Genomic DNA, 143,808 nt, shown 5'->3' with positions numbered 1-143,808 from the left:
TGCAGTATTACTTATTATTTACAAGATTCCAGGATGGACCTTTAGCCGGCCTCTGTTTAACGGCGCAATTGTGGGCTTCACACATGATGTGGGAAACCATTTAACATGCTTTAGTGCCACAACATTGTTCCTTTACTGACGAGCCGCACCGTACAAGAGGAGAATTTATAGCCTGGCAATGAGCAGGGAAAGCAAAGGGGGTCCTCCGTTGAGAGACCAGAGCTCTATAAATTTTACCCCCATATATTATGACATCCATTCAAAAGTTTAACTGCAAATACTATAATCCTGAGATGGCAGAGAGGTGGACTGGGGTGCGACAGCCAGAGGAGATATGACTCGAAAGCAGTGTCATCATCACACATGGCCGCAAAGAAAAATGAGGTCGGCGAGATGTGGAAATACTTAAACTAGTGGAGCTGAGGCATGAGAAAGCTCGGAATTCAGTGCTGTCGGTTATAGCCGATTCACAAAGAAAAATGAACTAACTAAGCACGAATATATGATAAAAATGAGTGTGTGTTTATTTCAACAAGAATTATGAGCAGGTTCCTGTCTAAAATAAATGCTAGAAAAAAGAAAAGAAAAAGAAAAAACAGAAAGGAATTTATTTTATTTTACATAAGAAGCTAAAAGGGATATACAGGTATTTGTCTCATATCTTTTTAATAAAAAAATACTTTTTTAATAATCTGCTTACTATATGTAAGAGTGTATAATTCAGACAAGTATAATTATTTAAAAATATAGCATTGCACTGCTGTTTCCATTCAATGTGATTTTGGATCGCTCTGCAAGCAAGTGTTTTGAATGTGTGGAGAAATTGAGACATTCCTAAAAGAGAAGGAAAAAAGGGGGGAGACAGGGAGTGTTGTATTTCAGGATGATTTGTAAAAGCATCAGTTCAACCAATTAGAAATTAACTTCAGTGCTGAATCATATTTGTCCACCAGCCTCCTGAGCTGACAGTACAAGTTGTAAGACTGTAAAAATATAAAGGATTTACAGGACTAAAAAAATGAGGTAAGGAAGTATAATTTCTTCTTTCTTATAAATGCATTAATGTTAACGGATGCTAAATAACAGAACTAGAATGCATCAGTTAAAATATATAACATCACATACACAGGTTTTCATCTACATGTAAAAAGATATATCAATATCAATATCAATATCTGACCAAACCAGTTACACATTTATTTCAACGAGACCCACAAAGGCCGAATGGCACAATGTATTTGTATCTCTCTCTCTCACACACACACACACACACACACACACGCTGCCTGTTTTGTTAGAATTGCTCTCCTGCTTTTTATGCATTTCTTCTACATTCGTTTCCCATTTAATATGCTGTTTTGAATAAAAATGAAATCTTATTTGTTTAACCGAACAATAAAATAAAATAAAATGTCACGTTTTCTTGTACTTGACACTAATGCTGAAACAAGGCTTTTTTAATAATTCACTGTCTCCCAATTTCAATAGCCTATCGATTTATTGGTTTTAAATTAAACGATATGAACATATAGTCTACTTCTCAGGTAAATATAAAATAACATGACATCAAATGTCTGAACATTCAGTTGGTTTTACGTTCTTTGTCTGCGTGTTTGTTAGGTTTTTCTTGAACAGATTTGATGCAAGAACGATGAAATATGCCAGCAGACACGTGTCGACTGTCTGCAGACGGCAAATCAAGATTCATGATATCGAGCATCGATCACACGAGGAATGCAGTACGGTCGTAAAGTTTGACGTGTTTGTTAACGCTCACATACATGTGTGTCACACAGGTATTTATGACCGTTTGATAAACTCCAGAAAGCTGCTATTGTGGGTCTGTTTTATTTAGGCTAACTGAGAATGAGTGTGTGAAAAATAATCAAATTTCGCATTTCAGTCTTTTTTTTTAAATTTGACATTATTAAGTGATATCGCAAAATTGTTTTTAGTTTATTAATCGTGTAAAAATATAATCAGAATTGCTTTAGTTTGGAGAAATATGTAATGACTAAAAAGCCCACCAGAGGGCACGTGTTGGGGGAAAGTGAATGTTCTCTGAAGAAAACTGAACTTTGACTGACTGTAGTTGAATTATCTACACAAAAGATAGCAAACGTATACAATAATCTAACAGAACCCGACAACGAGGAAAAAATAATTAAATGTGATCCTAATAAAAATAACAGTAGGCTAATATTATTGGTCTGTTTCCCACGTTTGTATTGTATTTATTGTGTGTGTTTAGGCGTAAAAAGTATATATATAGCACGATTTGTTTTCCACAAGTTTTAACAAATCCCTGGATGTGTTTGTTTCCCTACAACTTATAGACGCCGTTCACATTTAAACTGTTGATATTAAATTATGCATTAATATCACAATAAAAAAAAGTCAGACAGCTTTATTAATTTAAAATTATGATTTTTATTTTATTATCTTTTTTAATTATCAGGGCACTTGACAAAATACTATTTTACTTTTTTATTTTACTTGTAATTATTTCAAAATATCTATATTTTAAATAGGCTATATTTGTAAAATATAGCTTATATTAATATAGGCTATAATATTTGATATTATAATTATAATATTTAAAAGATTTCATCCGTATAATTTAGGCTATCGTAATTCTTATTATTATAACTAACCCGATATTATTCTGTTAAAAAAAAAAACTTTCGTTTCCAAATAAAAAATAAAATTAAATTAAAATTACTTTCCCCGATTTGCTGTTTTTATATGATTTTGAAAATCTCTTATTTTAGACAGAATTTCGTTTAGAATTCGTTTCTTTGGGTAGCCCCATATAAATCAGAAAAAAAAAACTATTTAATAACCAAAAAGCAAAATTCACATTTGAAATGCTTTCTAAAGAACTTTCTAATCATGTTTTCTTTATGGAGTAGCACGCGCTTGCAGGCCTGCAGTGCAGAAGGTGAAGAGCCGCGCGTGTCCCCTCAGTAAATAAATAGAAAGTTCAAAGGCTTAACTATTTAAATGATAGAACTACAAGACAAGAGCCAACAGTTACACATCTGTAATCTTAATCCAACCATATATGAGCAATATTCTTTTTATACAAAAATAAAACTTGTGCTTTATTTTAAGTAATTTATTATATATACAACCAAAATCTGGAAACAATCTTCCATCTTAAGCTACTCTATAAAATTTAGGAGAGCAGGATAAGTTAACTTCAAGTGTTTGTATTGGCTCAAAATTCTTATAGACTGCAGCCAGGATTTGCTGTTGCAAAAAAAAAGATCACTTCACAGAAAATCCTCATCTTGTGATAACATCAAGTGGGTTTTTTTTTCTGTTGTACACTGGAATCTGTCATTTCATTGCCCTGTCAGTCATCATGAAAATGATTTGGTTCAGTGGTTACCGATGGCTGTGTTTTATCACACACCCATTGCAAGTGATGTGCATTACCAGGCCAGCCTAAACCTCCCAAACATAAATATAACCGCTCACTCATGAAGATCCTTACTCAAATTCAAAACCGTGTGGGGAAAAGACTCTTTTATGATTATTACATGTTTCAACACTCAATAGAAAACATATGGTAAATTAGGCAATTAGCATAATATTTTCCATTTTTGGACAGATAAATGATACCTACAGGCTGACAAATCAGAGGGTAGAAAGACATTTCATGGAAAAACAGTTCTTCTGGTCAGTTTAAAGATGTGAAAACATTCCAAATGCTGCTGTAGAACAGAACCTCAGAGAGACAGGCACGTCAAATGGATTATGTCGGTAAATATAAAGACAAAAAAGCTCTTAATCAGCGAATGCATGCTCAGAGCATAAAAACACTCCACAAATGCCCTCGTAAAAGACAGAAATTCTAAATATTACAAATCTGCATTGAGCTAAAACTAAAAAAGACACAGAAGACATTTGAACAGCACTCTTTCCCCGTGGGTGTACAGCAAACACACCTACACACGCTTTCATTTGTTTCCCAATGAAAGCATCAGGCCACCTGGGCCTTGCATCGAAACTTCATCAATCTCTAGAAATGGAATCCAGTGGAGAGAAAAATCAAATTCTCATTTGCAAGATGGGTAAGGGGGAGAGGAAGAGAGAGAGAGAGCTGGAGGTACCTGGGAAGGCTAACCTCTAGCTGAACCCACAGCATTGAATCGTTTTGCCATTTGTCTGCGACACTGACAGGCTGCAAAGAAGATTAGACACTCAAGGTTGTGACTTCCTATTCTGCTTATTTCATACCTTGAAAATCATGAAAGACTTCCTCTCTTCACCCATGCTAACTTTTAACTAGACCTGGACATATTATATTGAGCGCAGAAGCAATATTTTCCTAACCAATGAAAGAAAATGTGTGATGAATATAGTGATGTACGCCCTGTTGACTCATCATTGCACAATGAATAGAGCGACTGACAATGATATGACATTAACAGTAGAAAATCTCTTCCGAATGATCAGTTTACTGGGCAGGAGCGTGTTTGGGTGAAACAGTGAAATTACAAATGAGTGAGAGCAAATATCAGCATTTTCAGCAGCATTGCAGCCTTCGGAGAGTGAAGTGAACTTTTGAACCCGTACAGCAGAAGCAGCGATGCACCGAGGATGCTCGGGTCTAATATGTGTCTATTTTAATGAATTAATGCTAAGGGAAACAGAGGGTGGGAAAAACGACAACGCAGGGGAAAGATGGTGTCATCTTGCAGAAGTCATTTGACGTGCCCTATGAAGCCTGCCAATGCCTCACACTTCACTTTATATAACCGCATTAGAATATTAATCATGATTGGAGAAAAATTAATGGATGATTACTAGAACGGAATGTCGGAGAGAAAAAAAATGGTTTGAAGTGTTTGATAATCCTGTCCAGGCTTGGGAAACTTTATTTGAACTGTGTTGTGGCTATGGCAACTGAGGTCAATAATGTAGACTCAGTTGCCCTAGACAGGGTTCAGACAGGTCATGAAGTGACCAGAACAACACCCAGGGGTCAAAAGTTTACTGTAGGGAGGAAGAAACACTCAAAGCCTGAGCACTCACCGCAAAATGTAGGTAAGAGGCTACGTGGATGAGGACCAGCTGACAATGACGACTATAACACTGAGGTCATGTAAGGTGCTTCTGATCACATGACTCCACCTTTGCATAGCCACATGCCACCGCATTAGGATAAATATGACAAGAGCCCTGCTGAAATTCCTGACAGTAACCACGACGATGACGAAGATGATTTGCATGGTCACTTTAGTTTGCGAGGGGTCACGTAATTGCCCGGCTAAAATGTATTTTTCATTGATGCAAGCTCTTTTTGGACTCTCCAGAGATTCATTACAACAATCAATTTCCTAACCAACACAACCATTAATTAAGAGGCTCTAAGATCTTGAAAAAAATCAAATTTGCATCTTGATGATCTAATTTGCGATAAAGAAACAACTTAACTCTGAATCCTTTCCCTCTCTCTGATTGGCTTCTCCGGCTTTGCCGGTAGAGCCGTGGTGGGGTAAGATAACAGGAACGAGAGGGGCTTTTGTTTCTGGACATAAATCAAGTCAGTCCACACAAAGAGCCCAGAGCATGTGCAGCCTTTGATAGGACATGCATTGATATTAGCCTCTTAAACACACAAACTCCTGTCAGGCTGACAAACCATACACCTTTTTCTGCCGCATTTGTTATTACTGAGCTGACGTCTTGTATGCAATATAAAATTGCATCCTTTTAGTGACAATCCCAGGCAAATACCTATGACTCAGGCCATTCAAAGTGATGCGAATGTTTTTATTCTACTACTTTTTGCATTTCCTAAACTTGACCTGGCAAAACATCCACCCCACTGTGAGGCTCCTCCTGCCCTGGGCTTCCCATCCTCGGCTGCAGGGCTGCTGTCATCCAGACGAGGCTGCAGGCACGGTGGGGTCAACCGTGCGGTCTGCGGGTGAAACTCAGTTCACATTACCATACAGACAGGGACCCTGACAATAGAGCGCCCATCTGTTCCTGTCAGCTATAACAAATCTACTGTCAAACCTCCCTCTGGAGACAGGGAGGCAGAGCAGGCTAAATGAAATAAAACTGACTCCTCCCACCGACGAGTCAACCGCTGCCTCGTCTTCCAGTCAGGTTAGAGCACAAGCAGACACAGTCAATTTCCCTTCCTCACACAGGCCAGCATGTGACATCACGGAGCGAGTAACGGTGCAGGAATTGAATGCCTGAACTATATTTACCCTCCCGCTACAATAGGGTAAATTTGAAAATATCAGCATGCAAGGGCACCAGCTCATTCGTATCACATATGCATTTTGTTTTTCATTCACTCGAGCTAAGCAACAAAAAAAAATCAGAAGGGCTCACAGCATGGAGCGTCTTTATTGAATCAAAGGCAAATGAGAAAGCTAAATCTGAATTGCTGGAAAAGGTGCACATTTGAACCTTAATCTTCATGATTATATTCCTCTCTCTAATTTCACATACCCTGAAATGCTCTCGCGCGCAAATTCCAAATGTCCTATCGAAGGGTTTGATGTGAGATTCCCAACTGGTGAACTAAATATGAACCCTGAACTGCACTTGCCCTTGCTGGTCATTATCTTTATTGAAAGAGCGACATGATGCGAATCTTCTTCGAGTTACTCCTCTATGACTTATATGCCTTTTCCGGCAAAGAAGCGAATCAAAGGAGCACATCCAGGTTTGACCCCTTTTGTCGCTAAATTACAAACAACATATAAAATAAATGGGACAATGGAGTATTCATTTTTGCCAAGGTGGTGAGAAGTTTCGTGTCAGTGAACAAGAAGACGTATTCGAGATAAAAACAATAATTTATGGTTTTCACAATTGGCAATTGTGTAGCCTGACATTTTTGTTCAGTATGGAAAGCAGCTAAAAGAGGAAAATATTTCTGTCAAGTAAAAAACAGAGAGAGAGAGAGAGAGAGAGAGAGAGAGAGAGAGAGAGAGAGAGAGAGAGAGAGAGGGAGAGAGAGAGAGAGAGAGAGAGAGAGAGAGAGAGAGAGAGAGAAAGAGAGAGAGAGAGAGAGAGAGAGAGAGAGAGAGAGAGAGAGAGAGAGAGAGAGAGAAAATCTGGATTGTCTTTGACTTTTAGCAGATTGCAGTATGGCATCTCAGAGACGGTCACTAGAGATCAATTATATTGAACTGAATGTCCCTGAATGTGTAGCTTTTACAGCAAAGCTGCAGGCTTTTGATGCCTCTGAGAAAATTGTCAGTTGTATGATGAGTGATAAAGAAGAGAAAATGGATTAAACGCCCCTCAGGTACAGTGTTGAGTTTCAAGACCAGCTGGTTACAGAGGAACCAGGGATGATCAGTCACAGATCTGGCCTGAAGCAACAGCAAACTGCCCATATTGGCCAACAAAAAAACTCAGCAAACAAAATCTGCAGCCATTTTCAATCTGCAGTACATCCCGTTTTTAAACTCCCTTTAAATGTTGAATTTCATCCCAGTTCATGATATATTTTTTTTCTAGCAGGCTATACACAAGAGTAAATTTACTTTGTGTCAGAAGCACAAGAAAGCTAACATTTTAGACACCATTGTTAAACACAGGCAAACATGCCACAGTTTAACCCCAAGAACCCAGCATGCCTCAGCACACTTGCCCAAACATCCCGTCTCGCCTGCCACTAGAGGGAGCTCTTCATCCCTTTTCTATGGAGGCAGAAGACCACCCTCCTTTTCCCCCTCCACACACTCCTCAATGCCAGCAGCAGAGTTGTGGGAATCCACTAGAGGGTGATCTGTTACCAAACACCTCCACTGGGGTATTTCATCATTACCAGTGAAACCCCCACAACAAGAACTGTGCTAAAGATGCTTTAGACAAGTTTCCTACCTTGACTTATCACAGCATACATGCATTAGACAAGTTCGAGTAAACACACTCGTATGCACACACAGAACTCACGCTCAGGGGAACCTTCCTCCCGGTAGTCATCTGACATATCATCTGAGGGGGCAGAGCGTCCCAGACTGGAGCTGCGGTTGTCATCTGAATTATCCTCAAAATAGGATTCACCTAGGCGAAAAAATAAAAGCAAAAAAGCAAGAGCGTCACATAAGTAGAAACTTTGTTGAGTGAATTTGATAGATACACACTAAATGAAAATGCTGTGGGAGGAAAATCTAATCATTTTTGTCAAACCGACTTGTTTTCTAAAGAGCCATTGTTCCGGGAAACACCGAGCGGAAATATCAGTGAGCAATTAATTAGAATCATGAAACAGCTGTTCACTCACCTCTTCGGGGAAATTCTTGTGGGTGTCTGAAAGGAGAAGATTTAGAAATGCTTTTAGAGAAGAGCGTTTTATAAAGGATAAAATAACCTTCTAACAAATGGGCTTTGCAATGCTCAAAATCTTTATTAAAATATATTACTGTATAATGCTTATAATCAAGTGCATGTAATGTTTGCATTGTTCCACTATCTTTCTTGGTCTAGATAAACATTTCAGCTCTACAATGAAAGCCGTACTACACATTCAAAAAGAACTGAAGAGGCGTTTGATTGATGGCAGGTTGAGTATCTGTATAAACACATGCATCTGTACAAAAACTGTGCATTGCAGCGTTTGCAAACCCTAGCAAAGTATTCAGTGCTAAAGAAAAAAAAAACACCTAAGTATGCTTGTTCTCCTTGCAAACACCTTGTTTTAGCACAGCAAACCACAAAACCACTACACCGCTGTAATTGTACTCCTTGCTTCTAAAAAGACAACAATAGAAAAACTGAGCAATTTGCTTCCTGTCTGTTTAACTGTTATGTTTCATTTGCAGCTCAACTGGGAGGGCAGATTCTCAAGCGGAAAATAATTTGCATTTATAAATGTACTTTTTGTGGTCTTCATTGTGCAATACAAACAAGGAGGTGAAAGCATGCGTCAGCTTTAATACGTCTTGCACATGAATAAAACATACTGTGACATCCCTCACCTCTTCTGGATGACATTAAAATTCCGTAGAAGAATTTCCCTGGACTCTCGGGCAGCATTACTGAGATTCTCATCCTGGAGTATTTCAAAAACAAACAGCTCACAGTCTGAAAAAAAGAGAGAAAACACCCTCAGTAAATGACTTAGGCTATGTCTGTTTACAAGAAAACAACTTTTATCTTGAATTTCAACATGTGGCAAGAAAAAAAATGTGACCTTTATCTCACGTGATATTGCTATTCAATAGAGCATACAAGTTTTGGAAGATGCAAATAATCATAAAAGGATTGTTCTATTCATGCAAATGTCATAGACGACCAGAATGTGTAAATGACAATAGTCATCCTGTCTGTGTGTCAGAACTATGATAACAATCTCATGATGGAATCATTCATGAAGTACCATTTTGTACAAGATGTTTTCTTCTAAAAACAGCAAAGCACAATAATTACAAGAGAAAATAAGACTAATGATATAGGCTGTTTAGTCAAGGATTAATAACACAAACCCTTCTATACTTCTATAATTATGACATGTTTGGAAAACTAACATTAACTTTAAGTCACTTTAAGTCCTATGATTTTTTGGTGTGAATTCATTTTTTTAAGTATTCAGTATGCTACATAAGAAGCATTTCTTTTAAGTCAAAAGTTGAAGACTATCAAATGCTATAATGTACCTTAATAAAAACATTCAACAAACTCCACAATGAAAGGTTGACTACATATATTTGCACATATTAAAGAAGCACAAAAATCTGATTCATATTCAATGAACAGTGAAACAATGAAGAATACCTCTTAATAGTTGTCTGATGTCATCAGCCACCGTCCCCATACTCTCTGAGTAAGACTCCAAACAGAAATTCAAGCTAATAAAATAGTATGCTAATGTCAACGATTGAAGGTCAATAAAATGATGAGTGAATTTGTTGGTCACTTGTCATCCCACATGATGAGTTCGCAGAGTAAAATAATACAAAAAGAGTCGAAAGAGATCCACACACACGAACCGGTTCGCGAAGGGAAGAAGAAGAGGAAGTGGAAAGCACATTGTTGTGAAATGAAACACTGCCTAAAGACATGTAGGCGAATTAGCTACTTTGTGAAGTCTCAAATTAAAGTCAAATTATTTAAAAAATATTACAAGTGAATTTGCCTTTGACACCCTATATTATTTTTTAGACCATCCACTCAGTTAAAATACAATTGAGTTCTACACTGTTTTAAATGTGTCATGTTTACATTACGTTTATTGTTTTAGTGCTATATGACATCAACGGGCAGTTAGCAATCAAAACCATATCTTTTTTAATCGCATTGTTTGCCCCAACCAAAGTACTGGCCCCCATCAGCGCTCTGGTGTCTTAAGTACATGTTTTCTGTCTTAAGTGGCCATGTTTTCTGCACATCGAAAGACTCGAAATGTTTATTTGTTTTAAATTATGTTTTCCATATCGTTGTAGGTCGAGTCAGGTGCATAATTATTATGTTATGTTTACGACCACAGCCTGTTTATAAAAAGGGCGAGACCATCGTAACACAACTGCCTCAAAGAGACCGGAAGTGTTTATTTTATATGCGTGTGATTGAAGTCGTTTTAGAAATCTGTTACTCTGAATTGCATAAATTAGTGTTAAAGCTTGTATTGGTGTTGTCACGAATCTACCTCGCTACCAAGGTGTTGTGACACTGATAGAAAAACATATAGGCCTCGCCTACATTTTAAATTTACCATTAGCTAATTATTTGTGATAATCAGATGTTACATTTATTAATTTTTGTTGTAGGCTAATTATTGGCCTACTTTTTATAGTTAGAAATAGGCCTAATTTAAATAATGGCTGACCTACTAGCCACCCACCATCACCTCCTGCCCTTTTTATTGTGTAGTTAAAAAAAAAAAAAAAAAGTTTTTACAGAGACAAAACAGGGCATGTGGTGAACAGAACTCACACCTGTAGCTCTTTTTTTATTGGTTGATGAAAAACAATTAGTTGTGCTTGATGTATGATGTATTTTTAGTGGTGTTTTGGTTGTAACATAAAAGTGTATTTGGATGCATTTTTAGTTGCACTGACTTTTTGAGGCGGCACTATAACTTGTTTTGTTTGTTCCCAATGATTTCAGCGGTTTGCATTAGCTAGTTATGTAATAATCAAAAATGTATTACATGTATCTAATTTAATCATTGCACATGATATGGTTAATTTTTTTCAGTGCATATTGACAAAAAAATTATAATTTTTTATTCAAGGGCAATTTTTAGCTCTTTTTTATTCAAAAATGTAATGTATATATATATATATATATATATATATAACATACGTTTTGTGCAGAGAAGACAGGACATGTAGTGAACATGAGTCACCCCTGTAGCTCTTTTTTTATTGGTTAATTGTTTTGTAACACTTCCTGGTCAGCATTTCCTCAGTGGAATGACTCTTTTCAAGCAGTGTAGTCTCTCTGATTCATTTGAATCCTATCACAAAAGCTTTTGCTTACCTTTCAGAATTGTTTGCAAAATTCTGAATCAGCAGTTTGATGCTGAGCTAGCACTTAATGGATGTGGAAGACTAAGGACTACATCACATTGGGGTGGGCAGCACAATCTCAGTGTTCTGTTTTCAAAGTTATTACATTAATAACAGAATTTAATCAGAGCAAGGCCAATTTATTTTGATTATGCTTAGGGTACTATATATTTATATTGATAGACTAACATAATATGTGCAAGAAGAAATGTTAAACAAAGTAAAGAAGGTGAAAAAAATTCAATGTTAACAAATTAAGCTAGAGGGGCCTTTTTTTCACCAGATGTGGAATAAAAGCAACCCCACCCCTCCAACCTGGGGTAAAAGGCCTCTGCACGGTGAAGTGAAACGAAAAAAACAAAAACAAAACAAAAAACAACAACCTCATATTCATTTTGTTGAATTGTTTCATTTATGATTTGCACAGTTACACAGGGCTTTGGGGCTCAAATTGCAGGAAAGACAATGACACTCCAGACAATTTTACTTGTATCAGTATATTTTATCACTTTGGTGTTTCATAACCTTTTTAATGTTTTAAAAGAACTTGTGTATTGTATTGCCTTGCATTGAATATCCTGGAGCTCTAATATAAACAAGTTTTTACAAATTAATCTCTATTGTGATTGAAGAAGTTAGTGTGAGTCATTTTGCATCTGTTCCTTCCCAATGATGAAAAACTATAAGTTATGAACTTGATGTATTTTAGTGGTGTATTCGTTTGCATTCTTGTTGTTTGGTCTCAATATATGTGATCATTTCAGATATTTTCATTAGCTATGAAATAATCAAGATAAAACATGTTATATCTAATTTAATCAAAATCACATTATGCACATTATGACTTTTTTAAGTGCATATTGTCAAACAGGTGTTTATGAAATTGAAAGTGTATTTTTAGATGAGCTTTTTACCCCAGGATCCTTTATACATTTATGCATTTAGCAGAAATGTATATTTACGCTTTATACATTATACATAAGCCTTACCTTGCAGGAAAATGTAAAAGCCTATTAGATTTTCGGAAGAATATGTAAATGATTCACAATGTGTTGTGGATTGTTTCCAGAGCGTTGCTGTGTGGTTGCTGTGGTATTGCTTGGTGGTCGCCTATACTGACCAGTTTAAAAAATCCCACTCATGTGATTTTCTAGTCCCCCGTTGGCTTGAAAGTTCATCCTTCAGTATAAGTCTGTGAGATTTTCCTACACATTTTATCATCCCCCAGATGAAACTATTAAGTCCAGCTTACCCAAGTTATGGAATGCACTTCCAATAGCCAGTTTCAATAAGTTGCTAAAAATACATATTGTAAAAATCACTTGTAGATTGTGATGATTAGTATTCTATTGTGTTGATTTGCAATTAATAATATTTTATGATTTATTGTATTATTTTTGTGCTTCTGCATTTTATTTGTTTTATTTGCTATTGTTTGTAACGCTTTGGGTTTTAGAAAAGCGCATTACAAATAAAATGCTACACAACTTATGGCTAGTCATGTGCCTAATATTTGTTTAACCGTTTCATACATGGCATCCACTACAGTGGACAGATAATTTGAAGCCATTTTGAACCCTTTAGGTTTTAGTTCCATGCCCCAACCACCAAGTGGCGAACCCCCAACGCGCTGCCTATGATTCCATTTAATTATTGTCTTTGTATCTCTTTGTTGGTTTGAGATATTGCATCATAAATTTAAAATAGCAGAGGGAAAAGGATATGCACCAAGTACTTCAGGAATAAGTGTTAAATCATTTTATTTTCAGAAAACCAGACAGGAACAAAAAAAAAATATTTTAGAGCTAAATAAAATGTAATTTTCATTAACATTTTCTTGTGTAACAGAAAAATAGTTGTCTACTCAAGTGGACATCATGCACCAAAGGGTATATTGGGCCTATATTTAGATTCCACCTTATTTTGCATGTTTGAGTAAACAAAATATAATCTAACCTTGAATAGAGTCATTAAACAGCAATATTAAATAGTCTTCATATGTATTTCAATGTTTACAGTCTATATTTATTTATTAGGTCATATAAAAGTTTAGGCATATACTTATTTTATATTTCATAATTATTTTATTAATAGTATTAATTGGTGGAAGAAGGTGAGTCAAATTAGACTAATCATGATACTGGTTTTAATTGGTTTCAAATAAAATGAGTTCCCATTTAGTCAGTCACATTCGACATTATGTCAGGGAATGACGTTTCAAAACCTCGAATGATATGTTTTTCCTCTCTATTGTTGTTGTTATATATATTTTTTTATTGCAATATATACATTACGAGACAGGGAACAACCAACAATAAAAGACATATCCATTGGGACAAACAGAGTTTGACTTTATGAAGCAATAAAAAAAGGCACAAAAAGCAAGAATCGAGACATAAAGGTAGTCAAAATAAACTATTAAAAAATACTGAAATAATAAATATTTTGACAAAGAGAAATGTATAATATTTCAAACTTTCTATTATGTTTGTTGTTATCATTTAATATTCTTATGTGTATTTATACCATTTGCTTTTAGTAAATAAAAAAATAAAATAACAGATCAAACAATGAGTTCTATTGAATCGCTTTTTATACCGTTGATGCATGGTGTCCACTGGAGTGAAAAGATAACGTTTAAAAAAAAATGTTTTTTGCCATTAAAAAAGGGTTAAATCAACACAGTTGTTTAAAAAGCACAATTTGTATATCTACAGAAAAGAAAATGTATTCAAGCTAAATTTCAGTGCTTCAGTATTTCATGATATTTGCCGGTTTGTTGGGTGTAAGGCGTTGTGCACAGGTACAGGGTGGAGGCAGATCATGAAAGAAACACATCTGAATGGAGAAGGGGGAGCAGAATTCCAAGGAGAGGACATGACCGAATGACCCCTTCGTCACTGTCCCTGCAGCTATATGGCCCCTTGTGAAGGTAGATATAGGAATGAGCGTGGCCCTCCACTCCAGCATGAGCACTGCCTCCTGCCTGCTGGGCACAGTCATATGAAAGGATCTTGCCTTTGTAATCCGCCCGGGATTACACCTCCCAACAATGCCCAGCTGAAAGAGCGACAAAGACCCAGTATCAAACACAGGCCTGGGCTGATGAGAGGAACCTGCTATGATCTCCTACCACCAACACTGACATCAGCGCCTCTCATCTCCCCAAGAGAGCTCTTTTAGCATTCGCCTACTCCTTTCTTCTGTCCCCTTATCTGGGAACACAGGCTTTTTTATCTCTGCATTCCTTTTCATTTGCGTTTCACTTGGGGGAGGGGCAGAACTCTGTCATCTGAGAGCCCCCAACCGCCCCGACCTGACAGAAATCACACTCCAACATGGTCACACACCCCTCCAGAGACCAGGGGTCAATATGAAGGCACTGGAACAGTTTCAGAATTTGTCGTCTTTTCCATCATGAGATTCAATTACTATCAACCGGTTTATAATGCATTTTCTCGTTAAATGGTATAAAACATTTTTACCCATTGAAAGCCTTGGGCTTGTCTCTGTCGTTGGTTTGACCCTTTGAACTCCGTTCAGCTCCTTGCTGCTAATTAACCTCCCCACACATGCACAAGACACTTCAGGCACTTGCAGGCACTTAGAAGATGTTTGTGTGGGAGTTTAAGGACCTGTATGGAGAATAAAAGTATGATAGTTTGTCAGAAGAATTTCCCAGGTATCAGTTTATGTCAACACCCACATATCAATCATGGTAAAATTAGAGGAACGTTTTTCACTACAGCTCTTTAGTAGAATAAATGCAGTTCTCTGTTTTCTCATACACAAACGGCTAACATGTTTAGGACCATTTTAAAAGTTTACTTTTGAAATTAATAGTTTAGATTTTTTTGATAATGTTTCAGAAACAGAAAAAAATGGCCTAATTCATTAAAGAAAATCCTCATTTCATTCTAAACCTGTATGTATTTTTTTTCTTCAGTAAAACATACAAAAAAAATTGTACACAGCGAGCATCAGTGGGGTCCAAAGATGTTTTGGACCCCATTGACTTTTATTGTATGGATAAAAGCTGTTAAAATATTTTACAAAATATTTTATTTTAATAAAAACATATAGGTTTGAGACAGCATGAAAAAATTTTGCTTAACTGGTGGCCAATTTGTATAAATTTGTACGATATGTCTACGCCCTACTAACGGATAGGTTTACGATGGACACCATACTGACTTTTTTCTAAAATCTTTATCTTTTTCATACAAATCATGTTGTACTAATTCATACAAAATCATAGATTTTGTATGAATTAGTACAAAACGAATTGTTTGAATTTACAAACCCGATTCCGAAAAAGTTGGAACACTGTACAAATTGTGAATAAAAAGGGAATGCAATAATTTACAAATCTCATAAATGCATATTTTATTCACAATAGAATATAGACATCAATGTTGAAAGTGAGACATTTAAAAAAAATGCCATACTAAATATTGGCTCATTTTGAATTTCATGAGAGCTGCACATTGCAAAAAAAGTTGGGACAGATAGAAATAAAGTTACATTATATGTACATATAAGTAACAGCTGGAGGACCAATTTGCAACTAATTAGTTCAATTGGAAACATTAGTTATAAAAAGAGCCTCTCAGAGTGGCAGTGTCTCTCAGAACTCAAGATGGGCAGAGGATCACCAATTCCCCAATTAAAAATAGTGGAGCAATATCAGAAAGGAGTTTCTCAGAGAAAAAATGCAAAGAGTTTGAAGTTATTATAATCTACAGTGCAAAATATCATCCAAAGATTCGGAGAATCTGGAACAGTCTCTGTGCATAAGGGTCAAGGCCGGAAAACCATACTGGATGCCCGTGATCTTCGGGCCCTTAGACGGCACTGCATCACATACAGGAATGCTACTGTAATGGATATCACAACATGGACTCAGGAATACTTCATAAAGCATTGTTGGTGAACACAATCCATGCCGTGCCATTCGCCGTTGGCGGCTAAAACTCTATAGGTCAAAAAAGAAGCCATATCTAAACATGATCCAGAAGCGCAGGTGTTTTCTCTGGTCCAAGGCCTTTTTAAAATGGACTGTGGCAAAGTGAAAAACTGTTCTGTGGTCAGACGAATAAAAATTTGAAGTTCTTTTTTGAAAACGGGGACACCATGTCATCCGGACTAAAGAGAACAAGGACAACCCAAGTTGTTATCAGCGCTCAGTTCAGAAGCCTGCATCTCTGATGGTATAGGGTTGCATGAGTGCAAGTGACATGGGCAGATTACATTTTTGGAAATGCACCATCAATGCTGAAAGGTATATCCAAGTTCCCGAACAACATATGCTCCCATCCAGACGTCGTCTCTTTCAGGGAAGACCTTGCATTTTTCAACACGACAATGCCAGACCACATACTGCATCAATTACAACATCATGGGTGCATAGAAGGATCCAGGTACTTAAATAGCCAGCCTACAGTCCAGATCTTTCGCCCATAGAAAACATTTGGTGCATCATAAAGAGGAGTATGCGACAAAGAAGACCTAAGACAGTTGAGCAACAAGAAGCCTGTAGACAAGATTGGGACAACATTCCTATTCTTAAACTTGAGCAACTTGTCTCAACAGTCCCCAGACGTTTGCAGACTGTTATAAAAAGAAGAGGGGATGTCACACAGTGGTAAGCATTGCCTTGTCCCAATTTTTTGAAATTTGTTGATGCCATGAAATTTTAAATCAACATATTTTCCCTTAAACTGATACATTTTCTCAATTTAAACATTTTATGTCATCTATGTTGTATTCTGAATAAATTATTTAAATTTGAAACTTCCACATCATTGCATTCAGTTTTTACACAATTTAGTCCCAACTTTTTTGGAATCGTGTTTGAATCACAACATTCTTTAATAATAGAAAAGAATAAGGTTTTCACTGTATTTTCAATTTATCAAAAAGAAAAAAAAAAGTTCAAATTCATATGAAATCGCCAATTATTAAATAAAATAGTTATCTGGTTGAACTTATTGCAACCTTCTTTAATCAAGAGAATGAGGAAATAATTTTTAAAAAAGAAAAATTGGGGGGGGGGGGGGTGAACTATCCCTTTAAACATCATTTGCCAATATTTTCATCGTTAGGCAATGAACAATAAGTTTTGCAGCTGTTTGTTAGCATTTTTTCCCTGTTGAATATAAAGATTTCTATGAGAATGAATTGTGGAAATGGAACCTTTGAATCCTTACATAATATGTTAATTTTATTACTGATATCTGATACTACTTTAGTTTTGTAGCTTAGTGCTGTAGCTCATATTCTGCTGGTTGGAATATAAAGCCTTTGGGATTCAGAAAGGGGTGGTTTGGTTGTATCATATACACTAATATTCAACCTTCACCGCCTTCGAGAGAGACCAGGGAGGCAGTCCTTGAGATCAACGATCTGTCACTGATAAAATGAACTGTCAGCTTTCATTTGTCTCCCTCTGGCGCGCACTATTTTCCTCTCTTAATCATATGAGTGACGGTGCACCGGTTACACTTTGCCAAGCTCTAAGATCCCTACAAACAAAACCACATGCAGGAAATTTGTCAACTCAATTATGACAAAAACACCATAGTGTTGGTTTTGAAACTTACTGGCAACTTTCCAAATCGCCCTTCATAAGCAGGTGCAATAACCTTACTTCTCTCGACCTCGTAATCTAATCATGTTATACTATAAAAAAGCTTGCACATTTGTTTTTACACTGCCTAAAATATCTGTTGGTTGCTTACTGGCAAGAGCCCAGCCTATGTGCTACGGGGTCTTGGAAGCTTGTCCCTCTCAGTTACTCAGCTAATAAGGAGGTGGACTGATTAAATCGTCTCGTGAGGACATGGATACGATTGAGGGAGAGGGGGATGGTCATATGGGTCTGTGTGGAGAGTACAAGAGGAAGGCTTCCTGTTCTTCCTGTTTTCACCGAGAGGAGGAGGCTATCTGCATGTGGCCACTGTCTTAGCTGTTGACTGTATGTCTGTGAAAGACAAGAAGACATATAAAATGACCCCCTGACCCCTGTTCCAAGCCCATGAATAGTGTATACAGTATTCTTTTTATCTCTTTGAGGTCACGCACCCCAGCAGAGTGACATGCTTCAGAGGGACTTGAACAAGACTCAGGAAGTCAAGCCAGGCATTTGATTTGTAAAAGACCCTCTGACAAGCACACCCAGCAGGGAGAGTATATACTTTGCAGGCTTCAGATCTGCCCTAAACATCACCTTAAAAGTGACCTGACAGCAAAGGCGGTGTACCTGTCAATATTATTTTTGTCACTGAATTTTTAATGTGATATTTCTAGATTGTTATTTTCTTTTCTTTCTTGTTTGCCCATTGCATTTTATTAAGTACTTGAGGTGACTGTTTTCAATTTTTTAAATATGTTTTAATATAATTTATTCATGTGATGTCAACGCTGAATATTCAGCAGCCACTCTTCAGTGTCACAGGATCATTCAGAAATCATTGAATATGCTGATTTGATACTCTAGAAACATTATTATTTTCAATTTATTTTGAAAACAGTTGTGCAGCTTAGCTTTGTGGAAACTGATACTTGTTACATAATTATTTGATTAATAGAATGCTTAAAAACATTATAAATGCCTTTACTGTTAATTTTAATCAATTTAATGCATCCTTGCCACAAAAAAAAAAAAAAAAAAAAAAAAATATATATATATATATATATATATATATATATATATATATATATATATATATATATATATATATATATATATATATATATATATATATATATTAGTGCAGTGAACTCAAGAAACCAATGATGTTCAAGAAACCAATTTGAAATTATTAAAGCTTTGTGACATGGTGCATTATCCTGCTGGAATCAGAGGATGGGTACATGGTGGTCATAAAGGCATGGACATGGTCAGAAACAATGCTCAGAGGCCGTGGCATTTAAACGTTACCCAATTGGCACCAAGGGGCCTAAAGTGTGCCAAAAAACATCCCCCACACCATTACACCACCACCACCAGCCTAAACAGTGGTTACAAGGCATGATGGATCCATGCTCTCATTCTGTTTATGCTAAATTCTGACTCTACCATCTGAATGTCTCAACAGAAATCGAGACTCATCAGACCAGGCAATATTTTTCCAGTCTTCAACTGTCCAAATTTGGTGAGCTTGTGCAAATTGTAGCATTTTCACACCATTCTTTATAAACCCTAGAAATGGTTGTGCGTAACAGCCTGGCCCATCTGGCACCAACAACCATGCCATATATATATATATATATATATATATATATATATATATATATATGACAGGCTGTTTTTCACCAGGTTGTCAGCATGCAGAAAAGCCTCGCACTGCAGAATGTGGGGCAAGATACTGGAGAATTAGAGGAAAATAAAAGTAGCATCCTCAAACAACAATAATACGTAGAGAAGAAACAGGCTATGTTTTTGAAAGAAAGGGGGAGAGAAAATAGATGTGTAATATTTCAAAGAAACACAAACATTAATTAACAAATAATTAATTAATTGATCAATTATTGCATAATGCATATCACTTCGCTGGCAAAATTTGATCCTATAATGGAAAAATAAATGGATGTTTAAACTTCCATTAATATATATATATATATATATATATATATATATATATATATATATATATATATATATATATATATATATATATATATATATATATATATATATATATATATATATATATATATATATATATATATATATATATATATATATATATATATATATATATATATATATATATATATATTAATGGAAGTTTAAACATCCATTTATTTTTCCATTATAGGATCAAATTTTGCCAGCGAAGTGATATGCATTATGCAATAATTGATCAATTAATTAATTATTTGTTAATTAATGTTTGTGTTTCTTTGAAATATTACACATCTATTTTCTCTCCCCCTTTCTTTCAAAAACATAGCCTGTTTCTTCTCTACGTATTATTGTTGTTTGAGGATGCTACTTTTATTTTCCTCTAATTCTCCAGTATCTTGCCCCACATTCTGCAGTGCGAGGCTTTTCTGCATGCTGACAACCTGGTGAAAAACAGCCTCCTTCTTCAGGCTGACTGAACATCTGTCTTTGCAGCACTGTAGCTCTTCCACTGATGCCCACAGATGGGAGACCCAGTAGGAGCCCAGAGCCACACAACCCAAAAGGGCAAGCAACAAACACTACATACTTAATAACTTTAAGTAAAAAGCCACGTTGCGTTGTTGCCGTTTTCTTTTTTTTTCACATGCTAGTTTCAACAGGGATGTTTGTGCCATTTTGGCATATGCAATATTTTAAATTAAATTAAATTTTAAAAAAAATCATCAGCATCATGTCCTTAATATTTTTGGTCATTTGAGTTAGATGGACTGACTTAACATCATTTAACGTCACCATTTTGTTATGAATTAACCTTTGAATTGATGTGAAATTGCTTAGTGAAAATATCTCACTCAACAGCAGTTACCCTATCAAGTTTTGTTTTATTAATTTATTTAAAATGCATTTTATTGTCTATTTATAAAATTCAATTTTCAGTTTATAGTGGCTAATTTGTTTTGGAGAGAGATAACACTCTGATTGACCTTTGGGAAGACACCCTTCTCATCCCCTACTGGACAGGCCCGTGGCTTTTGTGAATTAATTTAGGCCTGAACTCCGAATGAACCTGGTCAGTGGAGAGGGTGCTGACAGTGCCTGGCTGTTGGGGCAAATACTGTGCAAACCCAACACCCTGAGTAAATATTGGAGCAGTCCATCAGATGATCAGGAGAATGAAACAAGGTTGTCAAGTCTTTGCAAACTTTCAAGAAGAATTGAGGCTAATGGAGATAGTATCTAGGGTTATACTGTCTCTCTTCCCCCAACCCCGTAATAGCTCACCTCTTTGCTTGAATTCTGTATCTGATGTTCCAAAAATAAACATAAAATTAAATTTAAAAAAAACAAATTTGCAGAAAAATGTGGTAACACTTTACAATAAGGTTCACTACATTAGGTAACATGAACTATCTTTGCAGATAAAAAGACAAAGATGATTTATCTTTGTTAATGTTAATTTATACATTTACTAATGCATTATTGAAATCTTGTTAACATTAGTTAATGCACTATGAATGAACAAAGATGAACAAAACATGAACAGCTGTACTTCTATTAACTAATGATAACAAAGATTAACTAATGCTGAACAGAGGTGTTGTTAATGGTTAGTTCATGTTAACTAATGCATTAACTAATGTTAACTAACACAACCTTATTGTAAAGTGTTACCAGAAATGTTTATGCAAAAACAAAGTTAATTTGTTTTATTTCACTGAACATTACATAATACCCTTGGTTTCTCAACAAGGCTTCAGATATTGTCCTAGACTAAAATGCACGTTTGAGGTGTTAACTGAAAGTTACATATCTTAAAATACATCAATGCAATTGTTTTGCTTCAAGATTAATGCTTTTTTCTAAGGCATGTTTAAAAACTAAGTTTGAACTAAGGCCTAATCCTGACTTAATCTAAACCCTGTCTGTGAAACCAGGCCATTATGTGTTTAAATCTATCCCTCTTCTTTCTTTCTAGGAATGTACAAATACGATAAAAGGGTCTTATATATTATCATAATGACTTGGAGTTATAAAGGGTCTTACTCCGCTAAAAGTCAGATACTTACAGTGTTTTTGTGCTATGCCAAGTAGTATTGAAACTTCAAATCTAGACAGTGAGTGTTATTCTGAGCACCAAGGAGTGTTTACATGTTTAGAGAGCTTGGAGGCACAAAAAGGTGAAAAGGTCATAGGAAGCCACCCGGTGTGTAATGCAACATTCCTCTTGTCAAACTATACAGACTAGAGCAACACTGATTTAAATTAGGTCCATTGTATTGCAACATCCTTGGACAAAGGACACAATCTTACAAACATCATGGAGAGCCTTTTAATTAAAAGAAAATCAATAAATGGATTGAAATCGGATGAAATTATAAATCAAACATATTTCTGAAAAATAAAATATTTATTTAAATCACAGTCACAGGTCAGGTTGATTTCTAAATACATAAAATTATCTTTTTAACAGAGTTTTTTTTATCCCTCTCTTTCAACAGAGGAATGGATATGTAGTGCAAAATAAGATATCAACCTCATGGCAGAAAAAAACATTTAAAAAATCTTTCTTTTGGCTATTATCATATACCCTGTTAATGCATTTTGAACCGTGAATTAAGTAGCTCCAATGCAGCAAAATGGATTACTTTGCGTTTTATAGGCTCGATAAAACACACTTGCACATACTAGCACACTGCTTTGTCTACGACAGCAGAATAAGTTAGGTAGTTCTCCACAGCACAGTGTTGAAGTTGAAACATAAGTTCGTTTGCCACAAAGGCACGTTTAGCATCAAATAGTAGTGGAAGTGTCTGAGGTAGGCGAAGCACCCGGGGATGAGCTGTTTGAATTTTCTGCGTTTTGACCAGAAGAGCAAAAGGTGGCTCGTTTAAGTATCGGGACAGTTCCTTCCTTCTCGCGCTTCTTTTGTTTCATCCTGCGATTCTGAAACCAAATTTTAACCTGCGTTTCGTTCAGTTCGAGCGTGGCGGCCACCTCCACTCTGCGCGCCCTGGTCAGGTACTTGTTGAAGTGAAACTCCTTCTCGAGTTCGGTGAGCTGCTTGGTGGTAAAATTGGTGCGTATTATGTTCTGTTGGCCGTGGATCCCATATTCGGCTACTTTTGGCCAAATTATAAATAAAAGAGACAGATTAGAAGCATATTTTGACAACATTTTAAAATGACAGGACAGCTAATATTTATAGTAACTAGTTACTCTAAACTCACCTGTTTTAGGGGGGTTCCTCTTGACTTTCATCCAGTCAAACGTTTGGGCTTGTTTGATGTTCGTCTTGGAGTCGCTGTCACTGTCAGGAGAGACATGGTACTTGCTGAACGAGCCATAGCCGTGTGGTTCATGCTCTCCATAGGGAAATGACTGATAATGGCTTGCAGAGACCGAACCAGGCCTGCAGTTAGATTCACTGTAAGTTCCAATGTTGGATCCCATATTCACCACAGAAAATGCAGGGGACTGAAGGCGCATGTGGTCATCTGCTTGAGTGAGAGCGTGCTGATGTCCATAGTCCGAGAGCGGAGGTCGGGTTTGCTTGCAGAAATTACTGTGTCCAGTTTTCCCCATATCCATATTGATGTGGTATGGCTGCGCCTGAAGTTGAGGATAAGTTGTGCCATGAGTTTCGTGCGGCGCCGGTGTAAAGGTGTTTCCTCCGACCGGCCGTCCCTCGGGAATGTAACTATTAGTATTACTTGCACAAGCACTTGGCAAGTATTCTTGCTCCATAGAAAAACACCCAACCTTCGAACTGTAAGTGTTAGCACCACGGTTATAAATCGTATAATCTAAGTAGGAATTCATTGTTGACTGACCAAGCAAAATTGATTAAGCAGGGTCAATATACGCTGATGTGTGGTCCCAGTGCCCCTACAACCTCTAAGCACTATGTCAAACCACACAAAGTTCTATCCGAGCTCATATCAGTTAAGTGACAGATCATGTGACTAATTTTGCACCAATAGTGTGCGACCTGCGGTAGCACTCTGGGCGTTGCAGGTGTCCATCAAACGATTCGTATTTACATGACAAACACATCAATCGAATGCACCCATCAATCTGATAAACTGGCAGTGTAGATAGGTGATTTAATTCCTATAATGTGAATTAAAGCGAGCACAGCAATTATAACAGTATCCATATATTTATAGGCTATTGTATTCGTGACGGCGAGGACAACTGAAGTTATGGTGCAAGTTATAGATAAGGCCCTATAAATTCATCATATGCAATACCATTGACCAAATGTGTTTGTTTTTTATTTATCTTTTCCATAAGGGGGTTCTAGTGCTATAGTTCCTATAATTTAACTGGATTGAATGAACTTCTATATAGCCTGCTGAGAGTGGGTTCTCTCAAGATAGTAATTAAGCCATCGTACTTTTTAAAATAATGATTAGATATAATAATCTCCCATTAAGGGCTTTTATGACGCTAGATATTTTGATCATAAAACAGGGAGATCATGATTATATGATTATTTCCTAAAAGCAAAAAATAAGAGGTTATCTCGACTTTAATGGAACCCAAAAAAATATTTTTAGTGCATGTAACAAACATTCTTCATAGGCTATAGAAATGTATTAATATGCTAAACGTTGTAAATCGCCCCAGATAAACTGATGATTAGATCTCAAATGAACATCGCGAGAACATTGAAATTAGCTTAACAGAAGCAATAGGCCAAAATAAATTTATGCTAAAGGCTAAACGCACTAATACACGCACAGTAAATTTGAACTATTAACCCCAACGAAATTATTAAATCAATCAAGTACATTAGCTATTGGCCTACTTATTTACCATTAAAAATCAATTTTGGAAATATTACATGAAACTGGCCTTTAATCATTTGAAGGGGACTTTATTAGGCTACCCTCTGGGGAAAATGACAGAATAGTTTTGCAGTTTTTCGGAGAATGCTATGTATATAGATTGGATAAGCATACCCACCCAGCCATATTCGCGGGAGGACTTTTTACCTGAGGCACTGTAAATGCCATGATTAAATAAATCTCTCGCAGTTTCACTCAAGACGGTGTGTAGATCGGAGATGCTATAGCAACGAGATCCAGCTATCAACGAGAGGCTGTCCTTTCAACCTTCAATCTTTTTTTGCCTCATCCTCGGAGTCTGAAATCAGATTATCATTTTCCTCTACGTTTGAGAAAACCGGGCATTTCCACACATCTCCTTAAACATTTGTGGGTTGGAGGGTTGAAGTGGAGCAGGCTCTACAGCTGGTTGTAAAGTAGGACGTGCTCTTTTTGATGCAATGAATCCCAGCGGGGTGTTCTTGTCGCTCCTGAGCTGTTAAAGAGGATATACTTCATATTAATTGGATTTGAACCAATTACTACATTTGGAACACTCGCATTAACAATATTTGAATAACAGCGAACACAGATTTTACATATTGTCTGTGTAATAGATTTAGCCTAGTTAAGGTCTGGCTATGTCAAAGTTCTATTGCCTTAGATTTGAACTGGTGTGGACCTATAGCCTATACTCACCACCACCAAATGACGCCGCGCTCTTCTTTGTCACTTGCTTGAATTCTGCCATCCGAAAATGTGGGTTGGTAATACAGTTAGAATTTGTTGATTCCTAAAGTTATCTCCGGTAGTTTGTAGTTTGCAGGAAGGAACACTAACCAGTTACTGTCTTGATTGAGGATGCTGTACGACATCTATTGTTTGTTTTTTCTCTCTCGTTTTAACGTCCTCTTTATCTCGTTCTGTATTCCTTCTCACTGTGCAAGTTCGTCTTTAGCGATCGCTGACCCAACAAGTTTGGTTTGACGAATTTTTACGTTGAAATGAATAACGGCATTGTTGTAAATAATTCCGCGACGTTGTAAGACAGACGTTATTGTTGTTCGTTATCTGCATTTTCTGGACGGCTTTCATCAGTTATGTTGGTCCTTTCTGGGGATTTGGAAAAACTCTGGCCTCTCGTGTCATGTGACAGTATGATTCCGGAGGCCCGCTGGAAGATGACCTGCAGGGTCAGAGCAACACGGTGTGAGTCAAAGAACATGAATCCATCATCGCAACTAAATGGAAAAGAAGATATGAACAGTGTCTATTTTGCGCAGTATGCACGGCCAGAAACCAGAATATCTCACTGTGCTACTGACAAAAATGCATATAGGCTAATGTAACACACACAAAAAAATCTTCATTATAGGTAGCTGCATATTATTTAAAACAAAAGCGCCTTGTCATGCAACGTTAACAAATCACAAACTCAAAATAAATTCTAAAAATTAAAAAAATATTTTAAAAATGTTCTAGCTGACACTGTGCCAAATGCAGAAATGTGCTAAATGCATAGGCTAACAATTGGATTAAAATATTAAACAGACTACGTGAGAAGAATGTCTTTAAAATATTGTAGACATGCTTTTTTTTCTCCTTTTAAATGCTTATTTTTTGCAGCTACTGAGGTAAGGTGTCGTAATAATTCTACAGATTTGAGAATTGTAGCCTATTTGTAGCGGAACAATTAATTGTTTTATGAACAACTTGTAGGCCTATACGCTATACAAAATAAAAGAACAATGTGCACTTCATATTCTCGTTTTTATCAGATCTACAGTAGCCTATAAGTTCATCTAAGACACATAATATTTGTATTGCTGGAGTTGCATCGTCTGTCTTTTTCTATGAGAAAGGGGAAGGTAATTCAACCAGAAAAACAACGTTTGAAAATTCGTTAATCATGAATCAGGGCAAAATAATAATTATCTTGAATTAATTATCCCGAAGTAGCAATATCTCAAAATCACGACACCCATGGTTATGGAAAATAAAAGCTGAATTATTTAAAATAAGAAGATGGTGGCTCTTTGATATGACAAATTTTGTTTTTAATCTGGACATGGATTATAAAAACATAACAAAATAACGAAGAAAGAGACTAGTTGGATAAAACAATAGGAAGGGAGTGTGCTGTGGTTGAGAACAACGCACAAAGCCCAGTGAACTCGTCTTGAACCTTAGCCAAAGTACGAGAGCGATTAATCACACAGACAGATCCTCCGCCATTCACAAACTGCGAGCTTATTCTTCAGCAGTTTGATTTCGTAGAGTCACAAATCAAAGAAATATGTGTTATTAAATATAGTAGGCCTAAGTGCAGAGGCTAATTCACGACAATCAATATTTAAAAAAAAATCATTTTAAAAACAATAATGTTTTCATCTTCACTCCGAAGTAGGCTACTTTGTATATCTGTCAATGAAAATGAGTTATGTCTTATTTAGGTGTGTGTAATATAAATAAAAATATGTTCCTCTCCATGATATGACGATAAAAATGCAATAAATGCTTACCTATGATAAAAGCCAAAGGATCGAGTGTAGCCTTTCAAATATATGGATGAAATTAGCCTAATGTCCCAATACTAAGAACACGTCATAACTAAACAAAAATGCGTTATGTCATCCATATTCTTTCTAAAGCGTATCAGGCTCCTGAAAGCAAAATTTTCCGCTTCTGAGAGGATTACAGATGTCTTGAATGTAAAAGCTGATGGAGGCAAGAAGGATGTCTCTCGGAGTTCGCAATCGATATAAATTGAACTGCGAAACAAACAAAAATTAAGCACGATCAGGATGTTGCTCTGAAGCAGTATTGACGTGGTGTGCATGCCAAACGATCAAGAACGGTTACCACAAACCAGTGAAGAGATGTGTGTGCTATTTTCAATTAAATAAGCTGATAGTGTCTCGTGTAAGTTAGTGAGATAAGCAAATGTTTAAAGCATTTATTGAGGAGCCAATTATAATTCATTAAATTCCTAGGATGTTTTAGTGGCTAAATTACAGTATACAGATATGTTAATGCAGATGCTGCATATCATTGGTAGTAATAATAATAACTAGTTTTCTCTGCAGAAGGGTCCTGAGTCTGAAAACACACAAATAACTCTCGTAGACGCGTGAACCATCAAAAGAAAAAATAGGTGCTCCAATATGTCAGCTAACATCTTTACCATAAAATGGTTGTAAACGCTTGTAAAGGGGACATCTGTTTCGAATTATTCGTGCATGATATTGTAATTAGTGATGTTGAAGATGAGAGAGTGCCGCTGTCTTGGGATGGTACTGCGATCAATTCCCCAAAGGTCCGGAGGCCTTTGATCTCTCAAGTTGATCTCTAGTGTTCCATTACTACGCTTATGATGTCACTGTAGTGGATTCGTCATAGACGGCCTAAACTGGTTATAGTCACCGTCAGACGAACCAATCGAGGCCTTAGCAATCTACCATTAACCGTTGTATTGATATCCTAAACGCATAGCTTATAACTATATACTTCAAACAACAAATGTCGGCCCCTTTAATATTAATCTTCGAGATGTACACAAAACATTAAATAAAATTCACATATATGATATAATTTATAAGAATAAACTTAGGATACATGCACTTAAAGAAAATGTTACATGAAACAATTTATTCTGTAACGCATTTTTTTTTTTTTTTTTTTTTTTTTTTTTGCCAGGGAACAAAATGTTTGAGAGACACGAGGCATTTGTAATCTATATTTTAACTGGCATCACAAACAGAACCAGGTGTTTTCATACAGTGATATTTAAATTAACGGATTATGAGTTCTTTTTTTCGAGAGCAGTGGAAAAAATATGCATCTCAGTATTGGCCATAGAATCTCCTATTCAAGTCTGCAGAACTACAATAGCATAGCATGTATCTACAAGCTTTAGATCTAAAGGCTTACTCACAATGTGTGGTGCTTATGCTGTGCGGTTGCTCCTACATTCTCCCTCTTGACTGTTCACAGCAATTTGGATAGCTTCTTGCGAGGGGAAAGCACCAAGAAATGTCTCCCAAACTCACTCAAGTTAGCTCGGCGAAAAGCCAGTCTTGACGAATAGGCAGCGTTGCTTTTCTGCTCTGCAGCCTCTTCATTAATTATTTAATGAATCACGTGACATGACAAATAAGGAATGTGGAACCAGTATCTTTTCACTTTAACTTAAGCCACATCGTTACTATTCAAAGTAAATTAGATACTCTTTGTTTCACAAGCCTTTTTGAAAAATAGAAGCCTATATTTTGGGAGATATTAAGCCTATTTTAGTCAAGCAAGAGAGACGTCTATCAAAATAGTAACCACACTGGACTACAATTCGGATATACTTACTCATTATTCATGCATTATGTAATATAAAAGCAAAGATAAATTCAGTTGACATCTGACAGTGTTTCCTGATGTAAAATTAGGTTACCTGTTTCATGTCATGTCCATTCCCAGTTGTCTGCAGACTGTCCATTTGACGAATAACACGTGGGAAACGTGTCCTCTCACACGCAGCCTCATTGAGATACACTTGTTGCTAGAAAAATGAAGGAAAATAAAATCAGGTTGAATTAGCATATTAAGACATTGATGACTAGCAGTTCGTCATATCCTGGTATATTACATGTCGATTATTGTATTATTCTTGTGTAAATTGCTAGGAGCCTCTGTGTATGATGGATGTTTGTTTGACATCTGAAAAATACAGAAAAATAGCATTGTCTGTCTCTGAGAACATGGGAAAATACATTTTAGAGAGTTTTACTGCGAAGAGGATTAAAAACTAAGTGACCAAAACCTCAACCTGAATGATCCTGCAGGATTTTTATAGCCTATATATGCTGAAAACACGTTCTTTAAACCAGGCATTTGTCACCATATATCAAATGATGTAGCGCCATCAGGTGTCTAATTTTCAAAACTTTCAAATCATGTTTAGGTTTTTGTTGTTGTTGTTGTTGTAGTATCTTACTCAGATGCACACACAAAAAAAAAGTACCATGAAGGAGACAAAAAGGCATCCACAATTCCATATGGCGTCGTGTTTATGTCAACTACATATTCCCCAAGACACGAATTTGCGACTTCCTATTCACACAAATTCGGATCTACAGGGTATATATAGATGACAGGTATCATTGGTATTTTTTAAGCTTTAAACAAAAAATCCCCTTTTATTGTACATTTGTTAAACAATAACTGTAATTTAATCACATAGCCTAACTTTCCACCCTATATTACCATGTCATGTTTTCAGATATTTGCTATTTACTTTCCCTTATACCTCAATATTTCTAATCCAACATAGTACTATTCAAACATCCTATATTAGTTATATTAATAAAGCAGCTCTCAAAAACAAAAACAAAGGCTAACACGCTAATACGAATCCATTGCTTATGAAATGCTGAGATAAAGAGGTAAACTTACTCTGTCCCTCACTCACTTTTGCACAAACGTTGGTCCCGTCTTGTTTCTCGATGTCTCTACATTTTCTTTGCCTCCAGTAAACATTTCAATTAGTAAATCCATTTCTAAAATCGTACGTATAGCCTAAGCATATGGCTTTTTTCTCTCGGACTTTCATTTCGTGTCTCTGTAGGACTAGCCGCCCAACAGCTTCATTGGAGACATCACAGAACCTATTGGGCGCATAACGATCGATTAAAGATGAAAAATTCAAGATAACCTAAAGCGAAATATCGTTTATCAACTTCATTAGACAATCCTGCTGCTGCACACTTCGATTAGTGCTTTCCTGAACGTGTTATCGCACTACCACCACCGAGTACAAACAGACCATTAAAACAGACCACCAATTAAATATTCCTCCAGAATTCTTATTTTAATTAAATTCGACTTTTATAAATACACATTAAAATGTGCTTTACATTTTTTTAATTACTAGAAAAATAGCAGTATGATTATTGGTTTGGTTATATATTATATCGTATAACAAAAAACAGCACATTTCACAAGAATTGTATATCTGAGTTTTATATCAGTCAATGCTCTCAATTTTTATTTATGTTTTGGCATTGCGACAAAAGCTGATAATGGTGCCATCACAGAACAGAGCTGGATGAGTGACCTCAGCATGAACTCTGATCCTTCACCATGCCACGCACTCTCAGTGTTTTCTTAAAATAAAATAAAAATAAAAAAATACCCCATCTAGCTTTGATATTTGAACATTTCCACACAATATTTCAACCATAAAGCGCTTCGTTATTTCTCACAAGGACCCATTGCTGTTTTATGATGGCACCCTTCCTTATTGTTTATTTAATTAGCTATTTTAACAATATTGTTTAAACCTGTGTCACACACCAAAAAGCAATACAAGCAATACTTGAATCAGGCGCACTGAGAAAGCTTTCAGTTTTCGCTGCTTGGGTGTTTTTACATTTTAAACCCTAAACATAATTTTGTTTTATTGGGGAAAAACTGAAGCATCAGAATGTATGCAGAATGAGTTAAAGCCGACCAGGAGCTCGGTGTGAGGCGGGCCCTGCTGGTTATGAAGGAACATTGCATCAATCTAAATAGCAACAAAAACGTTTAGAGACATCGCTTTTATTCATGAATTAAGCAAGACAAAATTCATAATAACAGATCTTTCGAAATCATCTGATCTGTTTAACGTTGCGTCGACTGCTCAACTTGAACTCTTCCAAAAAGTATTTCCCTCTTAAACATTTCGTTTCAGTACAAAACTGCATTTAAGATAATTAGACAGTAGCCTACTGACTGTTGGGTGAAAATGTATTCCAAAACTACGAAGGATTACCATCTAGTCAGTTTGGCATGGACCTTGTGCTTCTCTCGGAAGGCATGTGTGCCACTCTCGTCTCCTGACCTCGGAGTGATCCCTTCCCAATGAATAATTGATGAGAACAGCGCCCAGATTACCCCTATCAATATGCAAAACACATTATAGGGGTAAAATGGGACTTTAATAGTTATGAATCGAGGAACCGTTTCTATCACGAGAAAATTGTAGTTACATCCATACATTCATCCTAGTATCTTTAAAAAAACAAACGCTACAAACCTCATCTCCAAAATGTTGCACCTATTTTAAAAGTCCAGGCATACAATAAGGTGCAAATACACCAAAGAGGGTATAACAAAAATATAAACATTTTCAGATTGCTTTTGGAATATAGAAAAATGCACATAGTATGTGAACTTTTTCTGCATTGATGTCTAGCCATGATAAAATGTCACTATTCCAAATTTTCCAAATCTGTTGTGAAGTTTAATGTTGTAAAAGTGAAAAAATTAAGAATTTAGATTCATCTCTTCAGGTAGCTATTCATTAAAATATAAGAATAAAACATATCCCATAATCCACGCAGAATTTGCTTCGCAAATACACATTTCAACCGGTCCAACCTTGCAATTATTATGCATGCAGCCACACATAAAGTTAATGACATTTAGTTTGACCGAGTCAAAGCTATCATAGTTTACAATTGTATTTTTTTTTATTATTATCATTAAATAATATTTAAACCTAACAAGTCTACATTCTCTGACATTTATAAATATTTAAACTAAATTGTAAATAAAATGCGTGTTGTTTGAAAACAATTAATTAAAATAATGGCCATTAGGAAAAGACTTACTTGAGATCTACATAGAAGACAACTTATCTTTTCACATCCAGCAGAAATATTATAAAAATCATTGTTGACAGCCTAGTCATGGGATATAACGACTGTCCGGTTTGAGAAGACTCCGCATGCTGCCCACAACCTTTAGAATCCCGCTGAAGCAGTTAAACAGTCAGTTACATTCAAGAATGTGAATTATGTAGCACATTGTCAACCCCCCTAAAACCATAAAACTAACTTTATGGACCTCACGTGACTTTTTTAGAGCTACCAAGAGCTACATGTTGGTGTTATGGACTGGACTTCAGAAGAAAATAAGTCAGGGAGATGATTTGCCAGCTGTGTTTCATACAAATAATGTTGTAAAAATAACCGTTAAAATATCGTTAATAAGTTGAGGGCTTGAGTTGTTGTGATGACCCACAACAGCTGAGTTTGAATATTGGCATTTCATAAGCCACATTCTGAACCGAGATCCAAAGTTTCCTCGCAGAGCGCATTCGTCGTTTTATATGCAACAGAACATATTATCAGTAACACTAGGCTATAGCTTAATTTAAGCCTAGATGCACAATGGTGATTTCATTTCAGAGAAAAATTATTTAAAGTGTAAAATATCAGGCGATGAACTGGTGGGTGAAATGAGAACTTGCCCATGTAATACACTGTCCAACGTTGGGTTGACTAAGCAAACAGGCCTATAGACAAAAAAAGAGACTTTCATGTATGACTGAGAAAACTTTATTGTTCTTTTTGGATCAACTCATTTTCAGTTTAGACACAAATACAAAAAAATGGCAGATATACCATCAACATGTCAATGACAAAACCTTTTTTCTCCAACTTTTAACACAGAACGTCCATAACTCACATTGTGCACTACAAATAACATATTGGTCACTACTGTATAAAGACATTCTTCATTGGACATCTCACGAGCCCAAAGTAATCTTGTGCTGCAGCCTATAAGTAGCCTACACAAATGTAAGTGCGAAAAGATTATTTTTCTCGCGATGCAGGTAATCATCTACGAGAAATTAAAAAGCCCGGCACATAACAAGAATATAGCATGTTGCGTGAATAATACATAACGTTTCAATACAAGTTCAAGGATACAACAAAAGTTTCTCTTTTTTTACACTATCACTTAAGATAGTTAGGTAGTGCGAGTTGTACTGTACATAATTCTTGTAACAGGTCGAGAATACGTTGCACGAATAGCTCACATGGAACATGCTTTCCTCCACGAATGTATAAACTTGACACACTTGACATTCACACTCATTTTATGGCAATTGTAACTAGTTTAGCATATGTGATAACAATATTCAAGAGCTGACAATTTTGAGTTGCACGGGGGGGAAATCACACGTCTTCAGGTGAAATCAACAAGCTGAAAGGTGCAGCGCTGTAACAGTAGTCGAAATTTCCAATGAATGTGACGTGATATGCTCAATTTTGAAATGCGCTGCCCGCCGTAGCGAGACTCATACTTTTCAGTTTATTGTCCTTCTTCCATTTCATCCTGCGATTTTGGAACCAGATTTTGATTTGCCTCTCAGAGAGGCAGAGAGCGTGAGCTATCTCTATTCTCCTCCTGCGTGTTAGATATCTATTGAAATGGAACTCTTTCTCCAGCTCGAGCGTCTGGTAGCGAGTGTACGCTGTTCGAGCCCGTTTTCCATCAGGTCCAGTCATATCTGGCATAAGCAAGGGCAAAGAGATCATAAGCAAACATCACCAAGCCATCAAACGGAAATGGACTTAAATGCCCGTTACACTTTGGATGCTGGCTGATTCTAAGTAGACTATATTCAAGGCGACGTGTAGTTTATAGCCTACCATTGAATTTTATGGCTTTACTGCTGCACAATAATTTTACATGCAGTCACCCCCCAGATAGAGTGCTTATTGTTAACCTACTTAGGTGAAATCAATGGTCTGTCAAAGCATTATTATTTTTGTAAGACAAACATTAGTAAACTACTAAACGAATATGGTTGATATAAAAAGCATGCAAATAATGCACGTATAATTAAACTTATTTAATTAACTGTTATCATCAGATTTTCATTGTAGCATGCCTAAATAAAAAGGAATAGAGATGTGTATACCATGGCTAATGTGCAGCTTCCTCATCCATGGGAATATCTGTGGAGTTTGACCGTCGTTTGGTGTTGTAGTCGAGGTCGCCACAGATTCTTGCTTCTGCGTACGTGTGGTGGTTGTGGTGGTCTGTGCTCCTTCCTCGGTCTCGGACGAGACATTGGTCTCGTCTGTGTCCGCAAAATGTGTGCTATTGCTGCTGGTGAGATTGTTGCTGTTGGTGAGTCTGCTGTTGCCGGTTGGTGTGCTCTGATCAGATGGAGGAGATGAACCCTTCAGTTCCAGAGTCTCGCTGGTGGCACAAGACAGGGGATCTGGAGACGAGAGCGAGCAGCTCGACTGTCTGTACCGGGTCTCCTGACCCGGATTTTGGAAAGAGCGAGAATTATCTCCAACTGCCCCGAAATGCCCATTGTTGGGACGATTTACACTAAGGTCTATTCCATTGTAGTTGTAACCGAAAGACCCGGAATGCATGCTGGTGGAGTCCCTGTAAGAAGCGTTCATAGCGCCGTTAGTACCATAATTTAGTAACTGATAGTCAGACCCATTTGGATAGCGCCCTGAGAACGAGTTTAGAAAATAAGAGCTCATTTGGATGTTTTAAAATGTCTTGATTTGTAGATCTTGGTCGTTAAAATCCAGCGCCGCACAATTTATGATGTAATAATGAATTATAGCAATGCACTGTACTTCGTTTTTGCCATGTATGCGGCCAAATATGGGAGAGCGTTAGGGCATCACGTGCCTTTGTTGACCAGTCGTAAATTCTCTCTGATGACTTCAAGAGGTAATTCATGCTCTATGGTTACAAATGATGACGAAATGATGATCGTTAGGTTCAACTCAATGGTGCCTCCCCATCGAGCGCCACATCCCATGTTAGCGGAGGGCGTCACCTACTGGAAGAACTGTAAAATGACCAAACACCTGCCCATTTCGGAAAGCCTTTTTGCTGCAGAATTTTTTTGAACACTGCTATTGGAACACTAACGCTAAGTCGTATTTAGAAACAGATGTGCGCTAAATTGATGCAAAGTTTGAATATTTCACCTCGTTTTTATTTTTCTTCTTTTTAGTTTTAGACTCTCAAAGGAAGCTTGGGTGTTTCAGCGACTTAATTCAGTGATTACCAAACCGTATGAATGTGGCTCCTTAACATAGGTTTGTCTTCATAGTTTTGATTGACAAACTAAGACATATATCTACAAAATAAATAAAAAATGAATAGGCTAGGCTAAGTAAATAAAATGAAATAAAAATAGACTCGATTTTATGTCTAACTGGCCCGTTTGACCAGCACAGCTTCATGAGGCAGTGAAAAGTTGGAAATTAAAATATATAGGCTACTTTATAATAATAATAATAATAATAATAACAACAACAACAACAATAAATATATATATATATAGTAGATGTCAACCAGATAAATTATTTTATAGGCTAACTCAACGCATAAAGCTGATAATGAAATGTCTCTGGCTCATTGAGAAGACGCCCATGCACATAAAGAAGGATAAACAGTAATTGTTAAACAATCATTTTATTGACAAAATGACATTGCTAACAAAGTATGATAACGTATTATTCTTAGTGCATTCACATACACATACACAAAAGTGACGACTCAATAAATTAAGCATCAAAATGTCCCATTTTTTTTTCTAGCACACAACATGGATTAAAACACATATTCAATATAAGACCGAAGTTTTAAGCATGAACTTATGTTTCCTTTCAAATTATAGGCATTAGAATGTTCAAACAGCGAGAAAACATTTGCCTTATTAGTTTAAATAGGCCAAATACCGCAAAATATATAATAGTGGTAAAAGCACCTCCCATATCTTTTACCGTCTTTAGAGGTGATTTAGACGTCTGTTTTTTATGGAGAGTGAAAAATGAAAGTCTCTCTTGAAGCTTTTTTAGGGCAACATAAAACTTATTAGGTAGTTTTTTTCTTGTTTGAAAGACAAGCACTTATTAATTCAAACTACAGGCTACATGTTATGTACAATGTTTCCAGGGCTTCGTCATAAGCTGCATTTAACGTTTACTCCGCCTTTCCACCATCCTCCTCTTCGCTGCCCTTTGCGGAGTTCATCACTTTATTCTCCTTTTTCCATTTCATTCTACGGTTTTGGAACCAAATCTTTATCTGACGTTCCGTCAAACAGAGAGCGTGTGATATTTCAATTCTTCTCCTTCTGGTCAAATATCTGTTAAAGTGGAACTCCTTTTCCAGTTCAAGAGTCTGAAACCGAGTGTAGGTTTGACGACCCCTGCGGCCAGTGCTACCAGGCATTCCTGTCAAAAAGGGGGGGAAAAGACATAGTTCAACATCCAATAAACAAACAAACAGGGCAACGTAAATAGTCTAATAAAAGATCACTGCTACAGTCGTCACCATTATCATTATTACGAAGACTGTTATTAGTCTACTGCATTGACATCAAATTTGACATATGCGTTTTACCACACGTTTTTTTTTTTTTACGAACTATATTAAAAGTCATTCAGCTAGGCGTATCGTAGGCTACTCCAATAGATAGCCTAATAAGAATGTGGAAGACTTTACGCATATAGCTAGGCTACTTTACGGTTACTAAAAAGCGCAATATCCAGGGTGCAGCTATAGCCACTGCATCCTTTGGCAATTTATTTAACCTGGGTATAACTTTCTTTTAATATGTTGACATATAGCGTCGTAGTGAAAAGTACTGTGACATGCAAAACAGAAAAACGACAAGCGTGTCTTACCATTACACGAGTTCATCCTCTGCATCCACGGGTAAACCGGGGTACACGGTTTGTCTTCACTGTTAAAATATCTCTCTGTGCCCTGCTCAGTGCAGTCCGTCTTGCACTGGTCCTGGGTTAGGACCAGCGAGTCTTCCAGACCTCCGATAGCGCACGAGCGGTCAGCGGTTCGGTAAATGCTGGGTGTTGTGTAGTCACAAGCACTGGTGGAACCGCTTCTCCCCAAAACGCCCCCAGCTTGCTGGTAATACGAGGAGGTGTAAACCTTGTCCTGGACATTGGTAGCTCCGAACGTAGCGCTTGGATAATGTCTTAAAGGATCTGTATATCCAGAGGAATATAACGGTATCTGACCCAAGAAAGAGTCCTGTCCTCCGGGTAGGGACACGGGAAAAGTTGAGTTGACGAAATAGGAACTCATGGGGTGGCCAGTGTTATTGTCCGAGTGTTATGATTTGTTGTGTTTTATAGTCCAAGTGGTTTTTGCCATTACTTTATCTGAGATTTGGTTTTAGCCGAAGGGGGGTGGCGAGGTGCCAATCTGAGACCGCGGGGAAACGGACCAGCTGATCACTGTCTGACCAATCCTGAGCACTTCTAACAGGATAACGTGTGGTGGGGGCCCTCTTGTTGCACAGAATGGAATCCCCAGGGCATATCAAAACACTCAGACGCAAGTGGGCTTTTTTTTCTCCGTTTACCGCAAAAAAGAAAAGAAAATCTAAAATGCGATAATATCAATAAACAATTAGCCTACTTAGCCTATTTAGTTCATAATTAATTTTCATGAGATTTTTTGTTTAGTTTTTAACGAAATTATTCCGCAAACCTCAAAAATGCGTGCAACTGCACGTCATTTTCATTTCTACTGTCTTCATACAAAAATGTCTCCTGCTCAAAATTTTGCAAACCTGTATGCAGACATTGTGGCTCAATTCAGGTGCATGAGAGAATTTCAGAGAATTTCACAGACTCACTCTCCAACACGAACTTGTAGGCTAATGACCTTTACCCTCTTTAGCCTAATACCGCATAGCTGTTGCAACAGCGCGTCCTCTTGAAATTATATATATATATATATATATATATATATATATATATATATATATATATATATATATATATATATATATATATATATATATACACACACAGCTCTATCTATCTATCTATCTATCTATCTATCTATCTATCTATCTATCTATCTATCTATCTATATCTATCTATCTATCTATCTATCTATCTATCTATCTATCTATCTATCTATCTATCTATCTATCTATCTATCTGTCAACTATACAGAATGGCTTTGAAATTGTACATCGAAATATTGAGGAATTATCAGATGTGCAACATATTTAGTGAACTCAACATGGACACCTGCTTCAGGGACAAATTATGTAATCACAGTGAATATAATAAAACAACAATCGTCCCACTATATCAATAATATAAAAAATACAAACAACGATAAGCTACACGATTAAGAAATAGGCTACACCAAGCCTAACACTTGCATTTTAAATTCAGTGCTTCTTCTTTTTTCTTTCCTCCCCAAAAACAAAGACCCAACGTCAATTTAGAAAGCTGCTGACGCTTTAAGACAAAACCGTCCTCACAAATGTCCTCAAAACATGCAGGAGCACATGTTGTCCTTTGTTGTCGTCTTGTTTGAAAGAGACAATGTCAAAGTTATAGCCTAAATTAAAGCCCAGGTTTACATTTTATTTGCAAATTGTTATGTCTAGTGTCCTTAAAATATAAAAAATATATAAAAAACAAATAAATTAGAAATTCTTTGAATTTAAATATGTATAATGAAGTCTACAGCTGAAAAACAGCTAAGCCTTTAGTTAAGGCTAACGGAAACCTCCCAGGGAAAACAACCCTAACCATAAATCACTATTCTGTTTTGTAAATTAATAAAAATTGATCTTTAGATGTATTATTGAATATCGATGGGCTGCAGAACGTAAGTAGCCTATACTCGATGACGTTATTGCGAGTTTATCCCTCGGAAGGAGGCTGGGGACATTCTCGTATATTCTTAAAACTGCAGCGATTATTTTGCCGTTATAATTCAAATAATATTAAATGTCTGATTAAGTAGTCTATATGTCAGGTGTAAATTTTGTTTTTCTTCAACCTCTGACAGGATACAACTACAACAACTTTTTTTTCCTGTATTATATATTGTATTATTATAGCTAAACCCACTATTGACCCAATCACAGAAAGAAAGAAAGAAAGAAAGAAAGAAAGAAAGAAAGAAAGAAAGAAAGAAAGAAAGAAAGAAAGAAAGAAAGAAAGAAAGTTTATTAATGAGGACATTACACAATTTCAATGCAAGGTCAATTTCTAAGAGCAGAGAATTATAAAATAGTGTTAAATATTTAAGAGTAACAAAGACTAGACCCAAGGCATAGACATTTTCTAAATGCATTTGTCGATTACTTGCACATTGTAGACATAGTAGCCTATAGGGATGCTAGCAGTCTTTGAGTCGAGTCAGATCACATGCAGAAAACACCCAAACACAGACACTGGATTTCACCACAGTTACCCAAACTCGTCACTAGATGACATCACAGAGTAAGAATAGAGAATATTGTGCTTCTTCAGGGATAGCCTACACCAGAACGATTTCTCATTTGATTGTAATTCAAAATCAAACATTATTATTCAGAATGACAAAAAAAAAAAAAAAAAACTATTATTTTTTTTATTACTTTGAATACTTGTTTCCTCCCCAAAAACAAAGACCCAGCGTCAATTTAGAAAGCTGCAGACGCTTTGAGACAAAATCGTCCTCACAAATGTCCTCAAAACATGAACCCCTCAATAAGGAAGGGAAAAGGTCCGGGTTTGAGCAAATTCCGAGAAACATAAACAGCAGAAAATAAAAATGGCTAAACATCTAACTTTTACAACCAACTTTACAGCCCTTACATTTAAAAAAAAAAATCACAAAATGACTGCAGATTACAGTGATTATGGGGCATCGCCTTTGCTATTAAGAGACTCATAAATGCTGATTTGTAAATTCCAAGTTAATGTAAATCTCATAATAGCGGCCATCTTGTCACTCTGTAAATAATAGCCTACTTCTTTTTAAGCATATTTTTAAGCATACTAACAAATAAAACAGTCAACATTTTAAAATCATCGATATAAATTGGCCTATTTGCGAGACATCATGTCCCATTATCTTTTTAAACCGTCTTACGACGCATGAAAGAAACTGCAACTTTGCATGTTCACCAGTTCTTATTGAATGATCTATAGCCTATTTAAGCTGTTTGTGTTGCTTTACAAAATACATGCTCAAAAAGATGACATTGTGCAAGGAAAACTGAGCACACAGGTTTGCATCATGACATCGCAGGAATAAGTGGAGTACAGAAGCCTATAGGTCCAGTCCTACCTTTCCTTTCCCGTTCATCACCGCTTCAGTGGAATGATCCAAAACAATCAAGCAGATTCGTCGGTTAACCAGGATCTCATGTCGTATTTTTGGAGTAAGACCGGGTAAGACCGAAAGAGCTAAAACTTGACAAATTGGAGAAGAATGAACTAAGGTCCTCTGTGAATTTTGACCCTTGCACTCTTAGCTGATGTGAAAATGTAAAGACGCTTCGTATACTAGCGTGACGTCGAGCTTTCCATCCATATTAACGCACGCAATTCGCCCAGCTCAAGAGAATTTGTCTTTCCCTCTGCTTTAACGAAACGTAAAAAAACATAAAGGACAGAGGTGCTACTGACTGCGCCCTGACCAAAAGAATGCTGCATTATAGCCACTTGGGAAATCATAAAAAGTTCATGTTCACAGAGAGCTGCTCACGTGACCCTTGTCAGCCAATCCGCTGGCAGAACCACACATAAAGTTCTATCACAAAGTTGTAAATTTTCATAAACAGCTGTGAGTTTATTGCTTTGCTTCAGCAGCAACTCGGTCGCCGCCATCTTTATTCGTTAAAAGAGAAACAAAGCACGAAATCACATCATTAACAGCCAAAGATATATATAGGCTTTGCATTATTGTTTTGAAGATGAAGAAGTCTATTAGGCTAGAATTGTAATATTTCAATTTTATAGATGGTTAATAGTCCAGCTACACACATGTTTTGCCATGTTTATAACTAAACACAATTAAAATGTATCGAAATGTAAAAGAGAGAGAAAAAACGATTTCCATTTAGGCTATATAAATATTATCTCTTTAAAAACTTAAAAGGCTCAATTACACTAAAATGAAAGAGCACCATTCCTTATTTCTCAATGGTGTGCCTTCTTTTGTCAGGTGACTTTAAGAGAAGAATAGACAAATGGAACGTGAAAGCTTTTTACAGCACTAAACATGCGTGGAGGAAAGAATTGCTTCCTGTATCTACGAACAAACACTTATTTCCGACATTTATTGGGGCAATAAAACAGTATAACCCAAAAGTGACCGAGCATGGTCTGTAGGTTATACCTCGAGAAGGCAATACTCTTGAAGATCAGCAGCATGCTGTCCAAAAAGGCCCCAAAAGCAGCATAGGAAAGGTATGCATTCAGAATTATTTTCATTTAAGATGTTAGCGTGTAATACATCTACACTGCATCCACTCGTTTAACTATATTAAGTTACAACTCAACACGCATGTATTTGAATTTGTGCCTATAGAAAGCTACGCTTTTATAGACTGCTAAATAAAATATAGAATCCGATTCTTAAACATTTAGTTAGTTTAACAAACTTTATGAATTCCGTGTTTTTCGTTATTGTGTTAAAACGTATTAATAATTGTATCTTCATAATATAAGCGTATCATCTATTTTTTTTTAAAATTAGTTAGACTATTTCTATTGTACCCAGTCTCTAGCTACCTTACAGGAGAAAAGTAAAATAAATTATAGAGAATTGTATATATAGAATTATAGATATTATTATTATTATATAAATATTGAATATTTAATGTAATAGGCCTATAATTAAATTACGTATAATGAACATTTCTAAATGTACTTGAATGTGTTAACTGTATATTTTAAATAACTACTTAGCTACTTAAATTATTATACATTTTTTTCTATTAAGAGGAAAATTTAAAGCATGGTTCTGCTAAAAGGCTTTGAGCCAACAGAAATATTATATATATATATATATATATATATATATATATATATATATATATATATATATATATATATATATATATATATATATATACACACACACACAAACGCACACACACCACCGTTCTCTAGGACGAGAAGAATAGACAAATGTAATACGTGTAATAGCCTAGACACACAAACGGAAGTCTTTTTACATTATACACACCTTCAAACGTATTCTACTCAATAATCCTGTTTGCCCACATGAGATCAGATGAAAGATGTGTGGCATAATATGCTGGATTTTTACTTTTACTTTTTGTTAAATTAATTTAGGATTAGGCTACATTAGGCCTTACAAAAACAAAAACAAAAACAAAAAACTGTAGGCTAGCTCCTGTGAGATTGTGATTTGATATTCTCATAAACGTAAAAATAGGCAGTTTTTCATAATGGATGTAAACTTTACATACATTCTGATATAATTATAATATTGATAAGTACTATAATACTGATTAGCACAACACTTAGGTCTCCCTAAGCTGAACGCTTACATTTTCTTCCGCATATAGTCCAGGCCTCAATATTCGTTTTTTTCCCTTTTCTTTAAAAAGATTGGCTTTGATTTCAAGAAGTCTCAATGTCTTGCTCATAGAAAAAACAACGAAATACAGTTGCATATAATTTAAACCATTATAAAAATGCAATACAAGTTAGCATAAAGAGCTCTTCTTGTTCCGAACTGGTAGCCTCTTGTCAACATCTAAACTAGGTTTCATATTTTGTGGATACATGCACAAAAAGTAAGTTTGCTGCATTATGGTTCGTTCCCTTAGGCTATATTAAGAATCATATAAGTGGCTGGATGTTTTTTCGTTCTTTGGAAGTTAAAAAGGGTTTGATGTTACATTACAGTGACGCTTTAATTGAATATGCAGCTTAATAACGTCAAGCATTTAACAGATAAACAACTTGCATTGTTGTTTTAAAATGATGATAATTCTCATGACATGCAGGCCTACATTTTACTTTTGTTAATGTTTTGATAAAAGAATATCATGCAACATTATTCGCTTTCTCTTTTGCACAGGTTTAATATGGCTTGTAGGCCATAGTCTCTCTTTTTCTAGAATATCCAAGATCCTTCTGATTATAGTGAACGGCTCAGTGATCGGCTTACAAAAGCAGATCGCATTTTGCCAAAATAACGGAATTGGTATCCATCAAAATTCGTCAATTTATATCGAATATTCAGTCCTTCAACAAACGGCACAATGTCAATACAATAGCCCTACAATATTATTTGAAAACATTTTGGCTTGCATTCCGTTTTGATTTCTTGAATGAAAATGAAGAAGAAAGAAGCATTAAACTGCTATCTAGCCATTCTTGTTCTGTATTGAGGTGAATGTAGTGTATTCACTGTCTTTTCCACTTTTACAGAAATAGAACTTTGTATATATAGGCTAGGCTACGTTGTTATAGTTTGATATTGGTTTGAAATGATCAACGATGAGTCCATTTTGAGACAACATAAAACGGAAACAATCACATAGTTTATTTTTTTTCAACTAATGCAACGAATATCATTTTAAATACATTTCAAATCACAAAGCAAAGTAGGCGATATTAGCTACACACCAGATTTATCAGTGACCTTAACACATAGAGAAGAGCTCCGTTGAGTTCAGTATCTTATTTAATCTCAGGCAATGATTATCCTAGACTGAAGGCAGCTAAATGCTCTGAAAGAAAGGTAGCACAATTAAGAGGCATCTGGCACTTGCTGTTCATAAACGACGAGACGGAGATTGAGACCAGACTGCTCGGGAATCCAACCAGAGTCATAAAAAGCCTGTAAATGCTCATATTGAACTTTTGGCTTGGGGTCAAATGGTTTTGGTTCTACACTTGCTGTCCATATATAGCCTACGTGATAGGTGAATTAGAAAAAAAGTATACAGCGTGTAGTCTGCATTTGTTCATTAATTTAATTGCTTGCTTGTTATGGCTAAGCGTAACTCATCATACCATTAGTTACTTTAAAAGATCCTCAGATCCAACACCTTTGAAACTTTTTACCAGACAACTACTGCTCACACATTTTTATTGCAATCCATTTGACATGAGAAAGTGAAAAATAGGGCCCTTTTTAATATTTGTGATTTTTATGCGATTACTGTTTACAATATAACCAAATTATTTTTTATTTATGTATATATTAATTTACAACTTGCTTATTTTTGTGATTGATTCACAATTTATGAGATTGTTTTACAAAATGTGTTCCTTAATTTTATTTGAGAATCAATTGAGGATTTCCAATAACCGGCAACAAATTAAACATGCCTATTCGTGCAATCTAGGGTCTTGTGTTCTTTTAATTAGGTTGAGAAGTGTGACAAAAATGTGTGTTTGTGTTATGAAGAAGAAGACTTTTGTTTTATTAAATGCAATCCAGTGGAAGGGGGGAAAAGAACAAAGGCGACGAAAGGATCATTTTCTCATATTTTATTGTGGCTTCTTTCAGGAACCACTTCCAGTTAAAGACAATAGAAAATACAATAGAACAGTGCTTCCACGGAACTGCAATATCAAATATTTACATAGCATTTTAGGAATAACATTGTGCGTTTGAACCATCCCAATCTCAGGAACGCATAACGCATGGATACACTGACAAAATGATTGACGCAATGACCCATATATTAGGTAGTTCGGTTGTAGATTTGTAAACTTTAATAATCATTTTTTGAACAGTAATTGACAATCACAAAAAGTGCGTTTTCTTACAGTAAGAGATACAGTAATGCACTCACTAATGCTGATTCCTCACCCATGTTATATGCTGTAACAAAGTTATCTTGAACATAGGAAAGAGACGCCATGCAGACCAAATCCTTCTCCTCATGTGCCCTCACTGCAACAGTAACCTCAAGAGGACGAACACACCAGTGGAACCTTACAAAACTGAGACTGAGTCAGCAAAACATAAAAAGCGGGAATAACCACTGTTGGAAAACAGAAAAGCCTCAATGAACGGAATAGCGTTTGCTTGTCGACAGATGTCATTTTGAACCTCAAACTTGTTTTACAGTCAATAGACTATTTAGAATTGCTGGAAGTCTCCGAGTCATCTTCTCCTGATACCTGGCTCCCCTCTTGCCTCTGTTTCTCAATTTCCTCTTGTTCCGATTTGCTGCTGGGAAACTTGTCTTTGTTGTGTTCTTTTTTCCACTTCATGCGCCTGTTCTGAAACCAGATCTTCACCTGCCTCTCGGTGAGGGCCAGTGCGTGAGATACTTCGATGCGCCGCTTGCGGGTCAGGTAAGGGTTGAACAGGAACTCTTTCTCTAGTTCCAGGGTCTGGTAGCGGCTGTAGGTCTGCCTGCCCCTTCTCCGGCCGGTAGCTATGGAGAAAAATATGCGTTATTTCCGGCAAAACAGTGTTTGACTGATCATCTGTCTCTGTAAATGAAATAAAACAACTATGTCTTAAAACTCTCTAAGTTTCTATTCATCGCCATTAAACATTAAACAATCCGGATATTTTCTAAGGAGTGTTAATTCCTCACTAATTCTAGGTGCCATAAAGCGTTTAATTGGGGGTAATAAGTAGGCCTACCATTGTCTACAGTGTTTTATGTGGGACTGTAACAGACTAGGTGTTTCTCTTCTCTCTTCTCACCTTGTGGTCTCATCCATGGGAAGAGCTGCGCTGTGGACGGTTCTGCACTTTCCAAATCATCCCTGATACCGTTGACCTTTAAATTACAATCCCCAATTTGCGTGAAATCCGCGTCTGGTGAGCTGAAGAACGACTGTCTCTGTAAAGTGTCCTGGCCCAAGATGTTTCCCGTGGCATCTCCAGAGTAAGCTACTGCGCACGGGCTCTGTTGGAAAGACGCGTGGGAGAACGTTGATGTACCGTGGTGGTAGAATTCCGGGAACTGAGCCGCGTGCTGAAACGCGGATCCTGTGTTGTGACCATACAGCACAGATGGTCTGCCTCCAAGATCCGGCGCGTACCCTGAGCAATCATAGTAGTTGGAGCGCAGAGAATCGCCTCCTTTGAATTTAGTGAAGAGGGAATTGACGAAGTAAGAACTCATTGCTAGTAAAAAAAAAATCACTTCCCCGAAGAAGGAACTTTGACAACTGTTTTGAGATAAAGCGGTCTCTGGATGATTCGAGTAAATGCAGGCCTATTATTACAATAAAAAATAATTCATCCAGGTGGAAATTATATGCATAACATGTCGTAAATATTCATGCAAACAAATATATCCGTAGCTGCACCCGCATGACTCCTTAGTGATGGTCCCAGAGCAATAAATAGTTTTCCTTTTTTACTCTCTTTGATAGTGAGTTGCATTTCATACGAGCGTCAGTTATTGATTCCTTGTATCATTGGATGGACTCGCCATCTCCAAACAGACAAAGCGCGGTGTTGTGATAGGAAGAGCAGGAGAGACTGAAAAGAGAAGATGAAAAAGGGGAGAGAGGGAGTTCTTGTGGAGGTAGAGGGGAAGGCGGAGTAGGACTGTTATTGGTAAACCATTTCAGTGCCAGAGAGCACATGTAGCCTACACGACAAACGAAATGTTTCCAGTGGGATGACAAAACTAGATTTATTCAGGTTCATCGTACGATGAAAAATATAGCCTGCACATTTGTTATTGCATTCATGTTTGTTTTGATTAAGATTGGGGATGTGTGTCCATAAGTCTAATGTAATGAAGGCTACTGGAATTCCGTACTCAGGAAAAGTTGTAAGGATTAAAAAATAAAAAATAAAATAAAAAGTTAAGAATTTTTATCAGTCAACACAGAGAAGAAAAGACCACCGATATTTACATCTAACTTGCATCTCACATCAGAAAATGTGAGAGGGTGTGCTTTAAATATCTAGGAATTGATGTATGCATAATTGTTTCACAATCTTTTCATTCAAACCTGAGAATTAAAAGTTAAAAAAGGCCAAATTAATATATATATATTGTAAAACGAGTAAAGCGTGAGGATCTCTTCAGTTTAGACGGTGAGTTATCCTGTCTGCTTTTAGAGTAACACCGCCATCTTGTGGTGAACATTGTAAATTCACTCGCATTAATTCAAGGTGAACAGAATCTACATGTCCACAATGGGAAATAACGTAATGATCTTAACGAATCCACGCGCACAAAAACACTCAACGAATAACATTGTTTGTATTTAACTGTATTTTTTTCTTGGCCTATCGAAGAACAAAATATATTTTTGAGTTTATGCTATTTTGGTTGTATTTTTAACCTCTCTCTCTCGGTTTGCACGGAAGGAGAGTAGAAGAGAGTAATTATGTGGAGAAAATGAGAAAGCAAACAACGCGGTGCTGAACAGCTGCAAGATATTTTTGTACCAGTTGCTTTCATTTTCCGCAGTTACTTTACGAGCAGAGGAGGAACTAATTAGATTTTTACTGCCTTCATTTTATGCACTATTAGATCAAGCCACGCGAAATTAAGCGTGGGCCTCTTATCAAGACAACCACTTCGCCATTGACTTGAATTTCACTGTAAAACATATTATATTATTATACATAATATTATACATAAAAATAATATACATGTAGTCTAATATTATTATGATGTGCTTTTATCAGTAAAATAATATAACGTACTATATTATTATGATTTAATAATAATAATAATACATTAATTTGCTAAATCTAATTATTAATAATGAGTGTTTTTAATATTAGGCATATATTGCATTAGTATAGTCTTTCGGTGTGTTATATCAGAACACAGCTCTAAAATGCGAACTAATCTGGCATGTGCATCGTTTAAGCCAAATGCATTAAAAGGAATAAAGAAACAGTTCATATCTCAGTCCCACCCCCCACTCACTTACGCCAGACAGGATAAAAAAAAGTCAACTAATAATTTTAAACAATTCTCCAAATTCCCAACGTAAAGTAAAGACGATGAAAAACTATTCACGAGTAGGCCTATTTCAGCAATGAGGCCTAATGATTACACACTTTATGCGCAATAAAGAAAATCATATTCAAACAGAAATAGACGTTACATTTTATTCGATTTTTATTTTATTTATTTATAATTAAAAAATATTTAAAGATCATTTAATTAATTGTGTGTAAGACTTAGGCTATTCTCTCATCTGACATGTGGTCGACAGAGCCTACTACATCCAAATCACCCTTAGCCAAGATTTTGTATGATTGCCTTCTTTACATGTCTTTTTTTTGTTGTTTATTTATGACGACATACATTTAAAATAAATAAATAAATACATTATGACGTTTTCATAGCATAAAAAAAACTAATTTATGTTTTTGGTAACCATGTGGAATTTGCCTGATGCTAAAACTCAACTTTAGCCATTTTTCTTTTATTCAGTAAGTCTGATATATAACAAAATATATCAAATCTGTTTTGCAGCACAGAAATAAACTTAAAGGAATAGTTAACCCCAAAATGAAAATTGTTACTCACCCTGTCATTCCAAACCTGTATGACTTCTTCTGAAGAACACATCAAATATTTTGAAGAATATTGGTGTCTACGAACATTGAATTTCTTTTGTGTTTCGCAAAGATAAAAAGTTTACAGGTGTGAAAGGACAAGAGGATGAGAAAATAATAAAACATTTTTTTGCATGCTAGAACTAGAACAAAAGTCTAAAAAACATTTTTATTTTAATATTTATTCATATTGGCTCATTATGACATGAAGTCATGAAAATAGCTTATAAAGGCTGTTTTACATCAAAGAATGTATAAAAGAATGTTCACATTATTTTATATTAAAATAATTCACTTTGTAAATGGCTTGTTTCAAACTAAGAATGTATGCTGAAAATACATTAAAAGGCTACAGCAGGCACCAGCCCACTGCATTGTCCAAAATCAAGTTTCCTGACTAACTGTAACCAAATGACAGAAAAAAAGTTGACAAACCAGAGAAATGGCTTTATATTGAAAATAGCAAAGAGAGTAATTTCACATTTCCAGTATGAAAGACAGGCAGTGAATGCACACCTTCTCATTCCTGACTTCTCATACTGACATCTCACTGAACAGATTCCTTATATTCCCTATACTGTATAGATTTACTTGGTTATGTTGAGCTTGTACACGTCCCGTGTCAGTGGCTGTGCTCATGTGGGGGGACTCTGCGAGGGGCCTTTCGAAGGGTGTGGGAGAGGTGTGGCCTTGGGACAAGAGGAGCAGGGGTGGAAATGACATAGAGAGATTTGGGGTCATGGATGGCATCCTGTGATCGCCTTAGAATGAGAGGAGGCACTCCTAACATTGATGCTCTCGCTCTTGACTCGGCCAGAGAGGAACTCATACAGCCCTGACGCCAAGAGAAAGACCCACTTACTGTGAAGCAAAGAAAGAAGAGAGGTGTAATTCCTTTCTAGTTTTATTATATGGGAATAGGTGCCAGAGAACTATTAAAAAAGTTAATCACTTGTGATAGGTATCCGCTGAGCATTACTGGCGTTCACTATACCAGCAGATGCTTGTCGCTCTGCATTTGATGCTGCCATCTCTTGCCCTCCATCTTGTGTCAGACCGCCCGGTTCGGTCTGGACTGGCTGGAGCAGACCATGTTGCAGAGAGGGCCAGGGCTTTCGGTTTTGAAGCGGTTGGGAATGCACATTCTGTAGGCAGGGCTTGGCTTTTGTAGACGCCTGCTGCTGCATGATTGTGCAGAGGTTCTTCTGTTTCCAAGAAACATCTGCAATGGAGTCCAACTGGATAGAGAGAGTAAATTATCAGGAGAACTGACAAAAAAGGAGTAATATTTAATGTTTAAGGGGTGATGAATTGAGAAATCAACTTTCCCTTAAGCCTTTGATATATGAAAGTTCATTGTAATGTAAGAATATCCTGTGAGTTTCGGATCTGAAAACTTTCTTGTTAGCTTTTATTGACACCAGGCCCAGCAAACAAGAGATCTCAAAATTTGTGTCGACCATTGACATCATAGAATGCAGAAACGCAACCTCAACAGATAAATATGAACGCCTGCTTCTGTAGCCCCCACTACCGACTCGCGCTACCGAGCAATAAACATGCCAAAGAAAGCAAGATATTGTGCTGTGCCTGGTTGTGGAAGAACACAGTCACTGCATAAGCTTCCTTCGGATTCTAATATTAAAGTGGGGGTGAAATGCTGTTTCATGCATACTGATCTTTTTACACTGTTATAGACTTGGAATCCCATACTAAACATAGACAAAGTTTCAAAAGTTAAGGTGGACGTTTGATGGGAGTATTTCTTTGTCAAAAATACTACTTCCGGTTAGTCATAAGTTTCGGCAAGTTTTTTTCGATCATGGGTCCACTTGACATTAAAAGGTCGGAATTTCCTTGTATGGGCCGTACGTACAATTCTACCGGAAGAGCGTGAGAGAGAGAGGGAGAGTGCGAAAGCAACAGCCTACGCCTATCAAAGCGCTGGCTCGTAGGCTGCGCTGCACAGGTGATGTGACTTCAAGAAATTAACAATGTCACCAAAAAAGTGCGTTTTTGGTTGCCAGACCAAGACAGTCCTGTACAGATTGCCAAAAAAACCCGCGTTAAGGCAACAGTGGATGTAATTTGCTTTTCCGGATCAGCAACTGAGTTGCGCAAAGGTTTATATCTGTTCGCTGCATTTCGGTGCCGACTGTTTCATAAACAAGGCCCAGCTCGACGCCGGATTTTCCGATCGCCTAATGCTGAATGATGGAGCAGTCCCAACGATAAAGGTCCCAACGTTAGAACCGCAGGCTGTGAGTGAGACTGCTTCAAATGTCTGTGTTTTTGCCTATGCTCATCAAGTAGCCCAAACATGATCACGTATAGTTAATTGATCAATGGAGCATGCGATGTGTAGTGCGTGTACATTTGTTTAGCTGGCCACTATATGTGTAACTTTATGTTTGTGTATTGTAAAAGCACTCCAAACAACAATACACAAAGAGTGGGGAAATATGTTGAACTAAATAAGCACGCTTCTTCATTCAAATGCGCTACTATTCCATGTCTTTCTATGTAAACACTAACTTAGCCTGCCGTGCAAAACCAGTCCGCTTACTAACGTTACAATTGTCTACACAAACCACGCGTAAACACACACACACACACACACGTGCACAACTGCACTTCCCACATGTACACCTTCAAAGACAAAAATACGACGATATAATTCAAGTATAAATATGTAAATAACACAAGTCGCTAAGCATATTATATAGTTAGTGTATAACTTGTACCACATAGAGACGTCCTGCTCTAGTCGTTTTTTGCTGCTGCTCCTGTTCAACTTCAGCCTCTGGGTCTGATTCCGGATCATAGATGTATGGCTGTATCTGATTAAAAGCCGTATTTTTATTTTGAATAAAGTTTTTTCCCGCTGTTAGGGATGACACAGCTTTACAACGCACTCAACACAACAGCGGCGCGCACACGTCATTATTTAGCTCCGCTCACACGACACGCCCCCACCCGCTCGGCTTTTTTCGGAAAGACTCGGAACAGCGCATCTTTCTTATATAATTATAAAAAAAATAAAGACTTTTCGGAGATATGCAGGATGCAATGCTACTCTATAGGTACTCAAGATTGACATGACACTGACTGAAACTGAGTGTTTCACCCCCCCTTTAAGAATTTGGGGTTAAACTTTGTTTTTAATGAAGTTCCAGCTCACATGCGCACATTTGTTTGCTTTATTTTTACTGCTGAATCATTTGTAAACAACATACAGAGATTTTTTGAGATAAAAAAACACAATGCTGTGCCTTCTATATTGGATCTGACAGGAATGGTGCAACACGCTAATATGTGATAGTATTGCATTGTTACAGATCATTTTGATTATGTACATGTCTAACAGAAAATACCTTAGCACGCTGTCAAAAGCAGAAGAATCCATAATTTGTTGGTTCATTGTGATTCAGGATCAGACTCAATATTATGGGCCAAGGCTCGCAAAGCCAAATGTCCCCAGGGTTATGTGTTTTCTTCCAAAACGGAAGCCCGTCGGCAGGTTGGTGAATCTTAAATAGTGAATTAACATTCTTTTCTTGATCTGTGTTGTTCACTCTCTTGACTTGATATTTGAAGGACACGTGTGTGTGTGTGTGTGTGTGTGTGTGTGTTTGTGTGTGTGGTTCGCGCTTATATCCACCGATCAGGCGGGCCAAGTAATAAAAAAATTATATTCCAATCAATCGCAGGTGAATGAGAGATAAATCAATGTGTTTGTTTGATAAAGAAGTTTTGCGAGCCCTGTGAGAGAATTATTCTGGCTGCCGCTGTCAAAACAATCCCTCCCTTATGTGAACTGACTGAGAAGCAGAAGCTAATTAAATATGCAAATCTTATCCAATCCTAGCCGTCGGCGTTTGCTTCCAAGTCTCCAGAGCATTCAGGAAAGAGCCTTAAAACCAGTGTAGAAAATAGACTTTTACTTATTCATTATATGATGTTTTTGAATGTAAAAACCACACAAAGTCATAAGTTGACCTAAGATAACAGTATTAAAAAAAGCCAGTTCATGACACCTTTAAGGTGGTTTATAATATTGAGGAAAAACTAAGATGTATGACTTTCTTTTTTCTGTGGAAACACAAAAGATATTTTAAAGAATGTTTTAACTGTTTTTGTCCATACAATAAAATACAATGGGGACATTGGATGAGTGTTGTTACTGTGAGCTAAAAAAATTCATATAAAAATATGAAAAAAATAATACAAAATGTTGCAACTGACAGAAATAAATTATATAATAAAGCTGAATAATGAAAATAAAAATGACAAAAGCACAAAGCTAAATGACTAAAACCTAAAAGAAATTTTAAAAGAAATTAAAAAAATGTAACGCTTATTCATAATGAATAAATGCTATACTATATACAGTACATATAATATAATATATACACGGTTATATAAATAATACAAAAATAGCACTGCACTGGACCTCATTGACTTTCATTTGACAAATAATATCCAAAATATCTTTGAGCTCCAAAGAAGAAAATCATTCAGGTTTGAAATGACATTTTGATTGAACCATCCCTTTAATATGGACTTTTTTTATTCACATACCTTGTGGTCATGTCTGCAGTGTGGGGGAAAGCTGGCTTGTTCGTGTGAGTGGTTGAAAAGTTCAGTAAGATGATTGGCACTTTGAAGTAGCTGGCGCACCTGGCTAACCACACCCATGTTCAGCAGCAGAGTCTCTCGTTGGTTAAGTTCACTGACTCTCTCTGCCTCCTCTTCCTCTATTAGGTCAAGAGCAATAGGAGTTTCTCCCCACAAGGTGGTCTGATTTAACATAGCTGGTAGCTAAAGAAATGGAGAAGACCACAAGGAATTCATGAGTTCTTTGGTGCTAATCAAAAATAGACACCAGGGTCCCTCTAGTGGTTGGTCAAAGGAACCAGTGTTTGGTTAACTTGTGATGAACAATGCATTATCAAAGTAGACATATAAATAAGTTTAAAGAGGATAACTCACTGAATTGGGGTTTTGGTGAGGAGGCGGAATGCTCCTTGATTTTGCTCTTTCTCCTGCAGATTCACCTTGAAGATCCTGCTTACGTGACCCTTTCTTTTCCCGTTCTTTCTGTTCCTGCTTCAGACGCAAGTCTTGCAGCTGCTGCCTACAAATATACACATTTTGAATCAACATTTTTCTTCTGCTGTTGTCTACAAGTAGCTTGATGTATTCCTGCAAAACAGCAAGCAGTATGTGCACACCTGGCACACTCCTCCCTGGCTTTGGAGGCTGCAGTTTCCTGGAAAAGAGAGCTGCTATGTTGAAAATACTTTTCGTATTTCTCCCCTCCTTCCCGAGGGAAGATCCGTCGGAATCCACCCATGTGTTTTGCCTCATATTTCTGCATCTGCTCCATACTTGCAGCCTGAGACTGACGAATCTCCTCATTCCTTATGAGAGACAACACACATGGCACTTAATAGACAATGTCGGTTACAACGCAGTCATCATATATCTAGTATTTCCACCACAGAACAAAAAAAGATTGTTGACATCTCGCAGCCAGACAGATCCTTTTGTACAAGAAATTAGAAACCCCTTAAAAAAACAAACTCAGAATAAAAAACAAGAAAGAGTTCAAATTGTGAGATGTTACTTCAAAATTGTAAAATATAAACAAAACAAATGTTATATTGTGTTTAAAAGTCGACATGGAGATCCATCCATTGATCTATTTTTTAAAGCGCTTGTCCTCTGTAGGGTCGAATTACACAATGTTTAATTGGAGTGCAACAGTGCCCATCCCCTTTTTTAGCTGTGCTGGTTCCGGAAGTATTTTGTTCCATTTAGTTCTCCCATTTCCAAAAAGTCTTTGTTAAAGTGTTATAAGCCATGGACCAAGTCAATCTCGTATGATGTTTACATGAATCCCCGCCGCTACCTGAGCCAAGTGCTGTGAATGCAGAACTAACTCCCTCTACTGGCTGTAGTCTTTAACCTCTGGCCAAAAAATCCTCAGATGACGCATGACAGTGCTGTGGGACATGAGCAAGGCCACTGGAGCGATTGTTAATAAGATGAACAAGCAGCGGGACTTATATTATGCCACAGTCGTTGGCGCCATTTCTGCTTTTCCAGTCAAAAGTATGAGATAACGCAGCTCTGATTATCATATTAGATACATTTGATCTTAGTGTGTTGAAAATAACGTTATGACGTTACTTTGTATGTTCACTCAGCGACTGCTATCACACTTAAGTGCAGTAAGAGTAAAGTATTTCTGCAGAATAAACCAGAAACTAGGGGTCTGCAGATATGACGGCATTGACAGGCGATGCCCTCAGACGTCACGGTTCACTGGTTAAAATAGCAATTTTCTCACAATTTACAAACAGTTGGAAATGTTTGGGATATTGTAACTACTCAACTGAACAAAATATATAACACTGGCCTAGTGGTTTTTGGATATTTTACACAAAAAAATGTACATAGTGCAAATTTAAATGTAATTATCTTTTAAAAATAAGCTGAAATGATGTGGCCTGATGGCATCAGCAGAAGAACATACCATCGATTAACAACCTCGTAGCTCACGATAGGTCTGTCTTTAAAGATTTATTTCTTTAATAGGTAAAATTTCCCTATGGAGAAAATGTTTTTACTTCTGAAACTCGAGAAAAAAGTCAGAATTGTGAGGTTAACTCAAAATAACTAATTGCTGTGTTTAAAGGTATAGTTCACCCAAAAATGAAAATGATCTCCATCAAGCCATCAAGTCTACATCAACATCTTAGGTTTATATGACTATCTTGACCCCTGGAGCTGTATGGATTACTTTAATGAGGGATGGATGCACTTTTTTGGACTTTAGGAAATCAAAAAGGACTGCAATTCACTGACTCCAATTAAATATTTTTTAATATAACTCTGATTCTTTTTAAATATAGTCATATACACCTAGGTTAGCTTGAGTTATGGGATATGGGAGTTATTTTAAATTATGGGATCATTTTAATTTTTGGGTGAACTATCTCTTTAAGTGCAGCTGTGGTCTTTGTGGTACCTGGCCTCCCTAGAGCGGTTCTGCTGGAGTCTTTCTTTTACCCGGCGCTTCTCCTCCTCTGTGATCTTCCTGCGGTCACAGACTCCCAGGTTAATCAGCACTAAAGTGTCATACAGCAGGCCGTCCTTCACCTCCCGGTCTAAGCGGGAGTCTGTGGTGAAGCTAGGGGAATGGTTGACCTAAACACAGTTTCAAAGATTGTATACAGCTAGAATAAAAAGCAATTCATAGATTTTGTTGTATCCAAAAAAATCACAAATTATAAAAAATGGTATAAACTACTTAAAAGTGTGAAATACATAATAAGCCTCAAAAGGAGCCCAAACCTCAAGAAGCCAAGGTTTAAGTCGACGGTCCAGTAACACATCAAATCCCAGGATCTCAAAACAGGCACTGCCAGAGGCATGATTGGGAAAGCAGGTGTGGTAATTGTGTTTGAGAATGGGGTGGGCAGATATTAGTGTCTTAATGATGACGTCCTCAATGTCTGTCCACATCTTCTCAGTATCATAGCTCATGGCTTCCATGTGCTTCTTGAAGCTGGAGAGTTTCCTATGAAGACGTAAATGGAAAAAAACTGTTTTCTATACAGTTTTAAAGAAAAACAGATGAAAATCATATTCTGTGAGAACATATAGATTACCGTTTGCTGCCAGTATCTTCGTCGCGCACAAAGTTTTCACTATGCTTGTTGATGGCATAGTTAGTTAAGTGCATACAAACATCCTCCTGTAGAGTTGCATAAAGAAAAGCAAATTAAAGAATCTAATAGGCTTTATGCCAACGGTCAAACAGGAACGCACTGACTCCGATATTTACAGGGTTTGTACAGGTTCTGTAAAATGAAATGCCAGGGTTTAAGGATTTTTCAAGCATTACTTTTTTGGTTTTCAAGGGCTACAATCAGCAATTATCAAACAATATCTTAATTATTTTTTCATTACAGATATAAAGTATCCAAAATACATCTTACAGCGTATTTAATAATATATTATAAAGTTTATATAGGCTATTATTGTTTAATAAGTCACATTTTATAGTATAATATGTACATACTTGGTATTAAAAAAATGGATACGCAACAACCCCTTGACTGTTCTCACATGTCAAGCAAACAAGCTTAAGCTTCCGTTTATAACTGATGTTTGAGTTGATGAATGTTTATGTTAATAAAAGCCTAAAATCAATCTATTTATCATGTAAAGCGAGCGTGTCTGGACTAAACTGCTTGATTCATATAGATTAGTTTCACAATCTTTTTATGAATGTTTTGAAGTGTCAAAGTGGTAATCGCATAGCTGTCAAGAGACAGAAAGCTCTCAGATTTAATCAAAAAGATCTTCGTTTTTGTTACAAAGATGGAACAACATGACGGTGAGTAATAAATGACCTATCCCTTTAAGAGTGAGTGAGATGATGTCCATTAAAAATGCTGATTCGTTCTGGAATGAAGCAAAGTTGTAAACAAGGAAATTATTTTAACTTTGAACACCACCTTATAATAAATTAAACACTAATTTCATATATATCATATAAAGCATATGTCATATAAATCAATAAGCTATATACAACTGTAATAATTCAAGCACTTTTTCCAACTATTTCTTCATAAATACGTCTGTTTTCAAGGGTTTTCCAGGACTTGAAAAAAACTCAAATTCAAGTACTTCAAGTTCTTCTTGTACGAACCCTGTATCTATGGACTTTTAAGGTAGGTTTGAAGTCAGTATTCCATTACAAGCAGTTTCCATCTATATTTTATGAACGAATGTGCTTTAAGCAATAATTACTACTAAAATACATGAATCAATTTCAAGTTCATTCACTGTTTTTAAAGCCCCTCACCAAATTGCTGCCAGTGGGCTCATTATATTCAGTGGTGCAGAAACGGACAAGTCCCTCATTATACATGAAGACGCGGAATGGGTCACAGCTGGTCACTAGCACGTATATGCGCAGGTCAAACTTGAACCCATCAATAATGAACGGCTGTTGAAACAAAAATAATATTATAATATAATATAATAATATAAATGAAGACATTTTATCAGTGCCTATTTGACTTTATGAACATTGTGTTACCTTGGATATATACACCTGGCAAATCATGTGTTCTCCCGGCCGAATATCCTTGTTGGACTTGGTAAGAGAGATACCACGTCCTTGGCAACCTGAGTCTGGCTTGCAGATATATGTTTTGTGCTTTTTGGCTCTGGTGTAGGCTTGGAAGTCATTATAACTGAGGACACCAAGAGAGTGAGGGAAAAGGGAAAAGATTAAAAGGCCCATTTTATGTTCATTAAAAGATCTGTATCGTAACAGGTTTGTATGCTTGAACTTGATTCAACTCACTCTGCAGGAAGGCACCACGTGCGAGGAAAGATATTGTACTCCTTCGGGAAGAGTTTCAGCATACGGTTCATATTACGAGCGAGCAAATCCTTCCTGCAGATTTCATTCATGCCAGGAAAATGGTTGATTTTCTGTGTGGGGGGGAGTTTAAGCATCTTGTTAACCACAGGGGAACGAGTGACACCAAACAGGATACAAAATAAGGGAAGAATGTTTGACAGCAAACACCTGGTAACGCTTCATATCCATGACCCTGTCTAGTGAGACAGAGCAGTCAGTCCAAAACAGGGTCCAGTCTTCTCCTTCTGCAGCCTCTCGTAGTCCATATCTGCGAGCAGCACGACGCACTTAAAAAAAAAAGAAGAAGAGAAAAACATGCCGTTGCATAAACACAAACGTTTAGTCAAAGCTATATAATCATACAGTTGATTTTCAGACTAAATCCACAAATGTTTGGAATAAAAACTCACCACTCTCATATTTGCAGTTGGTGAGATTTATCCACAGTCATCTGAAAAAGAGGAAGAGGACAGAGACAGACCTGTGCATTGTTCAGGAATCGAAAAGCTCTCTTGTTAACTTTTACACAACAGTTCATGCTCAATTAGATTAATCTTATTAAAAGGTCCCATACCTAGCTTATAGTTATCAATAATTTAAGATAAATACAAATGAAATAAGGTTCCCTTAATTAATACAGGGTAATGCACTTGATATCAAGAAGTAATTGATGATCAACATTAACCAATATCAATATATTAAAAACCTATAATTAGCATATTATACATTATTACTTAATTAATTTTTACTTATCTGGGACCAGATCAGATGTTTCAGCATGAATTGTTAAAATGTATATGCTGAAATTACTATTACCATGGATTAATACATTCTGTACAAGTGTCAGTTCATCTTACCAAATGCATTAACTAATGTTAACAATTTGATCCTTACTGTGACATTACAGTAATATCTTATGTACACTAACGTTCAAATGTTTAAAGTCATTAAGATTGTTTTTAAAGAAATCAATCATTTTATTCAGAAAAAATGCTTTAAATTGATCAAAATTGAGAATAAAAATATGTCAGTTTCTAAACAATAAACTGCTTTCAATTTGATAAGATGTTTCTTGATCACCAATATCCTTAAGCATCAGCATATTAGAATGATTTATAAAGGTTCATGTGACTTAAAACTGGAGTACTGATGCTGGAAATTCAGCTTTGCCACCCCTTTTAAAAGAAAATATATTATTTTTGATCAACTAATACAGCCTTGGTGAGCATAACTTATTTTAAAAGCTACAAAAATGTACCCACCCCAAACCTTTGAACGGTAGTGTATATGAATACCATAACATGATGTAATGGCTTACTTCTTCTTTCTCTTTTTCTTTTTGTTAGCTGCAGGCAGAGGGGTTGGCGTGTTACAGGGCTCTGCATGAGTGTCACTTCCCCAGCCTTCTCCCTCCACCCCTGGATCAGGCTCACACCTGCCCGCTTCACTCACTGAGTGCTCCGCTGGTGTCCCCATTCTGAGAACACATAAAAGTTAGATGAAGACTGAGCGAGGGCTGAGAGATTTAGTGAAACACCTATTTAAGAACTTATGAGCTGAAAGATCTAATATTGCTGCGTCACATCCCCAATGTGAAACTTAATCAACCCTATCGGTAGTGTGCTTGTAAAGGGCAAAATGCTACGGCCTAGCATCATGTTTCTGTCCCCGTTTCTCTCCATAGATGAGTACCCCACCTGTCAACAACATGATTGAGGTCACTTAAAAGTGCTGTGTGTAAATTTTAGCAGCATCTAGCAGAGAGGTTGTGAGTTGCAATCACACACCAACTCACCCCTCCCTTTCAAAGCACATAGAAAGCTACGGGGGCCGACACAGGACAAAAAAGTAATTGACGGAGATAGTACAGGCTCTGTAGAGAAGTTTGTCCGTTTAGGGCTACTGTAGAAACATGACAGCGCAAAATTAGGATTTCACTGTAAGGGGACCCGCAGTGTATGTAGACAGAAATGCCTCATTTCTAGGTATGTATATTAATTGCATTTCTATCAACAGATCCTAAAATGCTACACACTGAACCTTTAATAATTAAACTGAAATATATTTTCAGTATTGAACCATTTCTATAGGTCAAATAAATTAATATCATTAATATCGGCATGAAATGGAAGTTGGGCTAGTCTTTTCTTCTTCCTTATTGTGACATATGAGAGAAAAGGCTTCATTTTTTAATGGTCTATGTTCATGTCATGGACAAGAAAAAATGTAGGGCGAGACTTGATTTTGTCCATTTGGAATTGATTGGTTTCGATGTTGTTTGTTATAGAGTGCAACAGTGCCCACAGCCTTTTCCAGAGGTGTTTTTTTTCACTCCTTTTTCCCCCTATAGGGGTTTTAACACAGTTATAAGTCTTTGTTAAAGAGTTATAAGCCATGAACCAGCTATGGGTTGAATCACAAAACTACAAGCTTTTATTTAAAAGCAAAAAAGTTACAAGACTGTGTGAGTACCTAAAGGTTTTAGTGAGGGAAAAAACTACAATCCCACGAAGCATTGCGAACAGCATAATCAACTTAAAAATGATGAAATATATACAATATATACAATATACAAATATATACAATATATACAATACATTTGAAGTTTATTGCATTATATATATATATATATATATATATATATATATATATATATATATATATATATAATATATATATATATATATATACACACACACATATATATATATACACACACACACATATATATATATACACACACACACACACATTATATATATATATATATATATATATATATATATATATATATATATATATACACATACATATACATACATACACATACATATACATACATACACACACACAAACATTTCAGTATTTCGAGAAAATAGGGAGATCAACTTGATTACATCATTCGCAGTGTTTAATGGGAAAGGATGCTAAAGAGCCATTTTGGAGCGTGCAGCTTTTTCTGAATCTCTGACTAGTGTAGGACTCATGGGTAATATAATTTTTCACCAGGAATTCCACAGTAAAACATGATTATTTAAAAAAATATGCTAAAAAGAACGCAGGCTGATGGCTTCAGGACCTTATGGATAAAATAAATGGAGTTTTTACTTCCAGAACCCAACTATGCCTATTGCTGTGAACGACAGACTTTCCTACCCTCACTCCACAAAACATATCATTGGAGAAAAGTTGGTTCGAGGGAGAGGATTGGGGAAATTATTTAAATTAAATATTATGAGAGCACATGAATTAAATAATAATAATGCACATGGATAAATAATTTATAATAAACACTGAAATATTCCATAAAAACAAGAATAGTCAATTTTGATTTCATGGTGACTTGGGGGGAAAAAAGAACGAAACAAAACTAGCCGCAGATTGCACAAAGTGGCATCACTGCTGTCCAGCTGAAGTTGTAGATGCTTCGGAATGCAAGTGTCAGTCACAGAACGGAAAGAAGATAAGACTCCTGAGGTAACCTTATTCTGATCTAGTGAATTAGATAATCCTGACCATGACCCTCTTGACCCTGAGCTCAAATGAAATGGCCTAGTAACATTATTAGACAAATAATATTTATTCAGTGAGAAAGGAAAATCTATATAAAAACCTTTCAACTATGATCCATCAAACCATTACAAGAAAATAGATAGAAGAAAAACAATGGCTTTTTGAAACTATCGATCAAACGTAACATGTAAAACTATTCAATAAAATCTACACATTTTATAACGGACACCAACACCAACCTGTGATCTCTTCAGAAAGAGGGCAGCAGTGCTGGCAGTCAGCTCACAGCACTTTAAGATAAGTAAAAGTCTCCTGTCCACACCACTTGGCTTTAGCTGTCCCGTAGAAGGCTATCATCACTGGCACGTAATACCTGACAAAAAGGAACAAATTCGCCTCTTCTGTGATGGGTGGCCCAACTGGGATATACTTACATACTGACATGCTGAAACCTTAAGATCAAGTGACCTATTAGAAACACAGGAGACCTAAACCTGATACATGAACATGAAAATGAAGGCCAGGAATCAGAGAAGAAAGACAATCCCTACTTGTCAAATGTGATGAGATAAGTGCTAGGTTCCTGGAACAAATATTACATATATATAAAAAAAGAAGCTGTTGGTTACACTACATTGTGACTGGGATTTGCAACAAAAAAAAAAATATTTGAAATAAGATGACAAGTTAATGTAATAAGGACATTAATTCAAACTCATAATTATATATTACCAATTTTCTTAAATAGTCTATATAAAATAGCTTAATTTTAAGAAATAATATTTGAAAAGTGTGAATTATCATATAAGGAACTTATGATACCTTTCAAGAAGCAGAAAGCCATAATCACAATCTTTCCTTTTTCCAGTCCACCTCTACATTAAAGCAGCCGAGCACTCAAACTGTAACCACAGAATAACTAAAGACTTTATATTACATAATCTAAACTACTTTCGGGTATTATATCGTACTAATCACACATAATCTTAAACTAACGTTACCTTTTTGCAAGTTCGTCCAAAACAAAATAATGGCGTGCATGATTCCCTTGCGACGTAAGTCAGCGGCCAACTTTCCCTGTACAATTGCCATGACAACAGAACGCGTATCAAAAGCAGGTTAGCCAGTTAGCTGGCTAATATTCTTAAATAAATACAGCGAATAAACTCAATGGGTGCGACGGAGTTAAAGTACGCACCTGTTGCAGTTTTTGTCAGAGCGGGCCAGTATTACAGACTTTTACGGCTATTCAGAAGGAAATATCAATGGATTTTTCTCATGCTTACAATGTCGCCAAGTGCTCTCGAGAAGAAATGAGAGCATGAGGTCAGTCGAACGCAATGTCCAATCTCAATTCACGTTTGCAAATACTTGATTTCTGATTGGTTCTCGCTGGTGAAGCTAATTTATTTTTTTGGATCACCAATCCAAACCGTATTAATGGTTACTATTCAAACGTCACCACAAAAAACTAACATAAAATAATAATAAAAAACACGTTGAGGCTTGAAAATTTACTAGTAGATTAAACTAGACATGGCTAATTGGCTTGAGGGACATCAACCTACATCCATTGTCAATGACCCGATTTCAAAGTCTCCATGTTGAGCAAGAAAACCATGATTAAAATAATTTACAGTTTGAATAAGAAATTTAAGCTGACATCAACAAAATGTATTTTTGGTCTTTTTATTCAACTTACATTTTTGTTTCAATCTTTCAAGTAAAACAATGTGGAATTACAAGGGAACATAAGGAATGTAACAAATTAGAATAGACAAATCAAAATGAAAATAAGACCATCACCATATTCTACTTAATACCCCCTCCCGCCCCCCACCCTTAAACATCTTTCTGTCCAAAAAGGGCAAAGAAAAGCTATCTTACAACTCACTTGACTGCCAATGTTCAGCAAAAAAATAAGATATTCCTCTTAAGAAATTATTTCAGGTGTATCCTACCAACCCAGCATCGGCCCCTCCATAAAAAGGACCAATACTCCAGAAATAAAAATAGCTGACAGTAGCAATTTTCACTGGAGAACTGATTTCAGTTTTGGTTGCACATAAACAGAAATGGCGTTGTTACGATGAAGGGTGGAAGAGCTTATTACACTTAAAGCACTACAGATGACCAAATGTCTATACGTTAACATGGATCCTTGTATGGATCAACAGGCACTCTCATTTTTATCAAACTTGTTTAGATTTTGTGTTTGAGAATACAATTTAATGTGTAAAGATGATCATAATGACTAACACTTTGGGAAAGAGATAAGAAAAATGGCAAGATGTTATCTCCCATTTCTGTAAGCAAATGACAAGCAAATTTCAAGATTCATCACAAGCCCAAGAGATACACATACTTTAGAGCTTACAAAATGCAGTGAGGTACCAGTAAAGATGTACTGACAAGTTGATGTTCTGAACCTAAATCACAATGCACACCTTCAATGTCTGAGACATTTCAGATGTGCAAATGGGGAAAAGCAGGCAGCAGCAGAATTTAAAAGTAATGGATTGAAACATTACACAAGACATGTGATCTAAGCAAATCATAACTCCAGCATAGTGCAGAGGAAGAAAAAAAAAAATTATAATTTTTAGACCTGCCCTCTTCATACCCTGGAAGATATAGAAGATATTTTTGTAATTTATCAACTGACTTGAAACAAACAATAGTCAAAACAGCTGACAAACATTATCCAGAATGCAACAGTCTAAAAACTTTACAATTATACAATCCCCACTAATCGTTTCAATGTAGCATTAATGAATTTCGTCCTCATCAATACCATTTGCAGCACTAGTAAACTCTGTAAAAAGTGTACAATCTATGCAACCAATCTTCTAACATATACTTCACATAGTATTTCCAGTCTTTATGATTACAGTACATAGTGTGAACAAATAATCTTGCCTCTTGCCCAGCTACTTTGAAGTTCCAAAGTCTTGGTGGTAGGGTAAAATATTCTCTGGTATTAACTCAAATTATTAGGTCACATTTTTAAATAGGTAACCAAATCTTCACAATTGTCCTGCATCTACAGACCCTTTCCACACTGTAAATGGCTTGACTTAAGATAGCTGAGTGGCAAAGGCGAGGTCAGATCTAATTACAATGTGCAAAAGATCTCTTTATTTCCCCGTCTTCTCTCACAGCTAAACCATGGCCTTAAATAAAATTGATCCCCTTTCCTCCATAAAATCTGCATTCTCTCCTTGCCGAAATACTCATCTAACTCCTTGTTTAAACCTAGAGATGATTTCTCCACTCCATATCACGTCTTGGAGTGCCGGTGTTGGGTGGATGAAGAGCGCGTGTTGCTAGCTGGAGTACGTGCCTGAGCAGCTGCCAGTGCAGCTACACTCCTGAGAACCCTGTCTGGAGTCCCATCACTGGACCCGGCACTCAGTTCAGGTTTGTCATGCTTCTGGGACCTCTTCTCTTTCCTGCTTTCCCTGTGTCTGCCTCCGTCGCTCTTCCGTCGAATACTTTTGCCTCTCTCTGTATCACTACCAGAGGAGGCTGCTCTGGAACGGGAGCGGTTAGGCTCTGTACTCTGTGAACTTAGACTGTGGGTGCGCTGACTGCTGTTGCTGCTACTCCGACTTCTACTGCTGCCTGCTCCTCTTTCGCTGCTTATACTACTGCAGGCACTATGACCTCTTGAAGACCTGGTCTCTCTATTTTCATCTTCACCTTCTTCCTTCTGATCAGAAGTTTTTTTCTTTTCTTCTTTTTTAACCCTTTCTGTTTCCAAGGGGGGAACAAGGCTGCCTGGTCGTTGCCGAGTAGATCGAGCAGAAGAGGAGGACTGTGGTGATTCAGTTGACTGATTGGGGGTTTGCCTACCACTCCCTGCTTTACTGTTAGACATCTTAGGAGAGTCATATCCTGTTTTCCCCTTGGGTTTACTGCTTTTATCAGAGGACAGTGCTCTGCTTTGCTGTACAGAAGTCTTATTTTTTGGGCTAGGACAGGGTGTGTCTGGTCCTCTTCCCCTCATTGCCAAGAGCTTGGCTGCAGCATTAAGGGCTGAGCAACGTTTGCCCAGTACCTCGGGTTCAGGGGAGGCTAAAGTACTGGATTGTGGGCCTGTAGATTTGCGGGTTACTCTTGAACCTGTTTCACCACTGGACTCCCCTTCTGTGGTATTGGTGGTTTGACCCTTTTTGTCCAACCTCCCCCTTTGTCTATTACTGCTCTCATCATTTTTAGCAATCATGCCATCTTTCTCCAACTTCTTTTGAGCTGATCTTGTCAGACATCTTTTTATACTATTAGAGTCCTCAGAGTCTGAAGATGATGAGGAAGAGTTAGACTGATGCTTTTTGTCAGACTTTTCTTTAGTTTTCTCTTTTTCAGACTTGATATCATCCCGTTTCCTTTTTGAAGGCCTCCTACTCTCTCCCCCCTTTTTGGACTGAGATGATCTTGAACCACTGGAGGATACAGAAGATGGGGAAGAGGAACGGACTGATTCCTGGCTGCTTTGTCTACTAATGCTTCGTTTTTTGACAGAAGTTCTGGTCTCTCTGCCCTCTCTTTTCTCCTCTTCTGATGACTTAACAGTTCCATCACTCTTGGGAGCATCATGAGTCTCAATATCCAAATTTGATGAGGCAATTCCCGAGGCACTGGGTGTCTGTTCCTTTGGCAAACAATCAAATTCCCTGCTTTTTGGCTGAGATAAAACATCATTTTCTCTTACATCATCCTCAGCAACAATGTCTACTTCCATTATATCTGTCTCTGTTACAACCTCCTCCTCCTCAGTTACAACCAAATCCTTGGATGAAGGCTGGCCTTCATGATTATCCGCCACTGGTATGGTTTTGGGTGGAGAAGAATCGGCATCTGTTTGACTGAATGTTTCAGAATCTGATGTTGTTTGATTAGCGGTAGATGGAGATTGTAAAAATGTTGAAGACATTTTTTGTGATACAAGTGTTGAATCTGTTACTGCTTCAATCGCTGTAATTTGAAGTTGTGAGGTAGGAACAGAAGTTTGATCAGAGTTAGGTGTGGACTGTTTAACTGTTGACAGAGTAAGTGTAACTGAAGCTTCTGGTGCCTCTGATTTAGATGAAGATGATTCTGGCTCAATCCCAGAAGTCAAAGCAGGTGGAGAAGGCTGGGTGGATGACTGATGAGTGGCAATAGGAGATGCAGCTATATTGCACATGGGCTCTACAAAAGTTTGAGTAGAGTCTGCAGTTGTACTGGTTCTGTTTAAGGGTTGTGAAGTGACATGTGTTGATATATTTGAGTACTGCAAATGATGCATTTGCTGGTTAGTTGTGAATGAATCTTCCTCAGCTTCTACAGTCAATGAGGCAGCTGAACCATCTGAAAATGCTGTAATTTCACTGGTCTCAGAAAGCACAGGCATTTGGGCAAGTTCCTCAGCATGAATGGGGGACAAGTGGGTACAAGTGGGAGGCTCTCTGAGGGGGCTTGGAAGATGTAGTGTAAGGGAAGAAGCAGTACAAGTCTGAGAGACCTCTGTAGTAGAAGTCTTGTGTGGTGAAGTTTTAAGTGTGTAAATGCATGCATTGGTGTGAGTATCAACTTGTGAGTCTACACCAAGGTCTGATGTAGACAAGGAGATATTTTGAGAGTCTCTGTGCACAGAGGACAGTAAAACAGAAGTAGTGGATTGATTTGTTTCTGAATCAGGTTTAGATGACGACACTTCAGCAGCATTTGAGGGTGAAGTGGGATTGAGTGTTGGAGAGCTTATTGGTGAAGTTTTACTGACAGCAGGCAAAGTCACAGGCATAACATTGGACACTGACAAATTAGGCTCTTGGGAGGAAGGAGCACCTGTAGAAGGAGAAGATGGTGGTGAGCTTGTTGTTGTGGTGGAATCTTTACGGGGACGACCTCTTTTCCGTTTTGGTGAGTGAGGGGGACTCCGCTCAGGACTGGTTTTCTGGGTTACTGGTTTCTTGTCTTCTGGCAGCTCTGGTGCCCTTGGGGGCGTTTTAGGTGGCCTGCCCCTCTTGCGCTTCGCTGATATTAGATTAGTAACACTTGAGTCACTGTGCTTGTCTGAATTAGTTTCTGGTTTCTTTGGTGACAAAGCAGATTTACGATCCACCCCTCTACCTCTTCCTACAAATTGCTCTCCTAACTGTGCAGCCATTCGAGACTCTGTCTCAAGCCTTCGGCGTACTGGTAAGTTCCGCAGCACAGGCATATCTGGAGAATAGTGTGTTGGGGAACAAGGGTTGTGCCCTCTCCCTGGACTATACTGTAACGGAGAGGATGCCTGTTCCTGCTCTCGTGGTGGTGGTGGTGGTGGTGGTGAGGAAGAAGCCAAGGATCTGGGGAGTGATATAGGAGGAGAGTCTTTAAGAGTTTGACTGGCTCCATCAGAATGAGTGGCTGATTCTTGAACAGGTTCTACATGTTCAATCTCCTCTGATGAACCCTCGTTGTGCGCACCTCCGCTTCCACTCATTCCCCTCCGTCTCCGTTTGGGCTCTTTCTCTTCCACTACCGTGACCAGACGACCTGGAAGCTTTCGAAGGACCTTGGCTGATGGAGAATCTTCTGGAAGTCCCTTGAGAATTTCACTTTCAGCAGACTGACGCTTTCGTGGTGAGCGGGAGTTATGTGATACAAGAGTAGGAGAAAGGGAGAGCTGAGCATCCTGTTCAGAATGATGCTCAGGAGAACAGATGGAGTCTGATGATGCAGAGGCTCTCCTATCTCTCCTGCTACACTGTACATTTTCAGACACAGCTTCTCCCCCCTGCTCTTCACTGTCCTCTCTGCAAGCAACAGAAGAGGACTGATGGCCACAAGTGTTTCTGTCCATTGCAGGAGATGCAGCAGCTGAAGGCACAGAGCTTGATGGGGAGATGGGCTGCAGATGGGGGGATGGCACATTTCTATTTTTTTTAACTGAGCCCTGCATAGCAGGGGACAAGGTTGTTGAATCTGTGAGCTGCTGGTTTGTTTGGACTGTCTGGTTTTCTGATGACATGAGGGATTCAGATTCTTTGATTGTCCCTCGCCCACGCGAACCACTAATAAGCTTCTCAGGCAGTTCTCTGTGTTGGGGCGACTTTTGTGTGGACCCAGGGGTTTGGCTTATACTGCGCTCAGAGTTCATGCATGCCCCCCTCCTGCCTCTCTCTGGGGACAGCCGGGTTATGGATATATCGTCAGCAGGTGTCCCTCTGAGCCTGCCACTGACCCTTGTAGAAGGAGCACCTTTCTCTTTGTGTTTGCGAGGACGACGGTTTGGAGTAGGTTCATCAGTATTGTGAGGTACAGAATCCTCTTCATCACTGTCAGATGACTGATGCAGTTTCAAACCTTCTTCCTTTGCCTGATCCAACCCTTTCCTTGCAGCCTCAACTTGCTCCTGTAAAGTCAAGATAAATGTTGTGGGTATGACTGCTAAAAGTTTATTCTATGAGCAAGGAATCAAAGTTTGGTTGCTGTTTTAATTGTTACCTCTGCCTGCTTCAGCTCTTCTTTGCAAATGTCTTCAAGGGAAGCCTCAAGGAAATTCATGGCGTATCGCTCTATGGGAGTGAGCTGTTAAGAACAGGGGAACATTTTTATTTAGCGGTATAAAGGTATTATGATGATTTAAAATAAATAAATTAACATTCTAATAAAACATTTTATAATAAACATTTTATAAAGAAAAACATTCATATCATTACCTGTTCAACCAGAGTAGCAATTTCCTGCTCAGCCTTGGAAAGCTCCTCCTCTTCCTGGTCTCGGCTGTCACCATCATCTAGAGGGATGTTCTCATTAAACTCTGCAAGCTCAGCCACCTGCTCAGCCTTGGCTTGTGATGCAGCGACGATATCCTCTTCATCCTCAGCACGACACAGGGCCTAGTATAAAGAACACAAAATCTAATTTTTAGAATAGAATAACAAATGGAATAAATTTCTTAAACAAATACATGAAATGCACCAAATGGATATATTTAAAATGACCTGTTCCAAAATGGTGGTGTGTTGTTTATTGACGGATTCTTCATCATCTGACTGAGGCACACTCAATTCAGCCACTTTTCGTTCTCCTTCTGACACATCAAACAACTCTCTGATAGTTTGCTGTGGGAAAGAGTTGGGTAATTAATCCTTCCAAAATGTATTCCAAATTCGGATTTTACTGAAAAACTAGAATACAAATTAAAATCATACCTCCTTAAAAAAGGCAGTGGTAAAATTTCCACCTTCAATAGCCATATCTCCCAACATCCTCTTTTGATTGGCTTTTTTCAGAATATTTTCTTCAACTGTGCGTTCACTGATTAGCCTGAACAAATTACATATTTTAAATGTCAATCATGCTCGCATAATCTGTAATTACTAATTACAGAAGGTAATGAAAACATCATCAAAGTAGTCCATATGTGACATCAGTTGGTTAGTTAGAATCTTTTGAAGCGTCGACAATACATTTTGGTCCAAAAAAAACAAAAAACAAAAACAACAACTTTATTCTGCATCAGTCTTCTCTTCTGTGTTCCTCAAATAAAGAATCAAACGGTCATGATTCAAGATTCGAATCGAGTGTCAAACTGGCAAACTGCTGAAATCACGTGACATTGGCGATATGAATCACGAATCAATCTGCTGATTCGCAACCGTTTGATTCTTTATTTGAGGTTTAAAAAAAACAAACGCGGAAGAGAAGACAATGCTGAATGAAGTCGTATTTTTTGTTATTTTTGGACCAAAATGTATTCTCAAAAGAATCTAACAAATGACTTGGACTTGCACATGTGTGACTCCCACCTCTGATATATATATATATATATATATATATATATATATATATATATATATAAATGTTTTAATTTTGCATTTACCTATAGATGTGGACATCTCTTGTCTGTCCAATTCTGTGACACCGGTCCTGAGCTTGGGCATCCATGGTTGGGTTCCAATCACTGTCATAGAACACCACCGTATCTGCCCCAGTCAGGTTAACACCTACACCTCCACTGCGAGTGGACAGGATGAAGCAGAATATGCGACGGTCTGCATTGAAGCGTTCCATCAGAGCCTGAAAGGTAGACCAACATTCCAATAATGTCACAGCTGAGAGACTAGACACATACTTTGTTCTTCTTGCCGAAGTCAATTTATATGAAAATCACAAGCACACAATTTGAATACTGGGACTACTATTTCACCTGTCTCTGTTCTACACGTGTACTCCCATCCAACCGCAGGTAGATGTGCCCATGGTAGTTGAGGAACTGCTCAAGTATATCTAGCATACGTGTCATCTGAGTGAAGATGAGGACTCTGTGCCATCCTGCTTTCAACTTTCTAAGCAGGAGGTGGAGTGTCTGCAGCTTACCTAGACACAGATAAACAGCCATAAAATATTACACAAATATTATAGGCTATTATGTATAAGCATTGTAAAGTCAAGTACAATGAAATACAAATGCAAACTCTGGGGTGCCAGTACTTACCACAGTCATACTGAATAAGCCTCAAGTCAGGAAAATGTGTCCTCATGTTACACTGGATCCGATGGAGTGTGTGTGAAAGCGGGGAGATATGGGAAGATAAAACAGAGGAGAAAAGAGATTGCTGGTGTCTGAGGGAAGGAGGTGGGTGGCAGCTGTGCATGGTGATAGGCTTTGCCTCCACTGGAGGAATGACAAAAGTGAACCTGTGGAACGAGGGAACACATTTAAACGCAGTGTGAAACACTATTTTCAGATGCAGTTTTTATATTGCTTTGCAAATTAAATAAAAAAATAGTGCTTTATGTACTGCATGTTTGTGAGCTATACCTGTCTATGACCTCAGAGATAAGTTGAAGCCTCTCCTCTGAGTTATGGATGGCTTCCTTTAGGACTTTGCTCTTTTCCAAAATACAACTGGTATTTTGTGATTGAGCAATGAGGCAGGAGCTATAACCAGAGTAACTCCATTTGTTGACAACAGGACTTGGTGGAGATGGACAAGGGCCTGGGAGGAAGGTTAGAAAGTCCAGCACCTCATGGCCATACACAGGCTTAGCACTGCAGCGCAACTCATTGATGCGCATGATTTGAGAGATTCTGTCATCTCGCTGAGTCTTTCGCCTGTCTGCAAGCCATGACTGTCAGAACCAAAGTAACAAATAAGTGAGTGCTACAGAATCAGAAAAACAAAAATAACCTAAATGCACTATGATGTAGTTACTGATGATTGCATTAAGAAGAAACCAATATTTGCTAAATATCAATCCCGTATATGTGGGTTGTCATTAAAGGGAAACTCCAACGTTTTTTTTGTGGTCATTTTGATAGCACTTAGCTTAGTCCACTAAGCCCAGTTCATTCATTAGGTACCAAACAGAGATCTGTTTGGAAATTTTTTAGGTGTTTTTTTAGGATTTTTTTAGGTGTGACTTTTTACTGCGCCGATTCGAAGTATGTTAAACTATTTGTGTAACTGTATTTAAATAGGGAAAACATGGTGTTTGATTGCTTCTAACTTGATCTCTGTTTGGTACCTAATGAATTAACTGGGCTTAGTGGGCTAAGCGCTATCAAAGTCACCACGCGTCATAGCGATTAAGTGCATGCACTGAGACAAGAGAGGTATGTATCAACTCGTCTTAGTTAAGGGAATAACATCTTTTAATATGAAAAGTCGGTGGAGTATCCCTTTAAAGTAAGTTTTAAAGTAGAAGCAGTGTTATGTTATTTTTTACCAGGTAGAAGGGGGAACGTGGTGGAGGCGGTGGCTGAATGCGGGGACGCGGAGATGTTAACCCACTGCTCTGAGATGAGGATGCAGGCTTAGGAGTGCTCATGCGCAAAGTTATCACATCATTATTACTGTCCTCACGAACTGAGGATGTATTTGCCTTCGTAACTGAAATACACAGAGCATTGAATGCAATTATTCTACTCGGTAATCTTTTTTCCTTAATATATTGTTCAAACTTCTCAAGAAAAATCTCAAAACCACATCTGGGCTTAACATACCTGGTGGTTCAGGGGCTGGTGGTGGTGGTGGTGGTGGTGCTGCTGGTCCCTGTACTACTCTCAACACAGGACGAGTGGGTGGAGTCTGGGCAGAAGGGACAGTACGGGGTGGAGCAGCATAAACCGGAGGCCGGTGTGGAGGCTGTGAAGCAGCGGCTGCTCTAAGAACAGGGCTTGGAGTGCCATGTGGGTGAAGAGTGACTGACTGAGGAGGAGCAGGACGAGGAGAGGGAGGCACGGCCAGAGTAGGGATTGACCCTCCATCTTTACTTGGTGCCTGTCGTACAACAATCTTTACAATTCCGGGTCCACTTACCATGGATGTTGGTACTGGAAATAAAAATAGAGAGAGGGAGAGAGTTTAGTAACTACAAAAGTTTTTCACCTGGAAAGAAAAGTTCAGTTAGACTGGGCACCAGACTATAGATTACAGTAGCAGAGCTATCATTAAAATATCAGCCTTGCATTATCAAATACTCTCCTGTTCAGAAGTTTAGGGAACCGTAGAATTTATTATATATTTATATTTTTTAAATAATAAAAAAAAATATATAAAAGAATTGTATTTTAATATATTTTGAAATGTAATTGATTACTTTGATGGCAAAGCTGAATTTTCAGTATCCATTACAATAGACTACAGGATTCAGAAATCCTTCTAATATGCTCAATATATCGAAACATTTCTTATACTTATCAGTGTTGAAAAACGTCATCTTAATGTGTGGAAACATTCACATTTTATGATGAATAAAAAAGTTAAAAATAAAAATCCTTTGTAACATTCTAAATGTCTTTAATGGCACTTTATAAGTTGAATATATCCTTGCTGAATAAAATACAAATTTATCTAAAAAAAAAAAAAAAAAAAAATTAACCCCACACTGAATGGTAGTGCAGTTAGTACTACCATTCAGTCGCTTAACTTTAGTCGTTTAACTCTATATAAGAATTGATAATTACAATTTTACATTAGACTTAAAGGAACAGAATAAAAAATTATAATAATGATAATGAAAAATTCTGAAATGAGAATAGTTAAATCCACTCACTTCATAAAATAATCAACAAGTAAATAAAAATGAAAAACAAAACAAACCATTTCAAACCTCACATACCATCTACAACATCTGACTTAATATTTGCAGTGCTGTTTGCATTTATCTTTGTTATTGAGTAAGCCAACAAACCATCCAAATAAGCTGTCACATGCAGTTAGAAGAAAAACAACCAGTGACAGACAACCCATGCACATGCTCTGCTGAGTAACAGGTAGTTTGGTACCCAGGATAAAGGCTGTACCCAAACAACGATGAACTCAAGGACAGCACCAGTACCTTGAGTAGCGGTGAAAGGTAATGCTAGTCCAGAGCAGGTTGGGGTTGTGCTGGCTGAGTGGGGATTTGCTGAGCTGCTACCTGTCTGACTAACTGTGTGAAGAACTGCCACCTGAGCTGGCTGACTAATAAGGTGGTGCTGCCCACTACTGGAAACCAGATGCATTACATTTCCTAAAGGGCACAACCACAGAAGAAAGTGTTAGGCTATAGACTACACCAAACACTGACAGAAAGACTGAAAGGGTTAGTTCACCCAAAAATGAAAATGCTTTAAGGGGTTAAATAATTACTCACCCTCATGTCGTTCCCAACCCGTAAGGCCTCCGTTTATCTTCAGATCACAAATTAAGACCTTTTTGATGAAATCCGAGAAGATTTAAATGAACACTTTCATGGCCCAGAAAGGTAGTATAAACATAATTAAAATAGTCCATATGACTCCAGTGGTTCAACAGTCATTTTATGTAACAAAAATAACCACTTCAACAATTTCTTCAGGTCTGTGTCCGTCTCCTACACAGTTTATGTTGGTCAGCTATTGAGTCAGCATCACACACGCGTCGTGGTGCTCATATGAACAGCATCGGCCAGTGGTAAGCCGGCATGCTGGCGTAGCGCTGACGTAACTCAGAACTGCACTGTATTTACTGTAAACGGCGTAGGAGACACTGAAGAAATTGTTGAATAAAGTTTTTATTTTTGTTTGTTTTTTGAGCACAGAAGGTGTTCTTGTTGCTTCATAAAGTTAAAGTTGAACCACTGGAGTCATATGGGCTATTTTAACGATGTTTTACTACATTTCTGGACCTTGGAAGTGATAATAAAATAGCCGTCTATGGAGGGATCAGGAAGCTCTTGGAATCCATCGAAAATATCTTAAATTGTGTTCCGAAAAACAACGAAGGTCTTACGGGTAGGGGTGAGTAATTAATGACAATTTTCCTATTTTGGTAAACTAACCCTTGAAGGCGTGCAGGAAAAGCGAAACCTATCCAAAGCAGGCAGTTTATTTCCACAAGCAGATTATTTGTCTGTTTTTGTGGAAGACAGTGGATACCTTGAATGGGTCTTGGCTGAGGAACAGGGACCTGGTGAAGTGGAGTCCCAGAGAGTGTAAGCTTGTTGCCCTGTAGCTGAAAGGTTACCGGTTTACTGCCCTGAGAGGACGACACTGGTCGGCCTGCCAGGGAGGCCAGCTGAGCGATACTCACAACTTCACCGGCTGTACATGTGAGATATAAATTCAAATAATTTAATAATGTATGTGCTGCTATTGTTTCATGATGACAAACAATCAAATGAAATATGTGTGACGTAATTAACTTACATGGCAAACGAGCTTGCATATCTGGACTGAGCAGGACCCTCTGAGTCATTATATTGCTTGGTGGTTGAGGGGGAGCGGACACAGTTGTGAGGCTGGAGGGTGCTGAGGGACGTATTGTTACAGGCTGGGGGGCTGGCGGCCTGACTGCAGGTGCAGAAGGGACGCTACTAGGAGTCACTGGAGCTCTTGGAGTAGTGACAGGAGTAACAGGACAAACTGAAATGAGAGTAAAAAGTTTTTCTCTTCCTGATTACACCATTATATGAACGACACTTTCTGATCAGTACGTGAAGCTTAGCCACTTGAGCTGACCTTGAGGTGCTGGCTGGGAGGGAGCTTGGGAAGGGGTGACCTCTGTGATTAGTGGCTTTGGAGTCTGAACTGTGGTGCTGGTAGGACACGCAGAGCGAGGGCTGATGGCTGCTGAACGACCATCAGACTTGGGAAGAGGCTGGAGCATCCTGAAGAGAAGAAAGCACATGCCAAAACTTTATTAAAAGACAACCAAAATCAAGTCTTAAATTACAAAAAAAACAATTTATTTAACTCAAACATATGTATGAGAATTGTGTGATTAATTATTTTGAACAACATACCTGTTGACCTTCATGCGAACAGGCTTTGGTCTGGGAGGAGGATCAGGGGACTCCATGATTTCCTGAATAAGCTGATGTGTCACTTTCCTCTGAGGCAGAAAAACATCTGCCTGGTATCTAGACACACGCTGCTCCAGGCCAACCAGGTCAAAAATGGACAAGTCACAGCGCTTTGAAAAGAATGTAATTTAATTAAATTTGACTGAGGGTGCGGAAAAGAAAAAAGAAACATACAAGCATACATTTCTGAACAAGGGCATGTGTAGAAACTGATGAAGTAGATGTCCTTTAGATCCTATCCTCAAATAGAAGAAAATAATAAAGGGTTCAGATCAAAGGTGTCCTGCTCCACCATACTGCAGAGTTTAGCTCAAATTCTTATTAAACACACCAGAACCAGCTAGTCAAAGCTATATTCAAAAATCTCCCATATTCCCTCATTCACTATAGCCTACATTTTTCTACCAATACAATCCACTGAAGGAGTGGATCAAAGCGAGTGAGTGACACTGTGCCTTAGAAATGCTACGGACAGCATCCGATAAGACATTAATTTGGTGCAACACTCACAGTGCATGGGTATTCTCTAGTGGCTAGCTATTGAGATTGTTAGATTGACAATGGTTTCAGACAGCACTACAAATGGCTGTCCCCTCAAAGGGTGCACTATATTAGGGTATAGAGTTTGATTTTGAACATAACCACCATCTTCAGAATTACTATAAACTTTGATTTAAGTGTGTTGGGGCAGGTGGGAGCTAAACTCAGCAGGGCAAGTGAAGGTTTAGTAATTCTTAGTCTTCTACCATTTACCTCAAATGGTGAGGTCTCAAGAGCCCGCTGAACCAGTGAAGCGGTAGAATAGATGATGGCCCTTGTGATGAATGGAGATTGTATAGGCCTTGGATCAAACAGGTTAGGGTGATTACACACTTTCCGCAGCTGCATCAGGATGTTGATCACAGACATGAAATGACCACTGGCTAAAGTCTCTCGTGTCCTGGGAATAAATAAGCAAAAAAAAAGAAAAAGACAAACAATAAGAAAAAATACTCTTCCATGAAGTATGAACAAAATTAATCAATTAATTATCATCAAAGGCCTGAGCTTGGAAATTATCTTCAATGTTTTTTTTCTTCCTCAATCCCACCCATTTCTGCTTGCCCTGATTACTCACGAGGCCTGGGCCATGAAGTCATCATAGAGAAAACGCTGTCTTTTGGAGAGTCGACAGCGTACAACATGTTCATATTTTTTGGGCATTTGTTTCTCCACATCTGCTTTTATTCTTCGCAACAGAAAGGGTCGTAACACCTATATAAAAAAGAGAGGGAGATGAAGGAAGCTTATATAAAGCCAAATGCTTCCCTATAATATTACAAATAAACACTGGCACAAGAGAAACATGTTCATAAGAGAAACATAGGAACCATGTTTGTGCTACATTCATAAATGCAATAGATCAAATAAAATATCCTCCACAATTCATAAACTGGTACTACCTTGTGAAGTCGTTTGACCAAGCCCTCATTGTACTCCTGGCTACCTTCAATCATGCCAGTGAGCGGGTTTGAGAACCACTCCTTGAACTCACGATGGGACTGGAAAACGTGCGGCATGAGGAAGTGCATAAGAGACCAAAGCTCCATTAGACTGTTCTGGAGAGGGGTACCTGTGAGCAGCAATCGCCTCTGACTGCATGAAAGACGAGAATTGAGAGGAAAAATTGTAAATGAACTCATTACATTGCCATAATTAGATGTGATTTGCACACAAAATGTAAAACAAAAAAGAAAAAAAAGAAAGTTAGAATGGAAACTGTAGCGATTAAATATCAAGTGCATGCAAATACCTGTTGAAGTTGAGCAAGCTTTGCCAGCGCTGGGACTTAAAGTTCTTGATGTTCTGGGCTTCATCCAAAATGAGGTACCTCCAAGACTTGCGTCTAAATGCCTGATGATCTTGCAGTACTAGCTTATATGAGGTGATGCAAACGTGAAAAGCATTGGGTTTGGTCCAGCCCTGAGAAATAATAAAAGGGGAAAAAATCAAAATTCAAAAATCACAAGGATTAAAAGACTAAATGAACACAATAATTGCTTTAGAGAGTTTTGCTAAAGTGTTTTTTAAAAGATCTTAGAAGATTTCTAATAAATATGCTGATTATTGTATTCATTACTTGTCGTTTGAGTTTGCGCTCCTTCTGGCTGCCATAGTAGGTAAGGATTTTGAAACCTGGGCACCAACGCTTCAACTCCATCTCCCAGTTGAGCATTACACTGGTGGGCACAATGATCAGGTGTGGACCCCAGTTACCTGTAAGTTTTTAAATTTTAATCGCACTGCATATATCCACTACATTTTCAACACACATCATAGGAAAATAATGTATTTATGTGGACTTTTTACCCTTTACACAAGCTAGATGAGCTAACAGAGCAATGGTTTGGATAGTTTTGCCAAGCCCCATTTCATCAGCAAGTATGCCATTGAGTTTCTTCTCATTCATGGTGACCAACCAGTCCAGTCCAATGTGCTGGTACTCACGCAAAGTACCATGAAGCAGGAATGGAATCGGTGTTTTGACCTGGTATTAAAAAGAAACCAAAAAACTGCAGTTAATGACAAAAAAAATCTAAGGGTTCTTCAGCCACTGTTTCTGAGGCTTTGTGTTGCTACCTTTGTTGTGGCCAGTGTATATCCCTTAGGTTGAAGGCTCTCAGCAGTAGCAGCAATGTGGCTGATTTCTTTCTTAGGTCGGGGAGATGTTGTTACAGTAGGACTATGATCTCCCTCTCTCAGCAGAACTTCCATTCCCTCTCCGCCATCATCATCATCATCATCTTCCTCATCCTCCTCCTCCTCATCATCATCACTCTCCTGAACATCCTCCACTTCTTCGTCACTGTCTACAGCCGCTTGGGAAACTGAATATTGAGTGGATCACAATGGGAAAATTTGAAGATGTGCAGTATTTAAGTCAATTCATACATCAATTCACAAGATTCAGTAATTCCATCACCACAAATGTCAACTCACCTGAGGATGAGCCACTATCATCAGCACTGTCCTCTCCTTCTGTCTCTTCCTCTGCCTCCTCCTCAGTTCCCTCTGATTCGTCAGAGGAATCTGGTGATGCTGAAGGCTCCTCAAAATCAGAGGCATATGCTCCTCTGTACTTCTCTAAGAGCTCTTCCATGCTCATCTCCCCTGTTAAATAAAGAAACCACAAGTGACGACATGACCAATAAATGACTTATTACATGTTTTATTATTCAAATTTTGGGGTCTGTATGATTATTATTATTATTTAAGAAATTAATACTGATATTCAAATTGATAAAATAAAGGAAAGTAAAGATATTTATGTTTCAAAATATTTATATTTCAAATAACTGCATTTGAACTTGCTATTCAAAGAATACTGAAACAAATATACCAGTTTCCACCAAAAATATTTAGTAGCACATCTGTTTTGAGCACTGATTTAGAATAATTTCTAAAGGATCATGAGACACTGAAGACTGGAGTAATGGCTGTCAAAACAAAGGAATACATTCCATTTTAAAATGTATCAAAATAGAAAACAGTTTCAAATTGTAATACTGTTTCACATTATTACTGTATTTTGGATCAGATAAATGCAGCACTGGTGAGAATGAGAGACTTATTTCAAAAACAAAAAAATCATACAGACCCGAAACTTTTGACCAGTAGTGTGTATATAAAATAACACTGGTACACTTAAGGATATTTTAGTATTTCATTCACCCTCTCTAGCAAGGTCATCTAGTTCCTCTGCATGATCTCCCGTTCCTTCAATAACTTCCTGGGCTGAAATGGTCTCTTCTTCATCTTCCGCTGAAGTGAAGCATATAATAAGTTAAGTCATATATTTCTGTTCAAATCAATTGGATACCCAAGTTAAGTGTCTATCTAAATAAAACTCTACTAACCATCTTCTTCATTGGCACTGAATTCTTTGTCTTCATCTTCAACTGTAGTTGAAACATCAGAGGGCTCTTCTGATTCAACAACCTGTGCAAGGAAAAATAAGTCTATTGAATTAAATATGTGAAAACGGAAGAATTTTTTTTTATGTCATACTGATTATGTGAACATTGATGGACCACATTAATCAGTGAATTCTTACTAAGAGTCAATGGCTACATAAACATTCACAGGTTTTGGAGGTGATAACAGCACTTAACCCGCATTTAACTACAGTGACCAATGAGTATTTGAGTTGATCTTGGGAGATTGCTGTACCTGGGGAAGAGTTAAAGTACTGAGTAGCTGGTCAAGAGGCAGAGTGCCCTCCTCCCTCAGTAACTCTATCTCTCGCCTTTGTGTCTCCTCATCATTCCCCTCTTGCTGCTCCTCTACCTCTATGGTCTCTTCATCATCCTCCTCCTCACAAGGTGGCTCAAAGTCTCTATCTGCAACAGGTAAGGGACAGTTTAGACATCCAACCTTTTATTTAGTGTAAACAAGAATTTTTTGAATTATGGTCAAAAACATATCAAACTCTACTGGACATAAAACACTCACATACGCTGATTTTTAATTCACTAAATGTATTGAAATACAATCTTTATGTGTACTGTGGCACCACAGAATTTAAATACCATTGCATTACATAACATATCAAACCAAAATAGCACAAGCTTAATATAATAAAGAAATACAATGTTTGGTAGGTTTTGAAAGGAACATTAGATACAGTTAAAAATTAAGACTTAATTTAAACTCTATCAGTCTCTCTATGGAACTGACTTCATACATCCACTAAACAAATTTAATTTAGCATAACCTAAGCATAATACACTTTTAGATTTTTTTTATATATAGCAATGACAACACAAATACATTTTATGCAAGTGTCCAAATACTTTTAACATAAAATTATCTTTTATATAACTAAAGACTATTTGTTTTCAAAAATTGTATGCACCAATTTGAACTTTACAGAAGCACAATGTTTTGTTGTTATTGAGTTTACATAAATAAAAGTAGACCCTTATGAGGTTTCGAATTATGTATTACTCTTATCTGTATGACCAAAAATAACAGAGCATTTTAAGTTGTTTCTGCTGTTCTCAGACAAAAAATGCAAGTGATCCCACCGACACCACCATGTCATGCAGTAAATGCTAATACTTTATCTTACGATCTCTGCACACAAACCTGGATGTGCGCATAATAATAGTGCATATTCACCTAGGTTAACGTTAAAACGATTGGAAAGTAAAGTTGCTACTACTTACATGTTTCAAATAAGCCATTTTTATGCTGATAGATGATAGGTGAGCGTTTGGATTTCCTGCCCTAAATAGTCATACTGTAATTACCACAAGGACCCGTAACTGTACCTGTACTGTATTATTTTTCTGCGACTAACCGACTAATACAACTTTGATTCACTAAGGCACTTTTCGTTGAATGTTTAGTTGACTTTTCACATTTTTTCACTTCTAAGGCACTTGATTTGAACAACAACATAGTAAAACAAAAGTCAGTCCTCACCATCCTCATCAACAGCATTCAGCTGTGATTGTTTGGAGACAGCTGCAGTGTCTGAACTGTGTACAGGAGTGGCATGCAGGGACTGACTTAACAAGTCAGAGTAACGCTCTGTCTGACCCACAATGAAATCCAGCTGGAGATCTAGGGCCTTCTTCCGCTTCTCCTCCAGTCTGGACTGCTGTTTATACTGGACCACCTGTGTACAGCAATGGGCAGGAAACAGTTAAAGTGTGAATTATTTATAGCCTTTTAGTACAATAGAGATTTTGTCCAAAAAAACAAAAACACTGAAAGTCACCTTCTCAACGCTGCTCCAGAAGGCACGGACCTCCTTGGCAATAGAAGAAGCAACTCTCCTCAGTTTGGCCTGCTCCTCACGTTTCGCTCTCTCTTCCTTCTGCCTCAGCTCCTCATGGTGGCGCATCACCATCCGTACTACCTGAAAAAGAGTTTTACATCTTCAGAATAATTCACTTTAAAGAGAGTCTTTCTACAAAACAAAACTTAATAAAGTGGTCAAAATAATTACTGACCCACTACATGTCTCCCGACATATTGTGCATCTTATGATGTGTCCTATCTTACTCATGCTGTTCACCTTTTATAATCAACATACATAACATCAGCAGTGGCTCGCCCATGCTCGCTGCTGACCTTCGGCCGACCTGCTTGCCTGTTTTTATTTTTATTATAATTTTTTAACAATCACTCATTTTGAAACCTAATGTGTGTTAATTATATGATAATAATGGTTTTACTTTAGAATGTGTTTAGAACTCACTCTGATACTTGCATTCACTTTCAACGTCGTTACGTTGATCATGTTGGTGCAGTAGCCAATAGACTGTCATCCCGGGGCTCGCTCAGCCCTACAGTGCTGTAATTCAAGCCAATGGTTCTCCGGTTGCTACGTAAAAAAAGTTTATATTTCGCCAATCATCGTCGTCGAATTTTATTGTTCGGGGTGCTGAAATTATTGCCTGTAGTTAAAGATTAGAGCAGAGCACCTGTTAAACCACAGGAGGCTGGTGACACGGGCGACATTGAGTAGCACTAATGTAGTCATGGGAGTTGAACTAGCCCCAAATTAAGTTAAATTGCTACGAAATAATAACATTAATAGCAATACAGGGAAATTTCATGTCAGAGCAGTATTTCAGAGTATGCCGTTTTAACTGTGAGTGCGATTGAGTGGAGCGCGCTGGCATAGAAGCGGAATATTTTATTACTATCAAAAAAAACTAAACAATGGTGGGGGCACATGCTCTGGTTCAGGCACAACACCATGCCCATTGAGGCACCGTCCCCAACTTAAGGGTCCTGCACACTGTGCGATTTTTCAAAATCCTTTGCGAATGTCCCTTGTCAGACTGTACGAACATGATCGCCATGTCACACTGTAAGATCTCAGTTGACATTAATGTCAGACTGCACGATAGTGAAGGCGCGCTAAAAACGGACGCGCGCAAGAAAACTCGTCCGGAGTTCATATCATCAATGAATGACGCGTTCGGTAACAGTGAGCTGCGTTACACGCGGGGCTGAAATGCTGGCTACAAAGAAATCTCTAGCACTCGTTTTGGTCATAGTTTGTCTTGAAGATCGGAGATATTTGACTGTCGTCGTAGGAGAAGTCACACTGCAGGATTCTGTGCCAAATCTTCTGACACTGCCAGAATTTCGTCTGAGGTAAAATCTGATCGCAGCGCTCATTAATCGGCTGCCGGTGAACATGTCAAACTAACGACCAAAGACGTCAGATTTTAGCCTAGGATCAGAGGAATCTTTTAGGATTTGCTAAATTTGTCCCAGACGGCCAAATCGTGGCCAAAATCGCACAGTGTGCACCCCGCTTAAGTTTACATTTTTTTATAGTCATAAATAATTAAGTTCATTTAGAGAACAGACACTACTAAAACAGAAAGTACGAAAACGAAAATAGGGAATCGATTTTAACCAAATATGCACACTATTCTTTTTAAATGAATTTTTAAAAAAAAGTTATTAACAGGTATTATTTATGTTGACTTATGTTTTTAAAACGTACATGAGGTCATATTGTGACAATTGCTGTGTGCATAGAAAAAATGAGCAGTATTACGCTATTTCCTTCAGAATGGAGTGCACTTTTCTCAATATTCCATTCATTTCTGAAGCTTGTTCCGCTCAGCGCCGTGCGCTCAACCCGAAATGCCCTTTGTGACAGGCTGGATCAAATATAGGTCTATCTGAAATAAATGGCTATAGGGCTGCCCCAACTAAAGCTTTTTTTCTAGTAGTAGGATTTGTTTTACTCAACTTGCTGTTGATTCAATGCCCTATGTCCTTCTATCACTTTTGGACCTCAAAAGGAGAAATTTTAAAAATAGTCCTGCACTCCCTTCTTCTTATAATGGCAGTGGATAGCGACGAGGCTAAAACATTACAAATTTTATACAATAGTATGATGCAATGATACAGTGAGACGCACACCACATATGGAAAGTGTCCAGGAGGCATAATATAAGGTTTTGCGCAAAATAAACTATTATTCAGTCAAAACACTGAGCTCAGCCGTTACTCTGTGTGCGTTCCACTAGTACGAACTGTCAACCGCGGCACTAATGCTCACGCACTGTTGTCGTGAAAACCGGTACACAATATTCACTTCAGGAGGTTTTATTATTAGTATTGTATTATTTCTTATCATATATCTTATAGAAAAGACGAGTCGCGTTTGTTTCTATTGAGCCTGATTTCTCAAAATGTTGCGTGTGCGCTAATCTTAGGTGTCATGACAACAGTGCATGAGCAGAGCATGAGTGCTGCGCCTGCTGACGGTTCCTACTAGACTTTAGAATTGAGTCAATGAACACTTGTCTCAAAAATCAAACAGGAATTATTTTTATTTTTTTACTTTACAAAAGTGACAGCCCCAGACACTACAGTTATAAACTGAATGTGACTGCTCAATACAGTGAGCCGAACAAGAGTTGCTTTGTTGTTGTGCTTTACATTAAGCATAATCGGCTAATGAACCCACCATTTAAGCAACCCGCCCCTGAATTGGCGCTGATTACCAACAGTAAAATGCGCACGGCCGCACTGTCATTCATGGCTACACTGTCAAACTGTTATTTTCAGTTCATTCCTTTAGTTAATTTTAGTTTGTGCCGCATTTCAGAGAATCGGATCTGTCAGATTTACAACATGTACATTCATCCACTTCTCCCAAAAAACATAAAAGTGGCCAGTGAAATCAGAGAAGAAAAGAGTAAACTTTATAGTTACTACAAAAGGTGTATCTGATATGATAAAAACACTAGGGGTGTCCCCGACTAAGGATTTACACATTCGAATCAGAATTTTCTAATCTCGACCGATAGTCGAATCATCTGTGTGTGTGTAACGTTAAACCATAGACTGGAAAAAAAAAAAAACGGTATAAAGGGGTTGGGAAAGGCAGGACACTAGTCAGTAGGAGGCTAAGACTATTTTTATTTTACTTTACACACGGCACACAGCCACCACTTTTAATAAAGTGATCAAAACTAGGCTACACTACACATTCGTAAATTAACCGTTCTCTCATAACATTTAAAATCCGTGATCGAAACACAGAATATCACACAAATATATAAAAGAACATTTTGATAAATAAACCTAAAAAAATACCTGCCTAGAGAGGAAAAGAACACTTTGAGTGCGTTTATATGCACGTTCTCAAGCCGATTGTGCCTGAAGGCGGTCGCACACCGGACTGAAGCTCAGCGCCGTGTCTCAGGTAACGTTATCTATACACATTATAGATACATTATATATGCGCCGGGTGCGTGCTCAATTTTCAATCGACTTCTGACAGAAGAGCTGCACGATGAGTGTATCTTGTAGCACAGGGTGAAATCAGTACATTCACGATTTGAGGGAAATATACATTTAATCGACGCAGACAGGTGTCGAATGCCGCCGTCGGTGTATATGTGTTCGAATTTTAAAGACGCGAACTTCCGGTGCGAAGCTCAGCGCCCTTAAAGGGGCGATCACTCAGCGCCGCGACACGACACGTCTTTATAACACTAATATTGAGCACCCCCATATTGCCAAACTGGTCTGATCCTTGTTTCATAACACCCGTGAAGATTCGACCATGAGATCAGTGGTCGAATCCGGTCCTGCATATTGATGCATCGAATCTGCGACTATTAGGGGTCACCCCTAAAAAACACCTTAAATTAAATTTGGATAGATTGTTATTGCTGCTTCCATAAACATCAGTATGTATTTTACAAACTGTAAATGTATTGTTTTGCTAGTATTTATGTGTATTTAAATGTCTGAAACCTAAAATAAACCTAATGTGGTTGAAAACACTGAATAGTTGTTATATATGAAAAGTGCTGAGTCTTTCTCAGGCTCAGCGTCAGCCAAAATGCAAAAGCACTTTGAATTTAGAAGTTGATGACGTGACGCACTGAATGTTCTAATCACACCAGGGTGACCGTATATGTTAAAGGGTTAATGGAGAACATGTGCCAACCGGGTACCAAAACAACCTGAACATTATGCACTCGCAATGTGACCATGATAAATTAACTGACACATCATCAAAAAATGGTCACATTTGCAGTCTAGAGCCCTGAAACAGCACGTTTCAAAAAGGATAGCCTGAATGTAACGTTTACCTTTCGGGCCACTCCTCTTTTCCATCGCCTCTCTTGTGCAAAGTCTGCAGAGAGCCACTGCATTTCCTCACAGAGGTAATCCCATTGAACTTTGGGCCGTACAGGTTCGGTTAAACGAGACAGACGTTTTAGGGACCAGAAACCTTCACGTTTTAGTGCAAGGGTTCGATGTTCTATTTCTGCTTCCTGTTTTTAAAAAAACAACAATAAACAACAGAATAAAGTCCACTTATTAACATCAACCACTATTTCAGTCAGTAAATTATGTAATTTGTCCTTCTCTCACATGTTTTGCCAGTTCTGCCATGTCAGTGTGCTTCGGGGTGGATTTCGGGGTGGTTTGCTCTGACTGAGAACAGCCACCAGAACCCTGGGAGGAAGTGGAGGGCATGTTTTTGCCATGAGAGCTGTGTACAGGTGAGGTTCTGCCTGTCTGAGAACGCATCCAGTCAGCAGATGAGGGAGATGGAGATGGACATGGAACAGGGGAGGAGGAAGGAGTAGAGGGTGCTGTAACCTTGCCCGCAATCCACTGGCAAACCTTGAAACAGACAAATAAAACAGTGTATCTGACTGTGTAACTGCACAATATTATTCAGTGTAAAGTACAAAGGAGAGATAGAGTGCCCAAGAAGAGATAAAAGTGCTTTATAAAAACAGTTAAGTCTACAAGGACATTTTGGTGAGCAAACATCTTACAACCTCTCTACTCATTTCTAAATAATACATGCTACACTGGATGTTTTATACACTCAGCTCTATTTTCCTTTCAGGTTATACTTGGAAAAAAAGTATAAATTAAAACTATTGAGTTGAAGCAGTGACAGACCGATATATATTCCAGGTCAATTACCTGGCCATTTTGAGATTTCTGGCATCAGTCAGAAACCATACCAGCTTGGCTGTTTGAAAGCAGATTTAACTTTTCTCCTTTTTGTGAATTTAAATATTTGGCAAAATAAGTGTTCACTTTAAGGTCAGCGTATTAGTTAAATTGTATTAGCTTAAATGGTACGTACCAAAATTATATATTGGCCATTGCAAAACCTATATCGGTCCACCACTAGTTGGAAGAAGCAGGATCATCGCATCAGCTTGCAATGATCAGATTTGAAGGATGCCTGACACCTCTTACCTTCAATAACAAGCCTTGTCTGTCTGTCCTGCTCTGTCCATGCTGGAAAACACACATGGCTTAATGTACAGCCAAGAAGTGCACTAGTATCAGACTACGGCTTTGAAACTGTTATGGACTGTGTACACAGGCTAAAAAAATACACTTTTGCTGACTACCTCTGATGCCTTCATAGAGACTAAACATGTACATCAAATTACAACAGATTAGACATGAAATCACTGCTACATCACTGTTCATGTTATAACAGTAAATAGTTTGGTTTCTTTTACCTTATGTGCAGCCGGAGTGGGCATAGCATTGCTATCATCATTCTGGACCTCCATAGAGCTGTCAACCTCTCCATCGCTGCTCTCTTCTACAGAAGCATCAAGTGGGTCCAGGACGGTGTGTTGAGCATTTTGCATTGTTGACAAAAGTTTGTCCGGTAACTGCTGCTGCTCCAACTCCAATTCACCTCCCAAAGACATTGAATCTCGGCATGGTGTAGCAGCCAATGTTGGTTTAAACTGATTCTCCTCCGGGACAACACTGGATACAGCACCGCACACATCTCCAGTAGAAAGAGGAAGGCGGCTTTGTGAGTTATGGAGTTGTACTGAAGCTGATGAAGTGTTAGCAGAGGATTCATTTTGAAGCATCTTGCCAGAACTATTTGATTTATTTACGTTTTCTTTCACAGACCTGTTCTGTGAAAGTACGTAAGTGGAAACAGTCCGAGAGGACTGAGCGAAAGTGTTTGAGACAGGGCGGTCAGCAGGTAACGTGGCATCCTCCTTTATTGTGGGAGATGCAGCTGTATCCGTTTTAGAAAGGCACTCTGAAGCTTTATTTAATCCATCACTGGTGGATCCAACCCGGACAGGGAAGTTCTGATTGGTTGAGATGATCCTAGCAGACAGAGAAGGTGGTTGCTTAAGGGTGGGGTTGTCACCCTTCTTTAAGATCAATAGCTTTGGGTCAATCGTGCCACAAGACAAAGAAATTAATGACACACCTTGTGTGTTTTCCACGTCAGATTGTTGCTGATCTTGTGTGGCGTCCAACACTGTGGATGTTAACCCTGTCAATTTGTTCGCAAGATCACTGGGACTTGAATCATCATGTTGTTTGACAATTATAGATCCTTCATTTTGCATAGAAGGTATGGTGCTTACATTTTCTGTGGCTTTGAGTGTATCAGAATGAGACCCTAGATTGCTCTGGGCTCGTGAGCCTTGCGTTAATGTTTCCATTGGTTCCTCCTCTTTTTTGTCAGTTAACAGCAGCTTAACTTCGCTGTGAATGGCAGCTGATGTAAAGCAGGGCACAGTGCATTCATATACAGCAACAGTTGACTGGGATTCATGGCACTGCACCAGAGACTCCTCGCTGACCTCCATCTCTGCATGCTCGGACTGTCCGTCTATCTCACTTACGACCAGCCATGTATCCTCCAAATCTGGCTGCATTAAAATACCTACATCAATCAAATCTTTCACCTTGACAGCATTGAGAGCCTCTGCCCTCACTTCCTGCCTCTCTTCCACATTCACAACATCTGGTGTGTCATTCAAACATATCTGAATTTGTGAGAGTTTCTGATCTGTTGGAATGGACTCTTGTACTCGTTGGACCATCGAGTCAGACACATTTGGCTGATCTGATTCAAGCCCCTCTAAATTCACACAGTTCTCAGTGTGAGCAAGCAGCATGCTCCTATCCTGTTGGTGATTTGATGAAATAGATATTTCTATTTGATTGGCACTGTCATTCTGCTTTAAAATCGCACCAGAAGAGCCGCAAACCATGACTTGGGACCTTTCATTCACAATGGGGACCAGTACATTGTCAGTGCATGGCCCATGCCCAGACAGCTTTGGTTCATCAACAGAAATGTTGTGAAATACTTCTTTAGCAGCCAAGTTACAACACAGATCTCCATCAACAGCGACTTTCTCTTTACCCAACTGAAACATTTCACTTACATGTACATACTGAGAGCTTAGCTCTTGCACACACTTTGTATTCTCAGGCGGGGTGGCCATGCCAGATGTTTTAGGAAGGGGGCTTGTCTTTTGTGTAGCCCTTTGTGTTTTACTGCAGTCCTCTGGGGGATAACAGCCACCCTTATTGGAGTTATTTGGCATGCTATTTCCAGGAGTAATGTGCTGCCCCCCTTGCTTTGATGATGAATATCCTGAGCAAAGAGAATTTCCACTAATACCTTTGTTTGTTCCCTCAGCTGGCAAGGTTTGTCTAATCGGACTAACGGTGCCTTCTTTGTTTGTTTTAGGCAGATCTTGAGTGACATCTTCCATAGCCTCCTTAGAGTCAAGTTTACTAGCCTGCTTAGCTGAATTTGTCGTACTGTGTTCTTGTGGAGTGCCAAATGCAGATGAGATGGCACTCTGGTTTGTCTGAAAAGGGGAAGTTGTTTGAAGCTGTTCAATGTCTCGGTCTGTTGTCTTAACTGCACTTGAGACTGCTGGGATGACTTCTGTTCTTGGGTCACAGGGGCTTGCTCCAGGTGTGTGCTTTGCACACATGTTCTTGTAGTCCAATTTGATTGTCTCTGGAGACAAGGATCCCATTTCTGTCTCAATAGGTGCAGAGACACCCCCTGCATCTCCAGGGTGTTGGCTCCAAACTTGGCAGTGGCCTGTGCTGGATCCTTCCGCCATTTCGGTCTCCCTGTATGCAAGGCTTGATTGCTCTGTGTTACACCCGTAAAGCAAATCCTGTTTTTGCGCAATGCTATCAGTCCTGCTCTCAAAAAGTTTGTCTGAGGGAGTCTGACCCTCCAATGCGTCTGTAAGCTTTTGTGAGTTTTTATCAGAAGCTGAAACAAGTCCTCTTTGGAGAGCCAATATCTCCTCCTTGATGTGGATGTTTCGTTGAACGTGAGCGATGGTCTGTTCTTTACATTCAGCTTTTGAGTCTCCTTTCTGTTGTTGAGATCCAGAGCCGATGTCAACAGAGGACGGTGGTAGAGTGGCAGCTGCGACCGGCTGCAGGGCATGCTGGGGTGGCCCGGCCACATTCTGCGCAGCCGTGGAGGTGCCACCCAGCACAGCCACTGCCGGACAGGTGCGCTGCTGCACCGCTTCTTCCCCAGACTGTCCTGCTTCAGAACCGGCAGTGTTACACACTGAACCTGAAAGAACAATTAGACGCGTCATGACTAATCCTTTACACAATGCAAAAATACATGACACGCATGTTGAGAATCTATGTGGAATCTGCTGACGTTTTCCTCCACAAAATGTGTTTTGTGCATACATTTTTCAAGCAGCATTCAAACATGGTGTTAACAAAGCGGAGAGCAAAAGCAAGGGGTAGAAAAATGTTATGAGTGACAAGACTCTTGGATAAAACTAATTAGTGTGCAATTCTACAACAACTGCAGTTTCTGAGTAGGCATGCATAAAACGCTAAAAAGAAAGAACTTAATAAATACCTGTATGTGATGAAGCACCAGTCTCTTCCGTGATTTCCACTTCCAGGATGCTGAGATCAAGGGTACCGCTGCATCTGAGGGTCTAAAGATAAACATTTGGAGTGAATTTCATGAATTCAATTCTTTATGTGTAACATCAAATTTATAATCATGAAGAAACAGCAAGTGCATGATGCCACATGAGAGAAAATGTGTTTTCTTATAATTAAAATTATAGATGAACTAGCTCCAGAAAGACAAAGTAATTTCCTCAAACAATATTCTACATGGTTGGTGGTTAAAATGTGCAGCCAAATAATTAAAGGCAAACACAGGTAAAATAGTTTTTACCATTTCTAGATGGCTGAATACAGAGTTACGCACGGTAGTCTATTTTAAAATTATAGGAAATGCTTAAGTATATCTCGCTAATATTCTTTTTCAAACAGCCGGCTTTTTACTAAGAATGTACTAAACGAAATACAATAGAGTTTTTGAACAGGAACACTAAATGCCCACAACTTTTAAAACACACACCTAGTCACTTAAAAGTTAAAAAGAAAAACTGTTGTATAGCCGGACATATATTGCCGGACAAACGGTCTCATTCAGTACAATAGTATAGATGTTTTACGTTCAGTTAGCCTTTAGTGACGAGTTAGCCTACAGCTTATTCGGGCGCTATTCTTCAAGAAGTGCCCATAAAATACAAAAGATAGAATGACGGTTAACGTGTAATACCGAATACAGTTAACGAATGCAGCCGGCAGCTCTGTATACATGAGGCGGGTGAACACACATGGGCCTTTAGCAAGCTAGGAATGCTAATAGCTTATGGACGTTGCAATGGGGCCGACACGATAACGTTTACTTTTTGTTGCTGGCGTTTAAATGACAGGGAGCTGTATTCCTTGACTGTTTTGAACAATAGTATGTGAGACGGTGTCTGTTAATATCTAATTATCAGACTCAGACAAACACATTGAGATATATAAATAGTTACACACACCGTATCAAGCTCTCAAGCGCGCGCCGAACACACTGTTAGTGCTCTGGCAAAGAGTGCGAGTATACACACAAGTTATTCAATGATGAATTATAAACTATAGCTCATCATTATATTCATATCAATGTTTTTTAAAGACTTGTCAATAAACAAAAATATTACTGGATATGTATTATACACCCATTACAGTCACGACGTCTTGACGTCACTGCGCGGGGTCACGCAACAAAAATGCCAGTCAACCAACGGTGTCCGATTCGCGAACAAGTCATTCTTTTGAGTCGGATCTTTTCGAAAGAAAGTTAGTTAATTAGTGTGGGAGTTTTATAAACAATTATACTGTCCCGTAATTGTTTGACAGTTCGATCAGCACGCATACAAACTAGTTGCACTTTATATTTTTCATAACATTTTTGTATTTTATTAAAAGCTTCGTAAAATCATTGACAATATATACAAGTGCATTTTAGTACTATTCAATGTATGCAAAGTTACAAATATGTTTAGGTTCCTAATACATTAACATTACAGAAAAATGTAAATGTAATGTAAAGTTTCTTTCAAGAAAAAATAATAGACAGCAAAATGTGCTTACATGTAACGTTAGCCTTATTAGAGAAGTTTTCGACTAGAGCATGTAAGGGTTCCAAGGGGGATGACAAGGAATCAGAGTCGATTCCTGAGCCGGTTCTTTGCTCTGAACTGCTGCACACTACAGTCAACAATTCTGTCATGCCTACTAATATACTGGATTAACTTTATCTTTATGACTCATAGCAATGCATTGGTTAATATGAAACTTTATATAAAAAACGCCTTGAATAAGGACACATTAAACGCACTGGTGGCTAAAGTATAACGCTGAAAATGACAACTTGGTTATTGTTGCACTCGCAGTGACAGGCGACAGTTCCTTTTCTAGCTATCCCCCTTAAAAGTGTGCGGTACAATGGAAACCGGAACCCACCTGACTTGCTAAGGATTTGGGTACACTTCTATATTTTGCACTTAAAGACTATACGATGGTAGGTCCAATGATATTTTTTTTTCTGTTGATCCAAATCGAGTCAGCTCAATAAAGGCCGTACTGTATACAATCTTACAAAACCCGTACTTTTAGCACCCAACCGCTTGAAAGTCAACTTGTCCCGCCATGTCAAAAACCCCACAAGTGACCCCCTTACCCTCCTCCCCCTCCTATCACTTCCTCCCCAGCATCCCCCCTCCTCTCACCACCGCCATCTTAAGTTCCCACCTACCTGAAATTTCCGAGCACTTTTCTTTTACTAAATTCTCGCTGAAGGAGTCGCCATCCGCTTCAAATCGTACTCAATCCGTGTTGAGACTATTCCAAACTGTCTCTCGGTACCCAGTGAGGTACTGGCAGGTTCGTAGGATCAAGTTAAAGAACGGTCCGAGAGAGACTGGGTCCGGAATCGCTGAATCTAGCGGTTGCGGGGAGGAGACTTTCGACGCAGCGAAATGGAGGAACGAACGACTGCTGACCAAGTTGCGGAGCGAATAGACATCTCGCGAGACGTGCTTCAGCGCGTACTTCATTCACTGCAGGCTTCTGAGACGGTTTCTGCAGCATACCCCAGTCTATACTTAAAGTTAACTTTCTTTTTCTATTTCAAACGAACCCATGATTCGTTTGAACGGAACTTTATAATAACGTTTGGTTTTTCAAACTAGTTAATATATATATATATATATATATATATATATATATATATATATATATATATATATATATATATATATATATATATATATATATATTATCGCTCACTGCCTGGCTCGCAGCAGTTTGATAAAGTATTGATATGATTATATCCACTAATTTTTAGATTCAATCCATGAACGATTTTATACACAGGCACTAACAAATATTCCTACAGATTTTTATGATTTACACAACTTAAGACCTCCTGACTTTACTTAAGGTGACAATTAATGTTTAGTGCACACGGGGCACATTTTAAGAAAGAAAATATGCAGTTTAGTCAGAAAAGTCACAATTTGCCTCTGAAATTTTGGGAAGAGACAGTAATACACCATGCATCATATACTTGCACAATGAATCAATACACTAACACATGTAAATAACCAACCTTTTTTAATAATTAATCTTTGTGGTTTTCTTTTCAAGGGACAAAAGGGACATATTTAAAATGTATAAAATGTTTTGCTCAAATAATTAATCCAGAATGTCCTGTATCTCAAGAGTCTTTCTAATCCTATAGTTTAGCTGCAAGTACAAGACGTGCACTGCTTTTGCCCAGACGACATGCCTCGTGCCACTTGGATGATGGTTGTTGGAGACTTCCAAAGGCTTCTACTGTGGAAAAGAGAAATAACACACTCCTTTCCCAAAGTATGAAGATATACAATTCTCTGAACTGTATAGGCTGGCTTTGATACATCCTCAGTACATTGTCTTTAACATAACCAGTATATTGGAGCAAAATATATTACCGAAGTGCTTTACTGGACAATAATCATTTTTGACTTATTTCAACGAGTGATTGCATTTGGTGAGACCTGAAACATGACATAACATAAAAAGTGAATATATTTATTATGGAAGGTAATTAATGTTAACAATACTTATTACAAAAGCAATATCACTATTCTACTATACTCTGGCCCAGCTCTTGTACTGAGTCAGACTAATGAATGGGAGACAGTTCTTTTCCTTTAAACTTTTAAAATATTATCCAACAAGATGTACATACAGTTCATAATAACTTTTTTTTTAAAGAATAAAATAAATCTTAAGTTCATTCTGAAGTTAATGGAAGTTGTCTGATGGATGACATGAATATTTAAAGCAGAATGTGGACCAAAAGTGTTTCTTTTAATTCGTACATTTGCCAACAGTGCTGATTCAGACAATGAGAAGTACTTGATTACTTCAGCCAGGGTCCGATTTCTTTCTTCAAATGCAAAGCCGAGGACCAGAACTCTACAATAGATTTTCCTTGAGTTCACCAAGACAAACAAGTTAGCAATTTTCGATCCACCACTCTTTAACAACTTGTCTTCATATTATTAGTAGTAATCAATTGTCTTTGAGCATCCACAGGCCTCTAAACCCTACAAAAAAACCAGGCCACAGCAAGAGAGTACCTAAATTGCACCACAGTGGATAAATATATCAAACAGCCCTGGGCAGTGTCTCTGTTGCCTCCCCAGGCTGTTTCAACACTTGTGTATGGTCAGAGAAGCTTAGCTCTTTTTGAATGTCCTGCAGAACCTTGCCATGCGAGGAGCAGTTTCTTTAGCAAAGTAGTTCTGGAAGCTCCTCAAGCTTTACCTTGGACTATCTCGACTCGCCGTCTTTATGCGTGGAAAAAAGGGCTAAGTCTCTAGCCCCGCCAAGTCTGGAGCCACGGGGTGGAGTAGAAGATCGGTTAACAGATGGAATGAGAGGTGGTGGAGCCCCAACTGACAATGCCCCAACTAGACCTGGGTTCTTGGCAAGAATGCCATTAGGTACGTGAGAGTGTGAATGCAGAGGTCCAAGTCTAGAGTAGAGGCCAGGGTGATGTGATGCTTGTGCGGAGGCTCCAGCTGGATGTAGATGCGAGTGAGACAGTAGCCCTGCATGTATCTGTTCTAGGTGGGCAGCATGAGATGGGCTAGGAAGGTGAGGTGCAGACAGGTGCGGATGTGGATGCATCCCGAAGTACCGTGCTCTCTCAAAGTCTTCTCGCAGTATCTGAACACGTTGTTCTTCCTCAAACGGGTGGGACATCAAACCGAACTCTGACCTGCCTGCTGAAGCTGAAGCCGAAGAGGTAGGTACTGGTGGATGGTGCGGGCTGGTCGCCACAGCTGCTGCTACTGCAGCTCTCTCAGCCTCCAAGAATCGCTGTACCTGCTGATGCTGGAGAAGTCTAGACAAGTGTGGATCAGAGCGAAGTGCAAGGTGGGGATCTGACCTTAGAGTCAATACTTCCCTGCGCTGCTGTTGTTGTTGGGCAGCCAGATCCCTCCATGGGTCCCAGGGAAAGCTGTGAGTGGCTTGGGAATGACCTTGTGGAGGACCATGAGGATGTGGTTGGAAACGGTCAGCTGCTGCACCTAATACCAGTCCGGCTGAACCTCCAGCACCACCGAAATAGGCATCAATAGCCCGTGTACGATCTAAAAGGGACAGATGGTGGGGAGGGTGAGGAGTTGGAGGAGGAAGAGGCATGCCAGGTGTAGATGTCAATGAGAGGGTTGAGGAAGGGGTGGATGGATGGTGTGTGTGTCGACTACTGGGCCGTTCAAAGTTGTGAGGTACAGCGGTATGCGGTATGGAGATGGGCACTGGCTCAGGCTCCTCTTTACGCTCTTCTTTGACCTTGACTTGGGAGTGAAGCTGCCCAGAGGTTAGACCGGGCTTGGATACCGGAGTTGTGGTCCGATCTGGGTTCTTCACTGGAAGTGAACTAGAAGAGGAGGAAGAGGCTGGACCATTGTTATCTCTTTGCGAAGAGTGACTGGATTCTGTGCTGAGAGTGTGTGGTGGCTGTCGGTGAAACAGATCTAGAGGAGAAGAAGCTAATGGGACATTAGAAGGAGAGGATGTGAGAATAGAAGATGTTGAAGAGCGAGGTCTGTCCGGTGCGGTGGAGGAAGCCAACGGTGGTGCCCTGGATGCAGAATGTTGTCTCTTGTCTGACTCTCTTTCTCGTTCACGCTCACGCTCTCTGCTTTGGCCATCTGAAGGGACCCCACCTCCGCTCAATGGGCCCAAGCCATTCATATGTGAACTTGGGGTGTTGCTGCGGTGCCTGAGGGATGGGATACCAGGTGACATTCGTACTGGTGGGCGTCCATACATGATACTGTCTCTGTGATAAACAGTAATAAACAATTTAAGTAAAATGGAAATATACAATAGATAATTCACTTTTAATCTTAAAAGCCCCATTGAAAATTACCTAAAATGACAACAAACCATTGAAAGCAAAAGAAAGAGAAAAAGAAATGTATTTTGTTATCATGTCATACCTGTCCTTTTCATCTTTTATATGAGTCAGTTCTCTTCTCTCCATTTCCTTTCCTCTATCATCTTTTTTCTCTGGTCCCTTGGCCCAAGATCCAGAGGGGAAAGAGGCAGGGGCAACATGAAGACGATTCCATGGATCATGGGGGTTACCTAGTCCTCCAACAGCACTTGCAGAGGGCTCAGTCTTATGTCCAAAAACACTGGCCGCTAAAAGGAAAGGTAGCAACTTTGATTAGTTTTTAGCTGAGAAAAGACTGACTGATAAAGCAGTACTTACATTAACTTTTGAGAAACCTTTTGATTAAACCGCTTAAGCGATGTTAGAAAAACAAATTTAAGATAAAGCAGTGGTTCTCAACCTGGGGGCTCAAGATGACGTAAAACGGTTTTAATTAAGACAAAACAAGCATTACAATGACACAAAAACTAAAATAATTACAAATCAAGATATCACATTGTGAAGCAATTAAGCAAACCATCATAAACAAGTTGTCATGTGTAATCAATTGACTTTTGCCGTTTATAATCTTCTTTTGAAGAGATTGGCAGATCAACACGCTGCTACATTTCCCTCAGATATGGTAAATGGTTAACCCAATTGGCATCACTGTAATTGTGTATTGTTATATTATGTTCCAAAAAATCTTTCATGACGGTCTACTGACATCTACTGTCCGACCTGAAACACTAATGCAAGCATTGTTTATTTGTTGTGCCATCTCCAAAATGACTTTCTGGCTCTTCAAAAAGAGACTTTTAAACTATTTTAATCCTGCAGTGATGTACCTGGTGCAATAATTCATAATTATAATTTTTTTGTAGTGTTTGTTCCAGCTGGAACAATTTTATTAAAAAAATGGAAAATAAGAATTCTGACCAACTTCAAAGTGTGCAAGAGCACAGAGAAAATAAATGTTTACATATCATATTTTTATTTATTTCAAAGACTATGATTTTATTATTTTTAAATGAAAAACTTAATTTTGTAACATTTTGTTAACTGTAATTTTAAAAGTTAACAAAGCATTGTTTCCCACAAATTTAACTCCTGTCTAAATGCATTTATGGCACTTCAGAGAAGCATTAACCCTTGTTTATACTTTCCCCTGGCTCCGCAGCGCGAGCCTTCGCTGACTGCATATGCACCTCCCCAAACGTACAATGCGTTTATACTTGACGCGCTCGCCGGTGTACATTTCTTTGAATCATCAGAGGGCGACGGAGTAATTGTACTATAAACCATCATGAAACAGCAGGTACACGTGACGATGTTTATTTTGGTACAACACCAATACTACACTACAAAAGAATAATGTTAAACCCAGTAAACATACAATTATTACTTGTGACATTAGAAACAAAATATATGGCTAAGAGAACATTTTTGTAAACAACTAAATTAATAAATCTCTTAAATATTTTCTAATTTTTATTTATTTTGTGGAAAAAAAATTTAATCATGGACCGACCCTTATGTTCATTAGTTGCTTACATTTACAAAATGAACCTACAATAGCATAATAAACATTTTTAATTTAAATGCACAAACTAGGTGCTAGTGTAACGAGACGTAAATAGGCAAGATTTGCCTCAAAGTTTGTACATCTTCGTATGCAGAGCCACACAGAAAGTTAGAAAAAAACGCAGTGCACACCGGCAAACGAAATGGGGTCTCGCGCACTCAATGCATACTACCGCCCACTCCGCAATGACGCTTTTGCAGACGCGTCAAGTATAAACCAAGCTAAAACCAGTCTGTGTAAATGCACATTTTGCGGTTTTATGCCACTTCCGATTAGGTTTCTGTGTGCTTTTTATGTGTAAAGATGATTTAAGTAAAATCAACCCTACTGATTAATATATTTATATATTCCTAAAAACAAAATAGCATGACAAACCTATCGTGGGGCTGCCTAAGCCTCCAAAGGCACCAGAACCAAGGGCTCCCAAAGAGAAGGGGGGTGAACGAACATATGGTTCTGCAACAAGAAACATAGCTGTTAGTAACGATGAAATCAGACATCATTGTTCTACTAAATCCATATATAACTATACTCTACAAAGCTAGCGAGTGAAGCAAGCCTGAAGTACAGAATTGCACAGAAAAACAAGAGCAGCATGGGTCACATTGGCTTTTGATGCCTCTGCTTTCTCAGAGACAGTCTCTTACCCAGATGTGCTGCTGGGGTGAGGAAAGAGTGGGGCGTTGGAGGCATGAATGGTGTGGAGGACGGATTGACTCCACCTGAGAAGACATAGGTCAACTCAGACAAAAGCTTAAACACCCATAAATGGACTACCATTGAGTGTTGACATTTAGCCAAGTTTGTGCCATATATCCTCCATAAGCAGTTATAATTTAAAACCTTTGTAAGACAGCACAGTTGTACTGTCAATGTGTCTTGTATCTGAAAACTGTTATTTAGGTAAAACAACTTCAATACCTTAAGAACAATCACAAGCTTATGTTACCTGCGAGTATAAGGAGTATCACCCACCTGCAAACAGGCTTCCTGGTCTTGTAAGGTCATGTGTCGGGTTAAGGGGACCACCAAGAGGTCCTAGACCTCCTAGTCCACCAATACCAGGGCCAGGGAGTCGAGGCAATGGGTCATTGCGGAAGTCGAGCTTTTGTGGATCAGCATGCATAAGCTGAGGAAGATAGTGACAAAAAGAAGGTCAACAGGAATGACAACATATTTAAAACACTTACTAAAATCTCAATGTTTCATGGTCAAAATGTATTATATGTCAATATAAATCTTTATAAAATACTAGGAAATATTTAAACCCATTTTCTGCATTACTACAAATGAAAACACAGATGAACGCAAAAACCTTGACTTTTTCTTGATGCCTTAGAATCATCCAAGCCACACGGACATGCATAGCGCACCATTTTCCAGGTTTCTGTAAAGAGACCGTCTAAGTACAATTAGAAATGAATTCCCCGCTACTCATTTAGAGGTCATCAACTAAAATAAATCAAGTACAAAATTAAAGAGAGTAAAACGTACATTACTGACTTTTGGTGGTGGTGCAAATGGGTCTGTTAGCTATGGACATAGAAACACAAACAACACATTATTTAAACTTACATTTCTTTATGTTCTTTAAGTTTTAGGATTTAAAAGTACATGATACAGCATCTTTACCCTTGGTGCTTTAGGTTGCAGATGGGGTGGTACAACTCCCAAACCAGAAGTCATCTCTGGAGCAGCTCCCTGAAGGGCAACAAGCTGTCAATAACAACACACTGTTCAAACCCACTTCATAGGTTCAACAGTGCAAAAAGCGCCTGCATTGGTGCCAAAAATTAGCTTTAAGTATTAAAAAGTTTAATTAAAGTGATCTTTCTAACAAATCAGACTGTCCTTGAAAAGATTTGAGATTGACTGTACAGATAGATTTGACAAGAAATCTGAGGCATGTTTTTACTGACAGTCAAAAGCTTTTGAAAAGAAAAGCAACTGGACTCCAGGCCGGAAAATGTGGATTTGCAGTTATCATTTATTGTATTGACATTCCATCAATTAAATACCTTATTTTATCTTATATTCTATATAATCTGATGTTTTTAAAGGAAAACGGACAAAAAAAAAAGTTATAGGGCTGGACGATATATAACATAGATATAAGTGATCACCCGGACCTATATTGTATTTATATAAAGCTTTCGTAGGCAAATTTGCGTTATGTACAGTGAGGAAAATAAGTATTTGAACACCCTGCTATTTTGCAAGTGCTCCCACTTGGAAATCATGGAGGGGTCTGAAATTGTGATCGTAGGTTCATTTCCACTGTGAGAGACATAATTTTTTTTTTTAAATCCAGAAATCACAATACATGATTTTTTAACTATTTATTTGTATGATACAGCTGCAAATAAGTATTTGAACACCTGTCTATCAGCTAGAATTCTGACCCTCAAAGACCTGTTTGTCTGCCTTTAAAATGTCCACCTCCACTCCATTTATCCTAAATTAGATGCACCTGTTGGAGGTTGTTAGCTGCATAAAGACACCTGTCCACCCCATACTATCAGTAAGAATCCAAATACTAACATGGCCAAGACCAAAGAGCTGTCCAAAGACACTAGAGACAAAATTGTACACCTCCACAAGGCTGGGCTATGGAGAAATTGCCAAGCAGCTTGGTGAAAAAAGGTCCACTGTTGGAGCAATCATTAGAAAATGAAAAAAGCTAAACATGACTTCAATCTTCCTCGGACTGGGGCTCCATGCAAGATCTCACCTCGTGGGGTCTCAATGATCCTAAGAAAGAGGAGTAATCAGCCCAGAACTACACGGAAGGAGTTGGTCAATGACCTGAAAAGCTGGGACCACCGTTTCCATGGTTACTGTTGGTAATACACTAAGACATCATGGTTTGAAATCATGCATGACACGGAAGGTTCCCCTGCTTAAACCAGCACATGTCCATCCGTCTTAAGTTTGCCAATGACCATTTGGATGATCCAGAGGAGTCATGGCAGAAAGCCATGCGGTTAGATGAGACCAAAATATAACTTTTTGGTCATAATTACACTTAATGTGTTTGGAGGAAGAACAATGATGAGTACCATCCCAAGAACACCATCCCTACTGTGAAACATGGGGGTGGTAGCATCATGCTTTGGCTGTGTTTTTCTGCACATGGGACAGGGCGACTCCACTGTATTAAGGAGAGGATGATCGGGGTCATGTATTGCGAGATTTTGGGGAACAACCTCCTTCCCTCAGTTAGAGCACTGAAGATGGGTCGAGGCTAGGTCTTCCAACATGACAATGACCCGAAGCACACAGTCAGGATAGCCAAGGAGTGGCTCTGCAAGAAGCATATCAAGGTTCTGGCTTGGCCTAAAGACCTAAACCCAAAAAAATAATCTCTGGAGGGAGCTCAAACTCTGTGATTCTCAGAGACAGGCCAGAAACCTGACTGATCTAGAGAAGATCTGTGTGGAGGAGTGGGCCAAAATCCCTCCTGCAGTGTGTGCAAACCTGGTGAAAAACTACAGGAAACGTTTGACCTCTGTAATTGCAAACAAAGACTACTGTACCAAATATTAACATTGATTTTCTCAGGTGTTCAAATAATTATTTGCAGCTGTATCATACAAATAAATAGTTAAAAAAAATCATAAATTGTGATTTCTGGTCTGGATTTTTTTCTTCTTTCTTACAGTGGACAATGGGAGAACTTGCAATATAGCAGGGTATTCAAATACTTATTTTCCTCACTGTATATATCCATGGATCACTGGATCTTTGGTAAAAAACAAACAAACAAGCAATCGTTTGTTTCACTCGCGCTTTCGCACTTTAGGCTGAGGGGAAGTGTCCTGGTGAAAAAGTGACATTGATGCATACCCTCTATTATATTTATCAATAATTGCAATCTATTTATTTTTTATGCACTGCCCTACATAAATCACCCCATTCAGTCTAGAATTTACAAATTATTTCCAAATAAAGATATTCAATTAATCTGGTAAAAAAAATTAATCTCACCATATATTGCAGGAAAAAAAAAATCAACATAGTTTTAGAAAAGTAGAAAGAGTACAAAATGTACAAAAATTTAAACACAAAATTATGACTGTGTATGCCTCAATGTAATGAACCACAAGACTGGTCAATCCTGATTAACCTTATTTTAAGATAATTATAAATGCATTAAATACCACTGAACTTATAGAAATACATTCAAGCTAGATATATGTAGAAACAGAAATATCCATACATGCATTACTGTTCAAACATGGTGTCAGTATGCTTTATGTTTTTGAACAATGTCTCTTATGCTCACCAAGACTGCATTTATTTCATAAAAAATGTACAGTAAAAAACAATAATATTATGAAATATTATTGCAATTTTAAACAACTGATTTCCATTTTAAGATATTTCAATATTTAATTTAATTATTTGATGGACAAGCTGGATTTTCAGAAGCCCTTACTCTGGTCTTCAGTAGCACATATTCCTTCAGAAATCATTCTAATATGCTCTAATATGTTTCTTGGTGGCTCAAGAAACATTTCTCATTATCATTATTGAAAACTTCGCTGCTAATATAATTGGGGAAAACAGGATACATTTTGTTCAGGATTCTTTGATAAATAAAAAGTTAAAAGAATGTCTTTAAAGTCACATTTGACCAATTGAATGAATACTTGCTCAATAAACATGAATTTCTTCTTTTGAACAGGAGTGTACATTATTAGCAAAATATGGCAAGTTGGCAACTTTTCATGCAGTAGACAGAAGGCACATTATTAGTTTTCCATGAACACTGGATTTTGCGGTAATACACAAGAATTCTTCACCTGATTTAAATATTTATACACAGAGCTTTTAAATTTAAATATTCAAAGCACGAACTAAATGATAATCAACTCTTACCTTAGGCTGAAAAGCTCCATGCAATGAATTGAAAGGTCCTGTTGGCGGAAGAACAGGCTGTATTCCAGGCACAGATGGTGGATACTGAGGAAAATACTTCGCAGAAGAGGAAAGAAATTAATAACAATCATGAAAATAAAGAAACTTGCCCTACATATTTAGATTAAACTTAATTAATAAACAACAGTTACAAATTTAATACAACACTTACTGGGTGTCGAAAGAGACCGTCTATTTTGCCTGGAAACTTCTCAAACTGAAAAATAACAACCACGAGAGAAATGTCAAAGTGTGAAATATCATAATCAGCCACTTTCTGAAATAAGCCATCCATGGGCTATAGTTGACTCCTCACCAATGGTGGTGGTGCAGCTGTGGGGTGTAAGAAGTGTTGGTGAGTATGAGTGTGCTGGTGCTGGTGATTGTGCTGATGGAATTGGTAGGCCATAGGGATAGATGTCTGGGCCTGTGAGGATCTGCTAGACGTCCCAGAGTTCGAACTTGACACAGAAGGTCCTCCAGAGGCAACATTTGATTGTGTCAGATCCTGATCTGTTAAACGAATAGAAAAGAAAAAACTTAATCTTTCTGAACAATGACATAAACCTTTTTATTTTTAATGAAGATTTCACTGACACGCAAACAATTACAGCTGTTAGCATTTCATATCTTTGTGTAGTTTATCGGTTAGTAACTTTACCTGTTGAACGGTGGGGTGACACCTGCAAAAGAGGAGGTGGTGGGGGAAGGCTGGGCGATGGTGTAAAGACAGCACCAGGACTGGGTCGAGAGGAGGGTCTTACGGTTCCCACACCCCCTGGGCCTCGACCTAGGGACACACTTGTAGCAGGAGTAGGTGGTCTGATTGATGTTGAAGAGGCTGAAGATGGAGGCTTGCCTGAGGTACTGGTCCTGATGGAAAAACAATGCCACATCACATGTTTAGGGATTACAATCTGTCTATTATATTAATCTAACACTCTTTCTGACAAATGAAGTCAGATTTTAGCTGAGTAAGAGATGCACAATATGATAGGAACCAGCTGATACACGTAAATAAAAACAAATATTCACCATATCTTCGATTAAACACACAATGACAGTATGATGTCAGAAATAGAAAAATTATAATTGTTCTTTCAATTATTATATACTACCGTTAGGTAGGTAAGATTTTCTGGTAGTTAAGATTTTATGTTTTTGAAATAAGTCTCTTATGCTCACCATGACTGCATTCATTTGAGCAAAACAAAATAATAACAGTAATATTGTTAAATATTTTTACAACGTAAAATAAATGTTTCTATTTTAATTTATTCCTGTGATGGCAAAGATCACTTTTCAGCAGTCTTCAGTGCCACATGATCCTTCAGGAATTATTCTGATATGTTTTTTGAGCAGCAAATCAGCATGTCTTATTATTATCAATGTTGAAAACAGTTGTGCTGCTTAATATTTTATTTTTCTTGAAGTATTATGTTTAACTACAAAAATTGTAAAGGTAGTACAATTCAAAGTGCAGTACACTCATTGTATAAATCTAGTAGCTTGTAAACATTACTTTGTTTCCAGGTGGACTGGAAAAAAACACCCGTGTACCCTTTATGGAAGTGGTGTCAAGCCAGGCAAATGCATTGAAATAACCAGTTTCATATAGGTTTTTCTATTTTTGTGTACAATACAAATAGAAGATATGTGAACAGACTATAGGTATGCCGAGCATGATTGCAGCATGATTGGTTTTAGAAGGCTGAGGCCAATATTTAAGTTAAAATACACAGAACACACTGTTTCACAACACTGACCTGTTGTTGACGCTCCCAGCGAAGGTCAATTGTGACTTTCCATGGAAAGGGAGGAAAGGCTTGTGTTTGTGCTGAGGTGGGCTAGGGTCATGGCGGTGATGGGGACCACCGTTTCTATTACGCTGATCAGGAAGTGAGTTGGAGACAGAAGCAGTGGAATGGGCTGCAAGGCTAGGCAGAGAGGATGAGGTAGAGATGGGCTCAGGGTAAGGCTGCTCCATACTCCTCTCCTGACTCCTCTCCAGGCCAGAGACCCGGGGTGTGACTGACAGGAGGGGTAGTGAGCTATTTGAGGGCATGAGGGGGCAACCGTTGCCCGCAGCAGCACTTGCAGAGTTGGAGTTAACTGCTATGGAAAAAGAGAGAGCTACAATGTAATTCGCGCAATACTGTTTTTCAAGATTTATGACAACAAAATAACCCAACAATTTTCATGTATGAATACAACAACAAAAAATCTTTCTTCATGGCATATAAATGAATTCATAATGCACACTAATGTCAAATTTAAATACCTAAAACATACAGTATTGGGATGGGAATCTCTAGGAACCTCACGATTCAATTACGATTCAATGATTATCATTGAAATGAAATGAGCTGATAACATCACCGTTTTCTCAAGAGCGACTGTTCAGGCGTTTGCAGCATTTTCCTGTTTAACACTGTAAAGCTGCTTTAAAACAATCATCATTGTAAAAGTGCTATATAAATTAAGTTGACTTGATTATCAATCTTTTTGTTTATATATAGGATATACTTTTTCTGTTAGAAACTATGTGTATCAGAGTCGCCCCTACTAGCCACTTTGTCGGGTTAAATTTTTATATATATACACTTTTCAATTGTAGTCTTTTAGAAAGGCATCTGAAATAAACCAAGTGCCAAAAAAACAGTGTTCTCAAAAAAAAAGAAGACATTTTCGGATACATATCGATACTGGAATATCTGAAATGTATCCAATACACATTTTCCAAAGAATAGATACACGATACCAGCTGCACTTTCACACTCTCTCATCTCTCCAACAGCGAGATGACACACAAACCCGCTACTGTAATCTCCCAGTCGATTGTTAGTTGATACGTTCTGGCTCAACCAAAAATCTGATTGTTTAAAGATTGAGAATTTTTCGCAGCGTTCATTTAATCAGTTAAGCTGTATTCATTTTATCAGATGGAAACATAATTGCTAATGGGGGGTGTTTTCAGAGCACCCCTGTTTCACAGGTAACAGTCTGTCTTTAGAACACCCCCCCCTGTTTTCACTTTTGGAATAGCACAACCCACAGGAGAAGAGGGACAGATTGAAGTGGCTACCCATCTTAATATTATTTATTTAATTGTGAGAGCGTTTTCCTAGTCAGTCCTATTCTACCATGTCAACAAAGACCTCGGCAGTGTGGCAGCATAAAAAAAAAAAATGAAAATGGGAAGAAAGTTGAATGCAAATTTTGCAAGCTACAGTTTGCATATCACAGCTCGTCGACAAACATGTAATATCACCTAAAACTGGTAAGCTAACTTGTCTGCATTAGGTTGCCCTGTCTGTTTTGAGTAGGCTATATGACCATATCAGAATTGCCATATTTCAATATTTTTGTGTAATAATAGTTTTATAACTGCAGGGTCCATGTGTCATCTCTTAAAGTGACAGGTCTAATAATAATAAATGTTTCTAGAGTGCCATCGTGCATCTGCGGTTAAAATCAAGACTCAAAATCGATTCTGAAATTTTCTGATTTGTCAAACAGAGATTTTTTTTCTCGCAGCCCTAGTATATAATCCTGCCACTGACAGCAGACATGTACCTTCTCTTGTGCAGACGATGAACGCTGGCTCCATATTATCAGAAGCCTAAATAGTAATGGGAGAAATGTCATTATTGAAAAATGAATGAAAATAGAAACACATCAATACATACATAAATGCAAAATTATGTAAACAGAAAAAGGATTTACCTTATCTCCTGATTCACTCTCTGTATCGCACTGTTGGATAAAAATAAAGTAATTAAGTGATAGCACTACAATGACAAATTTCCTTGTGTATGATATAATTTATGACATGTAAACAAACAAAAACATACCCTTCCTGTTCAAAAGTTTGGGTTAGTAAACTTTTTTTTTTTAAAAGAAAATTAATAATTATTTTTATTTAGCAAAGGACACATTAAATGGATTATAAACTGACAGTCAAAAGACATTTATGAAGTCATAACAGATTTCTGTTTGAAACAGATGCTGCTCTTTTTCCCCTTTCTTTTCTCTTTTTCTGTTCAAACAAATGCAGCCTTGGTAAGCACAATACTCAATTAAAAACATTAATCTTACCAGACCCAAGTTTTTTAATGACAGAAGGGGCATAGCCCTCATTTCAGAAGTGATGGGGACAGAAATGTCAAGTTTAATGTCAGTTTTGCTTTTCTGACCTGTCTAATTGCCAGGTTTTATTTTTTCTTATATCTTGCTTTTAACTGGCTAAGAAATCAAAATACACTTCTGAACAATAAGCACTAATTTGTACACTATAATATTTCCCTATAATTTCCTATTGAAAATGTTATAATTTATGTACTACAAACTATTGTGCAGTAAGTCATCATGTATTTTATACAATTAGCACTGCATTATTCATATACATTACTTAATTATTATCCAAGACGGCTTGAGCAACACGCATAAACCATATATTGTCACAATCGTGTGTTTATTGTCTTGTTGTTTTGTCAGTCTAAAAGTTTCTGCTTTTTACTCTTTTTACCTTTTTGTCTTGTTTATTGTCTTTTTGTTTCGTCAGTCTAAAAGTTTCTGCTTTTTACTACTTTTTACCTTTGTCAAAGCCACTTGAAGGCAAGGTGAGCGAAAAAAAGAAAACATAACGCTGCACGGTATGCAAGGAAGGAGACCAGAGGACATTTTTTTAATGGATGTCAATGCAGAAGAGGCTTCACTAGGCTAAACAGACCGTTTTTGTGGAAAAACGGCTTATTTAATGAATTGAGAGCACATATGATAATCTTTAACATGTCTGCAAAATTCGTTTAGGATTGATCTTTTACACACTGGGAAAAAAATGTTTTTTAATAAGAGAAGTCGCAGACAATTGGGGGATAGGTGTGATTTAAGTTACGGCAATTCTCATTTATTACTATGGTATCTGCAAAAAGTGATTGACTGTTGCATAACTATGAACAAAACTCAGTGACGTCAAGGCTGTAATGTGATTGGTTATCAAGGCACACGCGATCTAAGTTAGCCATTTAGCTTTCTCCAATGGTAGTCAAGGACCCTCGAAACTCCCAATAATAAGACCACCTCTGTTATTACATCTACGAGTCCATTTTGAACTTGCATCATCCAGCTACTAGTATGAATAAAGCATAATGTTTACATCACCTAGTTTAAGATAAGAATAAAATGTCAAGTCATGTATAGACTATATTGTCTCTTTGAATTTAAATCTAGATTTATGCACATCGGCCCATGAAAACCTTTATGTGAACATGCTTGTCTGAAAAAACGCAGGGGACGAATTTTTGGGATAATGGTAGGGTATGTGCACAATATATGTATTTTGAAACATTTAAGTCACATTTATGGGCAGCAAGAAAAAGACAACACATGGGAAAAAACAACTTACAATGTATCCTGTCTCCATGTGATTCCCAGATAACTGAAACCGACATTTGAAAAAGTCAATCCATGGTGAAAAGAATACAGTGTATAATATAAATATATTTATTTTTATCTTGCATTAAAAGGGTTGGCTGCCAGTGGTTAGTTACAGGCTGATACAGATGTCAGAATAACAAATCAGCTGATATTTGGCCATTCTGAGATTAAGCACTGGATGATAACTAGGGTTGGGTATCGAGAACTGGTTCCAAATTTCCAAGAACTGTGGATTTGATAAGAAATTATCAAATTTCGATTCCTCTAATTGTTTATTGTGTGCACATTTTAATTTGACTTTGAATCATTCAAGCTCAAGAAGACCTACACGCTGTTTTCTGTGCAGCACACACAGCCAAAGCGTGCGCACAGAAAAAGTGATTTTAATGTGAATTCAAACAATTCAAGCGCAAGAAGACTCACACGCTTTTTTCTTAAGCCAAAACAACAAAGACGCCTCTCATACTGTAAAGTGCACAATACTGAACTTTTCTTCCACGCACAAAAAAACCAACAACAAAAACAACACCTTGTTAAACAGTTGGTTATTTCTTAAGTGAATGTAAACAGTTGACAAAGAAAACGCACGTGTAACAACTGCTGCTGCCGTCTCTATAATAACGTTAAACAAACAACAAGAGACAATGAGAAATGTATTGCTATTCTTGACTGAATCACTTTTGTAACTATATTTGTAATATTTTATTTATAAAGTGCAGTGCTATTTTACATTTGATTACAGTTTCAGTACATGAAAATCCTAAAACGGTTTATTTCAATTGTATCTTTGTTCAGTTGCATTTATTTGTGCGATTGCTAATTTTATATTTGTTCTTTTTTGATTACTGAGTGTTTATTTGTTCTCAATGATGCTTGAAATGTATATTAGTTAGGATAGTTGTTTTTGTTATGATATTTTTTTTAAACCATATGCAAAAGTTCTGTGTTGTTTACCCTGTTGATTTTTGTTCATGGTATTCAGCTACAATGAAATGCTTTATAATAAAACTTGTAAAAAAAAATGTTAATGTTAATGAAAAAAAATGTTAATGATATCCAAGTTTTTCTTTTTTTAGCTTATTGTAATCAATATTAGGAATCGATAAGAATCGGAATCGTTAAAATTAAAACGATACCCAACCCTACTGATAACCATGTACACTTTAATTAACAGAAGTGGCAGTTCCCCACATCATCATTTCTGAAATCTACACATTGCCAATTTTGTCTACCTTTTGAATTGCATAACTACATACATGTATACAAATTGGCCAGTTGTCACCCTGCTCTCCAGATATCTGTACTGAGTCTATACAGCAGTCTTCTGACTGTTGCTAGGACAGCGAGAAGCATTTCGTGTGAAATATTGAAATTTTGCTTAGACCAGTCACTGCGTCTAATATCTCCAACAATAGAGCACAATTACGACTCAATTTTAAAAACACATTTTTAAAATAAAAGTCTTGGACATTATTAAGTTCATGTTAGAAGCACATCTACATCGGACTATTCTAGAAATGTTTGCTTAAATGTTTGTTGCACCGAAAATATTGCAGTGACATTTTTCATGGGCGTTTTCACATAATAGATATTTTTTAATAGTCAAGTGTGATGAAACTGCTGTACTAACCTTAGCATCTCTATTTCTTTTCAGTTTTGATTTGATTTTCCTGCGCTGCTCCCAACTGTTGGTGTACGTAGCAGGAGGTCCTTCCTCCGGCTCTGACAGAGGCCCTCCATTTTCATCTAGACCTCTCTTTCTTTTGCTTCCTCTACCCATTAACAAGCCAGATCGTTCTGGAGGCTTTAGGGAACAGTCCATCTATCAAAGTAGCACAGCAAAACATGTTAGAGAAGCAAATATTCAAGCTCTGTAGAGTGAGACTGCTGTAATTCCACTCACTGTGCGTTATTTGTTTCACACAATTTACACTAATCATGTATTGATTAGCAGGTATTATAAAGAAGTAGCAAATTTTGACCAAAACTTAATATGCAAAATGTCACAACTTCTAGTCTCTATACAGTATTGCAATATTTACTACAGATGAGTGAAAGATGGATAAGCACACAAACCTCCAAGGCCTCCAGGCTTATGAAGCTGGCTATGGCGAATCCATCGATGATATCCTCCTCGCAAGACACCGATTCTCGCTTCCTCCGACGCGGAGGCCTGTGTCTGGCCCCTGGGAAGCTGGGTCTGCATTCTCCACCGTTGGCACGGAGCAGTGCGTCTCCTCTGCAGAGCTCTTGGTCCGAGGCCGAGGATGGCGATGAGGCCCTGGGAGGCTCAGTGAGATCCGCTCTCCTCCGCCGTCGCTCTCGGTCACGCTGCGAGCGGGAGCGACGACTCTGCCTGAAGCCTCCGCTTCGAGTGGGACCGTCCATGTCAATGTCCGCACAAAGGCACTTATTAAAAACACACCCTGGTCCGGCCTGGGATACTTTACAACTGCTACTGAATAAAAACCAACGCCTCCAGGACCAGTGCTGTCGATCTCAGATGAAAATGTGGTTTAAGGTTTCTGTCTTATAATTTAATAGAGTCCAGTGGGAGCTGTATAGTGCGAGCACACTGCAGTCTGAGTTCAGTCATGTTTGGGCATCAACGGGCCTGTTTTATCCAATAACACAGCGATTATGAAAGCTTCAAGATATTCCACTTATTGTCTTTCTGTCAAGACATTGTCAGTTTCATCTGGGGAAGGAAAAAAGGAGAAACTACCCATGAGTGGCGCAGTCAGGCTTTCAAAGATTCAATATGGCTGTTTAACTAAGAAAATATGCATTGGTAATATTGGAAACAGTTGGTTTCCTTCATAAATAATACACACTAAACACTAAAAAAACAAATGACAAAGTATAAGTATCATATGTTAATAACATAAAAGCGAATATCTGTCTAAAAATATGCTACCTTGTAAGTTAGGGCTGAGTTTTCATTAGTGAACTTTAAGGTAGACGAGAAGTACAACAGTGGCGCAAAAATAATCATTATAGACGAAAAAATATGTGTCAAGTGTTTTTTTTCTCGCAATATAAAGCATATAAATCGGTTAATGAAGCGACGAGTTAAATCGCTCGATGTTAGCTTGCTAGTTAACGTTAGCTAACATGGTTAGGATCGCGGATTAAACACTCCCTTTTAAACGATCAAATTCGTAACATTTCAGTTTTTTGTACTATAAGTGGCAGTTATTAAAATTATGCGATTGTGATGTTGCCAATTAACCAATGATTATTATATATCCGGTGTAAACAACCAGGCGAGCTAACACCAACCAACATTACGTGAACCATCTTAACCATATCAAATGTCATTTTTAAAAGATCAATCATTCGTTTTACAATTTTCCAGCTCGCTATTTCTCCTCTAAAACATCTGTCAAAGCTATTTAATGTGACTCCAATAAAACAAGCTAACAATTTAGCCTGTGCTTCGTTGACACCCCACCTTGCACTTCACATTTAAGAAGGAAATTAAACTAATCGCTCAGTTCAGAACATTAATGCAGCCAATGAACGTAACACAACCCTTAACAACTTGTCTATTTGCGGATTTAAAAACAAAACCCGTCAGATGAAATAACATACTAGTCATTAGCTCTCTTTAACGAGCAGAGGAGAAAAGACACTGCGCGATGTGCTAAAATCTCAACTGAACTGTAAAACCCTTTTCCTTCTTTTTGCTCAAAATGAACCCACTCCGTCTTGATTAACTGTCGATACTCAAAGGCATGGACACGAACAAAACAACAAAAATATTTCCAATCACACCCACCAATCGCGCTGTACAGAGGGCCATTTTCCTCTGGGTTCTGCTTTCGTCCGAGCCTCCATTTAAAACGATAATAATATACAACAGGCCCCGAGGCCTCGGGCTGGAGTTGCACCGTCAAGGATGTTGAGCGCAGCCCCGTCAGCGCAGACTGGGCTCCTCCTTCCGCGGCCCTTTCTGTGATCCACTGTGTGCGGTCAAGCTGGAGATTTCGCCGGTGTCCGCGGCAAGAGCTGGTTTCTTTCTCAAGCGTAACGTGAAAATGGACCTATGAAAGCTTGCTTTTCGTCCCCATCGTCAAAATTGAATAAATAGATTTCTTCATTTTATTCGGGAAGCTAAGGCATACAAGAAGCCTGGGTGGATAACCCGAAGCAGTCAAACTGCATTGTGTGCTTCTTGTCGGATTTTCTTCCTCTGTTGATTCACTAAAAACGGGCTGTACAGAATGCGACGACAGTACTGCCATCTACTGTCATTGAATGGCACGAGTGCACGATGTGCTGCCGTTCTGTGAAAGCAAAGCCCTGGCAGAAATGCTGCCTTCACGTGCTCTCGGAATTATCATAAATACGAGTTTCCTAGGTAAAAAATTGCACATGAACGAACTCTCATTTCTCAAAATTTGAATGCGATGAGCTCGTACTTCAGAAGTGGGAATTATCAAATTTCCGATAGTTCTCATCATCCAAAAACAAGTGTTTTACACGTTTATATTTAGATATTTATTAGTATTACCATTTGTCATTTGATATATATATGTGTGCGTGTGCGTGTGTGTCCAATGTCCCCCTTTTTTTTAATTATCTTTTTCTGTATATTTTACTGTAGAGTTTGTTTGGTGATTTTCTTTAATCCAGCTATCCATTATAATTCTTTTTTGTTACTACGATTTGTTTTGTTTCCTAAATAACATATGCATACTATAAATACAAATTAAATAAATACAAACTAGGAATGTGAAATGTATCAAACATGTGTCAAATGTAACAAATTAAAGATTTTAATAATATTTTCAAAAAATATATCTTTGATTTAATACGGTAAAATATATTTTTGTGTAAAAAGAACATAATACCTAATTTGATAAATAGTCATACAATAACAATACAATATTATGATAACAATTTATAACAGTCATAAATCTCATTTTTTAATTACGAATTCTCGAACAGCAATTACATGAAAAAAGGCCAATTGTGTACATATATAATATATACAATCTATTTAAATAAAATTACCAAAATAAAAATAAACTAATAATAGGCTAAATACTAACAAAATCTTAAATGTATTAAATAAAACTTTTTTTTTTTTTTTTTTTTAAAAAGCTGTTTTGTTTGTACTCATATAAATCTTTCAGGACCACAGAAAAAAGCTGAATTTACACAAATTAATATAAAACTTATTTAAAAAATGACATGTTCATATAGCACAAGAAAACTGCAAAACAATTTGTAATTTCTAAGATTAGTTAGTCATAAATGTACTCCTTTTTGTCATAAATATACTTGTTTGTTGAAAAGTATTGCATGACGCATTTCCTGTGACGTAGTTCTTACAAAGGAAGTATTGACATTCATATGCGGAAGAAGCTAAAGTGGGGAAAACAATCGGGTGGATCGACGAACTGTAACTTTAAATAAGGAATTGAAGAAACAAACGACGGCGTGATATTTGGCCTGTTTAGCTACTTTTGTCTCCGGTGGACGTTTTCCACATAGAAAAGGCAAGGTAAACACGACAGCGAGAATGGCCTCTAGCTTTTCATTCTTTTGTTGAGCTAATTTTAGCAACTGAGCTCATTATTATTAATATTATTTAGGAAAAGTCTTGGTTATTTTATAAAAGGATAATCATTTGATATGTAATTTTTCAAAGTTTGAGTCTGGGTTATCGGTGTCCTCTTGAGTAAGTTTCAGGGTGTATTGTGCTATATGGCGCTGTTTGTTGTCATTAACAGTATCATATATCAAAGCTAAATATAAGTGTTCAACTTTTTCTCTGTCTTAAATTGAGATGGAAGATAACAATATGACGACTTCAGTAGGGGTGATGCCACTTGATTCATAGCCGTTGAAATATTTTAATTTGGGAGTAGCAGCTAATGGCTATATAGAAACCACTTGTTCACGGTATGACATACCTGCAAAGAATGATGTCATAGCATCACGTGCTCGATACTTACTGTGGGACCCAAAAGGGTAAATTTCTTAAAACTGAGATTTATACATCATCTGAAAGCTGAATAAATAAGCTTTCCATTGACGTTTGTTATGTTAGAATAGGGCAATGTTTGTAAAAAAAAATTAATAAAATTAAAAAATTAAAACAATCAATTTTGAGAGATAAATTTGTCCAAAATAAGTCATTAGCAATGCATATTACTACTAATAATACATTTTTGATGTATTTATAGTAGAACATTTACAAAATATATTAATGGAAAGTTAACTTTACTTAATATCCTAATGGTTTTTGGCATAAAAGAAAAATCTATCATTTTGACCCATACAGTGTATTGCTGGCTAGTATTTTTGTTGGTCCAGGGTCACATATGGAAATCTGATTTTGTTCTGTGACATACATTTTCAGCTTATATAATTTATCAGTTTGTTGAAACCCTTAACTTTCCTTCAAACACCTAACAACCTTTTTTTCCTCTTTTTTTTTGCATTTGGCCATGTCAGATGGAGTTCCTGTTTGGAAAGAGAAAGACCCCGGAGGAAATGCTCAGACAGAATCAGAGAGCGCTAAATAGAGCCATGCGAGATCTAGACAGAGAACGACAGAGGCTGGAGCAACAGGAGAAGAAAATAATTGCTGACATTAAGAAAATGGCTAAACAAGGACAGATGGTTAGGAGTTTTAATTTGACATGTCTCTGATACTGACATGTCCATGAAGTCCTGCTTGAGTGCAAGTAATATTCTTTTTCCGACAGGATGCTGTGAAGATCATGGCTAAGGACTTGGTCCGCACAAGACGATATGTTAAGAAATTCATCATGATGAGAGCCAATATTCAAGCTGTCAGCCTTAAAATCCAAACCCTCAAATCAAACAACAGCATGGCACAGGCCATGAAAGGAGTCACCAAAGCTATGGCCACCATGAACAGACAGGTATATTTGCAATAGCATTCTGTTTTAATTTGTCTCGTCACAGCTTGTTTGATGTGAATTCCTTTTTCTCTCAATGCAGTTGAAGTTGCCACAGATTCAGAAGATCATGATGGAGTTTGAGCGCCAAAGTGAAATCATGGACATGAAGGAGGAGATGATGAACGATGCAATCGATGATGCAATGGGAGATGAAGACGATGAAGAGGAGAGGTGAGAATTCCACCAAATCAGCATATTAAGATGATTTCTGATTTCTGAACACTAAAAAAACTAAAAATTCTTCTTTGTCATCATGGGAATAAATATTTATTATATACAATGTTAGCAAAAATTATTAGGAAACCTGACAGATCTGAAAATATTAACCTTTTTTGCCTCCAAAACATGATTTCACTACATAATGTTCATAAAACATGCACATGATTGCTCTTACCATCAACTACTAGATGAAGTGAGTCGTTCTGTTTTTATCTTCTTTTAACTTAGCAGCAATTACAGCAGAACATCTCTTGGCATAGTTTTAATATATTTTCTCTGAGAACTTCAACACTAATGTTATCCCATGCCTTGTGCAACTGAAGCCAAAGGCTTTCCTTTGATTGTAGCCTTCAATAGATATGTCCAGTTTATTTTCCAACTCGCCCAAAATGTGCTTGATGGGGTTGAGGTCCAGAATTTGAGGGGGCCAGTCCATCATTTTCAATGATACAGCAGATTCCTTCTGTCGCAGGTTCTTCCGGCAATAGTTACAAGAATGTTTTGGATCATTGTCCTCTTGGAAAATATATCCAGAACCAAAAAGACGACTCCCGGATGCCAAGTGTTCTAATAATTTTGGCCACCACTGTATAACAGCTATTTTACAATTATCAAATAAATGCAGCATTGATGAGTGAAGGAGACTTTCAAAAACATAACAAAATCAGTAGTGTAGTCTCCATATCAGTTGTTGCACTCCTTACCTTTTTTGCTTCAAATGCAGTGATGCTGTGGTTTCTCAAGTTCTGGACGAGCTGGGTCTGAATCTGTCTGATGAACTTTCAAGTAAGCCAAAAAAAAAACACCAGTTACTATGCCTTAAGGTTAAACCCAAAGTCATTCTCATATTAACTTAATTTAATTCAAACAGACCTGCCTTCTACTGGAGGGAGCCTTTCGGTTGCAGCTGGGAAGAAAGCTGAACCGCAGCCTACGCTGGCAGATGCTGATGCTGACTTAGAGGAGAGGCTGAACAACCTCAGGAGAGACTGAGAAAGACTTTCAGTGAAGGTTTTGATTCAGAAATGTTCACGCAAAGCTCGCTTCACTAAAATGTAGACTGATGCAAAGAGAGAGGATGTGAATGTTGTTTTTTTTCTGACATTTGACGCTTTAATGCGTCCTTTTTGTTTTTCTGTCTTCTTTTTATATGTGCTGTATAAATGTTACCAAACACGTAACCCAAATGAAGATGTAATGGATCAGACTGCTCCTGTTTAGACAAATCCTTTTAAAGGTGATAAAATAAACAAAGAATCTCTTTACCCTGAGATTCCAACTTAAGGAAAACTTAACACTATTTCATTGTAATAAAATTTGGTTTATCATACATCATCTCTTAATGCTAATAAACAGATGGTGATACTAATCTTTTATATGTATTACAAAGTGGAGTCACTCCAAGAGCACATCAGAGAATTCACTTTGAAATACCTGTGCTATTATACTATCATTAACTTCTAATAATATTTTTATTGTGATCTTTTAGTGGTAAATACCTTCATATAATAAATGTGGTGGTATATATATTTGTTTCTCAAAGTGATTGATCTCTAGTCCCAGACCTGTTCAGAGAACTATATACGCTCATGATCTCCACAATAACTTCCATTTCCTTTAAAAGAATCTTGAATGCAGTTTTCCAAAGCTCGTTTTGTCACAAAACAATCTAAAGAAATATTAAATAATTTTAGTGTATTTATCTCATGGTGAATTAAAAGGTGGTATATTTTGGAAAAAGTATTTCTTATTTTGAATTGTTTTGGTTCAATAAACTTTTTTGCACACGTTCCGTGACATTTGGTGTTACACTTTCATTACAATGGATGTCTGATAAAATATTGCACACATGGGTATTTCTCATTAATTGCATAAAATTAAGTTGTTTATATAATAATCAAAAAGTCTGTGAGTAAATGTGATTTCTCGTCATCTTGCCCTTGTGGCTGGCAAATTCACTTCAATATAATGCGTATCTCCCAAATTAGGTGATTTGGGAAGAAATATAACAGTAGAACCAAATGGATATAAGACATTTTGAGTTTTACCTACTTTTTATTTTTTTGAAAAACAAAAATTCTTATTTTGTAAATAATGCTATCAATATATCTATGCTGGACATACAACATTTCTGACATTAAATAAAAAAATAACAGCAACATTTTCCTTATTTACAGCCAATGTCCGTCAGCAAAGCTATTTACATCAGTCCAGTTGAACACATTCACAAAAAACAAAAGAACCTTGATGTGTGTGGTGTTCACAAAATCAACACATCTACACAAAAAAAAGTGAAATTTGAATTGAATATCTTTAGGAAACACATTAGAGGCCCTGAAATGAATCCCATGAGGCACAGAATTTATGTGAAATTCATAAAGACAAGCAACACTTTTGGACCAGGATGAGGTTTAAAGAAAATGGTTGTATAAAAAATAAAATTAAAAAAATCAACAGACCAACTAATCGATCCAAAAATAATGTTAAGGTCATTGTCCTTAAACCTGCATGAGATGCCAAACAGCTTCAGAGAACCATAAAATGCCGTACAAACAAACACCTGCTACTCCTTTACAAAGGGTCATTCATCAAAACATTTTAGCATCCTCACTCTAATCCTGCCAATATTTTTTTCCTCTAAATGACTATGCTATGCTTACAAAAATATGTACATTTTGAGGCAGAGGATTTATCAAGACATTCATGCACAATTACATTTTCAAAAACAAAACAAGCTCTTTAAAGTCATTCTGAACACAACTACATGCAAATGTGCAGCAATACTCCATAACAACAGTTTAGTGCACATTAAAACAGTATTTGCAGTGGAGCCTGCAACAATCAATATCACTTAGCCGCGCAGTGAAAGAACACAGAACTGGAATACAAGTAAAGAATGAAATCAAGGCCACACACTGATTGTGATGGAACTAAAATAGCAGTTTAACAGGGCAGTTGTTGCTTTATTTTCAGGGCACGGTTAAAACAAAAACTCCGCTGTAATGCTGCCATTTTCTTCTCGCCCAAACAGTGTTTTGCCTCCTTTAACCCCATGTTCTGCCACTGGATATGAAGTAGCACTCCTCTGTGTGGCATTTAACTCGGACGCGTGCCCAGAATGGGTGCGACTTATTTCCGACAGGTCCTGTGGGGGGTTTGTTTCTTCTGGTTTTCAACGCGACATCGGCTTCTTTCGTCAAGCCAGGGCAACTCAAAGTTCCTAGCAGACAACAAAAGTGGACCGACATGTTCACTCTCCCTTATGATTGTTATAATGGCACTTAAACAGTACTTAAAAGCAGTAACATGTTACTCAGAAGATATTTCAAAAAGAAAAAAGGCTCTTACTGTGCAGGTATATTGGGCAAAGGCCGTCCAAATGCCACTACTGGCAGAAAGGGTGTGACTAGGATGGCCTCCACTATACAAGGGAAAAGCAGTGAAATCATAGTATATAATATGATAACAGCTGTTTTGTTTAGAATGAGAAAATAATATTTTATCAAATGAATCTTTCTAAGGCTCGTACCACTTTCCAAATCAGGATGAAATGAGGACACTTCTGGCTCGCTCTCTGGAACATTCGTTTTTTTCTTCTCCATGCGTTGCTGCAGTCTTTGAAGCATACGCTGTTCACGTATTCTCTGAATGTCCCATCTAACAGGAGAAAAAAAGCAAGAATATTAAGAGCATTACACAGGTTGTGTGTTGTTTTAAACAGCCTGTAATCATAAAAGAACTGTAAACTTTTTTTTGTTATTCATTTAAAGTATATTATTTTATTGCGAAGATAACCTACCACAAAATTACTCAGTCAGTTGAGGGAGGTCGTCTGACCATAAAAAATTATTTCTTTATATTCTCTATGCATATATAGGAAGGTTTATTCCAGCATGTGTGGAGGTTTAAGCTCGAATTAACTAGACTTATGCCCAATATGAAATTTAAGCAAGTAAATATCCCAATATTTTTTAAACTGAACAATATGTGCTTGTTTAATGCACACACAGTGTTATAGACATACACTACCATTCAAATTTTGTGGTCAGTAATTTTTTACGGCAAGGATGTATTCAATTGATCAAAAGTACCTTGTTACAAACGTATTTTTCAAAAAACATTTTGTTCTTTTGGACTTTCTATTTAACAAAGAAAACGGAAAACAGCACAACTGTTTTCAACATTGATAATAATAAATGAATGTTACCTGAGCACCAAATCAGCATATTAGAATGATTTCTGAAGGATCATGTGACACTGAAGACTGGAGTGATGGCTGAGAAAATTCAGCTCTGCACCACCACAGAAATAAATTACATTTCAACATATTTTTAAATAGAAAACAGTTAATGTAAACTGTAATAATATTTCTCAATACTACTGTTTATACTGTATTTTTGATCAAATAAACCAAGCCCCGGTGAGCATAAAATCTTAGCGACCCTAAACATTTGAACGGTAGTGTACACTTTTATCATGCACATAAAAAAAACAAAATAAAAGGGTTAAAATGTGTTGATGCCACAAACACAGATCAGGAAAACCATCTTCTATAAATAAATCTCACCTTTTTCGTCTCTTCTCATCAAGTTCTAACTTTGCGTGCCGTTTCAGAAACACGCCGTCATCAAGATTCTACAAAAACAAATGATGGATAAATGACATGCTTAAGATCATTAAAGTGATAGTTCACCCAAAAATGAAAATTGTATGTTTATCTGCTTACCCCCGGGGCATCCAAGATGTAGGTGTGTTTGTTTCTTCAGTAGAACGCAAAGTAAGATTTTTACCTCCAACCGTTGCTCAGAAAATGCATGTCAATGGGGTGTATTTCTATCTTGTACATTTGACCTCACTTGCAGGAAGTGATGGCACGGTTGTGGCTTTTGAATGTAGTGTTGTATTTGAGGTAAGAATCATGTAAATACTGTTCGGTTTCTCACACAAACCAATCGTTTTGTATGTCTGTGTTTTTTACTCTCATAGAATTACACCCCATTGATGTGCATTATACGAGCAACGTTTGAAGTTAAAAATCTTCATTTGTGTTCTACTGAAGAAACAAACACACCTACATCTTGGATGGCCTGGGGGTAAGCAACATAAAATAAACATAACTTTTTAATTTTTGGGTGAACAATCCCTTTAAGACTTGTGTATAATACATATATGATACAAACGATGGCTCTTACTTCAGGGATGTCAACAGCATCCTCCTCCTGGAGGGGATCCATGATGTTTTCCCTCCATGATGGGACTAATTAAATATTTTTATATTAGAATTTGGAAATCAATATTTATAATGCCCATTTTGCATTTGAACCAGGCACTTACTTGCAACATCCTCTTCTTTCTTTGGACACTCTTCCTGTAAAGGAGAATCCGGAGGTTGCTGCCAGCAGCATAGGTACATCTCGGTCGTTGTCATGTACGGAAGCTCTTCGGTTTCCCTGCTGTCTTCTCCCTCTGGATGCAGGTCCATCTGTCCGGACGATTTCAAAACGTTCGTCTTCTCCGGGGTCTCTTTGCTTCGCAGGTCATGCTGACATGGCGACGTTTCTCCTGTATCTGATTTTGGGGGGGTCATTCTTGAGGCCTTACCCCTTGACCTCTGCATCTTTGTGTCTAACAAGTTCATCTTCCTAGACAGATCATTTACAGGTTATATCAGTCAAGCAGAAGCCACAAGAAGAAAGAAAATGTGAAAAAGTGATCTTAAATAAAAACCCCACCTAATTCCTTATTAATAAAAAAAGATTTGGCTATGTCTATTAAACCTTTGACAAAATCACAACGAAACATTCAAATCTTTGCATGCTGCTGCTTCACAGTTTTTTCAAAAACACATTATCAATATTTATGTGATACAAATATTCATATTATCAAAATAGAGAAAATTCTTTTGAAAGCACCTTGAAGCTTCAAATAAAGCCTGTATCAATTACATCGTTTTGGCACTAGGTGGTGACAAGTGACTTAAAAATGTATGTCATTCATTCAAGAAATTTGTTAAAAAATGCTGATTCATCCAGTAATGAAACAAGAGAAGTATTTATAAGTGAGTCACTGAACCATCCATTCAAACCAATTAAGCATATTTTAAACAGAGTGCAGCAATTAATATTTTGTCAGAACCTCTAGTAATTACAGGCCATTTTGTTTAGTTATCTCTAGAATTGTGCCGCCACACTAACAGGTGATTTTCACCTTCTTACCTCTTTTGCACTTTGCCACCTGACTTGGATCCCTGAGTTTGAGGGCTGTCCCCCAAATCTGATTCCCAAAAGTCATCTGTGTCAGGGACCCATCTCTCTAATGGCTGGAAGAGCCTTTTGTCACGTGGTTCCTTGCTTAACAACTGCAAACGGCGCTCCATCCGCTCAATACGGGCAAGCAGCTATTCCAAGGCAGGACAAATACATTAGGAAACAACATGAAACCATGTTCACATTCAAACCATGAATCTTACACTCCCATTCAAAAGTTTGAGGTCTATAAGGTGTTTAATATGCTCACCAAGGCTGCATTTATTTGATCAAGAATACAGTTATACTGTGTATTTTAAATTTTAATTTATTTATGTTATTGCAAAGCTGAATTTTTAGCAGCCATACATGTTTTTCTGGGATTCTTTGATGAATAGACATTTCAAAACAACATTGTTTTAGTAATGCTGTATCATTATAAATGTATTTTGATCAATGTAATGCATCCTTGCTGAATAACAAAATATCACAGACCCTAATGGTAGTATACATACAGTGTCTCTGTCTGATTTGAGTTCATCTATTTCCTTGTCCTTAGTCTGCAGCTGTTGTTGTTGTTGCTCTATTAGGTCCAGCTGAAGCAGAAGCAGTTGTTTAAGGCAGGTGGCTTGTGTCTGAGGATGACCCATTATCTTCCTCAAATTTGTCTTTTTACCCTCCGAGTGTTCATGTGACGCCCCCATGGTTTCTAACCCTTTGGCAGTTTTCTCACCCACAGGGTCTCTAGAATTACTATGTGAATTCATGGATACAAACTCTGGCTTGTTATCAATGGTGTTGGTTTGTCCAAGAGGAGTTTTACTTTTTACAGGGGTGCCTTCACCCCCCATTTGTTTAGCTTGAGATGACAGTGTTTCTGTGCCCACAGAGCCTGCCTCTGAAGCCACAGCCAACTCTCTGCCAGGCTTTAAAGGCAATGAAGTCCGTTCAGCTTTCCCACCAAAAGTCTTGTCCAAGATCAGATGTTGTCTGGTGCTGTCTGGAGTGTCACCAAGAGGATCACTGAGCTCTTTTCGGACACTAACTGGGTGTGTTGTTTGAGATGGGTTGAAATCACAGTTGTTTGAGTACAATCCAACTTTAGAAAAGCCTTCAGGTCGCATATTCATGGCGAAAAGAAACTTCTACTCTATGAACCATGGCTACTATAGAGTTGATATCAACAAATGTGTGTCTGCAGACCTGTACCGGTGGGGGGAAAAATATGAAATTTTCAATTAGAATCAATTTTATAGCAAAGTGACAAATATGTACATGGGTAATTATTATTTAAAGATTCCCTTGAATGCAGTGGAAATATGAAGACTGCAAATTAGCATATCGTTCATGACTGCAACCTGCTTCTTTATAGTAGTAGTAAAAATACATATTATATTCAAATTACATAATACAATAATAATACACATACTATATCGTACGATACAAGTTGTCTATAAGCTTAAAAAGCAGTTGCTTGGTCATAAACAACAGATCACTGCAGCTCACTACCGGTTGGACTTGGAGGGGAGACATGGACACATCAATTATACCAGTACTAACCAAACATGTGAATCTTCTAACTAAATGCTATGATGCACATTGTTCAAGAGGTATGAACCATTTTAACTTGAGCTAATAATAAATAGCGCGCCTCCATTTTGATCCTCATTGCTAGCTAGCCGCTGTTAGCAAACGAGGTTATGTCGTTTTCGCTGCACACTTCAGTCTGAATCTACTCTATGTCGCATTTCTTACATAGTCACGGGTTAACCCAGGGTAAACCCTTAACGATCAAAATAAACGCGTCTTTAAATAGCTTTATACTTTACTTTTATTGCTGTTTGTCCCCCATTTGCAGGCTTGAATCTGCACAATGTCCCAACATACGAGTGCGTTTGACTCAGTGCGCATGCGTGGTGTCAGGACGTGTTTACATTCAGACTGAGGGGTCCATCGAGATGTATTAAGAGTCAGTATGCATGTAAATGTTTATCTTTGCTCTTGTATTGAGCGCCGTTACTTTAACCTATGGGGACTGCTAAAGATAGTTGTGGAAGGGGAACGCTTGGAGTCTGTCGGAGGGAAAATATGGATCGTACAGTGCGCACTTAGGGAGAGGACCTTTCTAACGTCATTTCCTCCGACGTTTTCGCACTCCTTTCGTTTCATTTCAAATTTATTTATCCGGGGTTAACCCTTTCACGCATGAGTGGTAACCACCACAGTCAGGCTTTTCTTCCCCCTGTGCGTTTTTATTGCTCTTAGGGCATAATTATTTTTCTTTTTTTTAACATACATTTTACAAAGAGATTTTTAGATGTCCACTTGAGTTGACAGTATTATGTTTTTAACTAAAGAGAAACTGTATTAAACATAGTAGTACATTTATACAGTGTATTTAACAAACCAATGAAAAAAATCACGTGAAAACTATCAAATTATGTACAAAAAAATAATACAGCTAATATAATGCGGTAAACGCAATTGAGTCTGATGCCGTTTGAGCAGCAGACAGCGACTCGCACAAGTTGAATGCCATATTTGATATTGCATGACGTGACTCTATCATAATGATCTCTAAAACTGTTGGCGTTTAATATGGAAGTAACTCTGGAAACCCAACTCATGGAGGCATGCTCACGCTCCCTAGGCTATAACAGAAAATCTACTCCAACTCCTAAATCCACATTGATTTTATTTACCCTTATTAGCTGATCATTCTGATTATGTTCAAAATTGGCAAATTTAGCTCTTCTTTCAGAGAAAACCTCAGATGTATATCAATATATAAATCTATAGCCTATATTGATTTTCAGAATGGAAAAATTAGCGATCACGTGTTTTCAAATCTCATCTGAAATGAGCAGTATTGAGGGCATAGCGTATGTGCATTACGTGACAAGACAACACAAATTATTTTTTTGATGTAACAAAGTAATGCAGGAGTCACATTACCTTTTAGATGTTACAAGTAGTACAAGTATAATGTATTTATAGGCCAAATCAGATTACTTTTTTGACAACTTCAAATTACAATCTTAACACTAAAAAAATGTACAGCCAAAAAATAGGGTGTTGCAGGTGAAGTATTTTTAAGTCACAGTAAATAAATATTGTACACGTATATATAGCCTATTGTAACTGAAATAAGCTACTGATGAGTCCAATTTAGAGGACAGATATCAGAATTTCCTCCCAATTCTAAATAAAATAAATAGGCCTACTTGTTAAATGCAACAATCATACATGAATGGTTCAGATGTTGCTTAATGTTACAACTGTTTTAATTTATTATTATTTAATTTTTTTTACATTACAGAGTCTTGGTTTGTAGCTTACGGTCTGTGGTTTGGAGGGGGAACATTTCACATACAAAGGCTTGCCACTCGGTGGCAGTGTATGATGCACTAGAGTCCGCCACACACACACACACACACACACACACACACACACACACACACACACACACACACACACACACACACACACACACACACACACACACACACACACACACACACACACACACACACGAGAACATTAAATGCATTTCAAACTTAATTCTGATATTTATCTTTTCTACATAAGATTGAATATAGAAATGTGTATTTCACACGTATGGGAACGTTATGAACCAATATATATCCTATTTCCAATGGTACTAGTTCACCTGTGGCATTAGATTTATTTCATTTACGTGTGTGTAACTGAAATCACCAGCAGGGGGAGATGTAGTACAATTGATTATCATTAAAATCATTTTCTACCGCTGGCGTTCTCTCTTGTAGAAAACAGAGGTTTCAAAAACTGCATAATATGGTCCAAATGCAATTATGTTGCTATTTTACAATTACCAAGGAAGCTGGTATTATTGGTTGGTACCATACCAAGGATGTCTTTAAGGGATAGGGTAGGTGATTTGTTTTACAAACATTATTTGTTATACTGGTTGAAATCTCTTAAGATTTGATAGCAGTCAATAAAAGGGGTCTAAATATTAAACATATATATATATATATATATATATATATATATATATATATATATATATATATATATATATATATATATATATATATATATATATATATATATTGTCCAATCATTGCATTCTGTCTGTCTGAATAATATTATATTATTGATATATTCAATATGATGCTATTTGCCTTTCAACATTTCCATAACTCCCGCATGCTGCTCGATCTGTCATTACGTTCAGTAAGGCTACGCAGAGCCTTTTACAGTTCCTCCTGAACCAAAGCAACAGGCATGTTATGCTGTGTTCACACCTTAAGCAAGATGGAAGCCCGTGACATTTTACTCAGAGATGTTCATGTCCATTTCTATGTCAACACTATCAGTGCTAAAATTAATCTGCAGCAGTCAGGTGGTACAACTAGTTCTGTAAGTTATTTACATTAATTATTATTATAATTTAATGTGCTTTGAGACATGAGGTAATTTAACCTTGTTTTAACTCGTCTTGTTACGCTTTGCAGACACTCTGAAGGGAGGGTGGGATAGGCTTTCAGAGCTAGCTAGCAACTCCGATATTACTTGCCCTATCTTTAAATGATTGAACACAGACAGGTGTTTAGTTAGACTGAGGTTCACTCAGCTGGAGTAACCTACATTACAAGACCAGAGGGCTTGAGTCTCTCTCTCTCTCTCTCTCTCTCTCTCTCTCTCTCTCTCTCTCTCCCTCTCTCTCTCTCTCTCTCTCTCTCTCTCTCTCTCTCTCTCTCTCTCTCTCTCTCTCTCTCTCTCTCTGAGAAATTGAGGTAACTATAGCGTATTACCGTATCTCACTTGACTTTTGGAAGCTATTGATCTCTGGAAGACTTAAATGGATCACTTCGAAGTGTATAGATGTGCTTCTGTGTGTGTTTGCAGGCTGTTTATGTTCATACTGCAGCACTCTTATAGAACAGAAAGACAAATCAAACTCGCTTTGTTTAGGTGTCAAATGTTGACCAATCCTAAAGTTTAATGGTTTTGATGTAGTACTCAACAAGAAGAGTGTCTCAGTGTCCAGTCAGATCCACTTGTATCACTGTGCTATGGCCGTATGCCCAGCTAACAAAAATATGTTCTAAAACATTTAGGTAATGATCACTATCTCACAAAAACATTCTTTCTAAATATTCTCTGAACGTTCAATACGTCCAGATTATTTACGTGTTTTAAAAACGTTTCCCTTCAACGTTTTCATGAAGGGAATATCCCATTTGATCATTTTGCAAACATTATGGGAACATTATTTTTGAATGTTCTCTGAATTTTCTGAAACAAGTAAAGTGATAGACAAACGTCTAGCTAAAATTTTTCAGAAAAAAAGTTCCATGAACGATGTATAAAGAATTTTTTATGTTACCATTTTGAGAACATTATAAAGACCAAATAACTTTCAACCAATCTGGTGCTTTTACTTTTACTAGAAGAATGTTTTTTTCATAATTTTGAGAGAACCTTTCTAGAATGTTAGCCAAAGTTCTGAGAATGTTCCCTGTAAGCTAGGTTCATTTTTTTCAAGTAACTAGTAAAATAGCGCATTATTTACTAGCGCATAACAAAATTCTTTAGTTAATACTTAGTTACTTTTTCCCATTAATTGGCAGGCACCTCTACTGTCCCTATGTTGAGAGAAACCGTGAGTGAGGTACAGAGGCGTTGTGCGCTCTGTAAACATGATGGTTATTGTAGTTCTAGACTAAATGTAACCAGGCATTTATTTATCTCACTCGCACCAAAACCAGATTCAGTTTTCCTCAAAATCAATAAAAACAGTGAAATGCAAACCTGCAATAATTCAATTTGTTATATAATTGATTAGGAACACCATAGATTATACACAGATCAGGCATAAAATTATGACCATGTGAATAACACTGATTATCTCTTCGTCACGGCACCTGTTAGTGGGTGGGATATATAATGCAGCAAGTGAACATTTTGTCCTCAAAGTTGATGATTTGGAAACAGGAGAAATGGGCAAATGTAAGGATTTAAGTGAGTTTGAAAAGGGCCAAATTGTGATGCTTTGGAGATCAAAAGTGATTCATGAAAGGAACAGTGGTAAACAGGCGAAAGGGTCATGGGCAGCCAAGGCTCATTGATGCATGTGTGGAGCGAAGGCTGGTTCCTTTAGTCCGATCAAATAGAGGAGCAACTGTAGCTCAAATTGCTCAAGAAGTTACCGGTAATACTGGTTCAGATAGACGTATCAGAATACAAAGTGCATATGGGGTTGTCATAGCAGACCAGTCAGGGTGCCCATGTTGACCCCTGTCCACCACCGGAAGTGCCAACAGTGGGCATCGGAACTGGACCACGGAGCAATGGAAGAAGGTGGCATGGTCTGATTAATCACATTTTCTTTTACATTACGTGGCTGGTAGGGTGCATCGCTTACCCAGGGAACACATGGCACCAGTATGCACTATGGGAAGAAGGCAAGCCGACAGAGGCAGTGTGATGCTTTGGTTTGGGTATTGTTCTGCTGGGAAACCTTGGGTCCTGCCATCCATATGAATGTTACTTAGACACGTAACACATTGTTGCAGACACCCTTTCATGGAAACGGTATTCACTGGTGGCTGTTGCCTCTTTTAGCAGGATAATGAACCCTGCCACAAAGCAAAAAATGGTTCAGGGTTTGAGATGTTGACTTGGCCTCAAATTCCCCAGATCTCAATCTAATCGAACATCTGTGGGATGTGCTGAACAGACAAGTCCAATCCATGGAGGCCCCACCGCTCAACTTACAGGACTTAAAGGATCTGCTGCTAACATATCGGTGCCAGATACCACAGCACACCTTTAGGGGTCTAGTGGAGTCCATGCCTCAACAGGGAATGGGCTGTTTTGGCAAACAAAAGGAAGACCAACACAATATTAGGAAGGAGTTTAGTAATAATTCAGTAAATAAGGCAAAGTAGTAAATCGTTGATAGTGAGAACTGGACCCTAATATAAAGTGTAACTGTATATAGCTGAAATAAGAGTATTGAACTTCTTCTCATGCATCTTATTCTTCTGCAGTCCAGAATGGCAGAACAGCTGAAAGGTTTGTTTGAGCCCTCTACTTTTCCCTTCAGTCTGGGGTTTATTTGTTTCACTTTTGGTGTGAAAGGGCCTTTACATTTGCCAAAATGATTTTTATTATTATCATAAAACAAGCAAGCACAGCCCAGATGAGAAAAAGTAATGCAAAATTAATGTAACGCATTACTTTCTATAAAAGTAACCAAGTGACAGTTACTTTTCTAACACAATACTGTAACATATTACTTTTCACACTAGATATGATACTGTGATGGCTCCTCTAAAATATAAGACTCACTAACCTGTTGCTCTAATAAAATCGTTCATCAATGTGTCATCTTTTAAAAGTACTGAAAAGCTATTTAGGAGCTCCAATCCTAGATTAATTTACATTTGCTTGTCTCATGTCCTTCGAAAGTGATCAATATTACAGATTAAAGCATCATATAAATATAGACAGCTACAGGTCTTGTGGCATCTGTCAAATTCCCCCTGCTTGCATAATGTACAAAAAACTAATTGCTCTCCTCCAGTATGTGTCTGCTTCAGTATTGAATATGCGAGCATGTGCATGATTAATTATTAGATTATGCTGTTCATAATTATAATATCAGTCAATATTTACCCCGCCATATGCTGCAGACGCACAGTGGTGCCCTTCTCTCCTTATCACAATAGCTTTCACACCAGGAGGAGAGTGCGGGCTCACGTTTGGCAGGTATCTCTCTAATGCTCTTAGCCATCTGCCAATTGTCGGGGCTCTCCCCACAAGAACATAATGTTTCTGATTACTGGGTTAATTTCAACACAGTTTGGCACAGTGGAGGCTCTACAATCTCTTGCTGCACAGTTAGCATGTTTGGCCAGCAGCCATTATGCCGCCAGCCTCCAGCCCGGCGTTGAATAGGTTTGGGTTTAGCCAAAGGGGTTGATTCAGAACAGTGGATCCTGGAGGCTGTGGAATACGACGATCGTCTATATTTTTACATTCGCTGATTTCTCCACTGCCAGAATCAGAACATTACAGTTTGCTTTATATAACAGATGAAACAATCTATTCAAGTCCTCTCTCTCTGCTCCTTTTCCATTCATGCTTTTTACTGGATATCTGCTTCTTTTATAGGTACACATAACTCATCTTTTTTTTGGTCGATCTTTTAAATTGGCATCTGTATTGCCCTGCTTTTAGTCTCTTGTACTGCTGCGTTCTATTTCCACAGCCGTCCTTAAGAGTGAATGACCTTGCTGGGTGCATGAGGTGTCAAGTGTAGAAGAGGATAATACAGGGGCTCATGCTTTTTGTGAATATCATATCAAAAGCCAGTTAAACTGAATTCATCCACACTTTCTGTTATATTTGTAGTTGCATTACTTCTGAAAGCATTTTAAATAGTACCACAAAGAAAAAGTAGGCTACTCACCAAAGTACTGCGAACTAAATAAATCAAAGTTTTGGTTGTGACATTTTGTGTAAAGAAGTTAAATTTAGACAAAATCTGAACATACTTAGCTGGCAAATGTATAAATAATTTAGTTAGGACTTATATTAATGACACTGACGCTGCATGAAGGCAATTCAAATTAAGTTAAATTAAATTTGTCATTATATGATCTGTAAAGAAATTATGATTCTATAAACATAATTGCTGTTGTTACTCCATAAAGCCCAAAATGTATCTTCAGCTCATACATGAGGGGAAAATATAAAGAACAGCCAATGTACAATCTGCAGTTGTGAGACTGAAACCAGATGAGTACAATATTATTAGTTATTAATAATTTAATGATTCTGTCCAAAGTCTGTATTTCTTTATGTGATTTCCTAACGTATAAGCCTCGCTATTGCTGATAAAATTGTATTTTTCTTTTCAGTCATGTACAAATGTTAGAAAGAGTGTTGAAGGAGTGACATTTTAGCTGAGATACTCCTCAGTCAAGTCACTACTTTGGCATTTCTGATTCTGTTTCTCTTCTTCTGTGGTTTTCACATTCCCTTTCTCTGGAAAGGCCTCAAGTGCTTCCCGTTTAATGACAGAGAGAGCTACTTCAAAAGGACACAAGCAAAAATGATTTTTGGTATATAGTCTTGTCTGGTTGTCAAGATGTATTCCTTTTTCTGAACTCGTTCCTATACATTCTAGTTCAGCCTTTACGGCACGGCATGTCCTCAGTCTGTAATTTTTAGCACGGTTGAAAACTGTTTGGGCGAATCTTTACATGTAATCTACATTTGTCTGGCTATCACCAGACCCAGCTCAATCTTTTAAAATTGAATATTGGTCTGGGGAGTCTGCTCTGTATTTTCTACTGCACAAGAAGCGTGATCAACGGGCATAGTTCAAATGACTGTATGAAATCGGATAGTCCTTCAACCAGTCAGACCACAAGAGGTGTGGTTAACGGGCATAGTTCAAAATTACCCTGTGTGCAATTGGATAGTCCCAGTCAGACCGACGATCCATCGCTTCTCTACTCATCATTGTTAAACCCATCAAAAGCGCGTCAGGTAGATAAGCCGGTTTGTGATCGGTCGCCCCGCAAAATTGTAACAGAAGCAGGATAAAAGTATGTACAGGTGTCCAGCCTGAGCTGCGGGGTCAAATCAAACCGCAGGCAGATCGGGCTTACCCAGTCTAAACTGGCACATTTTATGCAAAGTGACTTTTATTGCAAGCATTTCCTGCAGGGCAATCAAACCCATTGTTAGAGCCACACTTTACTGTTTGAGCTACAGGAAGGCTTTGTATTGTTTCATCCAAATTTCTGTGGCCGTCCTGTGCCGTTCAAGTGACTGCCATTGATTTTAGAGGAAATTCTGACAGATGGCTTTCTCCAGGTATTATAGAACTCCTTTCAGAAATCCAATCAGTCGTACTCCCTCTTGATTTTCAGAATGACCCAGCTCTATCCACACCCCCAAAACATATCTTGCTCACTGCTATCCGTCAAATTCTCCCCTAGTGCTTTCTCTAGCAAGCAGGCGCCATAACATCCCACCCCAAATCCCCTGAACACACATTTGTACACGTATCCCCTGCTCACAGCTACGATACCCATTTTATCACCACATCCAATAAATATATGGCATGAATCATTGCCTTTTATTAATTACCAAAATATGTATGAGTTTGTTCTGAGGGGAGACAAAGGGGTCAGGCGTACCTCTTTGGGCCGACAAGCGAATGGGCGAAAAACAAACAAAAAGGTCTCGTAACCAGGCGGAGGGAGTGACTCAGACACAATCAATTCTCCATGAGCTCTCAGTGGAGCTTCGAAAGCCATGGAAACAAAAACAACACTCCCAACTCAGGTTTACAGCTCAAGGACCCGTCCTGTTTATTTTCAACCTCCAAAACCAACCCTGTTATTATTCCTGCAGCGGTCGGAGTTGACTTGTAAAACTCTGTGTGGGAGGGATGGAGAAAGCTTTTTGAGTTCCATCACAACAAAGTTCACTCTAAGGTGACAAAAGTGCTCTTTTTGCATGCCAACACCTGGCCCTTATCTAATGGCCCAATTAAGCTGTAATAAAGGAGACTAATGGGTCTGTTCATTTAAACTAATGAAGGTGAGTCACCTGGCTTTTGGCACCCTATCCCACCCACATTAAGAGTAAATGTTGAATCATTTAGTGTAATTTTAAATAGTAAAAAATAATTTCATTAAGCTTCTGTCAGATATATAATGATTTTAAGTGATGTTTGAATACATGAAGAAGGCATTGTCAAATTTGACTTGTTTTAATAGTTCTTTTCTGTCTTTCTACATCACCTCTCTTCTCCTCTTGGCTCTAACTTTCATTTTCTGTCCTTCCATCTCCTCTTCTGTCCTTTCTTCCGATCTCCTCTCCTGCAGTGGCCGCATGATTTATGCTTCTCTCCTAGTCTGAGAGTACATAAATACATATAAAGGTTGTAAACTCCCACCATCCATAAAAATGATTAAAGCACCTATTTTGGTTAAATCGCTGCCTGCCCACAACTGTGTTTGATTTTCCACCTAAACCAGAGCCATGTGACTTTCTGCTCGGGCTTCCAGGTCTACACACACGCCTTTCTCCTAGGGGCAGGAAATGAAAGCCAGAACAGGAATGGGAATAAAAAAATATTTGGATGTCATCTTTTGAAGATGAGTATTTTCTGATATTTAAACCCAATAGATGTCTGGATGGGGCAGGGCCTCCTCTAGCATCAGACTGATTGGAGTGATCTGTTACTGGTTATAAGAGACAGGTCTGTAGCTAAAGGCAAGGTCTATGAGATCTTTTAACACTAAAAGTGCATACAGATGTTCAGGAGGATGCAATCTTTGTATGTGTTGTATATGCAATCTGAACCGGTAGTCATCTCTGTATGTGTATATCTAAATATACTTTAGCATGATGCTCTCCTGTCATACCCTCATTTGGATGAACAGACTTGACCTATGCATTAACGAAACTACAGAAGTCCATATAGGCCTATCTCAATTTGAGCAGATTTATGTATCAAAAACTTGTTCTTGTCATGGCTAATTGTGATTATTTCGTTCAGAGACTCTTATTTTGATACTTATTTTGTTACTTTGCTTCTATTTTCATTTCATGAGGTTTAGTTTGCCTTAGTTTTCATAGTGATAGATCACGGCCTGGTTTCACAGACAGGGCTTAGATTAAGCCAGGACCAGGCCTTATTTCAATTTGGACATTTACTTACCCTCATGTCGTTCGATACCCGTAAGACCTTCTCTTCGGAACACAAATTAAGATATGAAATCCGATGGCTCAGAAAGGCCTCCATTGGCAGCAATGACATTTCCTCTCTCAAGACCCATAAAAGGCACTAAAGACGTTGTTAAAAAAGTCAGTTTTACTAAAGTGGTTCTACAATAATTTTATGAAGCGACGAAAATAGTTTTTGTGCGCAAAACGACTTTGCGCAAGAATATGACGTTTCTCACGATTCGGGCATCCAGGATAGGCACACTTTAGCACCATTTTGAGCACTACTACAAGACCTAAAGCACAATCAATGTAGAATTCAGCAGCTTAGATACGGCACGTCTTCTTCTGCTTGAAAACAAAGTTCCTCACTTCCGGGACTTTTTCAGAATGACGGCTCTACATCAAATCCTCATGCGTGTGTCGTGGTGCTTTGTGAGTTCACGTTAGAGGCCCAGACGGAAGACAAGAACTGATTGAATAAAGTCGTTATTTTGATTTTTTTCTTTTTTTTCAAAAACTATTCCCGTCGCTTCATAAAATTATTGTAGAACCACTGAAGTGAGATGGGCTTTTTATCAACGTCTTTAGTACCTTTAATGGGTCTTGAGAGAGGAAATAACATTGGTGTCAATGAAGGCCTTTCTGAGCCATCGGATTTCAACAAACATATCTTAATTTGTGCTACGAAGATGAACAAAGGTCTTACGGTTGTCGAACTACACGAGGGTAAGTAATTAATGACAGAATTGTCCTTTTTGTGTGAACTAACCCCTAAAAACGAAGTAGTTTTTAATAAACATGCCAAAGAGAAGGGAAAAAACATTACTGGTGTGCATCTTGGCAAAACAATGGCACTGAAATAAGATATTATAATACATAATAAGACATAAGACAGTGCAAGTTGCTTTTAGGTAAAACAGATCAAACATGCATTTTAGCCTGGACTAGGCTGTCTTGTCTGTGAAACCGGGGACAGTTTTCCATGGTTTTCGACTTCCCCTTCACCTGTGTCTGGTTTAGTCGCTTGTACTCCTGTGTATTTATAGCCCTTTGTTTAGTCTGTATTTATTGTTTATTATGTGTGTATGCAAAGCTTTTGCGGTTTTTATGGCTTTTAAACAAAACAAAAATTTGGTTCTCAACTCTTGCCTGTATGAATTTTGTTTTGTTTTGATCAAACTGTAGTAGAGCAAGGCACTAGAAATGCCAGTTGTCATGTGTGATATCATTGGTTGATACCCAGGACAATTACATTTTTCTTTTTATTATACGCTCTCTGGAATCCATTACTTCGATTGGTCAGTTCACCATCGATACCCCGGTGTGACCTTTGAAACCGCTGGCATGAACATTCGGGTCCGCATTAATGTACTCTAATATTGTTTTGCTTGTTCGTCCTGTTGGTATATGCCTATTTGTTTCTTAGCGGAGACTGCAAGCCAAAAATAATGTCCAAGTCTTTGTTTTTTTAGCTGAGTAGCTGTGAAATAAACAGGATAATGTTGCTACAGTGAGTCGTCATTAATGTAAAATAAACATTATCACTGAACTGTAGTCTATTGTTGCAACATGTTGTGATTTTGAGAATATTAGTACTTCAAATTGCAGTTTAATTGTAATTAATTCCAAAATAATTTTAAATTAAATTCATTCTGTTCTTAACCATATTTTGTTGAATTAACAGGCATTCTTTTCTGAGGAGCAAAAACTGTTTTTCTAAATGTTTTCTTTTCTCACAAAAAAAAAGAGTGTTTATCCACTTAAATCCTGATATTTTAAAAGTGGGAATGTGTATCTTTTGCTTGTAAAACAAGGTTTTGAAACATGAAGTTTTGCTTAAGAAGGCTCAGTTTTGTCTGGCAAAATCAGATGCATACCTTCTGGTAAAAGAGAAAAGAGGGAACGAGAGTTTTTTTTGTTCTCTGGGAGAGAAAAAACATGAGGGATGGAGAGAGGGGGCTTCAGGTGTAGAAGCAGTGGGGGGCATTTGCTTGGCTCATGAAGAATGTCAGCTGGAGTCTTGATGTTAATGTAAAAATCCTGGGTGAGTCCTTCAGGCTAGCCACTCTCCTTCTCTGGATCACCAAGGTGAGGATTCAGTGTGTTTTATTCCATAAAATAAATGGCTATAAGGACAAAAGATGATATAGGCACATTCACAATGGACTTTTGCTGAACTTGTCAGTCGTACTTTATGTCCTTATAAAAACAATATTTTTTTCTGCTGAAATCTCAGCCGCATATTAGTCTAATTAATGCTCCTGAGTATCACTCCTTCAAGCTATTAGACTCTCAAATCACAAACATGTATGTCTCTTTGTCCTAATGTTCGAGAACAGTTAGGGTGGTCACCACACTTCACCCCCTTCTGTATTAGTGCCATAAGGGTTAAACACCGGGATGAGGAGGCCTACTGTTGCTGGCTAACATGCCCGGTTGGAAGTTCTTTGACCTGGGGTGCAAATCTGTCTTAAGTAGGTCCTCTCCAGAGAGCCAGAGATGCAGGCTGGCATATCCACCGTTACAGGGGGCTGTGAGTCTGTCCACAATGCAGATGTTTAAAAGAAAGCCTCAGTTAGGAGAATGTACAGAGGCTAAAAGAAATAACTAAGGAAGATATATTCCTTGAATTTGCAAAGCTTCTGGTGTCATTTATTTTATCTGCTTAAAAACAGCCCACAATGCTGCTCAATATTGTTATTTATTTTACATTACAAATTAAATACATTTTAATTTATTATCATAATCATAAAAACACTGGCCTGTAGTATAAATAGTTTTAATGTGGCTCTAAATCCTTTCCTGAATTTTTAATTGGGGTTAAGAAATTTTATTGGATAGGACTTTAGGAATTTGAATTAAAATTAAGTGATTTTGTATTTTAAATCCTTGTCTTAAAGTTTTAAAAAGTATAAAAATATATTTTTCAAGACATTTTAAACTTAGAACACTTTATTTTTCTTCAATTCAAATTCACGCTTAAATGGGAGCCAAAATTATATTCAGAATTTTGCTGAACACTGATGTTGGAGCAAGGTGTCACAAAAGATCAACATGTCTTCAATGTACTACATAGACTCACCAGCTACTTTATTAGCTACATGTGTTCAGCTCCAAATATCTAATCAATAAATCACATGGCTGCGACGATCTGAAAACAGTCGAGGCGATCTGCTGAAGTTCTGTGCTGAGTATCAGAATGAGGAAAAGAAGGGGGATTTAGGTGACTCTGAACATCAGAAACTGCTCATCTACTGTGATTTTTATGCACAACCATCCCAATGGGTTAAAAGAGAGGGGAAAACTGTGGGTGACAATGTTTTGTTGATGCTAGAGGTCAGAGGAGAATAGCCAGACTGGTTCGAGCTGATAGAAAGGCAACAATAACTCAAATAACCACATGTTACAACCTAGGCTGACCAAAAGTCCTGTTTTCCCAGAACATGTCCTGTTTTATAGTCCGGTTCTGGCCGTCCTAGTCTGTTTTTTATAAAGTGATGAAAATGTTCTGGTTTTTATTTTCCATTGGGCAATTAAATTGAGCGCTCCCACCACGCGCATCACGCACTGCACATTGGGCACCAAGTGCTGAGGGCACCAAAAGAAGACCCCCCTTAGACCGTGCTCTGCCAGAAAAGAAGAGACCCTCCCCTCCCCACGAGTGTCCTGGTTTTCGATAATCAAAATATGGTCCCCCTATTACAACCAAGGTTTGCAGAAGAGCATTTGTGGACTCACAACGTGCCGAACATTGAAGCAGATGAACTACAGCAGCAGAAAACCACACTGGGTGCCACTCCTGTCAGCTAAAAACAGGAAACTGAGCTTCAGGCTGCTGGTGGTGGTGTAATTGTGTGGTTGATATTTTCTTGGTACATTTTGGGCCCCTTGGTACCCATTGAGCATAATTTAAATGCCAGAGCTGAGTATTGCTGACCATGTCCATCCCTTTGTGACCACAGTGTAACCATCATGGCTACTTCCAGCAGGATAATGTGTCATGTCACAAAGCTCAAATCATCTCAAACTGGTTTCTCAAACATGACAAGAAGTTCACTATACTCAACAGTCACTAGATCTCAATCCTATAGTGCACCTTTGAGAAGGGGAGACTCGCATCATGTGCAGCCGACAAATCTACAGCAACATGATTTTATCATGTCAATATCGACCAAAATCTCTGAGGAATATATTTTTAATTGGGGTTAAGAAATTGTATTGGATAGGACTTTAGGAATTTGAATAAAAATTAAGTGATTTTGTTTTTTAAATCCTTGTCTTAAAGTTTTAAATATATATTTTTAAACACATTTTTAAACTTAGAACACTTTATTTTTCTTCAATTCAAATTCACACTTATAAATGGCCAAAATTGTATTCTGAATTATTCAAGCATCTTGTTGAATCTATGCCATGAAGAATTAAGGCAGTTATGACGGCAAAAGGGGATCCAACCTGACGCTAGTGGCAAATTTGTGTATTTTTCCTGGCCAAATTGTGAAATTGTCAAATATTTTGTTTTGTAGCCAAGATTTGATTTGATGTGCCCATCTTGAAAAATATTCACTGGAAAAAAAGTGTGACAACCAGCCCCGCTCTCCCTTTTACACTGAGAGCTGGCGTTATGGTAGTATTGTTAGTACTGGACCGCCTCAGCCCAGGTGAGAGAAATATTATGTACAGATAAAAGATGAAGGCAGAGGAAACCTGAACCCACCATTGGCTATATTCCAGGTCTGCAGTGTTCGTTTCCCACCATTATAACCCCAACACGTCGTCACCATCTCAGAAGCCCAATTTCACAAGCACTTCGAATTAACCGTAATTAGAATCTTGGCTTTTGACCCTTTCGATCACAAAGGATGAGGGTGTGTAAATCAGATTGGTTCTGCTGTGATCAGTACCATATGTGAACTGGGAAGAAGATGAATGTGCTCATGCCAGAGTCTATATCAATGAGCTGTGGTTTATGCAGCCTCTGGTCCAGGTTTTGCGTTGTGCCAATGCCAGGCCTGTGATTGATGTGTAAAATATAAACTGATGTGTTGAGAGGCAAGAGATTTTCTTTCACGCTTGTATGTTTCCTGTTAAAGGTGGAAAGCAAGAGTGAAGCGTTTCCTCCCATTTCCAAGATGATTCCAAACATTTGTTAAGACATTATTTCATGCAGGTAGGGATATTTATTTTATATTGATGCCCCTTAATATATAAAACAGATACCAGTCAGCGTGACAGGATTTACCCATGCCCCGCATATGAGAGTCTGAAATGAGGATGTGAATGTTTGTGTGTGTTCACATGCTGGTAAATGTCATGCTCTCTCTCAGTATGCTCTATCAAAAGGTATGGGACCTTGCATAGCAAAGCACTCAGAAAATGGGAAAGGAAAATATCGCTCACGCATTTGGCAAACATTAGGTTGCGGTGCTTTTGATCACAAATGTGAGTGTAGAGTAAATCTCATATAAGAAAGAATTAATTTCCTGAGAAAATGTTTGTTTTCTTTGCAGGAAATAAGCAATCTGCTTTTTGAATTACATACAGTCCAGGTGTATGTGTGTGTGTGTGTGTGGTTCAGTTATACCCTACATGAAGGGGACAAAATGTCCCCACAAATATGGCAATATCTGAAATCCTTGTTCTTTCATTGTCCTTGTTTTTTTGTCTCTGTGTATGTGTGTGTGTGTGTGTGTGTGTGTGTGTGTGTGTGTGTGTGTGTGTGTGTGTGTGTGTGTGGGCTGGTAATCCCTATACGTTATGGGGACAAAATGAAAATTGCTCCCCACAAAGATGGCAATATTCGAAATCCTTGTCCTTGTGGGGACATTTTTTGGTCCCTTTGAGGGGGCAGTGTAGGGGGATAGAAAATACGGTTTGTACAGTATGAAATCCATTACGGCTATGGAAAGTCCCCATAAAACATGGAAACACTATGTGTGTGTGTGTGTGTGTGTGTGTGTGTGTGTGTGTGTGCATCAGTTTGAGTACACACCAAAAAATATTTTAGGCCTAAATTTAAGTTATGTAGGCTTATTGCAAATCTGATTTTAGAATTGCACATTAAACATCTATCCATTTGGATTATATAGTTTTAACATTAATAACTTATATGTAAAAAACAAAACAAAACCTGTAATCCAAATTAATCAAATGTGCAATTTAATTACATAAATCTTAAATGTATGCCTAAATTATTTAGGGCTAAGCCTAAAATTATTCTCAAACCTGTTAATCACAATTTGAAAAGTTGTACAATTGTACAAACTTTACACAGAAGTCAAAATAATGCTACAAATGCTGTCGATTAAGGTCAGTTTATTGTATTGAACTGCAAATGTTCCTTTAAATGTGCATTTTGTGTGAAACATAATTATAGTTTTGAAAAATGAGCTCTTGAACTGACTTAAACCTAAAAGATTCCTCTGTTAATCTCAAACCTTGAACACTGATTGTGGCTGCCTCCCCTTTTGAAGAAAAACAGAACGGTGGAGTATTTCTATTCTAAGTAGATCGTGCCAAATTACAGAAATGTGCTTTCAATTTCACCCTTCTGAAGCAATGCTAAAGAATCTAGATATTTGTCTTATGCAAAACTATACACTGCTAATTGGTTTTTAGTGTTGCTTGTTTCTATCCCGGTCCCTATACGACTACCCAATTAGTGAGATGTTTTCCCCGTTTTGTATCCTCACGAGAAAATAGCAAGTCGGATCGCTTAAAAAATAATAGCACACCTCTCCTCAAAAAGCCATGTTTTGAGATATCTGTAGGAATAACGGAGCAGGACTAAAGGTGTCCCTCCTTAGGAGCAAGAACATCTTGAGTTATGAAGTTCCTGTGTGCATGTGTGTTTTTAAACAAAATGTCAAATGATGTCATAGGCCCTTTTCCTCGGTGAGCATTTTACATTTCTCTCTGTCCTCCCCTTTTTTTCCTCAGTATTGTAGAGAAACTAGAGGCCAAATGTCTTCCTGTCATGTTTCAGGCTGCTTGTTCATGCAACAGCATGTGTTCTGCATCCCTCAGGAGAGCGACATACATCACAGTAATACTGCTAACTCAGCACAGAGCACTGCTATAGCCATAACCTTATAGCTTTAGCCCAGTGAGATCAATGCCTTGAGTCACAGTTTAACAAACCAACTTAGTTAAACCATTTTGCGCCTTTGGAAATATTTCAGTATTGTGCATAATTTATTGAGCTGGATATGAAATTGCTTGACAAGCATAATTATCCTTCCACTTGATGCATTTGGGCAGTACTTTTTTTTAACCATTAATTGCTACTGGCTTGTCAGTTGAAGGTTGCAGGGAAAGAGATACATTTAATTGGACAAAATTTGTGTGCATTATAAATATTTTGGTCTGTTTTCCCAGAGAAAGAATGTATATCAGCTAAAAGTCGATTTTGATATTGATAGCATCAAAGCTAAAGATGGACTTAGGCAGCCTTCACGTGCTTTCGGAATTATCGTAAATAGTTTCCTAGTTAAAACTTTGGACATGAACACCTTCTCAAGTCAAAGGCTGCATCAGAAAACCTAGGCAGCTGACTTGTTGCCTCACTGCCTTATCAGACAATGACTTGTGAGGCAGCGTTTGCGCACAAAGGCACCTCAAGAAAGGGAGGCAGCACAACAGCGTTTTTCTTTTGAGGCAGCATAACAGTTAAATGATCTACAGCAAAATAGCGAAAGCTTTGGTGGTAACTAAGTGAATATTTAATTACTACAGTAGTAATTTCTTGCTGAAAAACATTGGTCAAAAACGTACTTTTACACTAACTGACCAGCAGCCGCAACTTTTAGACGCTATCTTTCTTTTTCTAGCTCCACTGTCACCAAATGGAACGCATTGGATTGTGGGATATCAAAGGCAGCGAAGGATACATCTATGCTGCCTTAAAAAATCGATCAGAAAAAGGTATTTCAAGAGGCAGGATGTGATGCTAACATTGGATTCGAATATGTCTTGATGTCTTCCTGCCCTTGAAATGTGTCCTCTCCGAAGGCAGCATTTTCCCATTCTACCAAAGAACGCAGCCAAAATTGAAATGTGATGAGCTCGTAATCACGACTTCAGAATTGTAGGACATTTCTGATAGCATGTAAAGGCAGCATAAAAGATAAAAGTCTTTTTTGACTGTCTAAACTGGTCCGAGTTGGTTATTAAATATACAAGGCTGGACATTGGTTTGCGCAAGCTGGTAATTACCTAATCCAAGCCTGGTGTAGCATCTCAGATTAACAAACCAAGCTACTGGTCATAACCGTATAAGGTGGTTTTGGGAACATTGTAGCTTGTCAACCAGCCAATAACCAGACAGTACCAGCAAATGACCAGCATGAACCAACTACAATGACCACTTCAGACAATCTCTCCAAGCTTTCTGTTCATTATTGTTCAAAATCTTATTTAAGTTTCATTTATTTATTTTTTTACCTCTTTCGCCATCACCTTTCCATATGTTGTCTTGAAAATCAAAATTGCACTGATGTTCAAATTTTTAGCTTGAAGCTTGAAAACTCTCAGTCAGCAAATGTGTTGGAAAGCATTCAGCAAAGAGTAAAGGAAAACACAACCTGTCAAATATCAAAGAAGTGTATGTGTGTGCATGCATATGCGTGTTAGCGTGTGTGTGCTCATTTCCATTTTAGTGACTATTCAGTAACACTAGGGGGCCCTGCAGGGCTGCATTAGTGTGACGTGTGTGTGTGTGTGGTGTGTGTGTGTGTGTGTGTGTGTGTGTGTGTGTGTGTGTGTGTGTGTGTGTGTGTGTGTGTGTGTGTGTGTGTGTGTGTGTGTTTCTATGGACCTTACCGTGGCAGATTTAATATCAGCCTTGCCAATGACATTGACTGTTAAGAGTTCATCCTCTGTTAAAATCCTGATACTCTAATATGACATCAAACCCTCATTGACCAATAAGCACAATGTGTTCAGTGTGAAGCGCTTTTCACAGAGACTAAAAAGAATAGGGTGGGGGAGAAAAGAAAAGAGGAAAGACAGGTGGACGCAACAGTTGCTGTTGTCCATCAAAGGAATCTGGCCAAAAGGAGAGCACCTGTCGGATGTGGAGAAAGAGAGAGGGAGTCTGTATGATGAATAAGATTTTGTTATTCCTGCTTAAATGACCTGTGTCAACGGACATTTAGGTGTGAATTATTAGGTCTGGTTGTCAAGTACACAGTTTTGGCCTGAAATGGAGATTCACACACACACACACACACACACACACACACACACACACACACACACACACACACACACACACACACACACACACACACACACACACACACACACACACACACACACACACACACACACACACACACACACACACACACACACACACACACACACACACACAATTTGTTTAAGAAAAGTTTGAGTTGAAATTTAAACCTCTGAGTTCTGATTGGAGACTTTGGTGTTCAGCCAATCAGCATGGTTTAGGTATAATCTGCATCTTTGTCAAAATTCTTGAGGCACATTAAATCATCTGAGAATGAAGCAATTAATTTGTTTCTCTTAGATAGCAAAGAGATGTGATTTTCTATCATATGGTTTTGTGTGTGTTCTGTTTAAGTTACATCTCTCTATTGTTGTGTTAGGTGAGCTGTGCCATTTGTTTTCCCCAAAGCTATGACGTTGCTCTCTCTCTCTCTCTCTCTCTCTCTCTCTCTCTCTCTCTCTCTCTCTCTCTCTCTCTCTCTCTCTCTCTCTCTCTCTCTC

At 37.8% G+C, this 143,808-nt stretch overlaps 10 protein-coding genes across 23 annotated transcripts in view; 1 reads left to right on the top strand and 9 right to left on the bottom strand.

Annotated features, from left to right (window-relative positions):
- Window positions 1–10,012, bottom strand: part of skap1 (src kinase associated phosphoprotein 1) — a 39,791-nt gene extending 29,779 nt beyond the window's left edge. For both annotated transcript variants that reach the window (XM_067429817.1, XM_067429818.1), the window contains exons 1-4: window positions 9,760–10,012; window positions 8,964–9,069; window positions 8,270–8,295; window positions 7,939–8,049 (exon numbers count right to left, since the gene is read on the bottom strand). In XM_067429817.1, coding sequence (XP_067285918.1) covers window positions 7,939–8,049; window positions 8,270–8,295; window positions 8,964–9,069; window positions 9,760–9,799 — 283 coding nt within the window. In that variant the 5' untranslated portion in view covers window positions 9,800–10,012. The remainder of the gene's footprint in view (window positions 1–7,938; window positions 8,050–8,269; window positions 8,296–8,963; window positions 9,070–9,759) is intronic.
- Window positions 10,013–22,521: 12,509 nt separating this feature from the next.
- hoxb1b (homeobox B1b) lies at window positions 22,522–25,218 on the bottom strand. Its single transcript, XM_067429683.1, has 2 exons — window positions 23,355–25,218; window positions 22,522–23,246 (listed from the first exon to the last, which is right to left on the bottom strand). Exons 1-2 carry the CDS (start codon window positions 23,944–23,946, stop codon window positions 22,918–22,920), a joined length of 921 nt encoding a protein of 306 aa, XP_067285784.1. The 5' UTR covers window positions 23,947–25,218; the 3' UTR covers window positions 22,522–22,917.
- An 8,135-nt stretch (window positions 25,219–33,353) lies between these two features.
- On the bottom strand, window positions 33,354–35,451 carry hoxb5b (homeobox B5b). The gene is made up of 2 exons (XM_067429545.1): window positions 34,702–35,451; window positions 33,354–34,287 (listed from the first exon to the last, which is right to left on the bottom strand). Exons 1-2 carry the CDS (start codon window positions 35,285–35,287, stop codon window positions 34,040–34,042), a joined length of 834 nt encoding a protein of 277 aa, XP_067285646.1. The 5' UTR covers window positions 35,288–35,451; the 3' UTR covers window positions 33,354–34,039.
- A 903-nt stretch (window positions 35,452–36,354) lies between these two features.
- hoxb6b (homeobox B6b) lies at window positions 36,355–37,907 on the bottom strand. Its single transcript, XM_067429674.1, has 2 exons — window positions 37,454–37,907; window positions 36,355–37,000 (listed from the first exon to the last, which is right to left on the bottom strand). The coding sequence occupies exons 1-2, from the start codon at window positions 37,872–37,874 to the stop codon at window positions 36,747–36,749; spliced, it is 675 nt and encodes a 224-aa protein (XP_067285775.1). The 5' UTR covers window positions 37,875–37,907; the 3' UTR covers window positions 36,355–36,746.
- Window positions 37,908–45,192: 7,285 nt separating this feature from the next.
- Window positions 45,193–47,144, bottom strand: hoxb8b (homeobox B8b). Its single transcript, XM_067430129.1, has 2 exons — window positions 46,245–47,144; window positions 45,193–45,966 (listed from the first exon to the last, which is right to left on the bottom strand). Exons 1-2 carry the CDS (start codon window positions 46,666–46,668, stop codon window positions 45,662–45,664), a joined length of 729 nt encoding a protein of 242 aa, XP_067286230.1. The 5' UTR covers window positions 46,669–47,144; the 3' UTR covers window positions 45,193–45,661.
- Window positions 47,145–48,966: 1,822 nt separating this feature from the next.
- ttll6 (tubulin tyrosine ligase-like family, member 6) lies at window positions 48,967–63,370 on the bottom strand. Of its 3 annotated transcripts, XM_067430126.1 has the most exons (17): window positions 63,242–63,370; window positions 63,045–63,120; window positions 62,283–62,416; window positions 59,849–60,007; window positions 58,941–58,978; window positions 58,699–58,817; window positions 58,471–58,601; window positions 58,201–58,357; window positions 57,964–58,107; window positions 56,762–56,847; window positions 56,445–56,670; window positions 56,119–56,297; window positions 54,317–54,505; window positions 54,075–54,219; window positions 53,664–53,903; window positions 50,035–50,320; window positions 48,967–49,943 (listed from the first exon to the last, which is right to left on the bottom strand). In XM_067430126.1, exons 4-17 carry the CDS (start codon window positions 60,004–60,006, stop codon window positions 49,705–49,707), a joined length of 2,337 nt encoding a protein of 778 aa, XP_067286227.1. In that variant the 5' UTR covers window position 60,007; window positions 62,283–62,416; window positions 63,045–63,120; window positions 63,242–63,370; the 3' UTR covers window positions 48,967–49,704. The 3 variants fall into 3 exon arrangements, with proteins under 3 accessions (XP_067286227.1, XP_067286228.1, XP_067286229.1); XM_067430127.1 differs by lacking the exons at window positions 62,283–62,416; window positions 63,045–63,120; window positions 63,242–63,370 and having other exon boundaries at window positions 58,941–58,981; window positions 59,849–59,971; XM_067430128.1 differs by lacking the exons at window positions 62,283–62,416; window positions 63,045–63,120; window positions 63,242–63,370 and having other exon boundaries at window positions 58,941–59,011; window positions 59,849–59,918.
- Window positions 63,371–63,881: 511 nt separating this feature from the next.
- Window positions 63,882–93,548, bottom strand: srcap (Snf2-related CREBBP activator protein). 3 transcript variants are annotated; one of them, XM_067430034.1, is made up of 35 exons: window positions 93,293–93,548; window positions 91,049–91,130; window positions 87,882–90,745; window positions 87,610–87,651; window positions 86,761–87,015; window positions 86,475–86,660; window positions 82,112–82,252; window positions 81,814–82,009; window positions 80,557–80,726; window positions 80,244–80,325; window positions 80,059–80,148; window positions 79,327–79,497; window positions 78,967–79,214; window positions 78,697–78,874; window positions 78,467–78,603; window positions 78,140–78,309; window positions 77,790–77,982; window positions 77,465–77,601; window positions 77,101–77,287; window positions 76,288–76,457; window positions 76,004–76,152; window positions 75,692–75,907; window positions 75,422–75,586; window positions 74,362–74,535; window positions 73,025–73,354; window positions 72,748–72,911; window positions 71,840–72,150; window positions 71,513–71,715; window positions 71,225–71,394; window positions 70,898–71,094; window positions 70,227–70,341; window positions 70,017–70,136; window positions 69,732–69,911; window positions 69,517–69,600; window positions 63,882–69,424 (listed from the first exon to the last, which is right to left on the bottom strand). In XM_067430034.1, exons 3-35 carry the CDS (start codon window positions 90,270–90,272, stop codon window positions 65,324–65,326), a joined length of 11,823 nt encoding a protein of 3,940 aa, XP_067286135.1. In that variant the 5' UTR covers window positions 90,273–90,745; window positions 91,049–91,130; window positions 93,293–93,548; the 3' UTR covers window positions 63,882–65,323. The 3 variants fall into 3 exon arrangements, with proteins under 3 accessions (XP_067286135.1, XP_067286137.1, XP_067286136.1); XM_067430036.1 differs by lacking the exon at window positions 74,362–74,535; XM_067430035.1 differs by lacking the exon at window positions 87,610–87,651 and having other exon boundaries at window positions 93,293–93,547.
- Window positions 93,549–94,590: 1,042 nt separating this feature from the next.
- On the bottom strand, window positions 94,591–113,130 carry fbrs (fibrosin). 8 transcript variants are annotated; one of them, XM_067430673.1, is made up of 19 exons: window positions 112,702–113,129; window positions 110,997–111,618; window positions 110,551–110,742; window positions 108,889–108,921; window positions 107,208–107,237; window positions 107,058–107,103; window positions 105,248–105,596; window positions 104,143–104,354; window positions 103,798–103,994; window positions 103,654–103,698; window positions 103,443–103,538; window positions 100,194–100,277; window positions 100,056–100,094; window positions 99,877–99,948; window positions 99,537–99,690; window positions 99,209–99,283; window positions 98,937–99,017; window positions 97,041–97,245; window positions 94,591–96,880 (listed from the first exon to the last, which is right to left on the bottom strand). In XM_067430673.1, the coding sequence occupies exons 2-19, from the start codon at window positions 111,306–111,308 to the stop codon at window positions 95,359–95,361; spliced, it is 3,744 nt and encodes a 1,247-aa protein (XP_067286774.1). In that variant the 5' UTR covers window positions 111,309–111,618; window positions 112,702–113,129; the 3' UTR covers window positions 94,591–95,358. The 8 variants fall into 8 exon arrangements, with proteins under 8 accessions (XP_067286774.1, XP_067286776.1, XP_067286777.1 ...); XM_067430675.1 differs by having other exon boundaries at window positions 100,065–100,094; XM_067430676.1 differs by having other exon boundaries at window positions 100,194–100,262.
- Window positions 113,131–114,250: 1,120 nt separating this feature from the next.
- On the top strand, window positions 114,251–117,872 carry chmp2a (charged multivesicular body protein 2A). Of its 2 annotated transcripts, none has more exons than XM_067429324.1 (6): window positions 114,251–114,427; window positions 115,389–115,556; window positions 115,643–115,822; window positions 115,902–116,032; window positions 116,805–116,866; window positions 116,952–117,872. In XM_067429324.1, the coding sequence occupies exons 2-6, from the start codon at window positions 115,389–115,391 to the stop codon at window positions 117,071–117,073; spliced, it is 663 nt and encodes a 220-aa protein (XP_067285425.1). In that variant the 5' UTR covers window positions 114,251–114,427; the 3' UTR covers window positions 117,074–117,872. The 2 variants fall into 2 exon arrangements, with proteins under 2 accessions (XP_067285425.1, XP_067285424.1); XM_067429323.1 differs by having other exon boundaries at window positions 114,254–114,432.
- Window positions 117,873–118,107: 235 nt separating this feature from the next.
- On the bottom strand, window positions 118,108–124,376 carry msl1b (MSL complex subunit 1b). The gene is made up of 9 exons (XM_067429322.1): window positions 124,155–124,376; window positions 122,841–123,528; window positions 122,296–122,477; window positions 121,415–121,722; window positions 121,273–121,337; window positions 120,648–120,715; window positions 119,610–119,737; window positions 119,429–119,501; window positions 118,108–119,300 (listed from the first exon to the last, which is right to left on the bottom strand). Exons 2-9 carry the CDS (start codon window positions 123,453–123,455, stop codon window positions 119,210–119,212), a joined length of 1,530 nt encoding a protein of 509 aa, XP_067285423.1. The 5' UTR covers window positions 123,456–123,528; window positions 124,155–124,376; the 3' UTR covers window positions 118,108–119,209.
- Window positions 124,377–143,808: the final 19,432 nt, after the last annotated feature.

This window comes from Pseudorasbora parva, chromosome 21 (genome assembly GCF_024679245.1).
Source record: "Pseudorasbora parva isolate DD20220531a chromosome 21, ASM2467924v1, whole genome shotgun sequence".
NCBI lineage: Eukaryota > Metazoa > Chordata > Actinopteri > Cypriniformes > Gobionidae > Pseudorasbora > Pseudorasbora parva.
Note: the sequence above shows the minus strand (reverse complement) of the source record. Positions and strands in the feature narration are given on the sequence as shown.

Excerpts from the sequence above, each read along its gene's own strand:
- hoxb1b (XM_067429683.1), bottom strand. The coding sequence starts at position 23,946 with ATGAATTCCTACTTAGATTATACGATTTATAACCGTGGTGCTAACACT. Across the intron at positions 23,247-23,354 it reads GAGGAACCCCCCTAAAACAG|TAGCCGAATATGGGATCCAC; the intron begins GTGAGTTTAGAG and ends TTTGGCCAAAAG.
- hoxb5b (XM_067429545.1), bottom strand. The coding sequence starts at position 35,287 with ATGAGCTCTTATTTTCTAAACTCGTTCTCAGGGCGCTATCCAAATGGG. Across the intron at positions 34,288-34,701 it reads GAAGCTGCACATTAGCCATG|ATATGACTGGACCTGATGGA; the intron begins GTATACACATCT and ends TGCTTATGCCAG.
- hoxb6b (XM_067429674.1), bottom strand. The coding sequence starts at position 37,874 with ATGAGTTCCTATTTCGTCAACTCAACTTTTCCCGTGTCCCTACCCGGA. Across the intron at positions 37,001-37,453 it reads GAGGATGAACTCGTGTAATG|GAATGCCTGGTAGCACTGGC; the intron begins GTAAGACACGCT and ends CCTTTTTGACAG.
- hoxb8b (XM_067430129.1), bottom strand. The coding sequence starts at position 46,668 with ATGAGTTCTTACTTCGTCAATTCCCTCTTCACTAAATTCAAAGGAGGC. Across the intron at positions 45,967-46,244 it reads CCCATGGATGAGACCACAAG|CTACCGGCCGGAGAAGGGGC; the intron begins GTGAGAAGAGAG and ends TTTTCTCCATAG.
- ttll6 (XM_067430126.1), bottom strand. The coding sequence starts at position 60,006 with ATGGGGACACCAGCGGAGCACTCAGTGAGTGAAGCGGGCAGGTGTGAG. Across the intron at positions 56,848-57,963 it reads AGCCCACTGGCAGCAATTTG|GAGGATGTTTGTATGCACTT; the intron begins GTGAGGGGCTTT and ends GCAACTCTACAG. Across the intron at positions 54,220-54,316 it reads GCCAGGGAGGAGTGTGCCAG|GCAGCAGCTGCAAGACTTGC; the intron begins GTGTGCACATAC and ends GTATATTTGTAG.
- srcap (XM_067430034.1), bottom strand. The coding sequence starts at position 90,272 with ATGGCGGAAGGATCCAGCACAGGCCACTGCCAAGTTTGGAGCCAACAC. Across the intron at positions 80,727-81,813 it reads GAATGCTGTTGATGAGGATG|ATAGAGACTTTGAGCCACCT; the intron begins GTGAGGACTGAC and ends TACCTGTTGCAG. Across the intron at positions 78,310-78,466 it reads AGCGCAAACTCAAACGACAA|GGCTGGACCAAACCCAATGC; the intron begins GTAATGAATACA and ends ATTATTTCTCAG.
- fbrs (XM_067430673.1), bottom strand. The coding sequence starts at position 111,308 with ATGGACGGTCCCACTCGAAGCGGAGGCTTCAGGCAGAGTCGTCGCTCC. Across the intron at positions 107,104-107,207 it reads AGAGTGAATCAGGAGATAAG|GCTTCTGATAATATGGAGCC; the intron begins GTAAATCCTTTT and ends ATTACTATTTAG. Across the intron at positions 100,095-100,193 it reads TGCAACCTAAAGCACCAAGG|CTAACAGACCCATTTGCACC; the intron begins GTAAAGATGCTG and ends CTATGTCCATAG.
- chmp2a (XM_067429324.1), top strand. The coding sequence starts at position 115,389 with ATGGAGTTCCTGTTTGGAAAGAGAAAGACCCCGGAGGAAATGCTCAGA. Across the intron at positions 115,557-115,642 it reads TGGCTAAACAAGGACAGATG|GATGCTGTGAAGATCATGGC; the intron begins GTTAGGAGTTTT and ends TTTTTCCGACAG. Across the intron at positions 115,823-115,901 it reads TGGCCACCATGAACAGACAG|TTGAAGTTGCCACAGATTCA; the intron begins GTATATTTGCAA and ends CTCTCAATGCAG.
- msl1b (XM_067429322.1), bottom strand. The coding sequence starts at position 123,455 with ATGAATATGCGACCTGAAGGCTTTTCTAAAGTTGGATTGTACTCAAAC. Across the intron at positions 121,338-121,414 it reads GAAAGAAGAGGATGTTGCAA|TCCCATCATGGAGGGAAAAC; the intron begins GTAAGTGCCTGG and ends ATATTTAATTAG. Across the intron at positions 119,502-119,609 it reads TCATCCTGATTTGGAAAGTG|TGGAGGCCATCCTAGTCACA; the intron begins GTACGAGCCTTA and ends TCCCTTGTATAG.